We start from the raw sequence: 144,179 nt of genomic DNA, 5'->3' as shown, positions 1-144,179 counted from the left end.
CGCAAATGCAAGTTTTATTGAAATGGTATATAATAAGTGATAAAACCAATTCATGTCTACTTGCAAGTCTTTAATTGAAGATGTTTATAGCAGAAGTTATATGATAGTTTTATGGAACGCCAAATGTTCAAAGTAAAAAAACTACCACATAAAACTAATTTAGAACAACTAGCTTTTTGACATGCTCGTATAAAACTAGGATAAAACATGAATAAACCTTCAAGGCATGCTGATTGTTACTTGGGATGTGCCAATAATAAGGCCCTCTTTCCAATATGCATACATGAAAATTAGAGTGGTCTATATTTTCAAAGAAATTAGAAACCAAACTTTTTTATTTGCAAGAATATCTATACACACTCTTTGGAAAAGTTGTAGATCTATCAATTTTGAGCAAGTTTGTTCAAGTTGGTTTTTATGTAGCTTTAAAATTGACCGATCTAGATATATTTTTCTGAACTAGCTTAGGGTGGTTCAAAAAATCCCGGTTTTCTGGCATTATTTTTTTCAGTTTTGATTTTTTATAAAAGTTGCCCAAGAAAAACCTGTAGAGCATTTGAAGACACGTCGTTCAATGCGCTGAGCTGGTCGTTATCTCTTTTGGTTCAATAGTGTTTTTTTGTGTTTGTGTTATTTTTAAAACTTGGTAGGTTTTCGGCTTTCAGTCACAGAAAAAGCGTTGATTATTCTAAATCATTGCCTACGTTTCGATCCTATGGTTGGGATCTTCATCAGGGCTCGATATGAATCAACTTGTGAAGATCGTGTTGATCACACGGTGGAATGTCGTTTGCATTGGGTTCGGGCACCGCACTTGTAACATTAGACCAACCAGCACCCTGGTTGAGATGGTGGGTGGGTGGTACGTTTAACCGTTCGAGTCGCAACACTTGGCACTTTGGGAACACTTCTGCCACTTTGAAGTTGTCTCAAACAAGTTTGGATTGACATATCGGCCCCATTTTAACAGTACCTGCAAACTACACCGCGATGAGTTATTTGTGCAAAAATACCAATAGTTTCATAGCGTGCTATGGATTATTCTCAATGTCAAAGTTGTTCCGGGAGACTTTGTTACCCCTGGGGTCCATTGGACCCCACGGCACAAATGATTGTATCTTTTGATCATGAATTCCTAGAATAATGCTGTCTTCGACAAAATCTGCAGCAATCTTATGACAAATAAATTGAATCGAAATTAGTCCAGTAAATGGCGGTAGTGTATTCAAATTGCGGATTGAAAGCTTGAATATCTTGATATTCTAAATGCATAGAGTCCATGTCTTCGGTAAAAGTGTTTAATACATCAAAGGAACAGTTCTTAACCCGATTTTCTATTTACTTATAAAAATCTATTTGATAATAAAAATTATGCTAATGTTTTTCTGCAAGCTGGCGCTAATAGATACATAGTCGCTGCAATCTAGACACCCTGAGCGACAAACTTCCTCAAAAAAGTCAGCTTCTTTTGAAGTGAATGTCTTGATGCAATATAATGACAAACATACCAATACTTCTTATTTGATGGATAATTTACTTCGGAATTGACTCACCAGGTGGCGAAAGTATAGCTTCAAAGAATACATATGAATAAGACTTTTGAGTCATAGTTCAAAAATGTAATAAACATATTATGTAATATACATTTGTCGATCGAGAGAAAATATTCTAAGTAAGTTGATGACTTCGGCAGATTTATTTATATGAATGTAATGTTTCAATTTCAATAATCTTTGATTTGAAATCATCTCCCCAGATGGCGCTCCAGCATAATCAATTTATTTCGCCGATATCTTAGTCCAACAGAAAGATATAATTTTGGTATTTTCTGTAAAGATGTTCTTCTGACAAAGCGTTACCCGTTCATGTAGTTATTAGTGATTAATACTCCTACCGGGTGGCAATGGGGTATATTTTACTGATAATTTTGGCCCAGTGAAAACATACAAAGTCAGCATCTTTGACAAAATCGCACAAACTATTGAGAGCCAGCTTATCTGAGAAAAAAACCATGTTCGAAAACACTTTACTTGATCCCTTCCAAGGTTTCTTCAGGTATTTTTCTACAAATTCCTTTAGGGATCCGGGTATTTCCTAGGGATTCTCTCAGGATGGCTTCATGATGTTCAAATAATTGTATAAGGGGTTCTACAAAATTGTCACCAATAATTCCATCGATGATTGCTGCTGGGATTCTCATACGAATACCTTCAGGAATTTCTTCCGGAATTTCTGAAGGAACTCCTCCTGTTTTTTTTTACAGGGATTCTTTCAGAGATTCTTGACAAGATTCCAGGGCTTTATCTAGGCTTTATTTCAGAAATTCCTCCAGGGGTTGTTTTAGGAACTCCACCAGCGGTGAAACTAAAAATTCTTAGAAGGATCCCTCGGAATTCCTCCCGGTATTCCTCCTGGAATTCCTCCCATGATGCAAGAATTACCCCTGGTAGTCCATGAATTGCTTCCGGGATTCCTCTAAGATACACTCTAAATTTACTATAAAGATTGTCTATAAATAATAAGCACCCCGATGTACGACAGATATAAACTGTACATGCTCATTAGCGCAACCCAATGGCAGAGTTCCGAATCAAATGGCTCATCAACTGTGAATGTTTAACCTACCAAACAAATCCAAAGACACCAACTTTCTGAAGTAATCAGGATCCTGAGATATATGAGATGTGATATTTGTATGCTCACTAGCGCCGCCTTGTGGGGATGTATAAAATCAAACGGTTCATTATCTGTAAGCCATTGCCCAAGCAAACAACTTTGCCGAAGACACCAATTCTACTAGTAGTCAGGATCATGCGATATATGAGATGTTAATTTTTTTCAGTGTTACATCTGTTTGTCTGTGATGTCTCTTTGAGTTGTATTATTTGACGTAACGCAAATTTGAAAATTTCAGAACGCCACTACCGCACGTAACAACTTTTGTATGGGAAATTTTGTATAAAGCGTAACACAGCACTTGACTCCCTTCGCTCCTCTTATCGTTACGTAATATTTTATCGACCCTTTTTAGGCCGCAGGACATGTATGTCTACCCATCTACAGAAGTGTGATTTACCTTATTGTTTTGAGTGACTTCTCCGCTTACTAGGTACGTTTCATCCCATTGATTGGGGTCATTTTGGAATGCTCTCTAGCGCCACCTAGCGGTAATTTCCTGTACTTAATTGTTTGTCACTAGATAGGCCTTGACATACCCAACATCTTTGCTGAAAACATCACCCTTTTAAAAAAATAAGGATCACGAGATATACCAGAATATATGTTGGGGTCTAATGGACCCTAGGGTCCCAAAACGCACCTTCATTTAAGGTATCCATTTGTGGGTTAAGAAAAACTCTCAACTTTTTGCCAACAAATATGGAGCACTGGGCTCGGCTCTTGCTCACTGTCTCGTAGTCGGTATTCAACCGCTGGACTCCCATCGGCCTCACTATTTCTTAGTCCCTCTCAGCACTTCTTTTTGACGGGTTGTGGGTGCTGCGTTTTCCCGCATCCGCCATCTGGCTGCCGCGGTCGCTCAGCCCACCCATCAGTTGTGTTGTGCGTTGGTAGCGTTAGCTAATCAGCCGCCGCCCACTCATTTGATTTAGACGTTGCTAGTTTTACAAAATGTTTGAGCCAACCCTCTCACATCGTAACAGAACAAAACAAAATGTTACCGTTCGGTAACAATTTTCCCAAATTGATCAGCAACCTGACGTAACAGGCACCATTTTCGCCCGAAAATAGGATATCATCAGCACTCGCACACTGGAAATTTTTAAGATTAAGATGGTTTTATGGGTGTCTTGCGTTTAGAAAGTTAGTTTATTTATTTGACTTAAAGTTGCCTACTTTTAGTCTGTGTGATATCAATTTTACCGCATCAAATTAACAATTTATTAAATTGTTACGTTTTGGGTGCTGAAAAACTGTTGGGGGCAAAATGCAACACTTTGAATTCTAATAAAATACCAGGCGGCTCCATCTTACTATTTACGGCAGCAAATGGAAGGTGTAGGAGGCGGATGATAGTTAATAGGTAAAAAAAGGTAGTTTCCATATGGCAATCATCGTTTTCTATGCTTTTCATTCAAATATTCTAGTCATTCTTGGGCTTATCCAGCTCAATTTACGTCTAGTATGCTTGCAACTGAAGGAACTTCGTTTATATAATGAAATAGCAAACTGTTGGGAACGACTGTTGGTTAGCGTGGTTCAAAAAATCGTTTTTGCTCCACACCGCTTATTCGATTCGTAACCAGATTTATTCGATTCGTAACCAGATTCTATGCCTTCTCGCAAAATTTGAGCTTATTTGGTTGAAAATTGAGAGTGCACAAGCCCTTCAAAGTTTGTATGGGAATTACTATGGAAAAACGATGTTTTTCATTCGATCGACCGTAGTATTTCCCCAAATACCCTAAAGCGTTAATTGATCCTTGGTACTTCTAGGTTACTCTATCAGCTACAACTTTGCCGAAGACCGCATTCAAATCGGACGCCTCATTAATTAGTTATCGATTTGTATCCAACTGGACAAACTTTAGCAATGGTCCTCCAGCTTCCCAGCAGGCAACATTGCTGCATATGGCGCCAAAGATAGCACACTGAAATCATGGCTACTATGTTTCGCTGCAAAATGCAGTGATGCCCACCGATTAGTTTAAATAGCCATCATGAGTAAAGATTTCGATTCTGGATAAAAATCGATAACGAATTAATGAGGCATGCAATTTGAATGCGGTCTTCGGCAAAGTTGTAGCTGATAGAGTAACCTAGAAGTAGGATCAACTAACGCTCTAGGGTATTTGGGGAAATACTACGGTCGATCGAATGAAAAACATCGTTTTTCCATAGTAATTCCCATACAAACTTTGAAGGGCTTGTGCACTCTCAATTTTCAACCAAATAAGCTCAAATTTTGCGAGAAGGCATAGAATCTGGTTACGAATCGAATAAGCGGTGTGGAGCAAAAACGATTTTTTGAACCACGCTACTGTTGGTATTACGAAATTTTGTTTTTCGGCTGTGTAGTCTTGAATGAAAGCGTTGATTCTACTTAATCTTCGCCGACGTGTCGGTCCTTGGATCGAACCTTCTTCAGGGCTCGATCCCAATCAACTTTAGTCAAAAAATGACTCGTTTGTCGGATTAAGATCACTGCGTCCAGATTTAAGAACTATTGTGATACCCCCTTTTGCTGTGAAGTACGCAAGTTATCTCAGTAACATGTTTGTCACTGAGATACCTTGGTATCGACTGAACTCAAGACCATCTATTATTGATGAATAGAGATCCTGAGTTACAGTATGTGACTCCCCCATTCTGGCGAGACTAGCTTTATGAAGCCAACCACGTCCTTGGAAGATAAGATCCATATGTCAGCAGGCCCTAAAAACGGCTTGCTGAGAACTTTGAACCTACGTTGGGTGAGTGCACTGCAATAGCAGAGGATGTGTTCTGATGTTTCCCTCTCCTCGTCACAGAAGCGGAAATTTGAGGTTTGGATTGCTCCGATCTTTTGTAGATAGTATCTGCAGGGGCAGTGTCCAGTTATTAGACCGGTGTAGAGGTTGAGATCCCTTTTGTTGAGACCTAATAGTTGTTGGGTTTTCTTGGGGTTTATCGTTACGAGCCTTTTGGATTGGCTCGTAAGGGGGGAAGTGCATTCCAGTTTGATGTGATTTGACTGACCATATATTTGTTCCAGTTCCATTTTTACAGAGCAGTCTGAGGTCCCGCAGTGTGTCAGTTTTGAGAGGGTTACAGCGGGTGGTATGGTGCATTTCATGTTCATGGTTTGGTGCGAATCTTGAATACGTATGGTCTAAACATGCCAGTGGAACACTATTTTTTTTGGAAACACTGTAGCTAGGTTTGAATCGGGTGTAGATGATGACCGAATACTATTGTAAATCGCATTCATTCAAGTCTGCACAGCCGAAAAACAAAATTTCGTTATGAAATAGCGTGAGGGCGTTTTGCCTCGGGGGTGCGTATTACCCCAGGTTCCCCTATCTGATCTGGTGATACTGGAATAGCAACTACGGACAGTTAACCTTCTTCGTGCATTAGCTGATGCTCAGCAAGCTGACTTTGTGCACGCTCAGCGTGTCTGTCTGGGCTATAACGACCCCAACGCACGGCTATGGTTAATCAAGTTTAATTCTTTCAAGTTCCAAAAAGCTTTTTTTTGTCCAACACACAGCCCTCTGCCTTATTTTTTGCAGAAAAAAAACATGACTTATGGCATCCGCGTAGCTCATCTCAGCAGCATTATCATCCCCATTCAGCGGCGAAGAATTTCCCACTTAGCATTTCCAAGTAGATTGAAAACAGCAGGAAAATGTCGCACAGCTCAATCATCATCCGGACAATCACATCGCTCGCCCGTAGGTAATAGCTAGGAACGCTAGCTATTCCCACCACCTGTCGTTGCACTGCACCACCTCAAGCTCCAAGCCACTCGATCGTCGTCGTCACTGTTACTGTTCCGGCCATGTGCGAGTCTATAGCCTACACTGCATTCGCTGCTGACGTGAAGGTTGCCTACTGATATGATTTACAACTTTCGAACGAACGTGGTGACACCAGTTGATAAGTTTTTGTGAACAATAGATCTTCTCGATTGGATAGCAATCCTCCACATCACTCGGGTGCGATAGGGTACTTGAATGCTTTCAAGCGTCGCGTCGTCGTGTATACCTACGGCTTTTCAAAAAGATGGGACCGCTTACGGATGTCCCACTGGTGAACGTCGACCGTAAAGCTTTCTATGTTTTTGAGTGCAAAGCGCTGTGGACAATTCTCGGTTGGAAACGATTGAATGATATGTGGGGGAGACGCAGGAGTCACGAGTTATAGCAAGTGTTCAAAGCGAGTATTGTTAAACGCATAATGCATGGCAAACTTCCGTGGGCTGGTCACGTGGTGGGAATTCCAGAAAGAATTTCAAATTCAATATTCATCAAAAAACCAGGTAAAGACCGAAAATTTCGTTGGCGTAGTTCACGTAATTGATGGCCTGGCCATACTGTTATGAAAGGCAGTACACTACACGGTGACGCTCTGCATGTGACAGTGATGATGATTTGGTCGATTGGTTGGTACTCCCTCCTACTGCGTCAATAGGTATTCGCCAGTTTATTTTCAAAAGGTTTAAAGTCGTGTGGTGTTGCGCGATTTGATAACTAAGTTATTGTCCGTACGTATTTCAAATGATTTGAGCGAACGGGAAGGTGTGTAGAGGGCGCGCGCGTGTTGTCGATACTCTTGTAGCACATCTGATGAACACGTTTCCTGGGAAACTTAAAAGGCCTTATCAGCTTACCTATTTTAGTAACTTGTGTGAAGTAAAAAAGAAATGTTAAACCCAGGCCCTCTAGTTGATTGCTGATAGCATGGTGTCTTGGGCGAATGTGGAAATGTAACAGTGGTGGTCATAAGTATAGTTGTATCACAGAGAACAGACGTTTAAGCTCGAACAAAAATACATCGAAATCGTGTGTAAAGGATTTAAGATATTTAAGTGTACCTCAACGCCACCAACAGAGACTGCCCCACATATAAAGTCGATTTGACCCCACGATGGCATTGTTCATCGTTGAAATACACTAGCCCACAAAGCGACACGAGCGTCAAACGGCCGAAAAACGGCGAGCACTTGAAACAAAAATTACAATACAACAATGTAAGTGATGGGACGCTGGCGCCACGCAACGGAAGCATAACGACATACTCTGATATGACCAAAGTTTTACACAAGCAGAAAGCGAAGATAGACGTCTGTTCTCTGTGGTTGTACGCAGGTTGTTTGTAATTTGTAATCGTGTTTAATTGAATACCACGTCTCAATAACGTAACACAGCGTTTCTCAAACTATGGGTCGCGACCCACTGCACTGGTGGGTCGCGGGCTGATCCCTGATTGGTCGCGAAGCTTTTCGGAATATCGTTATAAATTTCTACCTTAACTTATAACACATTTTCTTTTCATCAATTTCCAAAATTTACAAATTGTCGGTAGAATGATTTCTAGAGAGGTGGTTTCTCCTTTATTATTTCAAACTTTTACATTATAACTCATAAATTATGAGTCTGTTGTCTGATGTATATTGAATATTGATGCAACTATCTGCGTTCTGAAATCGATAAGTTCCAGAATCGATGTACATGAGTTGAGAATCAGATGGTTTGAGATTATGGTAAAATTTTAGATGTGTCATTATTTCTGAAATAGACGAGTTAAAGCTATTGCTTGCAGTTGCATTTTCAGTTAGATTTACGCAAAACAATAGTGCCAAGCTCAGCAGCTACAATTTTAGAACCGAATACTAGAAATCAGAAAAAAAAACAAACATTTGGTAATTTGGTAATCATCGGTTTATTTTACTTAACTTTTTTACTAACTTCAGTAATATTTTGTTGGGCTTCGGTAATCTGTGCTTTTTCCGAATGCAATGAAATACCAGTAAGTGTGTACCAAACATTATATTTAAAAGTTCAAGAGAACTTATTGGACCATCAAGCAGTACTATAATTCTTAAAATTCGACTTGTTTTTTGCCTATTCGCCGTTATTATAGCGTAAAATTTGATGTAATGGATGCATCTCAAAATTTATGCACAACATGATGTAAAATGCATGAAGGCACACATTACGAAATGCACCTTCATTTGAAATGAAATTCTTAAAGTTCTTCGTAAAATTGGCATCATATCTTCGACTTTGCATTCCATGTTTTTTATTCCCGATATGTAAAATTCTGTAAAATTTCATGGAGCCAAAATAGTTAAATTTCTGTAAAAAAAAACTTGCCGACTTATTTCAGCTAAAACTTCATTTTTGGGCACCATAACTTTAAGTGGAGGACGATCTGCGGACCCTACGCAGAGTGCGGAACTGGAGACAAACAGCCATGGACCGAGTGGAATGGAGGCGGCTACTATGTACAGCAGAGGCCACCCCGGCCTTAGCCTGACCGGTAAGGTAAGTATAACTTTATTTTGATTTTCTGTTTAATCATAAAAGGGTACTGAAAATTTAAAAAATAAATTAAAAATATGTGTTTTGTAATGAGAACTTATCACAACCTCTAATGCAAAACTGCATTTTTTGAAACAAATAAATGTTTATCACAATTATCTGATATCTTCATTTGAAAATTTATGAAATTTTCTTTGAATTGTATCGGTGGGTCGCCAAATCCTATTACAACCAATAGTGGGTCGCAAGCTGGAAAAGTTTGAGAACCCCTGACGTAACACATCTAATACGATAACTATACGACTACTTTCTTTCTGAATGTTTTCCTGAATTCTGAAGAGGGCTTAAGCATGAAGAGGTAACTCAGGTTGGAAAAAATTAAAAACGTGTTTAATTTCTGCTGGAAATGTTTAACATTTTGCGTCCTCCACTGTATATTTATTGGATTATAATTTTTCGGAATTGGATTGCGGGCTAATGATTTGATAAGGTACTCACCTTTTCCTGAGGAGCGAGACTATCGACTGTCTGTGACATCATTACGGGGCAGGTGATAATTCGATAAAGATCTGGGCTGTTTGGGATCGGTTAGGGTTATTGGGTGTTGTGCGGCGGCGGTGCATGTGTGTATCGAAGAAATTTGCTGATTTTTTAAACTTTGCTAATGCAGACATCATAATTCCAAAGTCACGAGCCAAGTACATCTCGTCGAGTTGGCGGCGCGGCGTGATAAGAAATTTACGATCATGTCTCAACAAAATACGCTAGTACCTACTGTTGTGTCGGATGCGAATCGTTGTTTGTTTGGCACTAGAATGATCTTCGTCACGTTTATCTCTGGTATCCTTTTTCCTATTTATCGTTTTCTTGCTTTTATTTTGTATTTGCCTACTGTTTAGTAAAATATCTGGAAATCGAAAAACACTTCGTTTTTTAGCGTAACTAATGCGACAATAAACAAATCAAAATCACACCATATGATTCTGCTGATGTCATGGTGCAATAACAACACAATTTAATCTAGTTTTGATTGCCCCTGTTTTAGAATGGTTTGCACCCAAGTTTTGGTCAGCAATATTTAAATATGGGATTTTATTCCTGTTTTTTGTTTTCAAGGGACAAAAATAATAGGTTGAATTCTAAATTTTATCGCTAGTAATGTATTAAGTAATCTATTTATTTCATGTGAGGGGTCCAGATGCAAAGAGGTCTAAGCGACCATTTTGTCGATATTGAGCTAAGCATATCAAACAATTCTTCAGATATTCCGAAATGTAATGGGATCAGGGGATGGGAAAGGGATACTGTTTGCCAAATGGCTAAAAGTGATTATTTCGAGCACGTTATTGTGCTTGAGAGGCCCCCGTGGAACCTGTTCCAGGTGTTACGGAGCGTCCATATCAGTTGATACATACTTAAGTCATTTTTTCTATCCCATTCTTTCGAAATTATGAAGATTGATACGTCGCTCGGCATGTTTAGGTTGAAATCCATAAGTGTCCTATTTGTGATCAATTGATCCGATTAAAAAAACCCTGATTAATCCACCTAGTGGTGATAGCGCCTTTCTCGTCGAATATGTACTCATGATGTCGAAGTAAACCGAAATGTTCCTGAATCTTGAAAATACTTTATTGAGAAAAGCAAGAATTTTATCAAAGCCATTATCGAATAGAAAAACTTATTGATGACGCATATTCCGACGTTATGTTCAACGTATACGCTGAACTTAAAAATATCAGAGCTCTCAGTTGACTGCTTGACCACCTTCACTGTCATTGGAGGCCAATCAATATGAAGACGATGCTTACAAGCTAAGATATAACCTTTTTCACAACCACAGATCACTTTGGGGTCGTTTTTTCTGTACACTTCAGGCTATATTTTATTATCGCTGATTACAAGATCCATGTAAAATTGAATAAAGAAAAAATGCAAGCAAGTGAAATTTCCCAAACTAAATCCCAATAAAATTTCAACCACATTACAGAGCGCGAGGGCGCAACCAGTTACATCAGAATTTTGTGTAGTAACTTTAGACGCAAAAAGAGATTGAAAAAAAAAATGTTCAGGGTTGTTGCGATTAAATTTTAATTTTCCCATACAACGTTGACTGCAAGGATGAGTAGGAATCTGAAATGGTGTGATTTGATGAGTTCTGAGATCACTTTAGTTTTGTCATGATGAAGAGAACAATTACACATATCTATCGCTTGCTATGATTTTGCTCACTTTCGTAGTTCCGGCAAAGCACCCAAAGTTGGTTCTGTAATACTGCTGGTAGTCTCTAATGTGGGTTGAGCCTATTTTCTTGCTAACCGGTAATCAGGTTATCAAAAAAGCCGCGATTTGACGTGTGGCATGCATTAGTTTGGTTATCTTTTGTATATGGCCACTTCCGGTTTGTGGTTCCCGGAACCACAAACACTACCGGTAGTAACTTATGTAGTCTGTGCCTATTTTCTTACTAACCGTTCATCAGGTAATCGAAAAGGCCGTGATTTGATGCACCGAATGCATGAGTTTGGTTCAATTTTACATTTTACCACTTACGGCGAGACATCTGGAACCAGGACAGTACCACTTGTCCCTTATATGGCATGAAACTAGTTTCCTCTAACTGTTCACCCGATTTCCTAGAAAGCCACCAATTGATGTGTCACATGCATGGGTTTGGATCATTTTTACATTTTACCAATTCCAGCAGGACATCCGGAACCGGTTCTGGAACACTACCGGTAGTCTCTAATGTGATCTGAGATTATTTTCTTGCTGATCGTTCTTCAGGTTATCGAAAAAGCCGGTATTTAATGAGCCGCACGCATGTGTTTGGTTTCCTTCCACATTCGTCCACTTCCGGCGGGACACCCGGAATCAGTTCTGGAGCACTACTGGTTTTCCCTAATGTGGTCTGAGATTTTTTTTGTTAACCGTTCATCAGATTACCTAAAAAGCTGCGATTTGATGTGTCACATGCATGGGGTTGGTTCTCTTTTACATATGACCACTTCCGGCGGGACAACTGCAACCGATTCCGGAACACTACCGGTAGTTTCTAATGTAGTGTGGTTCTATTTTCTTGCTAATCGTTCATCGGGTTTTCGAAAAAGCCACAATTTGATGTGTTGAATGCATTACTTTGGTTCACTTATGTATTTGGCCACTTCCGGCGGGACACTCGGAATCGGTTCCGGAACACCACCGGTTAAGATATGGTCTAAGACTCTTTTCCTGCTTACCGTTCATCAGGTTATCGAAAAAGCCGCTATTTGATGTGTCGCATGCATGGATTTGGTTCACTTTTTTATTTGGCCACTTCCGGCGGGACACCCGGAACCGGTTCTGGAACACTACCGGTTCAGATATGGTCTGAGAGTATTTTCTTGCATACCGTTCATTAGGTTATGGAAAATGCCGTGGTTTTATGTGTCGCTTGCATAGGGTTGTAGCATTTTCATATCTGGCCCCTTCCGGTACCCCAGGAAGGGGTACCGGTCCGGAACACCTAAATGGCCATAACTCCGGAACGGCTGGACCGATCCGAACCATTTTCAATAGGAAACAATGGGACCAGATTCCACGTCGAATGAACCGTCGGTCATTAAAATCGGTTGAGGTTTACTGCCAAAAAGTGATGTGAGTTTTTTACACACATACATACACACAAACATCACCTCAATTCGTCGAGCTGAGTTGATTGGTATATGTGACTCGACCCTCCGGGCCTTCTATCAAAAAGTCATTTTTGGAGTGAACATATAGCCTTTTCAGTACACTTAGTGTACGAGAAAGGCAAAAATGGGTGAAAATTCACGAAATGTCAGCTTTTTGAAAATGAGTTGTCGGGGGTCGGGTACGTGAAGGTTAAATAAACCTCTAAACAGGTTGCCTGGGGCCCATTCCGACGGCCACCATACCCGAGCAGGAACGAATAACTGACACATAACTGCAGCATACCAAAATCAGGTATCATACCAAGACGAGGTATTGGTCGGTTATCCAGGTATTGAAAATAACTTATTCTATTATTTTCCAAGTATTTATTAAATACCTCGAAGAGTTATTGGTTCGGTTTTGAGGACTGCTTGAGGTATTATCCAGTTATAAAAAAATCACTATTTGTATGGAAATATCGCCGATTATTATTTAGGTATTGCCATACCTGATGTCATTATTCACGAGTTATTCACAGAATACACACCAGTTATTATTTTAGGTATTTTACCTCTTATGCAGGGCTTTTTAATACCTCATTCAGGTTGTAGGTATTCGGTTTTCCATACCTGAGTTAGTTATTCTTCAGATATTTTCTCCTGCTCGGGTAGGGCCAGGGCGGGTTTGAAGGCCTGTTTGTGTCCTGCCAGACAGCTACATCATCTGTCTAAAAAAATTTGACCTCCATTTGTATAACACTGTTTTCACGCGAGCGTAACGAAAAATGAAAAAAAAATGACAAAGATGGAATGTCTAGTAGACTCTATTATTCAAAACCTCATAACAGAGCTGATATACGCATTTCAGTTTGAAAATTTATAAAAGATTTCTGCGATGGTGTCCCGTTACGAAATGTAACATGCAAGGTAATATGTTATATAAAGTAAATTGGAACCAAAACTCCATTGAACAAGTATTGCATCAGGAAGTACATTTTATAAGCTTGTTATAATAGTTATTTATGTAACGAGTTGCAAAAAGTTGATTTTTTCAGCACGAGTCGTACATTTATCCAACGAGGCTTGCCGAGTTGGCTAAATACGAAGAGTGCTGAAAAAATCGAGTTTTGCAACGAGTTCCATACAAAATTTTAGGCAATTACTTTTTCATAATGCAACCCATTTGAGTTGCATAATGTTCATAATGCAACTCAAATGAGTTGCATTATGAACATTTTTCATTATGCAACTCATTTCAGTTGCATAATAAACCAGTTCGGAAAAATGGCCATTATGATACCAAAACGAGTTATATAAAATGTAAATTATGATACTGAATTGCATAAAATATGTTAAACCATATGGACATGAACATTATATTCGATTGCAGTCGTCATTTGTTCACGAAAGTTGGTTCCTTGCGGTATCCCGTTATGCTCGAATGTGTCGTATGCTAAAACGATATCCAGTATTTTTATTTAATTTTTAGAAAAAAAAACCCTATATAATCCACCTAGCGGTGATGGTGCCTTTCTCGTGCTTTAAAATATCCTTTCAACAAAACTCGAGCGACATGTTGATGACATTGACATAAATACAAAATGAAAACTGCTTGCTAAATCTACTCAATATGGATACATTTTATATTAGCATAACATCCAATATTCAGAAAATATAAAACAACGATCCAAAACTCAAACCAAACAAGTGTCATGAAGCCGCAAAATTTTGAAACGTCATTTTAGATTTTCCGGTCATCATTTTATGACTCCGGATATCTACCCCAACTAAACTAACCGCCATCTTGAACATTGAGACACCATCTTGGACCACCAGTTTTGGACGAGGACCGGCATTCTTCCCCATTAAAACTATAGTCATATTGCAGACCTTGTGAAACAGCGCACAGCTTGGGTTTTCTGATTGCAAATTTTGAATTCTGGACATATTATCATACAAAATATGCCCATAATGCAAGAATTCAAAATCCTATAAAATAGGCACTAACTTGAATACTGGGCCATTATTTTGGACTTTGGACCGCTATCTTAGATACTCTGGTGGACGCCGAACATATTTCCCATACCAAATACACTTATTTTACTCAAAATTCTCAAAATTCCTTAAAACAGACACCATCTTCTGTTGACGCGATCAAATTCTTATTTTTCCATTCAACGTTGACCCATCCTGCTATAAATTTACACCTTAGGAATCTGAAATGGTACGATTTGATAAGATCGCTTTAATTTTGTCTATATTTTATTCTCATATATGAGAACTTAGACTTATTCGTCACTGTTGTTCATACCTAATGTTTATCAGGCCATTAAACAAAGCCACAATTTAGTTTTTCACCTGAACGTTGGTTCTGCTATACAACAGCTAGTCTCTAATGTGATCTAAGGCTATTTTCTTGCTAACCGTTCATTAGATTATCAAAAAATCTGCGATCTGATGTGTCGTATGTATGGGTTTGGTTCATTTTTATATTTGGTAATTTCCGGTGGGATAGCCGGATCTGATTCCATGAGTCATGGACCATGACACTACCGGTTGTCCCAATTATGGTCTGAGAATATTTTATTGCTCTTTATTCACCTTTACCTAATCACCGCGATTTGATATATCGCATGAATGGGTTTGCTTCACTTTTACTTCTAACCACTTTCGAAGCCACAGATGAACCCCCGGGAATCTAATGTGGTCTGACCTTATTTTTCCATCAGGTTGTCGATAAGTCATGATCAGTCTTGTTAGAGATCACAGTCATTTGAAGTCATTTTCGTCGATATTCGGTCTCCTTTGTCTCCGACATTCGCAACACAAGCAATCAAACTACTGTTCGAAACAAAAATGTCAAACGAATGCACTTCACCACGATAGCGGCTTCGGGAGACGGTTCGGCTTTTGTTATTCCTGTCTTCTTCCATAATAAGAGCTATGTTGCCCATCTGTGTGTCGTATTCAATGCAACATGCAATAATAAACTAATATTAACATTCATAATCGGAATTGGCTGAAAATCTATGCGTAAAGCTAGAATTAGACACATGTCATCGTGTCAGATGACATTGATTTGACCCTTTCTTATGTTTATTGATCTTCGTTCTACTGCTCGTGTTGTGTGTAGGTAAGAAGTAACGATAGCGCACGAATGTAACAAAGCCGACTGACACCCGACTGCGGCAACGAAATGAAGGTAGTAAAAAGTATCGAATGTTTACAAGACTGGTCGGGATGCGGTACATATCCATGGGTTTGGTTAAATTTTGCATTTTACTACCCGGATCTGATTCCGGGTAACTACCGGCTGAACCAAATATGGTCTAATATTATTGTCTTGTTAACTGCTTATCGGTTAACCAAAAACGCTGCAAATTGAAGGTGTCATATGCAGGTTTTGACAATTTCGACGGGACTCTCGGAACCAATTCCGGAACACTACCAGTTGTGACGTAAGGCTATTTTCTGGCTAACTGTTCATCAGGTTATCGCAAAAGCCACGATTTGATGTGTCACATGCCTGGATTTGGTTTACTTTTACATTTGGCCTCTTCCGGCCACTCAAAACCGATTCCGAAACACTTGTTGGCCGTTCATTAGGAAATCTAAAAAGCCGCTATTTGATGTGACGCATGTACGGGTTTGTTTCTCTTTCAGATTCAGGTCATCGAAAATGCCGTGGTTTGATGTGTCGCATGTATGGGTTTGATTCAATTGTATATTTGGCCACTTCCAGCGGGACGCCTAGAACCGGTTCCGGAACACTACCGGTTCATATATGGTCTGAGATGATTTTCCTGCTCATTGTCCATCAGGTCATCTAAAAAGCCGTGGTTTGATGTGTCGCTTGCATGGGTTTGGTACAATTGTATATTTGGCCACTTCCAGCGGGATGCCCAGAACCGGTTCGGGAACACTACCGGTTCAGATATGGTCTGAGACTATTTTCCTGCTTACCGCTCATCAGGTTATCGAAAATGCCGTGGTTTGATGTATCTCATGAATGGGTTTGGTTCACTTTGATATTTGCCACTTCCGGCGGGACACCCGGAACCGGTTCCGGAACACTACCGGTTCAGATGTGGTCTTAGACTATTTTTCTGCTAACCGCTCATCAGGTTATCGAAAATGCCGTGGTTTGATGTGTTGCATGCATAGGTTTGATGCATTTTCATATCTGGTCCCTTCCTGGGGTACCGTTCCGGAACACCTAAATGGCCATATCTCCGGAACGACTGAACCGATCCGAACCATTTTCAATAGGAAACAATGGGACCAGATCCCGCTCGAATGAACCGTCGGTCATTGAAATCAGATGAGGTTTACTGCCAAAAAGTGATGTGAGTTTTTTTTGTACACACACATACAGACACACACACACACGCACACACATACACACACACACATACACACACACACAGACATCACCTCAATTCGTCGAGCTGAGTCGATTGATATATGTGATTTGACCCTCCGGGCCTTCTATCAAAAAGTCATTTTTGGAGTGAACATATAGCCTTTCCAGTACACTTAGTGTACGAGAAAGGCAAAAATGTTGTCTACCAACGCAGACTAGTACAGGGGATACTCAAAATAACTGGGACAGGTAAAATTTTCACTTTTTAAAAAATGTTCAACTCGCTGTAACTTTTCGAAAAGGGCATCAAATATTCTCAAATTTTTACTGTAAGTTCATCAACTAGTTGTGTATCAGTGGTCAAAATTTGGAATCGGGCTATTCTACACGAAGTTATAAAGGTTCTAGAAAAAAGGTATAATTATACGATAGTCAGCTTTGAGCTGTTATATCTCCGGATTCAATGAACCGAATGCAATGAAGTTTTGATCATTTATGTCCCAGTTATTTTGAGTATCCCCTGTATGTACAGGGGATAGACAAAATGATCAGAACAGGCAAAAATTTGAATTTTATAAAATGGTCAACTAACTGTAATTTTTCGAAAAGTGCATCAAATTTTTTGAAATTTTAATTTTGAGTTGGTCAACTAGTTGTCCATCAATGGTTCGAATTTGGGAAAGATTTGACTATTCTGCATTAAGTTAGAAAAATTCTAGAAAAAAGGCATAATCATCCGATAGTCCACTTTGGACTGTCAAACGCCCAAACGTTTTCTGAAGCTCGTTACATAAGTCATAAACTCTCAAAATTTCTTTGCATTCGGTTCATTGAATCCGAAGATATAACAGTCCAAAGTTAGCTATCGAATAATTATACCTTTTTGTACAAAATTTTTTAACTTCATGCAGAATAGCCCGATCTATCCCAAATTCAGAGCATTGATAAACAACTAGTTGATCAATTCACAGTAAAAATTTCAGAATTTTTGATGCACTTTTCGAAAAATTACAGTTAGTAGACCATTTTTTTTAAAGTGAAAATTATGCTGTTCCGCTCATATTGTCTATCCCCTGTACATATCCATTTTTTTTAAATTATTTCCTCATGGTATAAAATCTGTGTTTCTGCTACAAGAAGGTCCACAAGCCGTTTCAAAGTTCGAAGAACATCTTGAAAACGCGATGCAAACCAAAGGCCACAAATGAATCTGAATAAAAAACATCAGATTAATTGGCGGTGAATTGCAAATTATTAATGACGATTAAATAAAAGGCTATCTGGAGCTCATCATCCTTCTCTCTCAAAAGTTTATCAGTTGAATGTTTGTTTATTATTAATTTCTTTGTCGATTTTAAACCTGATGGGTCAGAGCTGATTCTGATTCGCAATAACCGAACGAAAACAGATCCAGATCCGAACCCAAACGAGTCACCATGTAAACATTAAGAAAATCAATCGAACTGACAACTTGCGAATTTTCATTAAATTCTTCCTTTTAGCACATAATTGTACATTTATTTACATGTTAGTTTGCGCACTAACTAGTATGCATATGCAAATAACGATAATGAAAGTCCTTAACTTCCTATTTATTCGTAGCGGTGGAAATTTTGATTTCTACCTTTTGTTTTGGTGGATTGTTTACATCCATTTTGACAGATGAAGCATTAACCCTGGGTGACCGACAGGGTACCCGGGAACCCAGCATCCATTTAAAAAGCACGGCGTAGGAAAAAGCAAAAAGTTTGTCGGACACATAACGGTTAACGATTGTTTCCAATTAATTATTTTTTAATGAACTCAACATATACATAAAAAAAATGGATAAATTATAAGTGAAATTCAAAAAAAACCCACACTTTAGGGGAGATTTGAACTCATGACCAGGGATGGGAACACTCACTTTCAAAGAGTTACACTCACTTCCTATTTTCTTAGCTCAGAAGCTTCCAATCAAGAAATGATGTATGGACGACTTTTGCATTCTGGTTTTGTCTAAAACTTTGGCGAATAAAGTAGGGGTCGCACACGCATACCAAAGTCGTGACAGAGTTGTAAAAGCGACTCTCCACGAGGTGAGTGTAATTTACATTCACCTCGTGGAGAGTTGCCTTCGCAGCTCCCTCACGACTTCGGTATGCGTGTGCAACCCCTACTCTATTCGGCTAAGTTTTAGACATAACTATAATGCAAAAGTCGTCCATACATCATTTCTTGATTGGAAGCTTCTAAGCTGGAAAAATAGCAAGTGAGTGTAACTCTTTGAAAATGATTGTTCCCATCCCTGCTCATGACCCTTATTCGCTAGACAAGTGCTTTTCCAGCTAAGCTACCCAGTCAATTAATGACACGGCATTTTAGTTGTCATAAGGTTATTCAAATATCATCGATCATGCTTCATCCATCCCTTAACTTGCACCGCAAATATATCTATCTCTTGTGATCATATGTATGAAGAGCGAGAGAAATTTATTTAATATTGAAACTTTTGCCTATCTTACAGGCTAATAATTTATCCATTTTTCATGTATATGAATGAGTTCATTAAAAGACCACACGTATTGGTACACCGAAGACTTCACCCTCAAGTCAATTGTTTCCAAGTTCGGTTCAGCGTTGGTTTGAATTTTTCCAGACGAGTGGTGAAATGTTTAGTAGGGCTACGTATTTCTCTCGGAGTTCCATCAAGAATTTTTCCACGTATTCTTTCGGAAATTTCTCAAAGGATTCTTTCGGCAATTTTTACAGGAGTCCCTTCGGAAATTCCTCGGGGAGTTCAATCGAGAATTCTTTGAAGAGTTCCATTGGGGTTTCCTAACGGAGTTCTCTCGAGAATTCCATAAAGTGTTTCTTCGAGTATTTCTCCAGGAGTTCTTTTGAAAATTTCTTAAGAAGGTTCTTCGAATTTTCCTGAAAAAGTTCTTACGGGTTTTTCTCCAAGAGATCCGTTAGGAATTCCTCAAGTAGTTCGTTTGATAATTCCTCCAAGAGTTCCATCGAGCCTTCCTCCAGGATTTCTTTCGGAAATTTCTCCAGGAGTTGTATCGAGAATTTCATCAGGAATTTCTCCAGGAAGTGTTACGGGAAATTCCCTCGGGAGCTTCTTCAAGAATTCCTCCAGGTATTCCATCAATAACTCCTTTCCCTAAGTTCCCTTGGAGATGAATTTACGACTTACATCTGGAGTTTCACCAGGGATTCTTTCGGGAGTTCCTTCAGGTGATCCTTCGGTAACATCTCCAGAAATTCCATCAGAAATTTCGCCAGATGCTCCTTCGGAAATTTCTATTTGGAGTTCCATTGAAAATACCTCCAGGAGATCTTCCGATAACTCCTTAAGAACTTCTCTCTGGCGTTCGTTCAGGAATTCCACTAGGTATTTTTAGGGATTTTTTCCAGGGAGTTGCTGTTGGAAATTTGCAAGAGTTCCTTCGAGAATTTCGAATATGTTTCCCTCTTCTCCTTCACGTACTCTTTCGAGAATTTTTCCATTAGTTACTTCGGGAGTTGCATCGGTAATTCCTGCGGTAATTCCTCCAGATATTACTTAAGAAAATCCTCTAGGAGTTCCATCGGGAATTTATTCAGGAGTTCCATTGGCGAAATCCTCCAGTAATTCCTGCGGGAGTTCCCTGAGGAGCTCCATCAAGTATAACTTAAGAATTTTCTTCAAGAATTGTTTCTGGCACTCTTTCAGAAATTCCTCCACAAAATTTATTGATTTCTCCAGGTATACTATTGGGAACACCACCAGGAACACCATTGAGAATTCCTTCAGGTGCTTGGGATTTCCACTAGGAGCTCCTTCGAAAATTCCTCCAGGATTTCTTTTGGAAGTTCCATCAGGTTTCCCTGAAGGACTTTGTTTTGTAAATTGCATCAGGTGTTCCTTCGGGACTAGCTCCAGGTATTCGGGCACATCTCACAGGTATTCTTCCAGGCACATTGGGAATTCCTTCGGAAATTTTTCCTTTAAAAGTTCCGTCAGGAGTTTACAAAGAAATTCCTTCGGGAACTCTCCCAGGAGTTCCTTCTAGAATTTCTTGAGGTGATACATTGGAGTTTACTAAAGGCGTTCCATTGAGAATTTTATCGCGGTCCTTCGGGAGCTCCGACAGGTTTTCCATTGGAAATTCCTCCAGAAATTTCTTTGGTAATTCTTCTAGGAGTTCCTTCGAAAATACCTTTAGTAGTTCCTTATGAAATTCTTCCAGGAGTTCCTTCGAGTATTCCGTGAGGAGTTACATTGTGGTTTACTTAAGGTGTTCCTTTGGGAATTCTCCCAGGAATTCCATCGGAAATTCTTTAAGGTGCTTCCTCGAGAATTCTTTTAAGAGTTCCTTCAGGAGTTTCTCTAGGAGTTTTATGGGAAATTTCTCTAGGAGTTCGATTGGGAACTTCTCTTGGACTTTCTTCGAAAATTCTTTCTGATGTTCCTTCAGGATTTTTTCCTGGAATTCCTTCAGAGATTCCTTCAGAAGTTTCTGCAGAAATTCCTCCTGGATTTCCCTTGCGAATCACTTCAGAATTTCCATCGGTTTGGGTTTGGTTAGGTTTGGGAAGTCCTTTAGGAGTTTCACCGAGATTTTCTCCAGAAGACCCAGAAGATTCCTCTAGTGCTGTCCATAAACCCTTACGTAGTAATATGGGGGGAAGGAGGGACTGTTTGAGAAATCTTACGCGCCATACAAAAAATGTTGGGTTCTCATAGAGTTCCTTTGTAAATTTCTCCAGGGGTTCCTTCGAGAATTTCCCCTGGAGTTCTTTCGATAATTCTTCCAGGAGTTCCATCGGATAACCCTCACAGAGTTTCTACGGAAGTTAAGAAATTTCTTCGGATATACCATGAGAAGTTCCTGCGAGAATTTCTCCAGGAATTCCATCGGGTATTCATTCAGGTATACCATGGGAAATTCCTCTAGGTATTCCTTCGAGAATTCTTCTAGCAGTTCCCTTGGGCGTTTCTCCAAGAGTTCCTTTGAGAAATCGTTCAGGAGTTTCTTCTGGAATTCCTCGTAGACTTCTTTCAGGTTTTTTGTCAGTAGTTCAGAATATTCTCCTGAAGTTTTTCGGGAATTTCCAAAGTAGGGCATAAAAAAAATCCAAAAGGAATTTCAGGAGATATTTCCGGAAAAGGTCCTGAAACAACTCACAAAAAACTACTGCAGGAGTACCAACAAAATCTTGTGGGAATTCTCGAAGCAACTCATTGGCAGTTTCCTGACAGAGCTCCTAAAGTATTTTCTGGGGAATTCTCGATTTTTTTTTTGAAATAACTCATGGTGGAATTTCTAATGCAACTCCTAAAGTAATACGTGATTGAACTCCTTCGAGATTTTCCGTTGACACTTCTGGAACAAGTCGCAACGAAACTCCTAGAGAAATTCCCAAAGGAACTCACGGAGAAATCTTCAATTATGTTTCTGGAAGAATTGCAATTGATATGCAACTCCCCTTGGAAATCGAGGCCAAAAATGCCAAAGGAAATTCTGGAGGAATTCTGAAAAGAATGCCTGGGAGTATTCCCGAACAAGCCCCGAAGCAATTACCAATTGAACTCCTGAAGTAATTCCTAATCCAACTCTTAGGGAAATTTCGACTGGGAATTCTTGCAGGGATTCCCAATGAATTTCCTGAAGGAATCGCTAATGCGACCCCTGGAGGAACTTCCTCCGTGAAACTTCTGGCTGTATTTCTCATAAAATACATGCAGGAATTTCAAATGGGATTGATAAAGAAATTTCAAATGGATCTCTTGGAAAGATTCCCAACAGACTCCTGAAGAAATTTGTAAAGAAAAGCCCACTGAAATTTTTTGGGGATTTGGAAATGGAGAGGAATTCCTGTAGAAATTCTGAATTTAACTCCTAAAAGTATTCAGAGTGTGAAAATCATAAACATCTGCAGGACTTCCCAATTGATCTCCTGAAGTGACTTCTAAAAGATTCCAGGAGAAATTAATGAAGGAAACCTTTGAGAAATTCTCGATAAACTGTTTGAGAAATTATCGAAGGAACTTATGAAGAAATCATAAATGAAATTCTTGGAAAAGCTCGCCAATTGAAGTTCCAGTAAAATTCCTGAAAAGAATCCCCTTGGAACTTCCGGAGAAATTCCCAGTGCAGCTCCTAGAGAGATTGTCGATTGAAATCCTTGAAGAGTTCTAAGAAAAATCGGGATAATTTCCGAAGGAACTCCAGGAGAAATTTCCGAAGGAACTTCTAGAGAAACTACCCCTGTCCCTGTAGGAAATTTCAATGAAACATCTGAACAAATTTCTAAAGGAACTTGTACAGAAAACTTCCAAAGATTACCCGTGTTTTTTTTTTAACTTCAGAAGTAATTGTTGAAGGAACCCTTGGAAAAATTTACGATAAAACTTCTGAAACAATTCCCTATGATAGCGTATTAATATTGATGTGTATGTGCTGAAAATGTCAGTTCTTGTATCGACTTTTCGAACCCTCTAAGCAGAATACCCGAATGAGTGTAATCAGTTTTGTACTATTTTAGTTTGGGGTATCCAGTAAGGCTAGTGATTAAGGGCTATGGACCGCCAATTCGAAAAAAAAAATTCACATGGTTTTTAATAAAAATGTTAAAATCTGATTTTTGCTTATTCAATTTTGTTTTTAAAATAACTCCAAAACAGTAGGCTATGGTATTTTGTCGTCTAAGAATCAATTGTTTATTTTGTCAAAATGAACAATTTTGCCAAAAACGTGATATCTCTGGGACGTATAACTAAAATGTTAGTTGGTGGCGCCACCTATGCGGATAAGTTGCGAACTACCAATTCTTGGCAATTAGTGCCTCTGATTGTTACAAAAAACATTGTCAAAAACATCATGAGCCAAAAAGGCTTCGTTTTTGAAGTAATCGAATTTGTCCTGGTAGTTTACGATCCTGATCCTTAGTACAATGGTAAATTAGAAAATGTTGAAGCATACTTCATTACTTATTAATTGTAAGAAGTTTTGAGATAAAGTTTTATAACGTACTTTATTTAACCTAACAGTGCGTTTCGGCAAAAAGGCGAAAGGATAAGTTTTATTGAATGAACTTTTTATATCTACAATTTGTGCTGAAGTTGATCGTTCCCCCAGTGATCGTATAAGATGTGGAATAAGATGTTCAAGTGGAGGCGATATGCATACATTTTACATGCGCCTAAATGGAGGCATGCTCGCATATGGCCTCCAGTTTATCATCTTATGCAACATGTTATACGATTACTGGTTGTCTGGGGTAAACCGGCTTTACAATATACAGTACTGGTAAGAATATTATACACACTGGCCATTCTTCTTAAAAAAAGGCTTGTATCTTGGCTTCTAGAGCAGCGATTACCCTGAGATTTGAACTTCAGCTAAGAAATAACTCGGAAAGGCATGCATTTCTTTATTCCTAAATGCGGATGTTCAGGGCAATACATGTTGCTTCCGCAAAGTTGTTTATTCTAACAATTCATTCAACTTCATATCCAAGTGACCATTTGGTTCTATTATTCGCCTTGCCTGCCGATACAGTGCTAGTGTAGAACTGACCTGCTTTATATTGGCCGTATAATAGCCCTATAAGGCCTAAAAGGCGACATATAGTGCTAATAGTTACTTAGGTAGAATACTATTGTTTTACAAATATTTTAAATTATATTTTCATAATTTTTGCATAATTCGGAAGGTGAAGGCATGCATGAGTTAATATCTGTTTGACACTAATGAAAACTCGATCGAATCAAACCAGATGTTTGAGCATTGATTGGTTTTTGGACAAATATCTGACTTTGACTAACAATTTCATCGCGATGAAAGCCAAGATACCAAAGGAATGAAAAATCATCTTCTATTTCTGCCCAAAAACGAGCATTTCACTTCAGCTATTGAGGTCACTGTGAATCCATCAATAGCTCCACATATCAAAAATCAGTATCATTCATTTCGTTTTGTGTTGACATTGCATTTGCTGGAAATTTTCAGGTCAAGAGTGTCCACGCGAGTGATTGACCCAATCTGAAAATGATAAGCAGATGGGATTAACACAAGACAGTAATTTATACTTCTACATAAAAAGTGTGGACAAAACACACCGGTATGGTGGCAGTGCTGCATCTTATCAAACTTCATTTGCAACATCAGCCAGTCATCAAGCGTGTAACAATAGCTGCTGCTCGAGCGTTTTCGCTTCATATTTTATTTTGGAAATAGGTTTTAATCAGAGGACGGCTCCAGTCTTATCATCCATCCTAGCCGAATAGGCTAGATATGGCTAATAGAGGGTGCTCGTTATGATTGATTGTCCAATTGTACGTCAAAACTGGCTTTTATTTGCGATTATGAAATCAACCCGTAGGGAAAAGGTGGACAAGTAGGCCACGATGGTGATCTGTTACAAAGGGCTCGAAATCCACGTCTTTTGATTGTTTTGTGAACTGTATATTAAGAATGTGACATTTGTTCGTACAAAATTCAGTCAAATATTAACATACGACACTTTGGCTCCGAAATCCCCTACCGAAGATGGGCGGCATGGCCGAAGATTGACGATATGTGTATTACACTACAAATGGTGAGTAGTTGGACCTTTGTTGTTGTCATGGCCGACTGAGATTGATATGTATGGATTGGCTGTGAAAACTGTTGTCGAATGAGTGCTAGTGCTTAAAAAAACAGCTAAAGGAATTTCGCGACCAATACCTACCTACCTGCTATCAACACCATCAGGGCCATTCGCACAATCAGACATACAATCGGGTTGAAGGACCGTAAATGCGACATTTATCGCCCGTAACTGCTTCAGGAGCGATTTATAACCGTTGGCTGTCTGTTGCATCGATCATCATGCGCTGGCTTGTAGGGGTGTATGGGGAAAAACGAATGACTTGAGCTATAAAAAGAAATAAAAGCATAGTAAAAGGACAAATTGACGGAACTGCATGAAATGTATGATCACAAGAAAAGATCACAAAAAATACTTTACTATTCTAAAATTTTTACAAACTATTGAACTCAGAATATCATGGAGTTGTTTGCAATGTAAAGATGTAAAAGTTTGGCACCTATTTTATAGTTTATGATTTTATTTGCTTTACCCATTCTCACCATTTTTCCTCTGCTTATGTAGAACGTCCATCGGGTGAAATCCACCGAAAACCAGCTCTCTCTTCATGGCCAGTAAACAATGCAAAACTAATGTGACGGCTGGCTAAATGGCCAGGATTACAACATCGCCGAGCAGTGGTACGATTTTGGCAAGCCTAAAAAGCAAGCCATGCTCGCGGAGTGCGACTGGAATCATCGCATCGCAGTAGGCGCTATTCCGATCACGTTCGACGGCCTAGGCCTGACATACTGAGATTGGAGAACAATAAACACTTTTGAAAACAATTACGGATCGTCGTTTTCAATGGTCCGGCACGATCGCTAAAGGTTACAACTAATAAAATAACAATTTGCTTACATGCATACGAACTACCGCAATCTACCAAGGCTTTGCAGGTATTGCGGCAGAATCTGGCCGTGCCCGAAACGAAAATCCCCAATTCCGTCGGACGTCAAGCCAAGGTCTGTTCCGCGTTGTCTCCTTGAGGTGGCGCAGAACGTGGATGATGAGCCTTACGCGGTCCGAATGCATGCGGCGGCTGAACGGCTTAATATTGGATTATCAATTTTTCCAACACAGATACTATCTATTCTCGGGCGTGTTTAATCGTGCCGCTAAGCCGGCAGGGATCGATAACAGTCAAGCCGGACGAACTTTGGAAACCTGGCAATAGGTAAAAAGACACCAACCGTACCGGAGACAGAGGAGCAGCTGTTTGATGTTACGTCCGAAATGTGATAATTAGATATTAGGTCAGGTAATCCCAACACGCTTGCGTTAGGCACTTGCAGAGCCGGAGACAACGTTATCCACCATGCTGACGGCAACAGTAGCCCAGAAGTGTCGTCTCATGTGTAGATCTCACTCGACGATAGAAATGCAGGGGAGACTCCTATATCGCCTTGCCACCCACTTCGCGCTTTGAGGTGAGGCCAGAGCGTAACCAAAGCTATAGCTTCCTGTCAACAACAATCTAATTTGGCTAAAAAAAAAAAGCAAGCGAGGGTGTGTTATAGGAGTCTCGACTGTTACTCGAATCCAAATGTTGCAAGTGTAAATCTACTTGCAGTGAGCGGTTCAACACTCTGATATCATTCTCCGAAAAGATTAAACAAACTATTTCTGTCATCGATAGCAAATATCTGGAAGATTCCATGGAAAACTACTGAACTGGAAATCACCTTGAACGGCTGAAGTCGGGGTCGCATTTGTTGTTCTTATCTTTTTGGATTTTACATTCCCACTGGAACCCTTGCTGGAACCTGACTTCTTCAGTTGAACATTTTCGAAGTGAGCTAGAGAATTTCCCATACTAATAACGCGTCTTTCACAAACCTGTTAAAAAAGGTGTTCACATGATCGAAAGATATTATGATAAGCTTTAGCATTAAATTCATGCCAAAAGACGTAGAGGCAATTCATAACAATCCACGAAATCTTCAGGGTATCTCACGTTCAAGCAGTGGTTGTGGGTTTTTCTTTGCTGTTAATTTTCTTTCGGATATTTATTTTGGAATTCTTCTTGAATTTCCATCAAAGATTCCTCAACCAGTTCCAACTCGGTTTTTTTCCTTAAGTGGTGCAATTTCTTTTAGGGGTTTTGGATGTTTTCATAATTTCTCTTTTTTCTTTTTATTCGTGAATTTTACGTTCCTTTTGGAGCATTGAGATTTCTGCAAAATTTTCTTCTACGATTACTCATGAAGGGCCACATCTGGAAAGGCGTAGGTATTCAACATGACCACGCTAAGGGGGAATTCCCGATCGGTCCAGAAACTTTTCATAATGGAAATTTCCTTCACTTTATCGGGCACAGCGTATCTATCGGCCTACAACACGATATACACATAAAAAATGGTCATAGGCAGGGTAAACTCTCAGTCAATATTTAACTGTGGAAGTGCTCGTAGAACACTAAGCTGACGTCCCAGTGATAAGTTTATGCCAAGAAGAAGAAGAAGAAGAAGAAGGAGGAGGAGAAGGAGAAGGAGAAGAAGAAGAAGAAGAAGAAGAAGAAGAAAAGAAGAAGAAGAAGAAGAAGAAGAAAAAGGTCCTCCTCAGACTCTTCGAGGAATTCCTTCTGCAAACCTTCAATAAGTTTATTCTGAAATTTTACCTGCAGATCATTCTGAAATTCTTTCAGTGGTGCCTTCTATTAGTGCTCAAGAAACTACTTTTGGAATCATACAAATATCCAATTGGATCAATTGGGGAAATGTAATATAGTTAAAGGGAAATCCAAAAAAGTATTCCTTGAAAAATGCCAGGGGGACCATCTGGAGAACCTACAAAAGAATAATCTAGAGGAATCTGACATGTAATTTTCGAAAAGAAGAAACATAATGAAGAAAAATCATGACAAATTGCTGAATTGATATCTAGAGAATTCTCAGAAGTTGGAGGATTCCCAAAACAATACGTGGAAGAATTCCAGACAAAATGCCTAAAAAAATTCAGAAGGAATTCTAGATAAAACTCAGGAAGGAAGGATACTACTGGAAGAACTTTGAGAAATTCTGGGGAAAACTCACTGAGTAATCTCCGAAGAAAACATCTGGAGTTATCCCAGGAATCCCTGAAAAAAAAAAATCCCCGAAACAAGATCATTGAAAATTCCAAACAAAAACTACCGGAGGAATTCTAGACGGACTTCCAAGTGAAATCCCTGAAGAAAATCCTTGTTGGATGCCAGAAAAAAACTCTTCGTAAAAATGTAGAGCAGAGGTTGCCAAACTTTTAGCACTAACAACTTTTTTACAATGAATTTAAATGATTTCAACACGTTCAGTTCAAAATTTCAAAAACAAATGTCACGTTTTTCCACAATCCAAAAAAAAACAGGTTCCTAAAGTGATTTTTAAAGGAAAATTGCTTCAAAATTCACAGAACTTTACAAACATTTTAAATTTCTGAAGGATAGCAATGTAATTTTATTAAATTTGTTAAATAAAGCATGTAGTGGACTCAATTTGAGGAAAAATGCATTGTTTAGAACCCTCATGACGACTGACAGTTACGCTGAGCGGTCATTATTTCGTATTCGTGCAGGAGGCACACTACTCTAAAAATGGGGTTTTCAGAACCCCAAAAGATCGACACATAAATTGTCGCACTTGTTCAAGATATTAGGGAGATAAGCGAATCTAGGGCTGAAAATGTCAATAATAAAGACAAAATATGCGATAGTGATGTAAGTAAAAATGTAGTCCCAAAACGTTTGAGACAGCACGAAGACTGGTAGATTGGCAGTAGTTTTTCTGAAATGAACTTCCAAAAAGTTCCTTGAAATATTTACTATGAACTACTAAGCTATTGATAAAATCGAAAACTAAGAATATTATTTTTATTTTTTATCTTCATTATCGAGACTTTCAGCCCGAGGCTGGTTTGTCTCCGAATATTATTATTATTAGCTTTATTAGGGAGATTTTCAGCCCGAGGCTGGTTCATCTGACCAGGGCTGGTAGCAACATCTGATGGTCAGAATAGTTAATTTAGTGACCAATTTCTCGAAAATAGTGACTTACAGATAGCAAAAAAGTGAATAAATAGTGACTTTTGGCACAAAAATAAATGATTAGTTGATTAGTGTATTGCATAATGAATATTTTGAACAAAAAACTTTCACTGATTTAAAAATTGTACAAAATTGCATACATATTCAATTTTCTAGCACAAAGTGTGCACAACTAGATGGGCACAGATGAGCATGAGGCTGATGAACGTCAATAAATGTGTTGATCAACAATAATCCTATACGCTATACTTCCCATGGTTGCTCCAGAAGTCTAGATCACAATCGGTTTTGAACGAACTCTGGACAAACGGAATTAAATGTATACAGTGATAGACATTCGTTTAGCCGAGACCAAAAAAGTGTCGGGGAACTCATACAAAAGATTTTATAATAAAATTTTTTATCGTAGTGATAGTATATCTAGTACTGTTTTATAAAAATGTGATACATTACATATACACTGAAACAAAAACGAGGGTAAAAACCCTTCAAATGTCATTTTTTGCCTAGACATTCGTTCAACCGGGGTAAAAGAAAAATTGGTTTTCAATAGATTTTTTGCAATTTCGTGAGTATATTTCGAGGATATACTCCAAGGCATTTAGTTTATGACGTGTTAGCAAAATAATGGACCTTAAAAGTTTATTTATTTGGGAAATTCAGCAATATTATAAAAAAATGTCCCGAAAAGGAGAAACGACGATAAACAAATTTATTAAGGAAAAATGATTTCTGTAAACACTCAAACGTAACCCGCATAGTAAACTACAGTTTGTATTAAACTCCAAACAGTACGTCGCCTCTATCTGTTAATGTTACTGTATCACGATCAGGTGCTTTTCTGTTGAACACTATGATCGAATGCCTAAGGATCATAAAGAATGGTCTACTTATCCCATACCAAGTTGTAACAGTATATCATAATGTGCAGAAATTGTCAAATATTATAGCGATGAAAACTCGTAAGACATGGTGGCAATATGTAATAGCCATTTCTCAAATGGTTTATGATTATATTTGAACAATTCACTAACACACGTGTATTGAACTGTATGGCACTTTAATTCAACAGTTTGCTGAATGGTCGCAAATATTGGTATTTGTGACGATCCAATTTTTCAGTCTGCACAGTTTTGTAGAAAAATAAAATAAATCTTTCAGTTGGCCATCGCAAGCGGAGTGAAAAACAAAATGCCAATTTGTTGCATAAACTGTTTGAAGCAGCTGGAGCCGTCTAGATTGAACAGGGGTAAGTTTTGCAGATTAATTGGGTGCTGTTTTTTGGTGGTATAACTCATCACATGAAAATTATTTTGCAGAAATCGCGTACTTTGAATTCAACAACATGAGCCTCATTCCGCCTGACTGCGTCTGCGAGCAATACCGTCCTATTCTAGGCAAATATGTATATTCGGGAAAATCCGTCCCCATTGGAGGGAGACCCACCATCGTAGGCGCTACCCGGATATTCGAAAAAAGTAATGCGTTTTGTGGATAAAATCGAAGATTATTGTTTATTAAATAAAATGAAAAACAAATCTCTGGTGAACACATAACCGACTTTTTTTTAATTGTTTAAATACAGCAGAATCACATATCATACGCTTAAGATACTGTAGACAACTATAAATCAATAATAATACATACATAGTTCGTATTTCTTCCAGATTTATTGTTCAACTGATCTCAAATCATTTGTTATACAGTGAATTGTTTAGAAAACTGAAAACTAAACCAACCATATCCTTTACTATTTTACGAAAAATTTGTTCGAGAAAACGAGCGATTTTTAATGGTAACCTATCTTAACCGCCTATTCCACATACTGTAATTTGGCGGATTACCATTTGTCAAACTGGCAAATATGTACATGGTATGGTTATCTTACTGTTATCTCTGATAGTTTAAGAAACGGTTAGATGACAATTGTTAATAGTCACCTAGAGTATGGAAAACGATGCATTTACAGTTAATGATTATGCGGGAAGCTAGATTAGCAGTTTTAAAAATATTGCACATAATTATTATTAGAAAAGTTTAAATTATTGCATAAAATGTCATGGAAAAATTTAGTGTATTGGTTTTTGGTTGGTTATACTTTAAAATGGGATTGATAAAAGCTAAAATAAATAGTTCTGCATTGAAATAAAGACGTGCCCTAATGCCTGTGGAGTATACCTGTATGATACTAGCATTACTAAATGAGTTAGAAGACTGCTACAGGGTGCGGCAGGAAAAAAAAATGCGAAAAGTTCAAGGCACTATTACACGCTAAATATGTGATATATATGACTATTTTTTCATGACAGTGTATCAGTCAATGTCTATATTCTAGCACTGCAAAATAAAAATGAACATATTTGGTGTTTAACATGTGATAATGTAAGCCTAATAAGCGGGTATCAATAAACTGCGCGCCCAATGGTCATTAAACAAAATGACTATAACAGTAAGAAAATTAGCTGAAATTCGATGAACAACCAGACCACACTGATCCAGAGCCATGTAGTTTCACATACTAAAAGAAAAAAGTACATATATGATGATATTGTAGAGAAAATTAAAAATTTTGTTTTATCCTATACGAAATTTAGCGACCTGTGTGATTTTCTGCGGTTTGAAAATTCTGATTGTCTTCAGTTTTAGGCGCCGCCCTGTAAAGGTTAGTGACCAAAATGGGAAAATTTTTAATAAACTTTTCAGAAAATTTGCCTATTAGAGATCATGGAACTTTGAAACATAGATTGGTTGACATCAAATGGACGGAAACGAGGTTTGAAGTTGAAAAACACTTTCGCATTTTTTCCTGCCGCATACTGTAAGTGAAAGAATTGCAAAAAGTGTCAGAATATTTGTACCCTGTTTATTCAAAAGCAGATGCTCATAGAAAAATGCAAGATATGGTCAAACAATTGACTTATTTCATTCAATCTGAAGAAATATATTATAAATGAGTCTTAGTTGTGAACCACAATCGTTATTAACATGATTTATTTGAAAAGAATATCTAAATTATGAAACAAGTAGTTCACGTCAAAAAACGCAGTAGGCAAGACAAAGTTTGCCGGGGTCAGCTAGTTTCTTATAAGATGCAGCTTTTAGTAAAATACATGTTATGACACAAATGTCCCTAATGGAAGATAACGTGCCTCTTGGGCCGGCCTTCTGATACCCTCACTGAAATTCCTCAGCTGTCTTGTATACAATCCTGCTGTCTTTTTGAATTGTGGTTAGAATCTACCACCTCATTACATACTGAACGAACATACAGGGGATAGACAAAATGATCGGGACAGGCAAAATTTGGACTTTTCAAAAAATGTTCAACTTGCTGTAACTTTTCGAAAAGTGCATCAAATATTTACTGCAAGTTCATCAACTAGTTGTGTATCAGTGGTTCAAATTTGGAAAAGATCGGGCCATTCTCCACGAAGTTATAAAGATTCTTGGAAAAGGTGAAACTATCCGATAGCCAACTATAAGCTGTTATATCTCCGGATTCAATGAACCAAATGCAATGAAATTTTGACCATTTATGACTTATATAATGAGCTATGAAAAACTGTTGACGCAACTTAAAATTCTTAACACAAAAGAAAATTATAACAATTGGATTATTTTTCTAATAAAACACCAAATTATCGAAAACTTCAATATCGTTCCAAAATTCAAGATGCAAATAATTGTTCATTTAATTTCCCTCTAATTGACTTATATATAAATGTGTTTTGAAGGAAAGTAACAACATAGCCGCCAATAAATTGAAAAAGTAATAGAATACATATTAAAAATAGACCAATTTGCTAAAAAATCGTGAAAAAATAAAATCGGGATAACTTTTTCTCTTGTTAAAAATTTCAAGCTAAGTCAAATGTTTTCCAGAGTTTGTTATATAAGTCATGAATGGTCAAAATTTCATTGCAATCGGTTCATTGAATCCGGAGATATAGCAGCACAAAGTTGGCTATCGGATAATTTTACCTTTTTCAAGAATCTTTATAACTTCGTGGAAAATGGGCCGATCTTTCTAAAATTTGGACCACTGATACACAACTAGTTGATGAACTTACAGTAAAAATTTGAGAATAGTCTATGCACTTTGCGAAAAGTTACAGCTAGTTAAACATTTTTTGAAGAGTGAAAATTTTGTCTATCCCCTGTAAATAACACTGTTTCGAAGAAATCCTGGAAATTACGGTGGGTGTGTCTTTTGTGGGTGGATGGCGTCTATTAAGAGATCGGACTATGTTCACTGACCCATATTTAGTAGGCTGATGATTGACAAGAAACTGCCCAGCAAATACACGATCTATACGATGTTCTACAGAATGATAATGTGGAAGCGATATAGGGTATGTGTACCGTTCCTTGGCCTAACATGCCAGCCGCCTTGGCAATTTTTACCATAACTCGTGAATTAATAGTAGTATAAATGATGTGTTCACTCTATCACGCACTCTAGGCAGTGCATGTTTCTGCAATTGGAAGTAAACTAGCGTAAATATTCAAGAACTTACTTAATTACGTTGAAAAGATTCGATGCGATGGTATGCAACGTTGGTATACGGTACAAAAATTGGCCTATTAGTGGATACAACGTTGGCCTATTGCTTTCCAAACGCTAGAACCACTTATTCTATATATTTTTAATATTTCTGCTGAGGTATTATCACTGTTCATTCACCAATCTTGCTATCAAATTACATTTTCGGAGCCAAATTTTCACATAACTATAAATAAATCACTTAAACTAAAGTTCTTTCTTAATTTAGTAACGATAACAATGCAATCCCATTATTGTGTTATATTTTAAAAGTCACCGCACACAAAATCTTTCTTCCCGTTCGTTCTTTCTGGTTCATTCGCAAGCAATGTGGTTGACGTCACTTTTTCGGTATTGTTGACGTCACTTTATTGATGGGCCAAGATTTGGGTACATAGTAAAAAAAATGTCCTCAATATTCGGCCTACAATTAATTTGTAAAATAGTTATTTTTCGTTGAAAACAAATATACAAAATCAAAATAGCGTCTTTGACCGTCGCATAAAATGTTCAGTTATCGAAAAGTCAATTCGAAATGTTCCAGAATCATGCCATTTATGATCATGTGTATAGACTACCCACTAAGCCGAAGAATCATGGCGTCTACAAAAGCTAAACAAAGTGACATTTTCATTCGATTTTAATGCTCCAAAATGCTAAAATTGAAACGAAACGTTACAGTTGTTTGGCGCGTAGCTTTTCCGATCTTCAGATATGCGTGTTTGTTTGAGTTTTTGGTTAACGTTAAGATAGGCCGAATGAGGGGACTATGCCAACGAAGCATCCCGATACCCTACATACATTTTTCACACGGATAAATGGGATCATGTACGCATATGGCTACTACTTTAGCATCCTACGCAACCTCATATAATACTTTGTATTGGCTAGGTGATTACGAATAAGCAAGAGGATGAATAATGACATAACGTGTTCAGTGAACTTCAACATATCTGATTGTTTTTTTTTGCCCTGCTTGGGATAAAGAAATTGGATTTTTTTTTCATCTTTATTAACGTGTTTTTTAACAAATGCTAGTTCAACACGGGAAATTGGTAGAAAATCTGTGATTACATCAAGCAGATTCTTTTGCTTTATGCAATTCTGTATGAAAAGGCTGTTGTTTAAATGTTGTCTTGATTGAATAATGATATCGACTACATCTTTACCACTACATACTTGACTTGCTAGTAGAATTTGAAATACATCTGAATCTTCGCGGTTATCATGATTAGATAATTCTATTCATGGGACGAGCCGAAAAGTTACGTAGTCTGAATAAGTAAGTGATGCCATCCAAATCACCTTGGTTTATAACGGTATAAATTGTGTGGCCATTTGATTTGCACTTGGAATTCAAATCACACTTGGTAGTTTTAAAAAGTATCTCAAATTTATCAATTCTATATCTGAACATTCGAGTCAATGGGTTTACTTGAACGAACATGACATTGCTTTGTAGAACACCTCTACCGATTGAGTCAGAACCACACCAAGAACTGCTTACCCCTTCAATTATCTCCTGCGCCCTAATGGAACACTTTACTGGCGCGTCGTCGTCGTCGTCAAACACTAGGTACTTACCTACCTGATGAGGTGCAAACAAAAATGAACATCCTTGGTGGCCCATCTGTACCATTTCGAGTACCTGGCTGATTTGCTATTTGCCAAAACACTTGTCATCCTTTTTGGGGGAGAATAATATTTTCATCGCCATTCAATCGAAAATCACGTGCAAAATATTGGGCGGAAAACATTCAGTACCTAACAGATCGACGGCGGGTGGAATACATTAATCGAGATCGGGCTCGATCGCAGTTGATCGGTGTTGCTATCCCGCGATCTGGAACTGGTAATTGACGTCAGCCGGGGTAGCAACACAAAGTACGTTTCGGATCGCAAAATAAGGGTACCATACTCGCTTTTTCATCGTTTCAACTTGTTTTTTCTTTATTCTGCATTTTTTCTCTCACAATATGTTCCTATATATGTTTCATGGGTTTTGTTCACATTTGTTCTGCCCGGGGTGCCGGCGGCAGTCTCTCAGCCAACTAAATGGTCTATTTGCTCAATCAAGTTATGTGGGTGTGTGTGTTTTTGTGTAAGTGCTTCGTTTTTAACTGATGCATTTGAAGTTTGTGTGTATGTGGTTTTGTAAATGTTTTAACGCGACTATTTTCCGTCTTTCGTTTTCACTTTTCTTTTGAGTTTTTCTCGTTAACCGTTAGTTTTGCGTTTAGGTTTTAAATTTATCCTGTTTGTTGGGTTTTATCTTTTTTTTTCCGCAGAAACGTGCATAGCTTTTCTCGATTACGGTATGTGAATATGTAAATGGGTTTTGTGAACGTGAGACTTATTCAAACTTATACAGTATGGGTATTTTCCTCTTCGTTTGTATTTCGCTACTAGCTGATGAAACACACCTATAATAATACGACGTTCTGCGTTGGGTAAGTAACGGAATCAAAGATCATGTACTAACCATTCAGCTTTATTGGCAATTTCAAGGAAATGTGGATTCATTAAACAACATCGATTCGTAACATGAGTTTTGATTTTTGTGTATATTTGCTTTTGTCTTTTTTGTTGTCTTTTGTAAAGTGACTGCTTCAATATGTTTATGTTTCTGATCGTATGTTAAATATTAATACATTTGTTCTTGCATTCTTTTAAGTATATTTCATGTAATAGCAATAATTTAATAACCTTTTGAAAAGTTCAATTGATAACTATAAGTTAATTATTGTATCTGATTCCTTTACTTTAGATTTTATTAGTAATATGCATTTTTTTCATTAGATGTTGCTTTTTGTTTATTTGCTTTCATTGTTTTGTTAAGTAAGTGTATTTCTTTTTAAACTTCACTCTTGTTTTGATTTGTATGGTTGTAGCAACGATCCTTAATTTGTTTTATTGCAAATAGTAACTCGCACTCCTTCTGTAATGCTTCACAACTTTTGTACATAGACCAATACTTTATATATATACTCATATATATCAGTAAAATACTTACGATTAATAGTTAATAGTTTAATAAAATAATAACACTATTATTGCATTTATCCGCATATATATAGTTAGGTATTTTTCTCTTTAGTCTTTTCTAAAATCTTTTCTGGTTTTCATCAATTACCTTCATATATTCTAAGTCTATTTGTATTATAACTATATTCAACAACAAGATGCGTAGCACAAACAAAACGAGACTTTACTAAAACTGTACAACCAAAATACGCGTAGTCGTATGAGCTGAACGTAAAACAAACCAGAAAATAATAATAGTTTGAGCACGAATGACTGCAGGGGACATTCTACCTCACAATTCAACGACACAGAAATCAAATAAAATTCGATGTTCAAATTTAACAAAACAATAATGGATTTTATACAACCTTAAGAACATGACGTTTCCTTATCTTTGGGATTTCTTCTTTCCTCAAAATCGTTGCAACTGGATAATATACATATTTCGTTTGTAATCTTTTTCTCTCTGTGATTATTGGTAAGATGAACTTTTATTCACATCACGGTGTGCGAAACAGGCCATATCGTTCAGTATAATATCTTCGTTATTCGTAAATGAGTAACACCCGTAGAATTCTCTTCAAAATGAGTCGGCAGATATGTCACTTCCAATTTTATCGGTTCAAATCCAGTTAATTTACGCTAATATAAGTGTTTGAGTGTTAAGTTATGGAGTAGTTTTCACTGGCTATAAAATGACAACCCTGACTAAACACTGCCTTCGGAAAAAAATGAGCATAGATGGCTATTTTGAATTCAAAAATCAAGAAATTGACACTTCCAAACCATGGTACCGCGACAAATGATCAATACGATCAATAATGAGTGATATCAATCTATACTATCGATCGATCCAAGTGAGCTGTCAGATCATTCTTTCCCGCAGGATTGCTAAGCAGCTAAGTGCTAGATAAACAGCTCTGTGATCACCTGAATAGCATTTTTCAAAACGCCCTATCACAGAAGGCCCTGCAATAATTCGTTTCACATTAATCCACTCAACATGAGCTCCCCGAACTGTCTTTTCCTCCGTCAATTAAAGTCCGATCAAATGTCAACAAAGCGCTTCTCCAAGCGCAGCAACCTTCAAGCTAACAACTTCCCAGAAATTTACCCCGTCCTCAACGTCTGTCAAACCGCGCTGCCGTCACCGCCTACTACTACGCCTAACTGCTGCTACGTGGCAAGGTAAATAATGCAAGTTGCAGAATCCGCATGACTCGCATGTCGCTCATTCCTCATCGATAATGAAACATAACTATCGTGCTGTTGTTGTTGTTGTGATCGCTGCCTCTGCTGCGCGATCTATTGTGCAATTTCTATGTGCGCCCCAGCCTCGTCGCCACTAATGAATATCCATGTCCGGTGTAGCGTTGCTCTCTGCTGCCATTTTCCCTCAATAAATCAATCATCTCCTGTCCCACCATGGCGCAGCGCAGCGCAGTGTGGTGACGCGAAACACATGCACCGCAGCACCCTAATGGCAAAAACGCGATTTTCATGTGCGCACGTGAATCTCGTGCCCTGCACGAGAACTGAGAACGACAACAACAGTAAATTAGCCGATCAACCGTTTGGGAAGACATTCTGGATATCGGTCCGGGCCTCGTGACAAGGAAAAATTGGAGAACTTGGCAGCGGTTCACGTATTTTCCTCCCGAATGCACAATACACGAAGCTGTGTCATGCCGATTGCCAGGCCGGGCTCATCGACGCAGTAGGCTTTTGTCAGTCATAGGTTACCACATCGTACACCACCGTACCGATGTCATTATCATGGCAACGAAAACGGAAAATTGCTATCAGTGAGTAATCTACATTTAATGTGTGTAATTGAATGGCAATCTGAATTTTTGCGCCGGGGTGCAATAACGATCGGAGTTTGTAGGTTTGTGCGTGGCTTCGAAATTACACAGTTCGGTTCGGTCGCCATCCATTGATGACTGTTTCTGTGGATTATGATGTGGCCTTTGGAACGGGGCTTCAACTATAGGTTTTGATGAGGCTTCCCATATTTGAAAACCTGATGAGTCACATAAGAACCGCCCGAAATTGCTTCATTACAACACTGATAACCGTACATCTAATTGGGGTTAAACGGTGTCAAGTCATTGAATCATTTCACCAAACGTGCATTTGCTAAAAGATATAAGAATGACGAACGCTTGTTTGTTCTGTAACAATTTATTATACCCTAAAATTTTGTTAATAGCTACTTATGATCAGCACCTTTTAATGAATATAAGCACACTGTTCATCATAAAGATCAAAAGGAATTTCTTAGCCTATCTTGATGCATGGGAAATTTCTTGCATGAATCACTCAAGAAACCGTTTTTTCTTCGATCGCAGTACGCAGTTGCGAAGAAATGATAGTTCAAATGGCAGTCAACGTAGAAAGCTCCTGCCAGGAATCGCTCAAGAAGTTTCTTGAGCGATTCCTGTTGAACTCGAAACCGGGCTTACGTATAAAATCTCAAAAAAGTTTTGCAGCAAATATGCAGCATCCAAAAAAAGTTGAGAAGCGCAGTAGGCGTAGCCGCGTGCAGACGTGTTTTGTTTTGCTCGTCACGTTTCTTTCGCTTTCGCCAATTTTTTGTGATTCTGCTGAGGGTTTGGCCGGTGCTACGCCATCCGGATAGCTTCAGCGCGTGAAAGAGTGCTTGTTCGGTGATTTTTTATTAGATAGAAATGGATTGATTGATTTCGCAAAATTTAATAATTTCAATACGAATCGGGCAATAGCGAGATGTTTCAAAAATTGTATGTGTGTTTGAATGCTGCTGCTAAAGTAGTTCGGGTTCGCAAACGGTGCTGACATTCACTTCGGAAGTGTAGGAATGTGCCGCATACTTCGCGTTTTCACGTAGAACACCATGCCATCAGTGATTCGCGAGTGATTACAGAATCATCCCGTGTGATTTAACATTCATAATTGCGTGGGATCTAAAGTGACGTGTGTTCAAATGATGACTGACTGCATGTCACGGTGCATGCGCAACGGTGGCGAGATGAGGAGAAAACCTGACTGCGCATTGAAGACGTTCCCATGGTGATGGCAGCGCTACCTTGGATGGATTCCGGTGAGAATGTTCTGATTACTATTCCTACATCAAAATTAACTAAATACGCGCCAGTTTCGAAGATTTTTTTAAATCAGGAAGTGTGTTTGCATTATCATTATCCAAATGATAACGGTAATGTACACATGCGGGGCTTATTGCAAGTGAAAGTGTCTTCTGAATGGACGTGTCTCTCCAGCCATTCTGAAATGGGTCTCTGAATCTGCAATAGAGCTATCACCTTCTAACTCCCGGACTATAGCTTTTTGCAAAGCTTTCACAGAAATTGCTGAAGGAATTTCCAAAGCAATTCAAAGCCCAAATTTCGTGAGAAAATCGTCCAGAAAACAGCTTGATCGCTGCGAAAACTGCTTTCAAGCGTAATTCTAGTCATTTCTGGAAGAGTTTCATGATTTTTGGGAATTAACGCATGAAAAACTATTGAATATAATTATGCAAAAATCCTTGATGATCCTTGATGATCTCTAACGAATGTGAAGCTAAGTTTTGTCAGGAATCCAGCCATAAATTTCATTCTCTACTGAGGCAGAAAATCTCTAGAAAACTCAACCATATTTCGTTGCGGGCTTCGTGGCCGTGCGGTTAGCGGCGGCAGTCGTCTAGGTGTATCGAGTGTGGGGACGATTCCCGCTCCAGTCGATGGAAAATGTTCGTCAAGCGAAAAATTTATCACTGAGCCACTGGGTGTTCTGTGTGTTATCCGTTGTCTTGTGTAAGTAATTGTGTTCAGTCTGTGCAGCCTCTGGCTGAAGACCGTGTGAATTGTCTTCTTTTTTTTTTAAAGAAATGAGGCTAAGTCTAACCTTCGGAATGCTAGAAATTCTTCCAATATTTTCTAGTATTTCTGAAAGCAATAACAATCCGCTAGCAATTTTGAACTCTTCATTCTACAGCTTGTTCTACAGAGTTTTGTATACGTTGTGAATTCATTCAGGAAATCCTCTAGATTTTAAATGTAGATTTTCATGTAGACCTCTCACTCACATAACTCACTCTCACAACATACTCACTCATCTTTGCTGAGGTGAGTCGAGAAAAATGCAGCAAACGGGTTGTCCTGAATTAATCACTCAACCTCATCGCAAGTGTGATGCGATGCCCCATCCGTTTGGCATTGTTGTTCGTTGCTGTTCGTTCGCAATTAGTATCGGAAGCGAATGAAAAAAATGGTGATGAATACCGCATGGCTTCCAATGCGAATAAAGATGCAAAGTGAAAATCAGGAACCCAGGTCGGAAGAACGTGTCCTGGTCTCGATTGTTAGAGGATTGAGTCAATCTGGTATGAGAGCCAGTGATTTGCCCAAAATCTCTGTGCTTTGGTAACGGGCAAAAAAGGCAACACAAAATCCTGCACTCGCTAGTGCTTAGTGCTACTGTTACGCCTCTCAGACAATGAACAAATACTAAAATCACCTCTTTTGAATAAACCGTCTAGTTTTCCCACTCACGTGCAGTAAGCCTACTTTGCACGACGAGTATTCAAAACCAATTCCCCCTTGTCATCTGGGAACTCACAGCAATCGAACTGCGGGTATCCCCGCTGCTGCTGCCCAACGTTAGAAAAACTACTTCAAATACATACTTCAATCCAAAGCCAACTACGATGATCATGTTTACTACACACCAACAACCAGCAGTAAGCCTACTTGGATGCCGCCGCCCTCCCTTTCGGTTGTTGTAGTCAATTACCAATCGACTTCAATCGACTGGATTAGGTCTCTTCTATACAATCAATTGTTACAATTTACAAGCAATTAACGGTTATGCCGGCGGCTGCCGATTCTTATTTCTTGAAGAAGCGGCTCGCAGTAGTTTCTAGGAATCCTCGTCGTCGGTTTTATCACTTCTTTTCGAAGTGTCCGAATTATACCCGGAGAGAGAGAGGCGGGAAAAACGTGACTCCTTGGCCACCATCTCCACCGATGATAGTCAATGAAGCGATTAAGATGCGCGTTGCGAAAAATTTACAATTCAACTTTTAATTGTTGGTAGAAGGGTATCATCGTGCCGTGCCGGTCAGTCAGCCGGCGGTACTTCACTTCGTTGATATCGAGAGTGAATGAGTATGGTGTGCGGTGGGTGTTTGTTAGTAAACACACTTCAGCTGCCAACGACTCGTCTCCCATGAGCAGCGCAAGCAAACCCACAGCCTTTCATGCTTTCTGGCTGTTGTTGATTGCAATATCCAAACCAGCCAACTGCTATGGGATAAAAATATTTACACAGTGTGACATTTAAGTCGGCGCCGGCCGCAGCGAAGTAGGCGATGCGGTGCTGTAATATACGTGCGAATCAAGAAGCACTACCTGGAGTCAGAGGTGATAACGGTTTTACGATTGGCTGCACACTAATATTCCTCCCTTTAGCCGATAACTGTTAGGATGCTCATACTTCGAGAAAATTTCTTGAATCCGATCAGGCTTAATGAGGACGCAGACAATAACTTCTAAAACCCCAGAGTTTGAACAGCAGAACTATTTCGGTAGTTTCGGTAATCGACTCTTAAGAATTTCAGTAATTGTCAAAAATGTATGGAAAAGATAAACAACCATTTTTGCTGAACGATTGCTCTGCTGCAAATGACAGAATGTCCACTTGTAGTGACAAATTGTCACATTGTACATCCGATTGTGGACTAGCAATGTCGCAAGCAGTGCTGAAAATGTCATTTTTACATATCTCAATTCAACCACATTCAGCTTATTTTAGAAGCTCAACCTTAAAATATGGTATATGAAAAACTTGTGGGGCTAGACGGGTTCTACAAGAAAGTCGCGGAAAAATGGATCTTTTTCGAATATTTAAGATAAATGTCACGGACAACCTTCGAAAAATGCCAATGATATTCATGGTGAATATCAATTGGCATTTTTCGAAGGTAGTCCGTGACTTTTACCCTAAATATTCAATAAAGAGCGGTTTTCCGTGACTTCCTTGCAGAACTGGTTTTTCATATACCATATTCAGTTTTTCATATACCATATTCTCAGGTTGAGCCTCTAAAATAAGCTGGATGCGGTCGTATTTAGATATGTCGAAATGCCTTTTTCAGCACCGGTCGCAAGTAACTTCTTGTTGCTGACCCGCCGCGCCCGCGACTAATTCCTCTGCCACAGATAGGACGACGTCAAAATCTCGTGGTTCGCTCGGTCGGGGTATGTTTGTTTTCATTCGGCAATCCGACCACCCCTCTTCCCTCCAGCACACCCAATCAATGTCCGCTTGCTTTGATAAGATAAAGCGGGCGCATTCTTCCAGCATAAAAATACACTTCCCGGTGCCTGCTATGATTACGCGCAGGGCTTTCTTGGGATGTTCTCTAAGCGTGTTTCAGCGCGGAAGATTTACACCGTTGTAAAGTGGCGTCACACCGAAACAATAGCTTAGAGAGCTTCCACCCCGAAAAAAAAGAAATACACCTGACAAGTGTCGTATCTCACGCGCTCATTGTCACGTGCCCTCGGTTCGGTTAGTCATCGTGGAAACAACCGCGCAGGTATTGCCTAGGACGTAGGTAGGTAGGTAGGTGTTCTTTGATAGCCAAGTGACGAACGTCACGCCGGTCATATGAATTAGACGTAATTCGAGCGGATGCCTGATAACCGGTGCTGCCGTCTTCCACTAGGCAGTACCCATAGCCTTGCACGGCAGGCGGCGTGTCTTGGTCGTGAACGGATTCCAATCCAATCAAACTGCGCGACACTGTAAATATAAATCATGCTCCGCGCCGGCACGACATCTCTATCAAGGCCGTTATCTGGCCTGCTTTGATGAACGTATCCGGGAAAGAGTGGAGGAAGTGCCAGCGCCGCAGGCTGCGAGGCGTGAGTGATCAAATTTTTCTTCCATAAATTATTGGATTACGTACTCTGTTCTGAGTGGAATCTCCTTTGCGACTCTGTGCAATGAGTTATAGTCGGTAGGTAGAGAGTGAAGTGTTTTGATACTTTGCGTAGGATACTATGGTAAATATAAATCCAAACTCAAAATATGTACACAATTTTTTTTTCTGTTTTGGTAACACGCAAACCCAGAATCTGCTTGGTTTGGCCTAGGTCCTTCATCATTCATCTCACAACTTCTGCTTCACATCGTCGATCAAACCATGATCGTTGGAGTACAAAAGAAAGTCGTCAACGTAGAAAGGTTGATGATCTTGCCACTTTTCATCTTGTAATACACGAACGTACGACACGTGCGCTTCAGCCCCATCCGCTTGAGCTTCTGGTCCAGTTTGATGTTCCATACTCCTTGTATATCTAGTCAGATCACCTTGGAAGAATGCCGTGATAGCGTCCACCTGGTACACGAAGAGGTTCAGTAGAATGACCAGCGGTAGAGATGTGGCGCAGCGGACAACGGGAGAATACGTCTCGCTGTAGTCCACTCCTTTCACTTGCGAGAATCCTTTTATCACAAGTCTTGCCTAGTAACGTTCGATGGTGCCGTCCGAATTGACTTTGACCTTGAAGATCCACTTGTTATCCGGAGCTTTCCGTACCTTCGGCGGTTCCACCAGACACCACGTCTTGTTCGCGCTAAACGCATCGAATTCTGCCCCTATTGCCTCAATCCATCGGTCCCAGTCGTCCTGGCTTAATGCTGTTCCCAGTTGTGTGTTGCACTCCAACAGCTACTTCCTTCGAGTGTGACGGGTGCGCAGTACTGTTCAAGTTCCCTCCCGCTGCGCCTCATCGTAGGATACTGAGAATAATGCGAGAGGAGCCTTGGAGCACTCCGAATAGCCGATCAGGACACACGGCTCTGTCTGGACTCGAAGACTCGTAGACTGGAAAGATCCGCTTTCCATACCGCAATCTTCTCGAAAGGGGTGACGGAGTTACCTTTCGTCGGTGACCGATTGATTAAGTGAACGGCTATCGCTTCCGCCCCAAATCGTTTGTCCAACTTGCCGTCAAACAGCAGACTTCTAGCTCGCTACTGAATTGTCCGGTTCATGCGCTGAGCCAACCAATTTTGCTTCGGATTGTGAGGCACGGTCGTTTCGTGATGAAAACCATTCGACTTGAGAAAATCCTCGAATTGCTTACCGGTATATTCGCCACCGTTGTCGGTTCGCAGACACTTCAGCTTCTTCCCAGTCTGGGTTTCAGAGTAGGCCTAGAACTACTCCTTCTTGGCCTTCTGAAAATAGATGAAGGTCATCCTGCTCGCATCATCAATAAAGGTGAGGAAACACTTGTTCACCCCCAAGGGAAGGCTTGGAGGTTGGCTTCACACACGTCCGAATGCACGATCTCGAGAAGATCGCTGTTTCCGTACCACCGGATTTGAACGGTAACCTCTGATGCATCGCCTCCATGCAAGGGACACAGGGTGCCCATGCCAGGTAATCGATTCACGCTGTCCACGTTAAGGTGCCACAGCACTCACTTCCACATCAGCATCTAGGTCGTCCTGGAAAGCGGTCCGAAGGCTGTGCCAAACTTGTTTGGATGTTCGGACATTTTGAACGAGGCTATAGTTATACCTCTCAATACTGAGATAAATTATCGCCAAAGCACGGTCCGACACATCCTCGCTGATCTGCACGTCGTCCGGGGAATTCACAGCTCGTCTCCATGATCTTCGCCATCCGCATTCCGAACGCCCACGCTGAGTAGTCGTCACAGCCCTTCAGCTTCTCCAGGGGTTGATGAGACGCACTGCTGAACAGAACACGCTGGTCAAACATTAATTTTCACTTTTCGGCTTGTTGTTTGGACGGTTACTAGGCTACACCAGTCGGTAAGAGCTATCCTGGGCCCATAACCTGATAGAATGAAAAGCGCCGGATCATAGGGCACTGCATGGAATTATCTCCTTCTGTTTCACTCTTATAGAAATTTTGTTAACAACAAGGCCAAGAAACGTCAAAATCTCATACAAAATCAAAACAGTGCAGTGCCCTATACTAACAAAGAATGATTTGTTGAAGGGTTACAGATTCAATGCTTACTATGTTAACAGCAGTCAGTCATCATTGGAACATACTAAACTTTCCTCACTCACGAAATGATGAGTGTGTTAGATTCTGGTGGAACCACTCTCAAATCACTGATAGTGTGAACGTAATAAACGAATACGCGAAAAAATCCCGTAAAACACGAGCCAAACTTATTAATAAACACTTTTTTTATGGAAAAACTACCGAATGGCCTAGGGACACCAACCGTTTTGCGGTTCGGCATGTCACAATTCATGCGGCAAAACGCGGAACCGGGTTAGACTCTCTCGTATGCGTTTCCAGGTAGGGAATCGCGCTACTTGGGCGGTGGCTTCTATATTCGTCTGTTTTCCACTATAACTCAGTCAATCTTGAACCAATTCACACAATTCTTGGAATGCGGTGAGATAGGTATAGTATCTACCCGTGTACAAAATTTCAAGTCAATCGGTTCAAAATTGACCGAGTTACAGTGGAAAACAGACGAAAATAACAGACGAAGAAAATCACCGCCCAAGTAGCGCGATACCCTACCTACTGCTAGCAGAAAAATACAGAAATGCGATTTCTCATTATTAAGAAAAAAACCTCGGAGAACGAACTCTTTTTCATTCGCTGAAGATGGCGTAGCACCGTCCAAAACGTCATCGTCCTAATATGATCAAAGAGTGCTATGCCACAATCCAAATTTTGCAAAGACCAAAGACGTTTGCAAAAGAACTGCATGGAAATTTTTCGAATGAATTACCAAAAATATTCCAAATGGATCGTATCAATTTTAGAGAAAGTACCGAAAAAGTTTTCAAAGGGTAAACAAAAATACCTCAAGAGATTAAAGAATTTTGAGAAATGGGGAATATGTGCTTCTTACACATTCTGAGATAATCTTGTGATGATCAAAGGATGCCATGCTACAACCCAAGCTTCATGGAAGTTTCCCAATCCTAGCAAGCTTTTAAAATCTCGATGTCGTTCTAGCTCGGTTACCACTCTCTGCTGGTCGATTTCGACCATGTCACGCCACGTCGTTTTCGTCGTCACCACCCGTAATGGCAATGTCATTGCTGTCGTCTCCTCTCGTCAGCATCAGCATCTCCAAATAAACGTTTTGTTGAAAAATTAATCCAGTTCTCCTTCGGGTGTCCGCCGCGCCCGCGTTGTCATCCGTGAGCAGCACTAGGCAAGCATCAAATCGGAGTAGGCCCAGAGGGGTCTCCTTCCATCCGCCTACTGCGTCTAGTTTTGGCGGTGGGGCTAAGCGAGCGAGCAAGCAGTGAAGGCGGGTATATTCAGCTTCAATTATCATGATGATAACACAATGCGCGCCCGGTTTAGGAGGACGGTTAATCTTGACGAGCTGCCGCGAGTCAGAGGCCCATGGGGCAATACAAAAAAAATGACATGTGTACAGTATCACTTAGGATTGGGACAGACAACAGTGAAGCCCGCGTTTGACGTGGCCCCGGCCGGTGATGATATTTGGCTATACGGCTTCCGCCCAGGCCAGGAGGAGGAGGTGCTAGTGCGATCGCTATTATTTTGCCTACTGCTCTAAACTTCTGCGCATACTATGCTGAGAGCTAGGTCGTGATCGATTTCACTTCCAGACGCGCACACATAGCTTCGGTGATTGTGTTTGCTGTGTTTGTGGGCAAATATGTAGTTGGAAACTACAGTATGTTGAGAAGTTGCTCAAACGGGACATAACATCTGGGATGCGTAATATAATTCATGTTATCATGACTCGAATTCATGTTATCATGACACGAATTTATGTGATCATGATCATGATCATTGAAAAAAACATCACGATTGTCAAACTTGCTGTCGAAAGCGTTGCAACAAAACTATTCACGTTTTCATAAATATAATTACTTGACTGAGATACCGCAAATCATGAATCAAAACAAATACAGTGGGGCACTCCAAGTGTTGCTCAAACTTGCTTACTTCCATCTTAGTCAAAACATACCGGGCAATCCGCAAACCCAACATGGCACTCTTAGACAATAGAAATTTTAATCATTAATGACAGATACTGGATTCATGACGTATGGCTATGTATTCATGAACATAATTCATGATTCCAGGCCCAACAAGCCGCTTTTCCACAACAAAAAATCGAAAACGATGACATCGCGTTATAATTTCATGGCCCTTCTCATGGTGTATGTATATGTTTTTCTCGAAATCATGACGTATGGTGCCTGTTTCGAGCCCACTAGGGTTTGTTATTGTTGGTGTGGAACATATGATGCGATATGGAAGCATATAGGATAGTTGATGTAACCGTACGGACAATTTTCCAATACTCTGTAGCTATCGCACTCCCGTCTCCAACGATAATACAGAGAAGCAACTTCGCACGATGTTTGTGGTCGTTTGCGATTATTTTGAAACGGTGATAATTGATTTATCCTCAAGCTATGTCGAGCGGGTGATAGTAACACGTCGTCGTCGTCGTCACAGCCTCCTAAGTTGAATTGGATTGTATGTAGATTGCCCATGGAAACACGCAAATAGTTGTTGCGCTGAAAGTTCATAAGTGCCATTATTGGTACTGGAAATCGAAGAATGCCCGAGATTTGGATCAATATTTGAATTGGATCTTTGGAGCATTCCATCTCTAAAGCGACGATGCTTGCTTTAGGCGCTGTGTCGAGTGACCTCAGTTGTCAAGGCGCGATACGTGCGATATGTGCGCGTGAGGTGGTTTGTTTGCGCGAGATCTAATTTACAATCATAACCGTGTCATGCTGGCTATAATTTATCTTGCAGCGTGAGTAACTGCGTTTACTTACGGCTACATTGGTTTTAATTTGTTTAGCAGAAGCTATATTTTTCAACGACATTTTTTCGCCTGAAGTGACGATGTGATAAGCAGGGCTTTGCGGGTTCTAGGGTGGATCATTGTTGAGCCGAGGCCACCGTTCACACCCTTTTTCGTTTCGTCAACATCCTGGTATTACACTATCACTCGGACAAAGCCTAATCTTAAGCTTGATATTGTCATAGTATTTAAATTAAGTCTTATCCTGTTCCTGTGAAAATGTGTAACGCTTACTTCGTACATACAATGGGAAAAAATAAATTCAAAATCATGAGTGATTGATCAACTGATGAAATCACAACGCAATGCTTGGTATTTCCCATTTGTGATCTTGAAAATTCGAGAGGATGCTTCAATGTTTACTCCTCAGAAAAACTGCTACAGTCGACAAAATTCGTGTTTTTAAGAGGAGTCTTCACTGTTCACTTTCAGAACTACACAGTTTGAAATTAAGCGAGCAACCCGTGCTTCATTGTTTCCGTCCCGCGTTATTTTCAATTTGGCAGGCTGAATTGAAATGTGAAAATTATCCAGTGGAATTGTCTTGGCTTGCACATTTTTACATGTTACTCGCTGAGCTCTACCAACATTGCTATAATAGTAGTAATAGTATGAGTGCCTTCTCATTAACAAATTCCGGTCAATGAGAAAGCGGACTCTAACTAAGGATAGAATAACACGGAAAGTGTTACAGAAATATATGACACGCAAAAAAATCCGTTCCGATATACGTGAACTTGACAGCTGGAACTAGTTCCAGTTCACGGTGTATATTTGCTTGTTCTCATATTTGCATTTGTTTGTTCACGTTTATCATAACGGATTTTTTCGCGTGTACATTGTACAATGGTTCAGAATTCAGATTCACGAGGAAAAATGCATTCAGTTCCTCCGAAAGAATTTTAGATAAATATGGTCTTCTACTATTTAAGTTGTTGCTATAAATAAAGCCCGTTTTCGAATGCACATGTAAATTATAATAGATAATATTTTTGAAGAAATTTAAAACTGAACTATGTATATGCAAATTAGCTAAAAATTACGTAGCTTTGAAATGTACCTTTTTATCAATGTGTATTTTAACATAAAGTTAATTCTACACCGATTTAAACACAATTTCTCTGAATAAACTTAAGGTGGATCAAGAAAATACAGATGTTTAAAATTTCTACGACACACTAGCAGCGCCACCTAGCGGATATACCTAGAATCAACTGATTCATCATTGGTTAGCTCTTGATGTCCTGATCATCTTTGCCGAAGACGAAATGCTTCCATATAGTCAGATTCTTGACTCCGTACTTAATCCAAAAACGGTTTCAACTTATGCTAGCCACACTACGCATTGCTTTCCCAGGATTTCCTAAGGAATTCCTCATGGGATTTCGTCCGGGAATCCTCATGGGATTTATTCAGGAATTCCAAGGAATTCCACCATAAATTATGTCAGCAATTCCTCCAGGAATTTCTCCAAGAAATCCTTCAGGGATTCCTTCAGAAATTCTTCCAGAATTTTCTCTAGGAAAACCTTCTACATAGATTTTTTCCAGGAATTCTTCCAGATTTTCCTCCAGGAGTGGCTGCAGGGATTCCTCCCCTAAAAATGGCTCCATGAACTTCTTCAGGGATTTTTCCTGGGATTTCTCCACGAATCACTCCACGGATTCCTCCAAGGATTCCCCCGGGATTCCTTCAGGAATTCCTTCGAGGATTTCTCCATGAATTCCTCCAGAAATTTCTCTAGAAATTCCTCCAGGAATTTCTCACGGGATTTTTTTTTTCAGAAATTTCTCCCAGAGTTTCTCTAGAGATTCTCCCAGAATTTCGTCCAGTAATTGTTGCAAGAAATCCTCCAGAAGTTCCTTCAAGGATTCCTCCAGCAATTCCCAAAGAAAAACCTCCAGTTATTCCTCCAGGATTTTATCCAGGAATTTCTCCAGGAATTCCTCCAGGAAATTCTCCAGGAATTCCTTAAGCAATTTCTCTAGGAATTGATCCAAGAATTGCTCCTAGACATCCTTCAGCAATTTCTCCAGAAATTTTTTAAGAAAAACTTCTGGGGATTTTTCAGAAATTCTTCCAGGAAATTCTCCAGGAATACTCTGAAGAATTTCGCAGGGATTCCCTCCAGGCATTTCTCCAGGAATTTCTCCTGAGATTCCTTCATGAATTGCTTCAGGGATTCCTCCAGGGATTTCTCCACGAATTCCTCCAGCGATTTTCCCTGGGATTCCTCCAGGAAATCCTCCATGGATTTTTCAGGCAAATTGTCTAGGGATTTCTTCAGAAATTCTTCCAGGTAATTCTCTAGGAATACCTTCGGAAATTTTTCAGGGATTCCTTCATGAATTCCTCCAGAGATTCCTCCAGGGATTTCTTCACAAATTTCACAGGGATTCCCCCAGGGATTCCTCCAGGCATTCATTCGAGGATATCTCTAGGAATTCCTCCAGGATCATTTCAAAGGATTTTTTCAGAAATAGTAAAATAATAGAAATATAAATCTCCAGAATTTATCTGGACATTCTCTAGTAATTCATCCAGTAATTCTTTCATGAATTCCTCTAGAGATTCCTGCAGCCGTTTTTACAGCCGTTCCTCAAGATTTTTTCCAGGAATTTCTCCAGGAACTCCTCCAGAAATTCCTCCAGGAATTACCCCAGGAATTCCCCAAGAAATTTTTCCAGGAATTGCTGCTGGACATTTTTCAGAAATAATGTCAGCAATTTCTCTAGGATTTTTTCCAGAAAATCCTCAGGGGATTTTTTCAGAGGTTCTTCCAGGAAGTTCTCCAGGAATACTTTCAGGGATTTTTCAGTGATTCCTGCAGACATTACTCCAGGAATTACTCCAGAGATTCATCCAGAAATTGCTTCAGGAATTCCCCCAGCGATATCTCCACAAATTTCTCCAGGGATTTTCCCAGGGATTCCTCCAGGAAATCCTTCGAAGATTCCTTCAGAAATCCAGAAGTTGCTCCAAGGATTTTTCCAGGAAATTCTCCAGGAATACCTTCAGGAATTTTGCAGGGATTCCACCAGGGATTTCTCCACAAATTTCTTCAAGGACTCCCCCAGGGATTCCTTCAGGAATTCCTTGGAGGATTTCTCCAGGAATTCCTCCAGAAATTCCGCTAGAAATTCCTACAGGAATTTCTCAAGGGGTTTTATTTTCAGAAATAGAAAAATAATATCACCCAGAATTCCTCAGAATTCCTCAGGAGATTCCTCTAGAAATTCATCCAGTAATTCTTTCAAGAATTTCTCTAGAGATTCCTCCAGCAATTCCCTTTCTTTCAGGATTTTATTAGAGAATTTCTCCACGAACTCCTTCAGGAATTCCTCCATGAATTACCCCAGGAATTTCTTCAGAAATTGCTCCTGAACATCCTTCAGAAATTATGTTAGTAGTTCTTTTAGGAAATCCTCTAGGGTTTTCTTCAAAGATTCTTCCGGAAAATTCTTCAGGAATACTTTCAAGAATTTTTCAGGGATTCCTCCAGGCATTTCTCCAGGAATTCCTCCAGAGATTCATTCAGAAATTGCTTCAGGGGTTCATCGAGGGATTTCTCCGCGGCTTCTCCAGAGATATTCCCAGAGATTCCTCCAAGGATTCTTCCAGGAAATCCTCCTAGAATTTCTCAAAGGTTTTTTTTTCATATTTTTTCCAGGAATTCCTCCCAGAGAAATTTCTCTGGAAATTTCTCCAGGAGATTTTCCAGGGATTACACCAGGAATTTTTTCAGAAGTTTCTCCATGGATTCCTCCAGGGCACACACAATACACGACGCGACACAAGACAACACTTATCGTTCTTACATTCGTCAAGAAAAGATTAAAAAAATCACCTTTTGTCGACCGGTTTCGGGCGAGATCTAGCCCATCTTCTGGACAATATCCGGACGGATTCCTCCAGGAATTCCTCCAGAATTTCCTTCAAGGAATCCTTCAGAAATTTATCTAGGATTTCTTCTAGGATTTCCTCATGACATTACTTCAGAAATTTCTCTATGAATTCCTCCTGACATACATTCAGAAATTCTTCCAGGGCTTCCACCAGGCATTTCTGTAGGAATTGCTCCAGGGGTTCATCCAGGGATTCCTCAAGTGGTTTCTTCAGAAATTCCTCTCAAGTTCTCTTCAAAAATTCATTCTGGAGTTCTTTCGGAGTTATCAGAAATCCATCAATCATCTTTTCAGGGGTGTGCCCAAAAAGTTCACCAGGATAACCAGATGATTTTTTTTAATTAGTTCAAGAATTTTTGGAGGAATTCCTCCAACGAATAGTGTTGGAAGATAATTTTAATAGAACGCATACAGGAACCAGGAAATTCTAGGTTAGTCCTCAAAAGAGTTCGTTATTTCAGAAAGAGTTCAGCTACAATGTCTTATGAATGTATTGTAGACAATAACAAAAAACAATCAGACTAAAATAATGCACGAGTAAATAAAAATCCTTAGTCATCCAGTTGTAGTTGTTGTAAAAAATACAAAAGCGTGACTGCTGAAGGGTTAAATAATGCTTTTGGAATATAATGTTATTATATTCAATTTCCTCGTATTGCGTTTAGTTATAAAAGCTAGTAGGTACAAATTTACTAAGGGTGCTTGCACCTCCCCCCCCCCCCTCACCTAAAAGCTGGCTACGCCCTTGGCAATATCACCAAAAATCATTTGGAAATCACGCGAAAATGAAGATGTATCCCGGCACTCCGATGCGAATAAGACAACCTCTCACAACAATCACAAATTATCATACTCAACACTACGTGATCTGATGAATCGTCAGGTACGCGAAACGAAGATCAATTTGCCAGCATTTTCCGAGGTAAATTTGTGGAAAGCACAGTACCACCAGACGATTCTCAACTCGGCCGGACATATTCAAAACAACACGGAGAGCGAAGTAAACGCGTGACAGTTTTAAAAAGCTGCCGCTCGCGCGCACAGCCTGCTACGATCTCTATTCGTGTGGTAACGAGAAAATCAGCTGATTTCTGTGATTGTCCCAAACAGCCCTAAGCTCAATTGCAACAAGCTTGAAAGCTATTCCACAACTTAAGGACAAACGTCTTGAAATCCCGCTTCAACAGTGCATTAAAACTTCAGACGCACAAATCTCAAGAAGCACTATCTAACAAAGACTAGTCGAGTTTGCTGAAATTGTTCCGCTTTCCATCTGAAAATCGGTTTTTATTCAATATAATTTTATGTGTTTATTTTTTTGCAATACTTTGTTCTGGGCACTTTTAGAGCAGCCAAAAACTCACAATTTTGTCGAAGACGCCAAGTTTGTATCTCATCGATTTTTCAAGTTACAACTGCATTTCCATGAAAAAAATCATATGTTCAAAATTTAATAAAAAGTTTTAAACAAAAAAGGTACCTGCAGTTTTTTCACCATGAATAGAACAGAGTACGATCTTTACAATGCAACCGAGAGATTGAAAATCCATTTGCTCCTTTTTGAGATATGACTTAAAAAAAAAAAAAGTGATTTTTCGAAGAAAAATGCCAATATCTTTTTAACTTTGAGAGTTAGAACTTTGAGCTCTTTGGAAAAAATATGCGTCGTTGATAGTTCTAAAAGTGCTCGGAACAAAGTATTTACGAGAAACGAACCAATTAAAAGTTATTTAAGGGAAACTGAAATTCATGGATCACCCTAACATGAATCTTTTAAAAAATTATAAGTTAGGAACCATAAAAGATAGAATAATGGTTTCTTCGGCAAACTTGGTCCAAATAAGTTCTTTTACAACTTTGTAGAACATTTTGTGAACGTACATAAAACTATTAAAAAGCAGATGTTTGGATCAGCGAAACTAGAGGGACCACCCTAATTTCACAATAATGAGAAAAAAGGTCAAAAAATAAGGAGAAAGTTTCCCAAAGACATCATGTATCTAAAACTTATGGTTTAGGCACAAACATTTTTGTCTTCGTAAACACGGCTCTGGACCCATTGTGCACTGATTACACTAATTCGAAAAAAAATCGAATTCATTAATATTTGTCATCAAACTACATCTGAGAAGCAGAACATAGAGGGATAAAAAGTTTGAAAAACTGTTTAAGTTTTTAAAGAGAGCAAAAAATGTGTTATTAAAAGGGGCTGACAAAATCGGGTCACTTATGTAAATTCAAGAGTGATCATGGAGTGATTGATCAACTGATAAAATCAAAACCAGGGATGGAAAATATCGCGGAATTTCATGAAAAAAATGTCATGACATTTATCTATTTACACCACTTTCAGTGTAAATTTCTGGTCGTACGCATCACCAGTCCGTAACGCTGATAAGATATGGATAATCGATGATGTCGCATTTTAACATTTCCGATTGAGAAATTAGCAAATAACAAAATGACATTTTTATGACATTTCCCATCCCTGATCACAATGCAATTCTTGGTGTTATCCATGTGTGATCTTGAGAGGAAGCTTCAATGTTTACTCCTCAGGAAAACAGCCGACAAAAATCGTGTTTGTTAAGAGGAGCCTTAACTGTTCAGTTTCAAAACTACACAGTTTGAAATTTAACGAGCAACTTGTGCTTCATTGTTTCCGATTTGTCATGACAAGATTGACGCAATCCTCCAACGATCGATTGCTGTTCGGCCACGTCCTTGCGACAATTCAGTGATGGAAAAGATTAATTGGATACCTAAGAAAAGTATGCAGAGACCTCTACATCCTCTAAGGCCTTGATATCACGGGAATATGGGTGTTGTTAGTGGAAGGGTTGAGATCAAAGGATACGTTTGTTCAGCGTTTAGGCACCAACATTATACACAAGAACAAACTCACCAAATTATACGGATTCCAGTACTGTGGAGACGAGGTTGTTGACTCCATTTGCATCTCCCGGACATCCAATAAGAACACAAGTCCACCAAAAAGACACACTGTCACAGTAATCGCTAATTATCATACTCAACACTACGTGATCCGCTAAATCGTCAGCAAAGAGAAATATGTTGAACACCGAAGATCAACTTGCAAGCACTTTCCGAGATAAATTTGAGGAAGGCATAGCCAAGGGCATAGCACCACCAGCCGTTTGCCAATTCGGCCGGTAATATTTAAAACAACGTGGTGCGAAGAAAATGCGTGACAGTTATAAAAACGCAGCCGCTCGCGCGCACAGTCTGCTCCGATGTCTTTTAATGTAGTAACAAGAAAATCAGCTAATTGCAACAACCTTGAAAACTACTCCACAACTTAAGCAAACTCTCCGATCCCCCTCCAAAAATCAGACCACTTTCCCCTCTACTCCCCAAAAATACGATCCTGACGTTGACCGATACCCCCAACGAAGTGTCCACAAAACTTGACCGTCACCCGGAGTATGAATGAATCAACCCCCAAGGCAGAATCGATATGCGGTAGTACGGTGCGCTCGAACGAAACAAATATTGACACATCTCGATCTATTGTTAGTTGGGTGCACTAATGCATATGCAAAAATAAGACGCGCCGATGTGCAGAAGAAAGAACCTATATTAAACTTAGGCAGGAATTTTTCGCGACGAAACAAAGTCAACAACGCGCGCGGCTCAGTTGGGAAACCATCGAACACAAGAGCCGCAGTTTGCGGGTGGCGGAACCAAACGAGGGAAGGCGTGCCTCTAATATGCAAAGCTGAATCATTAATAATCGTGGCTGGTTGGTTTGGTTGATTGGTGGTTGGTTGGTTGGTGGTATATTGACGATGACGAACAACGACGATTAGATTATTGATGTTCTGTGGGTAGGTTTACGTTTGCTAGTTTCTCTGAATTATACGGGTTCAATAATGTGTGAGTGGCTTTTTTGTTTCGTTTCTTGAATAGTTTCGCTCTATTTCGATTAGTTCCGTTCTTGTGTTTGTGTTTCTCACTTTGTCTCGTTTCTCTCAGTTTTTTGTCTATTTTCGTTATTTTTGATTTGTTTTCTTCAATGCAATAATAGTAATATAACAAATAACACTATATAATATGGTAAATCGATTGATTAATTAATTATGACGAATACTTACAATTACTGATTCTCTCCGATTCAACTCGCTCTCTCTCACATGTGTGTGTATGTGTGCGTTTTCTTGAGAGTGTGTGCGGATTTCGGGAGTCTGATCGCACAGCGTTAGGACCTCCTGTAACACACCACGACACTCGCACACCCACATATGTACATATGTATATGGGTAATATGTTCTCTCTTTCTCGCTCTTGCACTCTCGTGTCTCTCGTTCGCGCTCGTTCAACGGGCTTTAAATACCTAGAGGTTTTTCGCTTAGACTATGATAACATGATAATGACTTTTCGACGATGGCTACGACTCTATTTTCACGTTGGTGGCCAGGGCAAACTGCAGCTCGGACTGTAGTCGCTTGTTCTCCGCCAGCAGCTGGTTGATGCTTTCCTTGAGCTGCAGGTTCTCCAGCAGGATCTGATCTTTTTCGGCAAGGCACTCGGTTAGTTTGTCGCTGGTGTCCTTCAGCCGGGTGATGTATTCGCAGGCTTTCGCCAGGATGCCACCCTTCGAGAGGTTGTCGCCCTGGCCACCGTTCTGTTTGTTCTGCTGCGGGTCCGACGAGGGGCTGTTCATGTGCTCCGCGGGGATGATCTTGTTCAGCTCGTGGATCCAGTTATTGATCTTGTCCCGCCGCCTTCGCTCGATTTCGTTGTGGTTCGCCCGCCGCCTGTCATCTCGTTGTTGCTAGAATAGGAAAATAGAAAACGCAAGGAAAAATTACTAAAAAAAATCTATTGGAGGTTTCACAGGCTGTAATATGGTACATATAAGTTTTATCCTTTCATTGGTAAAATCAAGATTTAGTATTTCATCTGATTTCCAGTATACAATCGAGACTCTCATAAGATCACTGGCCCTGAAATTTTCCTCAAAATTTTCTGATGGAATCAGCTCAGAGTTTTTCATCGTTTTTGTTTCAAAAAATTACTACATAGTTTCATCAGATATTTCTCCTACAGTTTTTCTCGGATATTCCATGCATCATAATTTGTCAGCGAAAATTTCAGCGGAATGCTCTAATTCCTTCCCAGAAACTCCGTAGATTATTCTAAGAAATATATTGAACAAAACTCCCAGCAAAATACAGAAAAGAGCTTGAGAAATTCCTGAGAAGAATTCCAGAAAGAACTCTGTCAGAGATTTCAGAAGGAATCATAAAAAACCGCTAAATGATATCCCAGTACGATAATAGGAGGTCCCAGAAAGATCTTCTGGCAATAATCTCTAGAACAAATTGAAGCGATTTCCGCGAAGAGCCCTTGGATTTGAACAGAGAATTCTTGTATGTATTCTCTTGATGAAATTACAGAAGAAACTCCGGGAGAAATTTTTAAAAAGAAAGAGAAGTATGAGGACTGAACTCCTGCAAAAATCCCTAGAAAAATTCCTCAAAGAAAACCCTTTGGTATCCCGGGTGAAACTTCTGTAGAAATTCTGAGAAAAACTGTGGTAGAAATCTCGCGTAAAGCTCATGAACAAATACAGTAGGAGCAGCGGGAAACGTCTAAGGAGGGACTCCTGAAAGATTTTCAAGAAGCAATTTTTTATAAAATTTTCGGCAGATTTTCTTGCACAACCCAGTAGGTACGAAAACAATCTTGGTTAAATCCTAGTATAAGAATACGGCAGAAATTCCAGGAGGAATTCAAGTAAGAATCTGCAGATAAATTTCCAAATAAATCCTTGAAAGAATCCCTGACAGAATCCTTTCGAAGTGTTTGTGAAAATTTCGTATATTTAAAGATGTTTAAGGTGTTACCGTGATGTTACAACGTTTTGATGCCTTTTTGGTCAGATTTTTCACTACAACTCGTAAATTCGACCGTAAACCCTCAACTATTTTTGTATATTCGGATTCCTTGTAAAATTTCCAATAAGTTTAATCTGAACAGTTTGTTTTAATAAAGTATGATAAAAATGGGAATTAGTAGCGTGACGTTACTGTTCAGCAGATTAAACCTATTGGAAATTTTACAAGGAATCCGAATATGCAAAAATATTTGAGGGTTTACGGTCAAATTTACAAGTTGGTAGAACATGTCATAGACATTTGTCAAGTTTTTTTTCTAGCAATTCCACTAGCACGTAGTAGATCGAAGTAGGCATCGCCACGATCGAGTGTAATTTTGTTTTGCTTGTCGCGGTTTTGTTTTTGTTTTCTTCATGGGGTGGGACACTCATTAATATTGGCAGTAATATTCCATTAATATCGATTAATATTATATTACTTTAGAAATATCAATGATGAACATCAAGGTGGCTGTGGTGCTTGCAATAATGTCAACATCATGTAGGTCGCAGAATGCAAATTTTCATATTTTCAAGCTATCTTGCCAATCTGACGCAAATACACTACCCGCCATAAATATGGAATCGCATCGCCTAGTATTGCAACACCCCAGTTGAATATTGCAGCACCCCCAGAAAGTTTGGCATCGCCTGAAGACTTCATCACTTTCTGAACTGTATCACAAAAACCGTATCCCCTGCATAGTTTTGACCTTCAGAAAAGTTGATCAGAAGACCTATGGCTATCAAATGGTGGTAAGTTTAGTGCGTAATTCCGCCGCTAGGTGGCACCAGTGTGCGTTTAAAACGAAGTACTTTGACATGGGTTATCTCATGATTCTGACCACCTAGAAAGTTCGTGTCTTTAGCAAAGTTGGTCAGCCGGTCTATGGCTATCAAATGGTAGTAAGTTTAGTGCGTATTTCCACCGCTATAAGGCGCCAGTGTGCATTTACATCGAAGTACTTTGACAAGGTTTATCTCATGATTCTGACCACCTAGAAAGTTCGTGTCTTCGGCAAAGTTGATCAGAAGGTCTATGGCTATCAAATGGTGGTAAATATAGTGCGTAATTCCGCCGCTATGAGACGCCAGTATGTATTTAAAACGAAGTACTTTGACTTGGTTTATCTCATGATTCTGATCACTAGTTTGTCACACCGCCGGATTTTATTTTTCGCGCCGGTGATCAGTGCACAAACAAAATTAATGTTGCATTCCTTCAAGGATTCCTCTTGAAATTCTTTCGGAGATTTCTCCTGATACGCTGTCGTGGATTTCTCATAAAATTCCTTCGGGGTTTCCTCCTGGAATTTCTTCGATGATTTATTTTAGAATTCCTACGGAGATTCCTCCTTGATTTCCTCCAGGGATTCCTCATAGAATTCCTCCACGAGTCCTCCTGGAATTTCTTCGAGGATTTCTCCTAGAGTTTCTTCGGAGATTTCTTCTGAACTTCCTATGGGGTTTCCTCTTCCCCCTGGGATTCCTGCAGGGATTTCTCCTGTAATTTCTTCGGAGATTTCCCTTGAAATTTCTCTAGGATAATCTCCTGGAATTCCGTCGAAGTATTCATTCTGGACTTCCTTCAGGGATTCCTTCGGAGATTTCTCTTTGAATTCTTTCGGAGATTTCTTTTGGAATTCCTTCGGGGTCTCCTCCTAGAGTTCTTTTGGGGATTTCTCCTGGAATTATTTTGGAGATTGATCCTCGAGTTCTTTCGGAAATTCCTGCTGAACTTCTTTCAAGGAAACCCCTTTGAAATTTCTTCGGGGATTCCTCCTGACATTCCGTCGGGGATTCCTCCCTGGAATTTCTACGGGAACTCCTCCAGCAATTACTTCGGAGGTTCTTCCTGGATTTCCTTTGGAGTTCCTCTTGGAATTTCTGTTGTGATTCCTCTTCGAATTTCTTCGGAGATTGCTCCAGAAATTTCTCATTGAATTCCTCCGGGGATTCCACCTAGAATTCCTTCGGAGTTTCCTACTGGAATTCCTTGGGGGATGTCCATTAATTACGTAAGGGTTTATGGAGGTAGGGGGGGGGTGTTTGAGAAATCTCACGCGCCATACAAAAAAATTTGGGATTTCATACAAAAAATCTTACAAGGGGGGAGGGGGTGTCAGAAAATCGCTAAAATTCCCTTACGTAATTAATGGACAGCCCCTTGGGGAATTTCTACTGGAATTAATTCGGGGATTCCTCTTGGAATTCCCTCACGAATTTCTCCTGGAACTCTTTCAGAGGATATTTTTCGTTGATCCGTTATTGAAATCCTTTGGAGATTCTTACCCGAATTCCCTTGGAAGTTTCCACTGGAGTCCTGCTGGAATTCCTTTGGGATTCACGCAGGATTATTTTCGGAATTTGCTTTTGAAATTCCATGCCTTTGGGGATTCCCCCTAAAATTCTGTCGAAGATCCTTTTTCAATTTTTTTCCACGAATGAAATTTCTCCGAGGATTCCTCTATTTTTTTTTAGATGGTTCCTCCTAGAAGTCTTTTGAGGATTCCTTCACGAATTACTTTGAAAAATTCTTTTTGAAATTTCATGGATTCCTCCTGAAATTCTTCCGGGGATTCCTCTTGATATTTCGTCGTGGATTCCACCGGGAATTCCTTCGGGGTATCCTCTTCTGATATTCCGTCGGGGATTCCTCCTAAAATTAACACGGGAACTCCTCCTGGAATAACTTTGAAGTTTCCTCTTGGAATTCCTGTGGTGATTCCTCTTTTATTTTTTTCGGAGATTCCTCCTGGAATTCTTTAAATTCTCCATGGAATTCCTCCTGGAATTCCTTCGGGGTTTCCTTCTTGAATTTATTCGGTGATTCCTCCAAGAATTCCTTCGGAAATTCTTTCTAGAATTCGTGGATTCTTGCTAGAGTTCCTTCGAGGATTCCTTCTTGAATTTCTTCGAGGACTTCCTATGGAAATTCCTCTTGGGGGTTTCCTCTAAAAAAACTTTTGAGGATTCCGCTCGAAATTCCTTCGAAGATTTCTTCCGAAGTTCTTTCGGTGGCTCCTCCTGGGATTTCTGCATAAATTTCTCCTGTAATTTCTTGGGAGATTCCTTCGAAGATTCTTTCTGGAATTCCTGCGGAGATGCCTCTTAGAATTCCTTCGGGAATTCCTCCAGAAATACCTCTGTTCTCGATCCCGGAGCCGGATGTCACTAACACCGACCTCTAAGGTAATTTTCGTTGATTCCTCTTAGAATTCTTTTGGAGACTCTTTTTCTAACTTTCTTTTAAACTCCCACTTGAATTCTTTTGAGGTTTCCTGCTGGAAAATCTTTCGGAATTTATCCTGGATATTTTTCGTTGATTTCTCCTAGAATTCCTTGCTAAAAGGATTCCTTCTCGGATTCCCAAAGAAATTTCCGCTGGAATTCCTTCGAGGATTTCTGCTGTAAATCCCTTAAGATTTCTCCTTGAATTCATTTATGGGATTCCTGAATTTCCTTCTGAAATTCCTCGAAAATTTCAATCATGGATTGCTTTAGAAGTTTATGCAGAGATCTCTCTAATACAGACTATTGAACCACAAGAGATTTCTGTAGTAGCTCCTTCAGGATCTCATACAGCAGTTCCTGTAGAGATAAGCCCAGAATTTTCTTCATGTATTCCTCCAGTTTTTTCAAGGTTCATCCTGGAATTCCTTCTGAGATTCCTCCCTGAAGAAACGCGATTCCTTCCCTCTAAATAAATGAAACAAAAACTGTAGCAAAATCTCTATTGTATTGCCTTCAATTGCAATGCAGTATTGCAACATGAACTACACTAAGGATGGGGGCAATGTCACAATAGGTCTAATCACTGGTCGCAGCGACGGATATGAACTGGACTAACAAAAGGTATTCATTCAATCAATAGTTTATGTCATCAATAGTCATGAAATAGCTCAGACTACAAATTCTAGAGCGTAATGATAACTTGTTTGCTCTGTCAATGTAACATTATGGTCAAATTTTGGTCACGCCGAATCACGCCGCCGAAAACTGCCACCGGCGTGACGCCGCCGCCGCCGGCCAAAAATGGCCCTCACGCTGCCGCCGAGCAAAATATAGTCGGCGCACAGGTAGGTCTAGGTGGTCAGAATCATGAGATAAACCATTTGGAAGTACTTTGTTGTAAATGCACACTGGCGACACATAGTGGCAGAATTACGCACTAAACTTACTACCATTTGATAGCCATAGACCGCCTGACAAACTTGGCTGAAGGCACGAAGTTTCTACGTGGTCAGAATCATGAGATAAACCATGTTAAAGTACTTCCTTGTAAATGCACACTGGCGCAACCTAGCGGCGAAATTACGCACCAAACTTACCACCATTTTATGGCTATAGACCTTCTGATCAACTTAGCTGAAGACACGAACTTTCTAGGTGGTCAGAATCTTGAAATAAACCATGTCAAAGTATTTCGTTTTAAATGCACACTGACACCACATAGCGGCGGAAATACGCACTAAACTAACCACCATTTAATAGCCACAGACCTTTTGATCAACACTGCCGAAGACACGAACTTTTTAGGTGATCAGAATCTTGAGATAAACCATGTCAAAGTATTTCATTTTAAATGCACACTGGCGACACATAGCGGCGGGATTACGCACTAAACTTACTACCATTTGATAGCCATAGACCTTATGATCAACATTTCTGAAGACACGAACATTCTAGGTGGTCAGAATCTTGAGATAAACCATGTCAAAGTACTTCATTGTAAATGCACACTGGCGCCACATAGCGGCGGAATCACGCACTAAAATTACCACCATTTGATAGCCATAAACCTTATGATCAACATTTCTGAAGACACGAACATTCTAGGTGGTCAGAATCATAAGATAAACCGTGTTAAAGTACTTCATTGTAAATGCACACTGGCCGCACCTAGCGGCGAAATAACGCACCAAACTTACCATTATTTGATAGCTATAGACCTTCTGATCAACTTTGCTGAAGACACGAACTTTCTAGGTGGTCAGAATCTTGAGATAAACCATGTCAAAGTACTTCATTATAAATGCACACTGGTGCCACATAGCGGCGGAATAACGCACTAAAATTACCACCATTTGATAGCCATAACCCTTCTGATCAACATTGCTGAAGACACGAATATTCTAGGTGGTCAGAATCTTGAGATAAACCGTGTCAAAGGACTTCATTGTAAATGCACACTAGCGCCACATAGCGGCGAAATTACGTACCAAACATTCCACCATTTGAAGGTCATAAACCTGCTGAACAATTTTGCCGAAGGTCTAAACTTTGCAGAGGATACGGTTTTTGAGATATAGTTTAGTAAACCATAAGGTTTTCAGGTGATGCCAAACTTTTTGGGGTGTTGCAATACTAGACGATGCGATTCCATATTTATGGCGGGTAGTGTATATGCCTTGGAGAAAGATGGAATAAGAGTTGTTACAGCGATGTGAATAAGGATGCACATTATATTGGTTGCCATAATTGTCGTACACAACGCAGATCTGTCAAACTTTCCAGAAATATCGAAAAAATCCCACATGGCATGCTACTGTAATTCTATTCAAAGCTAACGTCTATTGAGGACCCGTGTGTTGGTCTCCTAAAAGTTGTTTTACGTATATGGATGTAATAATTAAATATATTAACGAAGATTAAGATATAAGAGACAAGATATAAATTATCTTGCCAGAAACATTTTTTAAATCCGTCAAATTTATAACGAATATTTAATTTCACTTTGACACCCCTTACGCTTCTTTCTAGAAACGTCACAACCCAGTCAATCAGTGATCGTATAAAATGTTGAATAAGATGTTAAAGTGGAGGCGATATGCGTACATTTGGCATGCGCCTAAATGGAGGCATGCTCGCATATGGCCTCCACTTTATCATCTTATTCAACATCTTATGATCTTATACGATTACTGGTTGTCTGGGAATACACGCTAAATTGAAAATTTACAAAGTACTTGACCTCTTTCGAGATGGTGCTGTTGTCGAAGCTATCGATGTCGCCGTGCTGATGTTTGGGAAAATATTGTTAGTATAGTATATGATTGCAGTTTCCTGGCAAATTGGGGAGATCGTTCCAGGCTACACAGTAAGAAAAAATCACCGACTTCAGGAATGTTTCACCGAAATCTCCGTTAAGTTTGACAGATAAACGATAACATTTTACCGAAATTTGATATTTTTTACAGAATTTCGTTAAAAACCGTTACCGAACGCTCAGCAGTTGAAATTTCGGTAATATTTACCCTTCTATAGCTCTACAGGGTGTGTGGGATATTTTTGCACTAAATGATGTCGGCTATATAAAACGAATTTTGAATACAATATGACAAATGGCATGTAATTAATGTTTTTACCAGAACAACTGTGAATATTTAAATGATTTAGGAGAAAAAAAAAATGTCCCAATGTCACGACCTTTTTTGAAAAATCCTGAGAACCGCTGCAAGTCCGTTTTTGTGTCACTTATAATGGTTTGGTCAACATCTGTGTAATTTTAGATAAAAGATATTTTTTATATAAGGAGCTCCAGTGGCATCATTGTCATAAACGCCAATCGAAAAATGTGTCATATTTTTGCAAAATGCTTTTCTATGCCGACAACATTAGTAAACCATTATTGGTGCAAATGGGGCAGCTGTCCCCTATTTGCATTTTCCCGACTGTTCAGCACGCTATGAAGCTGATTTTTTTTTTCAGCATACTTGGGGGACTACATTAAGCTTGTTACCTACAGAAAAAAACTAACGAGGTGGATTGGAAGATAACCGAGAAACAGCTTAAAGTAGACAGAAATTTCAACTTAAACAATAGGGTGACCAAAATATTTTTAAGAAAATATAAACCTAAGATATCCGGAATATTACCACCTTAAATTGCTCATAAGCTACAGCGAAAATTTGAGTGGAAACGATAAGGTCTAAGGAGATGCTACACGAATTTGCAATTTATGTGGTGAAATCATCAAGATCAACATCAACATCATTACGAATTTTCTTAATACAAACATTTGTGTTTAAAATTTCTCAACAACACCAGTAGCAACAAACGTTAAGCAAATGAATATCTCAATTTATGTTTTTCATAGTTAAAAAAAGGTTTAAAATAATGTGTTCAGAAACGATTAGAAACTGGGTGGTAGTTCTTATGTTACTAAGAAAATCTTAAAAAATGAGAAACATGATCTCGGTAAAATTCTTGTTGAAATGACTTAAATGAATTATCCTGGTTTTGATGGAAGCATTACTTAGGCAACTTGCTGAGAAAGCGAATCTGGTTAACAGTTTCATAATTTTTGGTATTTGATGCCAAATAATGTTGATGTTACTTAGAAAACGTCTTTGTACAAATGCATATTTGGAGCATGAACTAAATTGTTAGATAATTACTGATCTTTGAAATATCCTTAAAATTGAAAGGAAATGTAAAACTGTGGAGCACTATATGCTGTATTCTGAAACAGTCTGTATCAAGGAGAATATTTGTGCTTTCATATCGGTGTTTTCAACCCGAATCTTCGTATGATTTTAATGTAAACGAAAGGTATGCAGGATATGTACTCAAAATATATTTCTTTTTCTTCTTCTTCTACTTCTCCTTCTTCTTCTTCTTCTTCTTCTTAACACCTTATGTCCAAAAAAATAGATGTAAGAAGATCACAGCCTAGGCATAGTACGGTGCCAGTCCATTCGTTCAAAAGTGAAACCCTATAGATATTTATACTAAAAGTTCTAGAACGCTGGAGACGAACCAGCCTCAGGCTGAAACCCCCCTAATAAAGGAAAAAAAAATCTAGAACGTGCTCGATGATCTGGACATGTTTGACACAGTTAAAGTACAAAACGCATTGATGTTCAAAATCAATATACTAAGAAAATTGGGGACAAATACAAGAGGTCTATAGTATGTTTCTAGTTATATTTCTAAACTGTTCTATTGTTCCCCGTATACTCATATGAAAGCAAGACTAATCACCTTGATGTACCGTAAAACGGGGTATCTTTGATAATGCGGGTACATATGAAAGTTCATCTTAGACGTATTTTCATTAAAACCTAGTGTATATAAAACTTTTTGGGCAAAAAGTAAAAATTGTTGATATATTTGTCATTTGTCAACCCCTTCAAATAATCTGATATACGACTTCGCTTCAACAATTTTTTCAATGAATAGCCTCCTATTCTTGATCGAAGTGCGTTTTTACGAAATGGAAGCAATTTTGTAAATTGGGGCATAAATCTCCATACACCGATAAACGCTCAAAAGTATGCAATTCCGTTATAGTTTCATGTAGTTAAATCTGTGTTGTTCAAAATTTGGTAATAAAACATTCAAAAACTGACCAAAAAAGGAGAATTTACCATAAATAGCATGCAATCATATATTGATATACCGTTAAACATACACTTAATAAAGATAATAGGGGTACTCACTAAACAGATTAAATTGCTGCGTAAGCCATGGTTTTCTGCTTATTTGAAATGTTTCATGATTTTGCGAATGAAATTATCAAAGATTGCCTTGATGATCGCGACGTTTAATCAGTTTAATCAGTTTACGCTGTTAAGTGAATCCCCCTAATAATTTTTGATAGCTAAATTCTCTGTGTTTTTCGCTCAGTATTCCACAAACTTATTTTTATATGTAGAATTAAGTAAAATAATCAATGTTTTGATATAAAAATTCTATCAGATATATTCCGCAAGGCTTTTCTCATCATGTTCATACTCCTAAGATTTCAATATGTGATTATGTTTTAAGATTTGATGTGTTTTACAGGGCACTATCAAATTTACCCCAAAATGAAAATCTGATTCTCGCTCATATGAAAAACTAAATATCACCTAAAGTATTTAAGATTATCGGATCTTTCAATTGCAATTGTTAACTGATACCCCAGTACTTGTTTTAAAAATAATAAACTAGGGGAATTACTGTTACATAGAAAAAGATTAAGAAAATTCGCTGAAAAACTATCAAAGTTACCCCGTTTTACGGTAATAGTTTTGATACTGGAAATCGACTGGTTAAGACATTACCGAATGTTGTAATGCACCTTACAATTGCTTGTGATGTACCTCCGATGTACTGCAAGCATTAATAAGGCAAGAAATTGGAAAAAGGTATCGAATATACAACTATATCGGGAGTTTTTCAATAAATGACTGTAGTTTATATGTGTAGACTAGCCAGACTAGAGTTGCTGGTATAATGAAAAAGTAAGTTATAGAAGGTATTTGACTCAATTGAACGCAGTGAACCTGTCAAAATGCCTCACCCAAAACTGGAGCATTATATACTACTACAAAGCCGCCCCACAAATGACTCAGCCATTCGCAGTAAATGATGCGTATCGAAATGAATTAAATTGACACTTTTTGAAAGTCGCACTTGGTCGTTGTCGATCGGAGTGTCGGATCTCGCTTGTCACCATGGCAGAGGCAGCCTTTTTAACTGCAGCAAACCATCCAGGTGCCATTATTCGACGCTGCTCGATAATGGATGCTAATTTTGTGTTGCGCCCAGCACACGTACCTATCTGTTCGGTGCGACGAAAAAGGTGCAGTTGGGAAAAGGGGATGGGGGTGGCATTCGGTACGTGTCCCTCCAGGGTTGATCGATTTCCTCTGCGCGTCGTCGTCGTCGCCGTCGCGATCTTCGCCGAGGGGAAGGTGACTGCGCGCAAATTTCACACTCAATAGACATAGAACGCGCAATCGAGAGGTGGTTTTTACCTCATCTGGCAGGTTATCAGAAGAAACGTTCAGTTCATCTTTTCCAACCTCATGGAAATAGGCGCCAAATGGCAATTATAGTGTTACCTACCACGCCGCCTCTTGATTAGTAGCTGGCTAAGGGTGCACGATCGCTGTGGCTGGGTCTAGTCAGTCTGAATCCCTACAGAAGGTGATAGATTTCGTGCATCATTAAGCAGGCCTCAATTAACCCTTAGATACTTACGCTGTAGACCAAGGGTTCAAAATTTTTTATCAAAGTATTACTTCACGTGTGTGTGCTTGCTGATGCCCGTGTATCATGTGTAAAACATGTGTCGATACCTTTTGAAATATGATCACCTCAGTTACAAGCAATTATTCTAATGCATATGTAAAGTGAGCCATATTTCGTCAGTGATCGCGTTGCAATTTCTGCAGCAGTGACTAAACGGCCACACGGGCGACAGCAGAACCCGACACCCTAAGCGGGCGAATGACGAAGCGCGCGTGAACAATAAATTATGTAATTGGTTTAATAAAATTATGATAACCTTGCAGTAATTTGTGTTGCTAATTAGTGTGAAATAAAACGTCGCCGTCGGTGTCCTTTACTCAACTCATCGGCCGGCAGAGGCAGACTGTCAGTTTCGTCTTGCGACACACATTCATCATATTACTCGTGGTCCTCGTGGCTGTCCAAAGTGACTGACTCAATCAAATCGCAGTCAATTGGTGGGGTATGACCGATGGGAACCACTTTACAACATTAGACACAGACGCCTGCGCAGGCAGCGCCAGCGATGGAAGAATTCATTAATTGCTAATCGATTCTGTTCTGCATTGATTAGAAAATTGATCAGTGTGCAGTTTTGAAATAGTTTGCACCTGGCAACTTTGCGGACCAATATCTCGATGTGGGGTACAGTCATCGGCGCTGCTGTGGCGCAATCTACAACAATAAAGCATGCCCACCGTAATGCGATTAACGCTTCTGACTCTGACTGATATCTTAGGCAAATAAATCTACACTTGACACCGCCCGCCATCCAGCCAGCCAGCAATGGACGGCGAAGTTCCGAGCCAAGGTTGCCCAGCGTTTGACTGTCAAGTGGTGTCTTCCTTCGCAACGCGCCAGCTGTCGATACCGCAATCAAGTGACCTGGATTACATACACACTTTGCGTAATCAGGAGCTTTGACCCACAACACAGAGCTAACAGTTGAAATATTGGGGTTCTTGGCGGAGTTAAAACTGTAGCTAACTTCATAAATCAGTAGTTCCCAAACTGGGCCCCACGGAGCTCTGGTGCGCTGTGAAACTTTTAAAGTTGCCCCTTGAACCTATCTCGAGAAAAGGAAAGAAACTCAAGAATAGAAATTAAAAAAGTACTAAAATAATAACTCGAATTTACTCCCGCATCATCACATTTAGCTTTTGGTAAGATCTAACCAAAAGCAGCGAGCTTTTTGGTTGTTCTTCAATCATCAATTTTTGCTATTGGACAAATGTTTCAAGAGCATTTTTTTGATATTATTTTCAATACATACAGGGGGTGGCCAAAATGTTTGGGATAAGCAACTTTTTTTCTCCCATAAAAAAAATCAACATGCTGTAACTTTTCGTAGAGTGCATGAAAAAATCTCAAATTTTGCTCGTTTATCAACCTATTATATGTGCATCATTGGTACAAATTTGGGCTCGATTGAATAGTTTCTCGCGAAGTTATAACCGTTCGGGTAAAACACTATTTTTTTTGACAACCCATTTTTGAGCTGTCATATTTCGGAAACCAGTGAACCGAATTGAATGATTTTTTTAACGCTTATCAACAATATATTGATACTTAATACAACGTAATAAAATGTAATATTTTCTCACGGCGAATTAAGTTATACCGGGTTGAAATTTTAACCCATATAGAGGAAAATAAGTTAAATTAACAATATCACATAAAAATTACTAAATGTGTTGTTCATTTAGTCTAAATTGGCTCTAATACATCTGATTGAAGATAACTTGAGAACAGAAGTGGTAAATCTTTGGACATTAACACTCAAATTTATTGACATTGACGTAAAAAAATTACACTGTTTCGAGAAAAATCCAAAAAGTGTCAATCCATGATAAATTTTTTCAACGTTCAAAAAGTATGTATGTTTTAATAGTTTGTGAAGCATTTACATATTGTTGGTGTACGGTCAAAATTTCATTCAATTCGGTTCTCTGGTTTCCGAGATATGAAAGCTCAAAATTGAGTTGTCTAAAACATAGTGTTTTACCCGAACGGTTCTAGTTTTCCGAAAGATGAATCAATCGAGCCCAAATTTGTATCAATGATGCACATATAATAGGTTGACGAACAGTCAAAATTTGAGATTTTTTGATGCACTCTATGAAAAGTTATAGCATGTTGAACTTTTTTGTGAAAGAAAAAGTTGCCTATCCCAAACATTTTGGCCATCCCCTGTATAAGAGGTAACTAACCTCAATATCACGTCTTGATCGTCAGTACTTGACCTCTACTCGGTATTGCAAACATAGTCTGAAACAAGTCTTCCCTTTTTATTCTAAATTATATTGTTATATTCTACATACGTTTGATTATTCTTTTCTGTTTCACGATATACATTATTTATCTTAACCCTTTGGAGCCGGATAGTTTCGCCACTGCTGCCGCAACCTCGCTGGTCTCGAATATGTTTGTAATGCTCAGTTTCATCGCCGGGGTCAACGGGTTAAACCAGAAAGTCATCTATCCTACGGAAGCCCCTCAAAAACGCCACATTTTCTCTGATCAGGATCAGGATGTTTTCGATCACCTGGCAATCATTTGACGCATTTGTCTATAACAAATCAGAAGCATAATATTGAAATGAGATGTTCGGCAAACTTGTAGATAAGTGTTTTTCCTACAATTATCACCAAGGACGCCATATCCGCTAGTACCACCTACTCATACCAAACGATCGAGAAATCCTAATATAATAATCTACAAGTTTGTCGAACATCACATTTTATTATTAGGCTTCTGAACTGAGTTATAGACAAATGAGTCAAACGATTGCCAGATGATCGAAAACATCCTTGTTTAAATTCAAACATTTTTAAGTAAAAGAAGTGCATGCTTTTTTTAACCTCAGTCAAAAACAGATTTGTTCATTTTTTCAATCTACATTAAAATGTTCTTCCAACCGTTCAAACTTTTAATGTTCCAGCTTTTTAGAAACATATTTTTTATCATAATAGTACAGTCCTATTTTATATAAAGACCGCCCCAGAAAGTATGGACGCAAAAAGAAAATACTGGCATTAAACAATTATTGATAACTAGTTCTTTTTGAAGGCTGCATCCTGTTGATCAACCTATTCTCTCAACATGTGTGCAGCGGTTTGTACGATTGCAACAGTTTGCTTCAAAATACATTAACTTTTAGGGGAACACCGTCAAAAAATTGTGCACAAATGGTGTACAGAGCTTAAAATGCCACTTAGGAAATGAGCAAATTATGGAAAAAGTAAGTGAGAAAACCATGTAAGCAGCAAACAGAAATCATGGTAGGAAGAACACGTTTGAGCATACGCAAAAATTGGATTTAAAATAAAGGTTCTGCTAACCCACGTTTGCATAGAATTATAAGAAAGGTATTTAAGCGCAAGAAAAAAAAGTCTAATTTACACAGAGTGGGTTATGACCAAAAAAGTTACCATTTCGAATTCCAATGTTCATCGTGACAAAGAACGTTTGAATTATCGATCTTATAGTACGCAGAAACAGCCAAAACAAAGTCCGAAACAAGAACCATCGATCAGTCCCAGACATCTGAAGATTAGGTGCGTCCATACTTTCTGGGGCAGTCTTTAGTCAAACTACAGTAAAATTTGCAACGTTATGGCAACGTAAGCTTTGGAAATTCTATTAAAATTTAAAAATAGTTACACAATGAAAAAAATTCAGAAAACAAAGATGAATGAACTCTACACGAATTTAAAAATAAATCTGTTTAAAGTATCCGGCGAAAAGCATTACTCAATGCTTATATGCTCGCAGCGAATTTTTAAAGACATTTTCAGCTCAATGGGTTTGATAGACCATCAGATTTGTGACCGAGAATATGCCAGACAAAAGGCATAAACTGGAACACGAACTTTATATATCCAAACTTCAGAAACATTCAAATAGTTTTTGATTTAATTTTGATTTTATGTTAGGGATACTCACTAAACAGATTGCTGCGTAAGCCATGATTTTATGCTTATTTGAAATGTTTCATGATTTTGCGAATCAAATAATCAAAGATTGCCTTGATGATCGCGATGTTTAATCAGTTTAATCAGTTTACGCTGTTAAGTGAATCCCCCTTAGAATTATTTAGAGACTAGAGTAATAATTCGCCAATTGTTGATCGGTTAGTTCGGAAATTTTTGTTTTTTCCGTGCAGTTGTAAAATATCAAGAGAACGTCTAGATCACGGGTTCCCAACCGGTGGTCCGCGGCCCCCCAGGGAGCCGTAAAGCCAGTCCAAGGGGGCCGCGATGTTACCAAAAACTTGTTAAATTACACAAGTTTACAAAATAAAACGAAAGTCGTGAACTTCTGTCAACGACCAAAATTTTTGAAGCACAATTTAGTGCTGATTTCGAAACCGACCTTCAAAAAATTTAAAGTAGAACAGTTTTTGAGTTTAAGCTCAATATCGAGTTTTGTAACTTTTCAAAATATGCAATTTACTAAAATTCATATATATTGCGTTTTGTTCAACCAATTGTAAATCTTTTTCCATAAATTAAAAGCTGAATACAATACCATTCGATCATCTGAATACAGGATTTACGTCAGATTGATGAAATTCAAGATATTGGCGAGTTTTAGGGACGATCTTCTTAAATTTTAGCAAAAAACCCAAAATTTTTGAAGAAATGTATTTTTTTCAATAAGAAAAAACCATTTGAAAAATTCTTTCTCGACGTTTATTTGACATATCATATGTAGGCGAGTTACAGTAAAAATTTCAGCTCAATCGGAGCATTGATTACGGAGAATGAGATGTTTGAAGTGAGCGACTTTGCTTAAAAATAGAACAAAAATCGATTTCAAATCATCAGCCTTGTATGAAAAGTCGAAAAAAATTCCGCTCTACTGTAATTTTTTTCTTTTGCGTTTTCGAACTCAGGGCATGATTCTACACCAAAAATGATCATCAGCTTACCGAGTTCAAAAATGCTGTAAACTAGTGTTATTATTCTATTTTGTGCAAATTATACCAATTTTTAATTTTGTAAGCCACAATTTTAGGAACAAATATTCAGTATAAAACGTCTTCAGAAGAAAAAATTTCCGGCTGCGCCGCTATTTTTCAGCTATAACTCACATTGACATGACATCATTGTTTACGAGATGTGGGTGTCGAATAAAAAAAACGTATTATTGACCGTCGAAAACCCCTCCCATAGTCAGTTTCTAGCTACGTCACTGTACCCAAAAAAAACTCGGTTTCGTTCATTTAATTCATTTTTTTCCAAAAAAAATCCTTGGGCCCCAGATGTTTCGACAATTCTTTAAGGGGGTCGCCACCTGAAAAAGATTGGGAACCCCTGGTCTATATCGACTCAATTCTGATACTTTCCATGGAATTTGAATTCATTTAAATTCCATTTTCTCAGAGAAAATAGAATATTTGTACCCAAAGTCTGGGTTAAACCAAGGTTAAACACTTCTGTTGCTGCTGGCTGCACTGCTGCTAATTAGCTATTGATGGACCCCTCTTAGGAGCGATGGAGTCTGTCAAACAAGACAGGTGACAGCACCGACACAAAGAACAATGACAATTCATCTTTTGGACATCGTGCATGGTGAAATCAGTGTCGGGTCAAATAATTCTATTTCTTTCTAAAAACTATTTCTAATCTGAATTTGTTATCACGAAATTTCAACTGTATTCGTTGATCAATTGTAAGCTAAAATGAATTGCAACTAAATTAGAACCTAGAATTGAAAAATACCTAACTAAAGTCTATTGAAATTGCTGCTTTCTAAAGTTAGATAGAGCCTATAAACTACAGTGAATTTGTGAAGAATCATTAGTTTTCTAAAAGTAAGATTTTGTATCATGTATATTAAACAAACTATTAATAATGCCTATGATTTGCAGCTAGAATCAGACTAGCTGAAAGGTGGGCCGAGCAGAATTTGTCGGTAACGTGCATACACTGAAAGTGTGAGTAATCATTCATGTAACCTCAAACATTTACTGACTAAATATATTTCTAGTTTAAAGTTGTACTGCACCATACATCGCGTGTTTTGTGCTTCTACGAACCCAGTGTCTAGACCCTATTTCTGCTCCCCGTCAACAACTTCCTTAAGGCGAAACAGGATGCATTTTCTCTTTTTTTTTTATTTTCGATTCTTTTTATTTAATAACGGAGCAATGTTTTCAAAATCGGTTATCGTACACATGTGGAGGATGGTTCTAAATTTTCTCCTGGTGGAAAATGTTTTCCAGTTTTGAAAAAGAAAAAAACATTTTGTAACAATATTTTGAGAAAATTTGTTTTTTTTTGTTTGTAAAAAATAAAGACATTTTCATCGAAGAAAAAATCACAAGATACCTTGATCCAATATTGCTTCATAACAGCATAAAAAAAATTAAAAACCAAAAAATGAAGAAATGCATCCAGTTTTAGCCTCATCCTGATGTTGAACGGATCAAGCTTTGTTCGTGATGGATAACGTATAACTCGACATTAACCTATCATTGATTTGTTTTTATTTTGACCATCAAACCCAACATATACGCAACAGTTACCCGATATGGGTCCAAAACTCGATGACTGAAAAGATTTGTTTGATAATGTCCACATGAATGTGATGATTTTTTGCAACACTGTTCAAAGAGTTTCAGGGGTATTTACAGAAAGTTTATGGGAATGTTCAGAAGAGGTTCAAACTGTTTTAGACTCTCAGGATATATCAGCGAACGCCCCTGAAACCACCTTTTTCTGTTCGGATAAGCCACTGCGACCTGTATTCACAAAATTGGATAGAATAAAGTACGCAATGGTGTATTTTCATACAGCTCAGAATGACTTAGAATTTCGACTGGACATTCTTAATAGCTTGAAATTTAACTTGTTAAGATATTAGACTATTATATGCAAGATTTTAAAAGTCATAGCAAATCTCTCATTTCGAGAAAAATTGTGACTGGAATAATTCCAAAATTTCAATATTTAGACAAATATGTTTTTCTGCAAAGCTGATCAGTCTAACGAAACACACAGCTTTTCTGAACAAATCGTTGATTGATTGATTTGTCTTTATTAAAGAGACTTTCAGCCCTTGGCTGGTTCGTCTCTAGATGAACAAATCGTTTACTTAAAACATTTCATTTACAAAATATTCAAAAAATCTAAATTTAGCAATTTTTCTTGAAATGGAAATTTTGCAATATTTTGAAAAGTTTCGCTCAGATATATATTATTTTCTCCCTGATCAAATTTCAAGGTACTATGTCCAGACAAAGTTTTAGATCAATCGGTGCATTAGAAGCAGAAATTCAACCACTCAAGCATTTGTATGAGCATTTTGTAAGAAAAACAGACAAAGCGCACTTTTTTCTGTCCAGTACTGTAGATCTTTTGCGACAATATCCGTATCCTTAATATTAAGAAGTCGTACTACTTGACCATTGTCATTAAAGGACAATAAACCATCGATTTCTGTACAGTTCTTGTTTCGTTACCTCAGAGATTCGAGAAATCGAATGTGATGAAAAGGTACCAGGAATATAAATCCCAGCGAAAGTGCACCCCTAATCTCACGCAATCGCAAATTAGTATTTAATTGAAATTATAGCATATATGCATTGCATATATAATGTTTAAAATGTACTACATATTCAAAATAACGGCGACACGTGACGACACGAACCGTCACTAAGGTATAGTATATGAGAATTTGAAAAGTTTTATGACATATCAATTTTGTACTATACGTGCATTCGAACTGTCCAACAACAACTTTCATATGCTGGATAGCAAAATACACATATTCTATTCTCAAAATATCAAAAATTTACTTTTTTAGAATGATTCAATTTTAAATTTTATAACATAGGTCATGTTGGCAGTGAAAATGTCATTGGAATTCAAAAACTGTTATATTTTCAAACAAGGATCATAAATGAACAATGCGTTAACTTTAATTAATAAATAAAGTATAAAAATATCAAATCCGTTTTTGAGAGTTTTGGCCGCTGTTTTGCATGGAGCCCGACCAATATTGAGCAAGAATTACTTAAATTTGATTTGAAGTATTTTTTTAGAAACTGTTCAATATTTGGATACCCAACAAACAATTGCAAGTCACAAACAAGCAAGCTTGCTAAATTGTTGTTGAATAATGGTAATGGTAGCTGAACTAAAATTATGCTCTACACATAACTGTTTAAATGACTTTTCAATTGAGAAAATAGTCAATGTTCGACTTTCCTCATCGGTATCAACAATGATTAACAAGAAATTTATTCGACAAACAAAAGAGGTTAACAAAACATTCATCTGCATCTTATTAAGCTGATGTATCGATAAGCATATGCTCTTGAACAATGTGCTTTTCACTTGTCAAATAAACGCCTTCAGCCCGTCATAGTTTGACTCGGAACTTTGTTCTGATTATGGGATAAATCATGGCTAAAACTGTTTAGACAACCAAGTTATTAAAGAACCAATATTTAAACGAATCACATAAAATAAAACAGAATAGAATTATGTAGTTTAACATTGAGTGCCAAGAGACGTATTCAACGTAGAAATGAATCATTTATTTATTATTATTAGTCTGTAACAAGATATCTTGTACTTTGATTATTATATTTTTTTATCTTCCGCAGCAGTTCGATTGTACGAGATGCTTGGATTGATGCATTTGACATTTCAGTGATGTCGTGTTTACCGAATATTGTTCCCACAGTCACCTAGATAACCAAACGTCATTCAGAAATCGACACATTTCGAATATCCCTATGCACTATTTATTGAACATAATCTCAAGATTTCATAGCAAAAACATAAATAAATAATTTGCTTAACGGTTCTTCGACTGAGTATGAGTAGATTACCTGAACAGATGTTGTGAATGCACCATGTCCAAGACCATACCGCACCACATGCGGCCATACATGTATAAAGATCGACATTTAACAATAAAAGTAAAAACATATTCATTTTTCAATTAATACGTCTGGAGATAATATCTTCAATAAGGACCAACATTTTTTGGCCGCATTCGATACAAGTTTTCTCACCGTGCGATAAAAATACTGACAGCGGAATCAGAATGGGAAACACGTGTTTTTTGGGCTGAACAGCTGTTGAAGTATAAGGCGTTGTTCAGTTGATTACCGCGTGCTGTGCTAATTCACCACAAGTTCAGGAGTGATCATTATTGAGCCATGGGAAGATTATGTTTTGCTTTGGGTGCTGCATTTCACCATGCGGCATGCGACTGGCAATCGACAGGTCTCGAGTTCTAATCCGGATTTAGGTAATTTTATATGTAATTCTTATTTCATAATAGGTGTTCTCAACATGAGAGCAAATAATTACTCTCGTGAGAGTTCAATCTTTTTTCATTTTATTTATTTTCAGTCATTTTTGCCAAAGCTTAATAACAACTTTCTTGTACATATGTAAAACGTTTTGAACAACAAAAAATTAAGTTGGTGCACAGCATAATGCTTTATAACTTCTCCAAATGTGTGTGAACAAAACCCGAACATAGGTTGTACGTGAAAATAATTCAAATGTTTTTCAACATTATGCTGAATTAATTCGTCATAATGGTGCCTGTTAAATGAGTGATTGTTAGTTGAGTAGTGTTCAACAATTGGCAAACCACCCACAGATAGTTTTTAAATCTTGAAAAACGGCTAGTTTTTGCTCAAAAAACTAACCCTATTGGCATTATAGAACCCCATTCGCTTCTACAATGTTGTTTATTTTGACATTTTACATAACTTTGAAGAACATTGCAACTATCTTAAACTGCGCGTTTCCGAAATATATGTATGAACAAAACGATTTGTGTGTGCCCTTCTTGAAATACGTCTGTATCTTGATACAATGGATAGATAGAGGGTTAGTGTCTTTTGCCATCCACGCGCGCTGCCTACTGCGATCCGTCAATAAAATGGAATTAATTTTTCAAATTTATAATTGGTGAATGGCGCAACGAAAAAGTTTAAAACATGGAACGAGCTCACCGGTTTGTTATGTATACTTAAAATTAATTCGAGCTACATTGAAGGATTTAATTGCACGACTTGCGAATCAGCTTTTCCTATTGCAGTGTAATGTTGACATGAATCACAGCCAGGATTCCTACTACTCGATTGTTTCGGGGTGCAAGAGGAATCTGCATTGTAGGAATCCCGGAGCTTATGGGATTCAGCCAAATAGCATATGTTGGCTACTATCTAAGGCATGAGCTAAGACGTATTCTATTAGTTCTATAATGTTATAGAACTTGAATAGGTCTACCAGAGCATGACAACTAAATAACATCCAATAAGTTGGCAATTTGACCGGTAGATGTGTTATTCAGAAGCAGTTACTATGTACACTAGCCAGTATCCCATATCTCAAGATCTAGTTCATGTATTTGGAATAATGGTGTTGTTACGAACGCGACGCGTGAAGTACATTAATTTCTAACAACTAGAGCACACTAATTCCAATCAATTCCTACATCTAGCATTAAGCAAATCGCTTGTAATAATCTAACGCAAAAGCTTGTATACTAATCGTAGAGGTAACGTTTTGTGAATCGTGTTGGTCACATATTCATGATAGCCAGTGTAAATTGCAATATGCAAAATCAATCAGATCGAATTGAAAACGAGCGACCTTTCACACAACGTTGTATACGATATGCTACGATAGCGCAGCATCGAGGATGACTGATCAAGAACGAAACAAACTGCGCGTGCGTAGTAAACGATTAGCCCGAAACGCATACTCATAGCATACATGGGGATGAATCATTCTAATTCAGATTAGAAACGATACCATATTCAAGTATGTTCACGGTTTCACAGCATAAATGCACAAGCGCAGTATGGAATTTCACCATCGGATTTAATGTTGCGCAATCGGATAGAACTAACCACTTACACATAAGCATGATATATAATTACGCAATATTGTGAAATTCATGGAACTAGAATACAAGCTACGCCATTTGTAATTGTTAGCTCTAGACATGCACCGATAGGTTATAAAATTGTAATCAATTGTCTATGCTCACCACTAACGTAAAGCCAAGAACACAACCCTAATGTATTGTAATGGTTGATGTACCAGAAAAGGTTTTGATCAGGAATTAATTATTTGTTAGCAAAACTTGTTTGAAAGATTTATTGCAGGATTGTTTGTATACAAGTTAGAATTTTGATGAATCATGAGTTAAATTAATGATGTAAAGAGGGTGAGCATAGTTTCTGGACGATACACATATAATTAATATGCTTTACGTAGGAATCAGGAAAAACATGTAAAAAAGAGGAATAATGTCTGGACGATAGTATAAAAAGCGATCGAACAATAAAGACGGTAGCAGTTATGCCTTGTACGTCACAAGTTACAGAACGATCATTAACTTGCTACTCGAAATCCTTCGTTACCAAGCACTTTGAGAAGCATAATCTTTTCTAATCCCTCTTATTACCCAAGCCTTCGAATGCGAAAGAAGTTGGCTGGAGCTTGATTGGAAAACTTAAGTCTTTGAAAAGAGTTACTTAGTACTTAGAATCGAAGAGTTTCAAATCATACTGAGTCGATCAAACTTTTTCCACTCTGGCAAGCTACGGTTCCGAATGCGAGTAACTTTGCCAAGAGTCTGAAAAGGCCAGTTTGACACCGATTCAAGTGCGGGCAAGCATTTATTTTCTCACTCTGGTACCCCAAGTAACAAAATTAATTTTATAATGCTTTTGAAGAATTCTTAAACACCTATTCTTTAAAACCGAACATAAACCAAATTGCTCTGCATTACAATGTCAAACCAATCATAAACCCGCTATAAGACTAAAGAGGCCCATCCTAAGATAGTCTTGGAGAACTAATTTTAAGATTCTCTTAAAACCTGTTTTACTTCACAAGATGTCCTCTAGGCGAATTGGTTTCTACTTGCAGAGCTCTTCAAGTAAACGATAAAACGATTATAAAATTGTCAGAAAGTGACAATCATTTCTGTTGCTGCTGCAGCTTTCATGTTGGAAGATAATTAAAATTGAGTTGGGAAAATAACATCAATGAATGATACAATATTATATTCGGGATCAGTTTCTAATACGATTGGGGATATTTCCGTACTGTAACAAGGTTGTCAACTGCCAAGCGGAATTTATCGTATATATGTTGCAAGATGCTTCCAAAAATTGCAACGCGCCTCAATGAAAATGCGATAATCAAATATTTAAAATTATTATTTCAGGTCACGAGAGCATTTTTCATGAGTTTTCTCAACATGGCTTCCGTTGTAGTCCACGGAGACGTCATTAGTTTTCGGTGATTTTAACCATCATCACCATAAGATCGCCTTAAATTCCTTTCTACTGAAGCAAGAGTTGCAAGCGTAACTCAAAAGTACTTAGATTTATAACGTTCTCCACCAAAAACACCAAAAAACCGTCTTTAATTTATTTCAACTTAACAAAGGGTAAGAAGTGTTACTCAAGAGTACTCTGATTTATGACGTTCTTGATGAGGATTTATGCAAACTTTGCCGAGAACGTCATAAATCTTGCATATCAAATTGTAAACAAATAAATAATTTCGTGCGCCGCGGTGAATTTTGGAATAAAATGAGCCGGCAATTGAAACTGGGCTCCCTCATCCATCAAAGTTCATCAGCTGCCTGGTACCGCCGCCAACCGGGAACTAGCTTTGATGCAGTGCAGTGCCAGGTTCCTCCGGTAAGCGTTCCCAAAAGGTAAGTTAGTGAGTTCAACAATGTTCATCATTGTCTGCAGATTGAAGAATTGGTCACCAATTTCACGGAAATTGACATCCTGGATAACCGAACCAACCTCTTCTCGGATGCTGAAACCAGAGGAGTTTGGCACTGCGCGGCGTCAGGGTCAGTTGTCGGGACGGGTAATCCTGGTTGGCAGCGGTAACGGATTGACACCCGGAATTTGATGCTTGTGGATTTTATTTTTATTTTTCAGCTATCAAACTGTTCTTATTCAAGAACAAATACTCTTGGTCAAGAATGGTTAATTGAAGATAACTACAAGAGGCTCTTAAAACTAACGTTGAGGTCAACAGTTCTTGTTGTATTTGTGGTGTTATGCACTGAATCTCAAGTATTCTTGGAGATGTTTATAAAACCACATATTGATGAAGAATAGTTGTGCTCAGTAGAAGTTATTATAAGATCAATTAGACTATGCAATGCTTTGATAAAACTATCATAAAAACAAATAAAACCAAATAGAATCAAGAATGTTACTTGGGACGCCACGGTTCCGAATGCGAGTAACTTTGGCATGAGTCTAGAAAAAAAATATAAATGCATTGCGATCAACTTTTCCTCATCCGACTAAGTCACGTCTTCGAATGCGAAAGAATTTGACCGGATCTAGGAAGGCCAGTTGATCGCTCCCACATTCGATTTGGACCAATCGATTTTAATTATCTACCACTCAGTCACTCAATCCTCCGAGTATCAGTAAGTAGTTTCGGTCGTCGACAGTTTATTCAGTGCGTTTCTCTTGCCTGTTGATCGGCACACGCGGAATCGAATACCGTCTACCTTCGCAACGGTACCGTGCATCTGCTGTGGTGTGATTACCATCATCGTCGTCGTCGTCAAGTGATCGTCGCGGCAGCTGACAGAAACACCACACGGAGTGTAAGTGCCCCGTCGTCAACATATGGTGGCTCCAGAGAGGAAAAGCTGCTGCCACCTTCCAGCGACAGTGCTTATCTCCAATATCAATTCAATTCAATTCAACAGGAGTCTTCAGTAAAGTTGTTCAGATGGTCAGTATATAGTTGGCGATTTCGCCGCTAGTTTAACCTTTCTGGACGCGCGTCTGTTTGATCCTAAAACTGCACCACGTTCGCGCTGTATACGAAGAGCGATGTTTTTTGGTAGTGTTGTACTTTTTTACAACGGCGTGCGTAATAGGGTTCAAATCGTCTATCTCGAGATTCAAAGCTAATAGGAAAGTGTTGTCTTCGACAAAGTTCTCCAGCCGGTCAAGAGTAATCTGGTGGTTCAGCATAAGGGTGGGGATTTTGTCACAGGGTGGTCCTAATTGTCAAGCAAAGTGTTTAATAGCTCTATCTTTACTTTGAATAAACGACAAAAGTTAGAGAGACAAAACGTCGAAAGAAAAACAAAAGTAACATCGAATTATAATTGCATTTTCTTCTACTAGTCGGCGAGTCTGCCTAATCCACGGAAAGACGTCTAGGTACTTTCACTAATTGAAAACGACGACTCGTAAAACCACTTGAACAACAGGTAAATATGACTCAACATCGAAAATTTGCTGTAACCAACCAGAATTCGAGTAGGTAATACAACCCAAAACCGGTTGAACTTCGTCGTCGTCGTAATTCACTTGCCTGCAAATAATTTAGCATCATTGTGCTGGAAATTGGTAGCGTGTGTCGGTCTGGAACTTGCAAATTAATCGACCTAGCACATCGATAACAATCCAAAGTTTTCCTCGGATTCGCACCGCCCAATGCCGGATCGCGGGGTACGTAGTTCAGCCAACGACGAGCGCGTGTGCGAACTGATTTACAAAGCGTGCCGTGGCCGGGCGCTCGCCACGCCAAATTGGTGATAATTCACCATTCCCGCTTTTATCGACAGTAACCAGGTACCTACCTAGATGGTACGACGAACCGAAGCGCGCGCGACCCAATGACGAAAGCGCTCGGACGGAAGGGATTTACCTTGTTATCGCGCAGGGAATATCTATGCTTGGAAATTGAAAATCCGGCGGACCGACCGGCCGAGGGCATAGGAAGAGTTCCTAATCTGCTGATGTTTGCTCTAGCAGGTTGAGTGTTATGCCGCGCCGCCGCAGGTATCGAAGTCGCAAAACTCTGGTCGATGGACTTCTGGACGAAGCTTACAGGCTGATGTAAATGCCCAGCATTAGGAGACCCAGAAATGTGCGTTATCTTATCGCTATTGCATCAACGTAGGCCGCGGGCTCGACAACAGAGGCCGGCTTTTTTTTTCTTTTTGGGTCAAAGAATCAGAACGATTTCAATCGGTTGCAACTACAGGTATTCTTCGATATAACGTACCCTCGATATAGCGAATTCGATATAACGTACATTTTGCTTCGATATAACGTACAACATTGAAAAATTTTATTTTTCCCATGAATAACCCTTAGATAAACTACGAAATCACTCAAATCAATGTTTTGTTGCAGCATTAGCCTTGTTACCCAGAATTAGTGCAATTTGGGGAAAAATTTAGTGTACGTTATATCGAAGCAAAATGTACGTTATTTCGAAGCACAAAAAACTAAATAACTTTTTCGTCAAAACTTAAGTTTTTCATTATTGGTTTGGTGAATTTCACCGAATTAATTATTTGGGATTAATTTCACGTCGAATACATCAATACTAGCATAAAAAATATTATTTTTTTCTCTGCTTCGATATAACGTACACTTCGATATAACGTACAAAGAGAAAACTTTTTTGTACGTTATATCGAAGAGTACCTGTACTGCAGTCGATAATGGAATGATATCCGAAGATGTCTTCAGTTCCGATCTTCACTATATTTATTAAACTTATGTATCCAGAAGAAAGTCATAGTAGCCGGGAACCATCTAGGAAGGGAGAATGAGCCATTTTACGAAACGACAACAATGTTGATGATGATACATATTGAATTTCACATGTTAGGACGCAATCTTCTTTTAAATTTTCATTCATAAAATCATCTCGTAAAATGGGCTATTGGCTGCGACGTGGGGACATGAAGACGTTGTTTTCAAGGTTCTTTCAGAGAGCAAGTAATTAAATAATTCGCAATTTTCCTAATCTTAATGTTAAACATCTGATCGTGTTTCCTGAATTTTCTTTGGATTTGACCTCGATCCTGCAATAATGATGGTTTGTTACAAGAAGGGCGCATTAAACCTATTGCAACTGTTGGGATAGAAGAACTTATCTACAAGGATATTACAGTATTTTCTAACATCACCTCAGATTCAATAATTTTGGAAACGTGGACAAATGTATATGAGTTAGAATATATGAAATGTGATACTTAGTGTGGTAGTTTGGAAAATAACTGAATAGGCCTTGCCTATCTGGATGGGTTTATTATCAGAACTGTAAACCGAACAAATACCACGGCGATGAGAAGAACCCATTGCGAAGAATTCCAGAAGCGTAATGTATGCCTGGTGGCAGCAACGAATGAAGAATAATTTTTATTTGAAAGATGGTCGGTGAGAGTCAAATTTCAAACGATAGGAGTACATCACACTTCAGAATTGAAGATCTGAAGCCAGTAGTTTGGTGCAAGGTTTGTTGGTGGTTGAAACAATCTACATAATTTATGAGAAATCAAATCACCAGTTGAAGGTAAATATGGACAGTCTGACTTTCCGATGGATAGCATCTGATCGTATCAGACTTCGAAAAATCTCGCCTCAAAAGAGGGAGATGCCTTGGCGGTGGATGAAAATCCTACCGAAGCTGGTAAAGGTGTCTCACCTCAGAGTAGGGAGACGCCAAAGCGGCGTGGCGGATGAAATTCCGACCGGTGCTGGCAATAAGATCTTGTCTCAGAGGAGGGAAATATCAAAGGGGCAGATCGAAATATGACCGGCTAGAAAATAAGAATTTGCGTATCTTTCGGATAAGTATTGATAATTTAATACGAATTAAGCCTGATTAGTGTTCAGAAGGAATCGTTCGATGGATTTCTTGACCGATTTCTGGTATAAACTTTGTATGTTGAAAGAACGCCATTGAAATGATTATATCTTCAAGAAGGAGGTGTTTAAAGTTAAAATTCCTTGAAAATTAGTAAAAGGAAGATTACGGGTAAGGAATAATGAAAGAACTTTATGGTGGTCGCACATTAAAAAAAAGTACAAATTTCTGGAAATGTATCTGAATCAGTGAAGAGAATTGTCAGACAAAAGAGGCACAAAACAAGCAACAAAGAAGATGCGACGATTACTCTTTATCCCTACTGGTGGCAGATAATGACATGATCTCGATTTTTTTTGTTGCAGACAAAACGGAAGCTGAATTTGTTGCTTACTTTTCAACTCGTGAATAATCAATTATTACTAATCCAAAGTCGAAACTGTTTGATGATAGAGCTTCACCAGAGTTGCAGTGTTTACCGACTCGAAGTTACCGTTCGAAAATCGCAATGCAAGGCTTAAAAATCTCTAAACTCGTGGTGTGCGATGTTAATCCCATTATTTTCAAGTTGGGACAAACTTATGTCGCATGGGTTGTTTTGTCGCAACAAATAGGTTGCGACATTGTCATTATTGTTGCGCGATGGTTGAATTTTGATTCACTGATCTGAATAAATTTTCCAGTGAATGTGGGGAAAGAGCTGTAAATGTATTTAATGTCAACTAAAAGTTCATTATTTGTCAAAAAAAAAGTAGATGTGGTAGTTTGGTAAATAACTGAGTGCCAAGGGCTGAAAGTCTCTTTAATAAAGACAAATCAATCAATCAAATAACTGAGTAGGCCTTGCTCATCTGGAGGGGTTTATTAGCAGAACTGTTAACTGAACAGTACCACACTTGTTTTTGAAGTTTCTGCACTAATACAGGTATACCTCGATTTAGTGGACATTTCTATTTTTGAAATGTCTATAAAATAGAATTTTACATAAAATCGAAGCAATTTTTTTTATTTTATTTGTATTTAAATTTTATAGCAAAATGTACCAAAACATATAAAAACTGCATGAAAATTGAGTTTTCGATCAAAGGCTCGGAGTTTTTGGTATATATTAGTAATTCTCGCTAAATAACGAATAAACCACCACTATCGAAATCTTTTGTCGCCAAAACTATGTATGGTTCATTTAAAAGCCAATATTTTGAGCAATGGACACAATAACGTTATATGCATGAATGTCAAAAAAATAAACAGAGTAATTCATTCAGGGATTCCTTTATGAATGCCATTGATTGCTCCAAGTATCTCTGGCAAACTTTCTTTTTTGATGATGCTAAAAACATCAAAAATACATAAACCGGGCAACGAAATGAGAGAGATTATTTCAGCGGAAGGGTCCCCTACCCATAAACTTGCAAAATGGCTGGTGAAAGAATTCCAATCAATGCCAAAAGCTTTTGAGAGTCGTTCGGTGAATAATACTCAGGAGTTTGCAAGTCAACTGCAAGCCTCTGGTGATATTCAAGACGATGAAATCATGGTTTCGTTTGACGTCACTGCTTTATTCCCAAGTGTGCCGGTAAAAGAAGCTATAAATCTTTTGGAGGATTGGCTTCTTAGCCAGTATGAGGAGTCGAATTGGAAAAACAAAGTTCGTAGCTATATTAAATTGACACGACTTTGCATGGAAGAAAACTATTTCAGTTTCCGAGGGAATTTTTACAAACAAACAAAAGGAACTCCAATGGGTAATCCATTGTCTCCTTTTCTGAGCGAATTATTCATGGCAAATCTTGAGAATATTTTGAAAAAGAAAGATTTGTTACCTAAGCGTTGGTGGAGGTACGTTGATGATGTTTTTAGCATCATCAAGAAAGAAAATTTGCCAGAGATACTTGGAGCAATCACTGGCATTCATAAAGATATTAAATTAACCCATGAAAAAGAGAAGGATAGTAAATTGTCGTTCTTGGATCTACTAATTGTCAGGGAATCGTCTAACTTTGTATTCGAAATTTATAGGAAACCAACGAATACTATGAGGGTTATTCCCAGAAATTCTAATCATTCATATCAACACAAAATGGCAGCTTTCCATCATATGATTCACAGGATGCATACTCTTCCTTTAAGTGATATAGGCAAACAAAAGGAGATGGACTATGTTTTTGAAACGGCTAGGCTCAATGGGTATAACGATAGTACAGTTAAGGCTATTATCGATAAGAAAAAGAGGGATTTATTTAGAAAAAGCATGACAAATCTTGCTACTGAACAAGATGAGTTAAAAAGGGTTGCGGTGAACTTTGATGATAATATTACGAAACCATTAAAATCAAAATTCAGAAAATTGGGTATAGATTTAGTTTTCAGTAGCAGGAACTGTCAACTTAAATCATTATTAGGATCAACAAAAGATAAAATAAGCGATTTAAACAAAGCGGGAGTTTATAAGATAACATGTCCACATTGCAATAAAATCTACATAGGACAAACAAAAAGAACGCTTGAAATTCGATTCAAAGAACATATTGCAGAGGTTAAAAAAGCGGGTAAAGAGTTAGAAAAGGGTTTAGCGTATGAATTTAAATCGAAAGTGGCAGAACATGTTTTCCAAGATGAACACCTGTTGACAAAGGATAACATTAGTATCCTGCGAAATGTATCTTCATCTTGGAAGCTTGACGTAGCGGAAAGTTTAGAAATTCACAAAGAAAGGGCGGCATTACTTCTTAACAAGGATCAGGGAAACGGTCAGTCACGTTTATTTAAATTCATACCTAAGCGCAGTGCACGTGATAGGAATACGTAGGTACCTAATAAGCTACATACTAGGTACTTTTATAGAGGTAGAAAAAAAGTGTAGGTAGATTTATAGGTATATGTAGTTTTTAGGTAACAATAGTAGCGGTAGGATTTTGGTATATAAGCGGGGCGAATGCGATGACTTCTTCAGTGGATAACTGACACTGAGGAAGATTACAAGTGGTAGTCGAAATACGAGTATCTGTCAAAGGATAAGCAACATAGGGCGGAATTAAAAGGTACGAAACTGATTACACTCATTCGAAGAGGGTATTCTGCTTAGAGGGTTCGAAAAGTCGGTACAAGATCAAAAATTTCTTATTTATTTTAATACGTCTTCCTTTTTTTTTGTTTTCGGAAACTTGTCCGAGGATATGGCCAAAAAATCCTTCACGGATTCTTTTAAAAAACCTTACATGGATTCATTCAGAAATTTTCTACAGAGATTTGTTTAGAAATTCCTTTTATTCTATAAATTTCACAAAGAATTCATTCAAAGCATTTTTCATCATTTACTTCTGAAATTTCTCCACTTTTTCCATTAGGGATTTCTCCAGAAAATCCTTCAGAGATTTACCTTTTTTCAAGACTTTTTTAGATTTTTTTTTTCCGAAAAATCATTCGGAAATCATTAATAATTTTCCTAAACGTATTTATTCAAAAACTTTGCTTTATAAATTGCTCCAGGGATATTTTTTGAATCTGAATTTCCGCCAGAAAAACATTCTGTGATTTCTCTAGAAATTCCTCCAGGAACTTCCATGGGTACCTCTGAAAATTTCTCTATGGATTTCTCCATGAGTTCATTAAAAAATGTTTAGGATTTTTATTTGGGGATTCCTCCAGGCTTTTTTTTCAAAATTATTTCAAGAGTTTTTGGTATGTATTCCACTAGGAGTTTCCAGATATTCCTTCCAGAATTTCTTCAGAAAATTCATCTATGGATTCTTAACATATGCCTTTCTTTAGAATTTTTTTCAAGTTTGCTTTTTTTTAAATTCCTTATGAAATTTATTTAGCGATGCTTTCGGAAATATCTTTAGAGACTTCTTTAATATTACTAGAATTACTTCAGAAATTTCGGAAGGGATTTCTTCAAAAGTTGTTCCATGGATTCTTTCAGAAGTTGTTCCAGCATTTCCTTCAGGAATTGCTCAAGCGGTTCCTTCAAAGGACTGATTCTACATATTCTAGCACTAATTCTACCATGACTGCAGTAGAAATAATTTATCACACATCTTTTAATCGTCATCGAGATAGGGAGAGATATCGAGATATATAACATCGACATGTGTATAGTCGACTGTAATAAGCTGAATTTTTGTATGGTAATAAGGTAAATTCTCCGTTTTTTTGCGAGAAAGCTATGCAAAAGACGTGTGTATTATGATTCCTTGCCTGATTTCACGCTGTTTAAGCAAAACATTCGAAAACTGTGTTGTTGCTTTTGTCCATTTCTTGTCAGTACAGTTTTCCAAAGTTTTGTTCAAACAGTACTCCGCTCATCGTGATCATCGACAAAGCCCGATATATTTCTAAAAAAAATAAGGGGGCATAAAGGGAAGTATGAGATCATTTTAAATATATGAAACTAAGTATGTCCTGAGGTATACTTTGCGCTAATATGGGTTGGGTACTCCACAAAACAACTTATTGATATGAAGTGCTCCGCGTGTCAAAAGGCTCAAAACCCCTGCATTATAAGTCACTACCCCGTGGAGCGGACCTGGTGTGATGGTTAGAAAACTTGACCATCACGCCGAGGACCTGGGATCGAATCCCACTCCCGACAAACTCGCAAACATGTGCGTTCTTCCTTCGGAAGGGAAGTAAAGCGTGGGTCCCGAGATGAACTAGCCCAGGGCTAAAAATCTCGTTAATACAGATAAAAAAAAAAGTCACTACCCAAGTGACATTTTGATGACCAGTTAGTCTTGTTGAGGTTTTGAGAGCCGTTATAAAACCTTATACCTTATATTTTGGTTTTGTGATGGTTTTGTCTAGTCTATTTGACTAAAAAATGTTACTTGAGTATGATACAAACTGCAAGTTTTAAACTGATTGAATATTAAAACTTTTACCATTTAAAAAACTGTACATAAAATCGAGGTAAAATGCACATAAAATCGAAGAACATAAAATCGAGGGTCTATATAATCGAGGGTCGGTCCACTAAATCGAGGTATACCTATATGTGGAATACGGCGATATCAGCATAGTAATAATGCCGATAATAGTAATAATAGGACGCAATCAGTGAAGTTCTAGATTAAAAGTAGTGAGCTGATTTTTTGTACGGTGAAATGATCAACTCTCCATTGCTGCATTGAAATGGTACAAACAGCGTAGGTATTATGATTTATGGACTAATTTGAGGCTAATTGAGCAAAAATTTAAGTAACCGTGTTGTTGAAGTTGCAAGAAATAATACATAATACAACAACACAGTTACCCAAAACTTTTGCTCAAACAGCATCAAATTAGTCAAGAAATCGTAATACCCACGCTGTTTGTACCATTTCAATGCAGAAATGGAGAGATGATCACCTCACCATATAAAAATCCAGCTCACTACTTTCAATCTAATACTTCACTGATTGCATCCTATTGTGTATTAAGATACAAGTTATAGAAATGTAAAGATGAATCAACTAGGGAGGACTTCGTAGAATAGAAAGCTGAGTAAAAGGCACTGTCTTTGTTGGGATTTTAGGACACAGAAGATTAAGGCCATTATGAATATTTTAAAGAAAATGTACATTTCTGAGAAGACGCCCAAAGATCCAAATTCAAGACATTGAAATTAGTCTCAAGAATGATAGTATCATTCAAAAACAAGCTGATTAACTTCCCATGGTTCAAGTCAATCGACCTGTTAAAACCAGATGCTAACCTCATCCTCAACGGTCCTACCTTCCCTAGTTTGAGAGTAACCCTCACCTTCCGATCACAATGCACCGCTTCTAAATAATTCCCGCTGCCAAACAACTTTCCAACTCTGCGTGCAACATCAAACCCACGAACGCTCATCAAAAGCAACACTCGGCACGTTCAGCATGTAGTTCACCATCACACCAACCTCCTCTCGTCTGAAACCCTTCTCGGCAGCAGCAGCACCAGCATCACACATCTCACAAATTCGCCGCTTGTTCTAGACCCCACAGATTCTTGAGCTTGAGCTAGATGTACGGCCCCAATCTACTACCTAGTATACGTACGGGGTGCGCTCAGCATTATACTTAGGATTGGCAATAGGCAGTCGTACAAGAGTTCAAAGTTTTCCGATAGATGTGCGGGCCGGCCCGGGAACACATGGTTGCGTGTTCATTAATGCCGCCGCCGCGCATTTGTGGTTCCAGCTCGCTCAGTCAGTGCAGTGTGTTCATTTCATCCAACAACGGCGGCGCGGCGGCGTCGACCCGCTCTCAATTGTACTGCATGGGAACAAATAATCACCTAACGAGTTGTTGAGGGGAACGTCTTCTAGATGATGATGTTGAAGGAATTCTCTCCGTGGGGAAGACAATCATCATCACCATCGTCACTCTGATGTATACTGCCTCCAAGTGTCTGGTTCGCTGGTTGGGGGGTGTGGGTTAAAATGGACCGGTTGAGTGAGTTGGCATGGTGCCAAATAGCATTCCATGAAGAAAAATGTATAATAATGTCATTTGGAATTTTCAAAATCTTCCAGTTACCCAATAAAAAACGATAATCACAAAACTTCCGGTTAGCAAAATGAATCAATTTTTAACCATCGTGCAACAATAACGACAATATCGCAATCTGCATTTGTTGAGACAATGCTATACTGCGAGATAAGTTTGTCCCAACATGAACATAATATGACAAAGCTCTTAAATCGTGCGTTTAGAGATTATGAAGCTTTGCATTACCAACCAATGATTTTGATTTTGTGTTCATAATAATTGGTTAATCACGGGTTTTTAATCAATTAAACTCACTATTTGTACTGACATTGACAAAAATTACTAGATCATGTTATTATCTGTACAAATTTGGACAAAATATTGACGTCGCACCTTTTTTGTCATTTGTTTAGGTCTCTTTACTGAGACAATTTTCTCCATTTATCAAATTCAAGTGGAATTAGAAATTCCCACGGATTCCTGGTCGTCGATAATAGATGCGTAAATTACATAAATGCAGCATTTTGAGCCACTCACCCCTCTGATCGTGTCGTGCTGTGATGTCAGAACAGAGGAACGCAGTCAAGGCTTACAGCGCTGCGGCACTGCGCTGAGCTGCGGAAAGGTCGTGCTTTCCCGCGCTTCTGCTGTTAATTTCCAGCCTTCGTTTGCTACAAGCGAACAAACGACGATCACAACAGTTTACCATACTGTTTCGCTGTCTTATCGGTACGAGGAAGCCACTATACATAGGAAATTAGTGGTAATTTTCTTTCGATGACTAATTGTGTCTCGCGTTGACGTTCGTCGTTGAGACTGATAATCACAACCAAATGCGATGCGTTCTAGGTAACTGCTGTAGAAGAGTGCGATTGAATAACTCGAATGATTTTATAAGACGTAGGTTCCGTTTCTAATGTATGTACTCGATCGAGCACTGAACTTTTGTCTAACATTGAATCATCGTCAAACCCATGTCAATAAAGTAGGCTGAGAAAGATGGATCTTGCACATACACTGTGGTGCATTATTGATCGGACAAACGCCGATTTATATAAAAAATTGCCAACTTTAAGATGTTGTAACTATGGTTATCTTTGATGGATTCAGCGCAAAACACAGAATCACAAGTATGCTGAATTTTACGTTTACGAAGTGCGCAAAATTTCCGTTCACAGGTTTGAACGTGACAAGGCGTTCAAAATGTGCAAAAGTGTTCGGATAGCGCGCGGTACCCCTTCGATTTACACATGTGCCGCTGTCCGACGCAATCAAAACTCTGCTTGTTGTTTTTAGTTTATAATCACGGAGATCCAAAAGCTATGTTCATCAATGTGTTATTGTTTTATATGGAAACTTCAAAATGTCTCTGAACTGAAAGCTTCAATAAGTTTAAACAACTTTAAATATCTTTAAAGCTACTTTTCTGTAATTTTAAAACTTAGATAGTGTATTGGAATCATAGATTTTGTTACATTGGTGTATTGTTGCTACATCAATGCTTCTTGAAACGCCCAGTCCAAAACACATTTTCATCTTCTTATTGTATTATCGGTTCTTGAGATTTTCACGTGTCCCGTGACCCTAAATTGGGAATCACTGACCCCACAAACACCACAATATTACAGGTTGTGCTGCTTCTAGAAATGCCCAATCTAAAGTTCTGGAACGTCCTTCAAACACTATTGGTTCTAGGGGAATTTGCGTAACCCGTTAGCATAGATTGAGAACCACTGCATTTTGCAACACCACCATATTCTTGGAAGTGCAAAAAATCATTATCTCTTTACACTTTACATTCTTAAAAACGCGGTTTTTATAATGGACAATGGCCACCTTGAAATTCTTTCCAATTTTCAAGAGCACAAATCAGCTTGTCTTGCAGGTTAAAAAAAAATTAAAATGCTACTTGTTGGGGGTCGTCCATAAATGACGTAGCTTTTTTTTGTTTGTGATTTTGTGACGAAGTGTGACGATAGGGTGGTAGGGATTTATGATATGCTACGTAGCTTTCTACTAAGCCTATTGAAAAAAGTATTTCGTAATTAATAAAATTTTTACTTGCATTAATTATTAGTAAATCGAAGAAAAAATATATTGCATGATTTCTCTTTCCATTCACATTAATGTAAATAACAAATAGTGGATATAAATGCCGGCTTCCTTACATAATGCATGCAGCTATCGGACGCAATAACTGTATTTGAGAAAATGGTTTGAAATCCTGTTTAAAGAATAATGTATTGTGTGCGCAAAAAAATCAATATCGCTCAAATGCTTCTCACGACTAATAGTTTTCTGCTTGCTATAAGGCACTGCACACCGCTAAGGCTGCAAAGGCAAAAAAATAGGTTTTTGGCATTATATCATTATTCGAGGAGTTCCTTCCCGGGTAGAGCTTAATGGCAAAAGAATGGCAAATTTTACTATTAAAACAGAATGTTCGAATGGCAAAATGAGTTATTTGTTTGTTTGAAATAAGAGTTAAAATAACAAAAATAATAACAAAATTTTGGTAGCAGAAAAACTTAAAAATAACTTATTTTGCCATTGTAATAACAAAGTAATGGTAAAGCATGCGGATTAAATTGAAGAACAAAGTAAGTTATTATCGAGATATTGATAACAAAATAAGACCGAAATTAACTGTTATCGGTGAATAACAAAACATGACATTCTTGAGTTATTGATAACAGAATAAGAACAAATTTATCTGTTTATGTGGCGATCAAAATAATGGGAGGTTTAGTTGTTCAAATTCAATTTTAAAATAATGGTAGATTCAGTTATAATTTCAAAGTAGCAGAAGAAAGGTAAAATGAGCTATTTCTTTTTTTTTTCAATAAAATTTAAGTTCATCAATCAATGTAAAAACAGTTTTATTTTGTGGAAATTAAAAACTCAAAACGAAACGAACTTAAAAATCAAATTCACTTTGATGAACCGTTGCGTCGAAAAAGATAGATACGTCGTTTTACAAATTATACTCTTTAATTGTTTGAGTTCTAAATTAACATAAATTGATATGCATCAAATAGAATCCATTGCGAATCAAACACACAGCTGAGAATCCGGATTTGTTTACTTTTGCGAGATACGTCGAATTGAAAAGTTATGCTTGAAATATACAATATAACAGTTAATGGTATATTAAGAGTAAAATATGTTATGGTGCCTAATGTTTATAAATAGTTTCTCACAATATCAAAATAATGGCAAATTTAGCTAGGAATGTAAATTATGTTATTGTTTTGATATTTTATACAATTCATTATAAAAGGTGCTAAATTGCAAGTTTTACCATGATAGTAATTTTTGTTATGGATGTGTTATTTAGCATTATTCGTGAATAACATATCAATGACAAGATTTGCTATGATTGTATATTTTGCTATTGGTTTGCCATTTTAAGTTTTTCATAATATCAGAAGAATGGCAAAACGAGATATGATGGCAAAACCAGTTATTATTTTGTCCTTTGTTTGCCATTAGCCTCTACCCGGGACTTATAATTTCCACAGGACTTCCTCGAAGAAATCCTACAACAATTTCTTAAGCAGCTCCTCTAGCAGCTTTGTAAGGTGCTTTACAAAGTATGTATGGTGTTCTTTATTGGTTTCCCCAACAGGAGAAGGATAACATTTCCACAGGAATTCTCACTGGGAATCCCAGAAAAAAAAACTTCTAAAAACATTCCAAATGGATTTGGAGGAACCCCTGAAGGAACTTCCAGAACAATTTCAGAAGGTACTCTTGGAGGAATCTAGAAAACACGAAAGAAATTGTTGATGGAATCCCGGAAGGAACCCCGAAAATAACTTTTGGGGAATCCCGGAAGATATCCAGATAGAACTCTTGGTGAAATCTAAGAAAGAATATCCAGGAGAAGTTCTAGAAGGAACTATGGGATAAATCTGTATTCTAAGAGATCCTGGAGGAATACTGGAAGTAGTGAATGGAGGGATACCAGAAAAAAATCATGGAGGAGTCCCGGGAAAAAAATCCTGGATGAATCCTAGAAGGAAGTTTTCGGGGAATCCAAGAAGAAACATCCAGAAGAAGCCAGGAAGGAATTCCTGAAGGAATCCGAAAAAGAATCCGAAAAGTCCCAGAAGCAACTCCTGGAGGGATTTTGAAAGAATGCCGGACAAATAACTGATGAAATTCCGTAAGAAATCCCAGAAGGAACTCCTGGAGGAATCCAGGAAAGTCTTTTTTAGAAAACCTAGAAAGAAGTTCTGATGGAATCTCAAATGAAATTCCGGTTAAAATCCCTGAAAAAAGGTTCGAAGAAACTGCTGGTGCAAGAGTGGAGAAAAAAACCTTAAAAGAACTTCTGGTGGAAACCATGGATAAACTTAACAAAAAAAAACTTTAGAAAATAATACTCCCGGAGAAATCTCAGAAGGATCTTTTAGTGGAAACTAAGAAGAAACTCCGGAAGGAATTCTTGGAAGAATGTTTGAAGGAAGTGTTGGAGGAATTAAAAAGGAAGGAATCTTAAAATTGGGAATCCCAAAAGAAGCTCCTTGAGGAATTCTAGAATGAAATGCTGAAAAAATTATAGAAGAAACTCCTGCAGGGTCCCTCAAGTGTCATGGTGCATTTTATTCAAATGAAACCAATTTGATATTCGTAACAGATTACAGTTTACAGATTGCAATACAGATTTACTATATTGGGAGCTACAACTTCCTGTTCTTCGGCATCAAGCAGGACGATGGGCGGTTTATTGAGTCATTAGCTTTGGTGATAATCTCCACTGGTTGCACCTATGGTCTTGATGGTGGCGATCTGAACCTGGCAGTCGACAATGTTTTCATTCTATTGTTTTTTTTTTATTTTAAGTATTCGTTAAAATAAAAGTTAAAGTTAAAATTGATATCAGAGCAAAGTTTCGATTATCATTGCGTTTTTTAAATAAAAAAAATATTAAAGGGGAGGGGGGGGGGTGTTTAACAAGCTACGTCATTTATAGGGGGGTATCCAAATTTGTGATGAAATGCTACGTGGGGGGGGGGGGGGTATTTAAAATCGCTTTAAAAAAGCTACGTCATTTATGGACGCCCCCTTAGATGCTCACTCGTAAACAACAGTGGCTTACATTTTCAGATCGTTTCGATTGACGGATCTCTAGGTTTGTGCTCGCAAAATTGCATTGTGGGGCAAATTGCATTATAAATGTATTTAGAAAGTGAATGCAAGGGACCTCCACCTTGAATAATTCGATTGTCCCGTTGCTCCTGATTGAGAATCACTGACCTTTGTAACACCACTACAGTATGTGACATAACTATGAGCTGTTGCTAGGATTTATTTGTCTAATCCGTTGCACTTCGCATGGTTCGTCAGTAAAGATCAAAACATCTTAAGATTAATTTTAAGAAATTACTGTTATGAAATATGCTTTGCTGGCAAATCGACCGCAAATATTAAAGTCACACCATAGTTACAAGAACTGGATGGATGTCCTCAACAGTTACGCATTGTTTAAAATCACATTTTAATCCTAATTACATTTGAAATAGTTATTTATGCAACAAGTTGCAAAATGATGATTTTTTCAGTACGAGTTGTACATTTATCCAACGAGGCTTGCCGAGTTGGATAAATACGACGAGTGCTGAAAAAATCGAGTTTTGCAACGCGTTGCATACAACATTTTTTGCAATTACGAAAAATACTCGCTCCGGATAATCTATATAGCTACACATACATGAAATCAAGAGGTACTACGTGGGAGCATCCATGCGCACCGGCGCAGTTTTTTGTTCGATCAGGTAGGCTATGGTGTTGAAGGTGCCACACATTTTCAAGCTCCGTCGTCGTCGTCGTCAATCAGCAACATAAGAAGGAGCAAAAGTAGCTTCAGCTGCTGCTTCTGCACCTGATCGACGGTCCGAATCGAATCGTTAATAGTCCTGATTTGGATTCGAGCTGCTAATTGGATGTAGGAGCCACAGGTTTATCTACGGATATCGCGGTAGTGGGCAAAATGTATGTGATGGCAAAAGTGCCGAAAAGTGCTACTTTTCAGCACTCTTAAGAGTGCCGAAAAGTAGTACTTTTCGGCACCTTTGCTTTAGTGGAGAAAAGTAGGCCGTTTTATCGTTGCAACCGCGAGTGAAAAGTAGGGTAATAAGCAACGTAATTGCAAAAAAAATATTTTTCTTATCACATTATCATTATGCATCTAGGATCCAATTGTTGAACACTGGCATAACCTAGCATGACTGTCCGATTTTTTTCACTTTACCTAACCGTGCATTTCATGGGGTTTTAAAGGCGTTCCAGGGGGATTCATAGTGTTACGGGGGTCTCAAGAATTCTTAAGGGCGTTCCAGGAGTGTTCAGGAGCGACATCGAATTTCCAAGGGATTGCAGGGTCGTTCTAGGGGGTTGAGTGTGTCCCATGGGTTTCCAGGAGTGTTTCAGGGGCTTTCAAAGGCGTTCTTTTCTGAAGTCATTTTCTCTTCTAGTCAAATCTTTTCAGTTATTTTTGCTAGTCTTGTTTCAAATGATTTCAGTCCACTAGAGCACGCTCACTCTTCAAATGAGAAGCGATTCCTTGTCATTTGAATGAATTGTCACTCACATAACTACTAGCATAACTAACTAGGCACAAAACACGGAAAACCCAGAAAAAAATCCGCCAGAGTGAAAAACAATTTCGAATGTCGGGTTAAAGTCGAGTCATTTTTTTTTAATGTTGGACCACTGTTGGACCCACATCGGATAACTGTTGAGTCTATGTTGGGTTTGGTGACCAAAATGAAAACAGGTGAATGATAGGTTGATGTCGGGTTATACGTCATCAATTACGAACAAAGCTTCAACCGTTCTACAATTAGTGAGAACCGTCCAACATTAGGATGACCTAGCTTAAGGAAGCGTTCAACATTTGGGTCACAGACTTCCCATACAAATGTTCTATTTTCTCTTAGAAAATGAAATTAAAGGGAATACAAATTCAATGGGAAGTATTAGGAATGAGTAGATCTAGACGTTCACTGGATATTCAAATTAAAACAAAAATGGCAGTACTAATCGTTCAACAATTGGCGAATTACCCTATCTCATTTTAATTCTCCACGAGAACCTAGATTCCGCAATACTTGCCCCAAGAGCACCAATTGAGGAAGTGTTATTTGGGTACCAATTTTGAGGCAATCCTCGTCGAAACACATCATCCGGCAAAGCTACCATCACGAGACCGTTTTACAGTGCTACCTGAGTAGAAGAAACAAGTTGTAGAATATCGAACACAGTTAGGCAAAATCATGTACCTACAACCCGAAAAAGGTATGTATGTTATGAATACCGTATAAATAACAAAATTGCGAATACCGAAACATTAACAATTATAAAATAATAACTCAAACAACAAAATAACAATTTCTAGAACAAATTGTTTCAGGGATATCAACAGAAGAACTTCTTGAGATTTGTTATGCCATTCCTTCGATATATTTTTAAAAATTTCACCTAAGAACCATAGAAATCATAAGCGGTACATTTAAGAAAAATTGTCCGAATCTTCATTATGGCAGACCCAAAGGCAGAGTATGACGCTTCCGAATCGACAATCAAATTGATAGGCAATCTCAACTTTGATCGTGTCAATTTTGGTCTCGACTAAACGCACACCCCCCTTCCAGAACCCGAGATTGCCTTCAAATTAATCTAAGTCTCTTAATTAATAGAAGTCCGTTTAACTTCCACTCGGTCTCGCTTCCACCAATTTTCTGCAGCCACTACTATACTGAATGTCGTCTCTGTTCGTGCTGTTCTCGTCCGGCGCATTTAGTCAAACCGTCAACAATCTCGATCAATAAGTTCCGATCTCTCCTCGTACACAGTCAAGTAGTAGCCGCGCAGCAAATGAAGAAGGCAAAAACTGAACTCAACCTCAGCAGCAGTATTCGAATGTCTCTGTACCTACTTTGAACGGATTGTACCGAAAGGCACGAGATAGAGACGCAGAGATAGAGAGAGTCATGCTGAAATGAAATAAATTCGTCAAGTTCACACAACCTGTTTGCAGCAACCTGCTGCACACGCGACCGGCGGCGGCAATAACCGTGTGTGTATGTGGTGAAGAAGGAACAACGGGAGGTGGGACGGTACATTCTACTCTGTGGCACTCTTGACCGACTCTCTGACTCAGTTCCATTCAAGCTGGACGGACAGACATGGCCACAAACCACAATCCTCCACTCCGCTACGGCTGATGATTGTCGTCGGACGTCCTCTGAGCTGAGGAGCCGGCATACTGCTGCTGCAGCAGCAGTAGAGAGGAGAGTCAGACTGTCTGATCAGTGTCTATACGCGAGTGATCCCTTGCACCTCCTCACACCCTGGGTTGAGGTACCAGCAACTATAGGGCCGCCACCATTATGCACTTTCAAAGTTCAGTGCGCGCCTATAGTATGTGCAACAACGCTGCAACTGTGGCAGCCGCCATCGATGACGATGACGACGACGCCGGCCAACCCCAAATTGTTTGAACGATGAACAGTGGGTGTATTTGATGCGAAAACTGATCAAAAAATGTTAGATACTAACTGTACAATACTCATCTCAGACAACAAATGTACAGAGTTGCACTATGTTACAGATAAGACATTCCCAGTCATCTGCCGGGCACGTTTTTCAACAACTTTTTATGGGTAGAGCAAACCCAAAAGTTTGACGTAATGTAGCCCTCAAAATTCGTTTTTTTATTATTTGGCAACTTTGACGATGCACATTGCACATCTTACCCGAGCATGAATTTTCGCTTTATATTCATAAAATGCATAATCTATGAGTTGCTGTAATACATTGTTCTTGTGTTGTTCTTGTTTATGGCTCGACGTCCCCACAGAGACTTGGCCTGCCTCGCTTCAACTTGGTGTTCTTTAAGTACTTCCACAGTTACTAATTGAAGGGCTTTCTTTGCCTGTCATGGCATGAATTCGTATATTGTGAGGCAAGGACATTGATACACTATGCCCAGAGAGTCGAGAAAATTTTCAAGACCGGAACAGGAATCGAACCCGCCGTCTCCGGATTGGCGATCCATAGCCTTAACCACTAGGCTAACTGGAGACCCACCGGTTGACAATAGATAGGTGTTTCGTATGTTATACTGACCGCGTTTTCTGTTCGCGTTCCTGTTAAGAAAATATCCCGTATTACGTGTTCAAACTGCTCCGTATTCTTGGAAAGGATCCATCAGACTCAATGCACTAGCCTAACAGACGCTTGAATGTGCGATAACATCTGTTTTCAAAATTCCGCTTGGGATTTCTCCTACAGTTCTTCCCGGAGGTCCTCGCGAGATACTTTTAGAATTCTACTCAACATTTCTCCAGGAATTGTTTACAAAGAATTTCGTTGGTTATCCCAGGAAGTTTTTCAAGAAAAACTCCTGGATAAATCCCGTCAAGAATACCGGGAGTAACCAATAGATAAATTCTAAAAGTTAGGCCCAGTGGAGTCAATATCCAGTAGAACAGGATAATTTTCGGTAGAAATTCCACAGGAAAATTATCGGTAGAAATTCCAAGGAAAAATATAGGAGTAATCTCTAGAAATTCTCCAAATGGCCTCTGATAGAATTTGCGGGAACAATTCCATGAAAAATATTATCAATATCTCCTGCAGAAACGACAATAGAGAAAGTCCGGTAGAAACTCCGAAAAAAGACTATAAAAGACATCTCGGAACCAACGCCGGAAGGAATCAACTAAGAGGAGCCCCCTGAAAAACTTCGAAAGAAATTTTCAAGTGAAAGCTCATGGGAAATACCGCGGGAGCCTTTTATATTCTGGGAAAAATCCTACGAAAAATCTCAGGAAAAATGCCGGAACAATGCTGGGGAAGTCCCGGAAGGAATTGTGAAAAATCATTCAACAAGAATTCCGGAAGAGACTCTAGGAATAATTTCGCGACAACCCATTAGAAATATCCTGGGTGAAACTCCTGCAGAAATCACAAGGAAAGCTCGGTAAAAAATCACCGAGTTTTTTTTTTGTTGCAGAAAATGCAGTATAAACTCTGGGAAGAATTTGGACGGACTTTGATAACACTAACAATAATTTTGTGAAAATATTCGGAAAAATTTTGTGCGAAGTCTTTGAAGGTATTCAGAGAAGTAGTTCTAGAAAGAATCCAAGCCGGAATTTCTGGAGAGATCCTTGTTGGTAGATTTCTGAATAAATTTCAACACCCTGATTTATCCACGTCCACTTGGAATTTGCGGCATCTTATCGAAACCGCCATCTTGATCCAGAAGACCTCATCTTGTTCCAATGGCAGGAATCAGCAACATCGCGTAATTACAAGCTTCCTGTATTAGGAAACTTCAGCATTACGCGAAAGTGGGTACTACCCACTAGGCTTGTGCACCATCACCATTTTAACACAAAGAGCCATGGCATCTACATTTTTGTTTTCCTCCAACAACGCTACTGCCAACCGTCTCTTCGTCGCCAACGAACACATTCGTGACGAGCGCGTACACGGAGAGACGAAACTACCCAAAAGTGAGTTCTTTCCACCCAACTTCGGGGTTGCGTGCGTCAAGCCAATTTTGAGTTGATGGAATCGATGTTTTTGTTGGGTTGTTCCCGCTTGCTTCCAAGTGAAAAAAATACCTAATTTTAAGTTTTTTCCACCCAAACGAAATTTTGACTAGGTTGTATTCACTCAAATTTGAGTACTGTGCTAGAAACTCAGTGTTGGCTTGACGCACGGAACTGCAAAAGTTGGGCTGTTTCTCTCTTCACTCTCTGACAACAACAGAAAGAGCGCATGAAAAGGGAGATGAAATAGAACTCAAAATTGTGTTTAAAAGTACCTAATTTTGAGTTTTTCAGTTTCTCCGTGTATGGATACGGTGGGGACTCTCACCACGCTCTTCCTTTGCAAATCCCCTGAGCAGCCCAACACACGTTACCAGTCACTCCGACGCAGAATTTATGTCACTCACTGCTGGCGGTCATCTAATTGGGCCCGGATAACAAATACGAACATAGTAGGCCGTATGAGTATGAGGCATAGAAGAAAAGTTATTGTGTGTTTCAAGAAATATAATAGATTGTCTTCAGTTGGATGTTGTTGATATTCCAAGCATAATGACAGTTCACAACAGTTCATGTATACTGATTAAGGTGAAATGGGAGTGCGTCCAGGTGCATTTTTGCCTCGCATTTTCGAGAGCACCGATCTCGTCATCCACAAATTGCCCGAAAACGAAATTGCTACTCAATGTTTACCACTAGTGAGCAAGGCTACTCATTGCTTTTTCGACTCTTTTTGTTGTTTAGATGACAAGATCCGTGCTCTCAGTATTTGTAAGGCAGCCATTGTGACGGCCATCTTTGGATTTGCTCATATATGTCCTTAATACTGCCTGAAACTAGGGATCGTTCGATTCTGATTTGATGGACGGCGTTTGTCATTTTCAGTGAGGGTCGAGAGTGAGAGTCGTTAGGTTTTAGCCATCCTGACATTTCGCAGCTCTGACTACAAGTAGTAAAGTTCGCTACATTTCATTCGCATGACCTGATGTCTTGTTTCAATACAGCACCTTTAGCACTAGCGGCACAGAGTAAGGTTCTTCAAATGGTTCCACATACTTACTACATGTCACTTGAACGTCAAACGATAGCTTCGCTCAATCCAAATTTTCACCGATATTTTGAAACCTTCTGCGAATGAAAATATAGTGTGAATACTGATGTTATGTGAAAAGGAAACCGATTAATTTTTTATAATCTGGTGGTTCAGACATAGTGTGGCTCGTAGTTAATAAAACTGTGGAAGTTTTCATAGAACGTAAGCTAGCTTCGCCCCACTTTGGACGTTACGCCAAGAAAAAGCAAAAGAAGAGGATGAAGAAAAAGAAGCTCTTGCAAGTGGATTTGTATCTTCTTCCTTTTCACTAAGAACATACAAGTTTTGGACATTTATCCATCCGCCAACTCCCACTATGCGACCGCTGAACCTCCAAGTGAACATACTACGCGCGCGCTCCGATCGATCATTGGCAGCAATTGCAGTCTCATTCTCAACCAGCACCTCGGAATAAGTGCATTTCAGCGTAATTAATTACCTACTTGACGATCGCTGAGCGGACGCGGGCACAAGAGTCGGCCACAGAGATAACTACCTAAGTCTGTGCTGAATGCTGCCGATCGAGGGGCGCGCACGCACTCACAATCATCGGTAAGAGGGAACAAGGTTTGCACACATCCAAATATCGCAGCATGCGTGTTTGCTCTGGCGGTGGCGGGTGAGTGGTGCGCAGCGTGCAGCGGCGATCCAACAAAGTGATCTTGTAACTCACAGCAACCACCATCCGCCCCCATTGCTGCTGGCTGGGTTGGATCGATCGGTTGATAGACCGCGGCGCGGTGGCGCAGAAGCCAGTTGTCGAAGCATGTCATTTTGCTCGCGGTGCGGCCGATAAAACCGCTTCATACCGGCCCAAAGTAAACAGAATATTGCAAGTGTGAAAGGTCATGCCTGCCGGCTTGGAGACTGGGGTGAATTGGGGACATGTCATGGCGGAACGCAACACAGCTCCACACGGCACACAGGTGATCAAGGCATTGGTTGTTTCCAATGATACGATCAAAAGCCTTTATGTGTATGTAATTATTGTCGCACAAGGTTTACGTGCGTAACTCGTGCGTGGCTCGCGGTGATTTATAGTAGTCTTGGATCAGAAAATCTTTGACCTAATAAGATTGATGATCTTCCATCGAATACTGACTTCGGTAAGCAATTTGTCAACGCAGCAACAACAACAAAAAACCCGTCATCGGTTCAATGTCAGCAAGTGTTGAACTAATTTCTTCAGCTCACGCCGCCGTTGTGCTTCACTCCGAAATTCAATGCAAAATATGCTCTGATTTCACTTTTCGCTGGATTTGCAACTTGCATCGCATCGAAGCAACCCGTCCGCATCGAAGCAAGCCAGGCAGACGCTTTAACGCCCACCACTAAAATTGTGGAACGTGTTTACTACTGCGATCGTTGTAGAAAGCAAAATCCGACAGTCGTGAAACGGTTCGACAAATTTTGCTCTCCGGCTAATTCAATGCATGAAAACAGTCTTAATCGATGTCAAGGATGGTTCGGGAAGAACAGAAAAAAGCGCTCCCAGCGATCGATGTTGGGCGATAAGACGTGTGGAAGGATTGTATCGAGTATCGAGTCTCTGAGGGAGGCTGCTAAGAAAACTGCAGATCTAAGTAGATAACCCTTGTATATGCCTCGAAAAATAAAAAGCTTGTGACGTTCCAAGCCTGATGGAATTTACCATTGGAGAAGGACTCCGGATTACGTTCCTGAACACATCCCTGTTATGTCACTATAGAATTTCTGCAGGAATCCCAGGAGGATTCAATAGAAGAGTCGTTATAAAATTCTTGTGGAAATATGAAAATTTAACAAAAGTCTCTAGAAGCTTCTTTTATACTGCTTTCAGATATTATTCCTCATCAAAATTTCTGGAGAAAAAGATGGCGGTATTGGAATTTCTATCACAACAAACATATTTGAAAGATGGAAGGAATATGCTACAAAAAATCTCAAAAGCATTTATAGAATAGTCACTAGAAAAAAAAATCTGAACGAATTTCTGGAAAGACTCTAAGGAGGCAAATCAGCTCTGTCTTTATAGTTCTTTATGACACTGTACCAAAGCTAGTAATAATATTTCTTGGTCCAACCTTTTATTTTATATTAAGCCCAGTAATTCAACAACATAGACACTTGCTTTGGCTTCTTTTAAAAGTTGCAGCACCATTTCTCAGAAGTTCGCCATGCGAACCCCATGCAGAGCACATAATAACAATTATAAATTATGATTTTGAAATTGGCAAGGACACACCCTAACAATACCTACACTGGAAGAAATAAAATTAAAAAAAAAAAAAAACTTACCTTTCGGTTCAGGTTCGAGTCAGTGGGGCAGTCGATCGGTCTCGGACCCGTCCGGCTGATATTCACGGCAGGCCTGCTCTGTTTCACGTTGTCGTTATTTTTCTTGATCACAAAGAATGAGCCTGGGTTCGTCGGTTGGAAATTAGGTAAAATTGTGTGTTAGAAATGTAGGAGAATGTGTTTGGAACGGTCCTGGGGAAAGTGACACAAGTGAAAGAGATAAACCATTCAAATGGCAAAAAGTCAAAAATGTTCTAATTCATGCATTATTTATTGGAAATAATTGTAATTTCTTTTTTACCATTTTCATCATGAATTTGATTTTAAGAGCATTTTAAATGTTCCAATTGACTTGGTTTTTACTAAGTGAATTTTTTACACTTGAACAACACTTGATCAATAACAGTTCTCTTGGAAACCCCCCTATTTCAGTTGTGTCACTTTTCCCCGGCCCACACTGCAATAAACTTGAGTGTGTGTGCCTGAGTCATAATCCAAAAGGTAAAATCAAAGGCATATTACATTGATTAGGATCGCTGCTGGAGTTGGTTAGCGTTGGGTAGGAATTTGCTGGTGATCCGGTGATAAAGTTGGGTGAGTCTAAACTATCTGCCACTTGAATTAATCTTAGTGCTAGCATTCCTTTGTGTGGTGAGTAGTTGTTGTTGGTAGATTGTAGTAGGTATTCATTCGGATTCGAATCAAATCAGTAGGCAGTTGCATAGGAAAGAGAGAAGAAGAAAAGAAAAAAAAACAAAATCAAATTCTGCTCTGTGCCGATACGGGTGCGATATGATAGTATACAGTACGTTCAAAACACCTGTGTTGCTGTTGCTGTGATGATGCATGCTACAAAATTGCGAATACGAAATTGTTATAATCCATCCTGTTTGCAAGCTGCTGTTAAGTCAAGTGTTTAAAACGTGTAAGTGATTTTGACGTTGAGGCAACGATATGATACGATACTTAAAGCTAACTGTTGTGTAGCTTTTCTCTGCCTCTTCGAAATACCAGTCAGTGTGGGACAATTGACTCAATGTTTATAATTACAGATGGACAAATTATACGTAAAATTGTTCATAGTTCTGTAGAGATTCAAACTCACAACCTTTGAATGCTAGACGAATGCTTTACCGATAAGCTACCAAGTCAATTATTGACACCTATTGACACGGCCTTTGATTGGCATTTGAGCCCTTGCAAAATCTGATCTCTACATAGATCCCAAAATTCTAAATTCATAGAAAAACTATGAAATGATTTTAGAGCATCAGAATATTTAAACTTACAAAAGTGTCCAGTATAGTATAATATAACTTTTATATTCAAAAAATCATAATTAAAAAATCTGAAAAATCTGTATTTCTTTCGACATTTTTCGAGGATGACATTGACCTTAACACGAAACCGGATGCATTTCCTCATTCTCTCGTTTTCTGGTTTTTGTTTAACTAAAAAACGGAGCAATATTTTAAAAATCGGTTCTGTACACATGTAGAGAATGCTTTTCCTCCCCTGTTGCAGAAACCATTTTTTCCGGAATCCATTTCCGGAATCCATAATCAGAGAGTGTCTTGATCTCTCTTTTACATGTGTACGAAAATCAGTTTTAAATATATTACCCCGTTCCTTTTCTTTTTATTAAAAAAAAACAAAAACCAAAAAAGAGAAAATACCAGTAGCCTTATATATTAAAGTGAGAGCAGATTCTCCGTGACTTTCTAGCCGTCTAGCCGTAGAAATTTTTCATACGCCATATTTTTAGATCCAGCTTCTGAAATAGACTGTAGGTGATCGAATCTAGATATGTCGAACTGACATTTTCAGCACTGGGTGAGCCATTTGCGAGAGCAATGGATTATGTAGTAGGCTGTTCTAAAAAATCGATGTTCGGAAAGTCAAAGTGCTCCACCCTAAAACGAAAGATAATTTATACATATTTGAAGCATTTTTGTAGACCATTTCTATTTAAAAAAAATCATTCAGAATTTCCACTAGAGCATTTTTTGAAAAAAATGTTCATTTTTTCATGAAAATACTTTTAAAAAAACATTTTTATGTAATATTTTTTCAACTCGTAATTATTTTTAATATTTATGTTTTATTTTTCGACATTCTTGGTTATTGATTTTTTTAAGTACTGTATTCATATTGACCGCAGAAAATTTTTGTGTTGATAAAATGAATTCTTTTTCGAACATTTGACAAAAAATACAAGTAAGGTATTGGTTCCCATATTAAGCATGTGGCTCCTATTTTAATCCTACTAAAAACAAAGGATTGGAGCACTGTTTCTTTTGTTTTTTTTTTATGTTTGTATATTTTGTAAGAAGTGAGCACGCATGAAAACAAAAAGAACGGAGGCAATCGGTGCCATAATCGCTTGTTTTCGAATAGGATAAATTTACGAGCGTGAGATTACGAATAGCACTTGGACCTAGACTTGGACCCAACCATTTTTTTTTTTTAATTTTAAACCGTCAGAATTTTATGTGATAGTACTTTTTTTTTGCGCCATTTGTCTATAACAAGTATTTAAATAATTAGTTTGGATGTTGATACAGGAGAACTTACATATTTTCGGCAGTTTTATTCTCTTCGTCACGGTTTTCTCAAACCTGTTGAACTCAAAGTTGGCATAAATTTTCTCCCAACCAAATTGAATTATACGACCAAGTTTCAGACGATTTGGCCGATAAAACCCCTCATGACGAAGAGAACAAACCTGCCTATAATACCCCAATTCACTTATTCCGCTTTTAGATAATGGACAATGCTTCAAATGTTTGCAAAGTTTTGTATATTACTCTTTGTGACATTCAAATGGATGCCTGTATGATACTGTATCCTTTTCTCAGAACAAAAAAGGTTCTGTGGTAAATATACAGTGACCCCACAATTGATAAATCGGCAAAAATGACCACAGTTTATGGATCACTCATTTGATCCACATGGTGATTCATAAATAGTGTACAAAATTAAGGTGATTCATCGGTGTGGGGTCACTGTACAATATTTCTTAAGCCATAGCTAAATAAAAAAATTACAAATTGAAAAAAAAAACTTTTTGCAGAATTTTTGAGAAAAATTGTTATTTTTATAAAAATTTCTTCTGGTGGAATCTCTTATTGATTTTTTTTTTCAGAAACTCGAAATGTTTTACAAAAACGCATGAAAGATATACAAAAGTATACCTTTCTCTTTAGGGTTGAGCATTTTTTTTTTTGGACAGTCTACATGTAGTCAACAATACATACTTCTCGAATTGAATTCATCGGGAGCCACGGTTACGATTAGCTTTACGTATCGTGTTTAATTGTATATGTTTGGATGCCTCACCAAGAGATACTTATTGCCTGATTTGGTGAGTTCATTTTTGTATATTCTTCTTTTTCATTTTTACAGAATACATTCATGAGCTTCTAACATCGATCAAAACTATGCATGCATAAACGAGGGCTGATTCCGAAATCCTACTCCAAGTAGAACAATTTTTGAGTTATGGCAGAAGATTAAGTTCATCACTGTTTAAAAATAGGAAATTTACCGAAGTAAAAATTATTTTGCGTTGGTAAGCATAAAAAAGCTAATTAAAATATCTTTCAATAACTAATCAGCATTTAAAGTATGTATTTCACCGACTTACAATACAAATTTCAGCTCAATGGAATCATTGATTACAGAGAATGAGAAGTACAATGTGCAAAAGTTTGCTCAAAAATGTATAGAAACACGCTAGATAAAAACTACCGATAGCGTTGTGTAGAAAGTCGAAAAAATGTTTGCTACATTGAAGTTTTTGAAATCTCTTCTTTGTACTCATTCATAAACCAAGTTCAAAAATGCTGTAAACTAGTGTATCCAAATAATGATTCCGTTACAAAGATAGTTCCAGATTTTTGGAGGATAAGTCTATTTTGTATACTATTCCTAGATTAGTTTCAAATTGTGCTTTGGTTTATAACAGTATCATCTACGAATTAATGCAATATGTCAAATTCTTAAAAAGTAACAAAAAATCGTAGAAAAAATAGCATTTAAAGGTAAGTAGGAACTTATCATGTTGCTTAAAGAAGATTGTTAGAATTTGTAAAGAAATAATTACTAATTTAAAAGAAAGAAAGGAAATATGATCATTTAAAATTTATAATAACAAAATCTGACAGGAATTTATCTCGAATTTTACTATTATTATAACATTAATAAGTTGAACATTAATAAATTACATCATAGGATGCTCTAGCATTATCTTATTCCAAAAGTGCATAAGATTCATTAAATTATGCATTATAAACTTATTTGTGGAAATGGCAGAAATACGCACTACCGACTGCTCAGTAAACCTGTTAGCAAAAAGTCAAGTTTGTTAGCTGACTCTTAACAGAAAATTTGCAGAATCTCATAAATAAAATGACAAATTCAACTGAGATCTCGAAAATATGAATAATTTCTGATACCCTAGCATGGTGAATACAGTATGTAACCAAATTTTATAGACTTTGTTAGGTCCCAACAATTGAACATGAATGGCAGAACCTTAAAACATCTGAAAATTTCAATAAAATTTTGTGAAGTATAAGATTCGGCAGAAATTCCAGAATTATTTATGTAAAAAAATACTAGGCAAAACAATACCAACATTCTTGAAACATTAAATTGGAAACATAATCCTGGAAACTGATTAAATTCTTGAAAAAAATACATCTATATAAATAAAAATGGAATGGTGTTTGTCTAGGATAGGACGCGTCACGTAATCAGCCGATTTGAGACCATTTTGCTGTCAAAAGGAGACCAGTTGCTGATTGGTCGAAATTGATATCCGTTTGCTGCGATCAGATCACTTTGTTATTGGTTTGGCCGTGTTGCTAGTTTGTAGGTTTAGCACGTGGTATCAATACTTAAAATCATTGTATTTTTCTATTCAAGTTTTATCGACTTAAAAATTTCAGCATTCAAATGTAAAACAACTTAAAGTGGCTCTTATGTCTGAACATTGATAAATACCATTGATCTGGTGCAAAATCAATAAATTGTTTGACATATTCCATAATAAATGAAATAACATTACGTTTGAAACCAATTTGACTTGCACGTAATGCTATTCCAATTGCAGCTAATGATTTACAGTGCGAAATATGCATCCAAATTTCAATCGTTAAATTTAATCGTTTGAAAGAATTGGAATAAAGAAAAGTGGCAGCACTGGATTTTCATCGCCGATGAAAACGAACGAAAAAATAACAAGGCAGGCGAATTTCTGTTGTCACATCCTATCCTAGGTGTTTGTATGTCACGAATAGGCTCGAGAACGGGTCAACAGATCGACATGATTCTTTCACTGTTGCATTCCGCTAGGATTCCGACGTGTTCGTACGAAAAAATAATTAGAAAAAGTGACCGGGAATTCAAGAGAACGGGAAAATCTGAAATTCCATTTTGAGGGGCATTTCTTCATGGAACCGGATGTCAAAAAACATAGTAGGCAGGCAGGACGACGTTTGCCGGGACTGCTAGTACCAAATAAAACTGTTCACGGGGACATTTTAAATGAGGAATTCCACGGAGTCATGTCAGTCGATCCTGAGCGACCATTTCAAAAATATCTGAAACTTTGCACAGTTTTTCAATTTCATATAAATCGCCATTTTTCGATATTAAACCTTCATATTCACTCACGATTAACTTTTCAAAAGGGTGTATGCGAAAATAGTTCAAAAATATTCTAAAAGCTGTACAGCAAAAACGGATTGTTCGATTGTTATGAATTTTTCAGCAAAGTTAGATAACTAAATGATGATTTCTTAGAAAATATACACTGTAAAAAATTTATTTTTTTTACTTTAAAAAATATGATCTTTGTCACAAAAACTCAAATATCTCAAAACCCTATCTCTTTACCAACGTTAATTTTTTAGGGGAAATGGCCCATTATATCAGCTATCTACCATAAAATTTTGGTGATGGTAAACTGATAAACAAAAAAGTTATGACATTTCAAACATTTCACAATTTTTACATTTAGTAACAAAAAAAATTTTTTTTTCTGTGTAAATTATTTTGAGAATTATATTTTGATGCTGATTTTATTGTAAAGGCTACCGCCTGAATTAAACAAGTTGTTTTCATGATATTTTAGTTTGATTATTCATAACTTCTATAGTATCTATTTGAAACTTAGACGCGATCCAGTGTTGTGATCAAAAATATTGAGAGTGTCATACTTTTTATTGTACGTGACTGGTGAAAAAATCCCTTGATAGTGTTGAAAAGCTGTTGACTATAAGAAAAATGGAATTAAACTTATTTGAGGAATTCCACGGAGTCATGTCAGTCGATCCTGAGCGACCATTTCAAAAATATCTGAAACTTTGCACAGTTTTTCAATTTCATATAAATCGCCATTTTTCGATATTAAACCTTCATATTCACTCACGATTAACTTTTCAAAAGGGTGTATGCGAAAATAGTTCAAAAATATTCTAAAAGCTGTACAGCAAAAACGGATTGTTCGATTGTTATGAATTTTTCAGCAAAGTTAGATAACTAAATGATGATTTCTTAGAAAATATACACTGTAAAAAATTTATTTTTTTTACTTTAAAAAATATGATCTTTGTCACAAAAACTCAAATATCTCAAAACCCTATCTCTTTACCAACGTTAATTTTTTAGGGGAAATGGCCCATTATATCAGCTATCTACCATAAAATTTTGGTGATAAACAAAAAAGTTATGACATTTCAAACATTTCACAATTTTTACATTTAGTAACAAAAAAAAATTTTTTTTCTGTGTAAATTATTTTGAGAATTATATTTTGATGCTGATTTTATTGTAAAGGCTACCGCCTGAATTAAACAAGTTGTTTTCATGATATTTTAGTTTGATTATTCATAACTTCTATAGTATCTATTTGAAACTTAGACGCGATCCAGTGTTGTGATCAAAAATATTGAGAGTGTCATACTTTTTATTGTACGTGACTGGTGAAAAAATCCCTTGATAGTGTTGAAAAGCTGTTGACTATAAGAAAAATGGAATTAAACTTATTTTTAAGACAAAAGCTGTATAATAAAAGTTTTATAAACGCGTATACGTCTAGTTTATCTGCAAAAAAAAACTTCTTAGAGAACAGACTTTATGATCGGAAGAATGCGAGTAACTTCAACAACAACAAATGCATGAGAGGTACATACCACAGACAAACAGACGAAACGCCTAGAACAATTTTAGTGAAAATCCATCGCCCAGTTCACACTACCACCACCTGGTGGAAATGTTTCACGAAACACTGCGTTGCGCAATATCGTCGTCAGAAGGCGCTAGTGTGAAACGTCAAACGCAAAGAAAACGATGGGCGCTCTTCTGGTTATGAAAGCCACAACCAAGATTCAAAATGATCGTTAAAGGCGTGGTCAATGAAAATTTCGTCAGTGTTACGTTTGTTTGTCTGTATACATACCATGACAATGCTCACGAAAAAGCAAAAAAAATACTACCGCTATGGATATTAAAATTTGTATAGTAATTTTTTTCTTCAGCCACCAACACCAAACTAGTCAGTTAAAACTAATTAGTGATTTTGTTTATTATAATCTAACGAACAACATGAACAGTCGCTTTCTCAAAGGTCTTCAACTCAACGCTCTCTTGTAGACCGTTTGATGAAAAAAAAATGTTCAAAAGAGTTACGAAATCTCACCGAAAGCACCAATGATAAACTGAAAGAGACTGGTTATGCCCAAATGTCCACATTGTATACAAATTTACGCATTTGCACGTCCTGCCGTCTAGAATTTGACAAACGAGCCATCTGTATATCATCGGTAAAGCAGGGCGCAGGAAGTTCGAAAACGACAACTGAGAAATTGCCAGAATTGCTAAGTGCAGAGAGTCATGCCACCGTACCATCAGCGACATCTGTTCAAACAATTTAATTACGCCCCTTTTCAAAAATGCTTTGAAATATTCTTCAACATCTATACCCATTTCAATATTTTTGACGTTGCAAAACACGCTTTCAACATTCATCTTGAAGAAGAGGGAAAACACTTGTCCTCAAATGTAACAACAAATTAATGAATAAACGACTAATGCGCGGAGGGCGTGATAAAATCGGAACATTACTGTACATAGTATATTATATGTATATATAATATATAATAAAACAACTTGTTTTATTCACGCAAGGCCATTAACAATAAAATCAGCATTAAACTGCGATTTCCGGTCGAAATGATTTACACCAAAAAAATTTATTACTAAATGTGAAAATTGTGAAATGTTTGAATTGTCATAACTTTTTATTAATTTATCATCACCAAATTTTTATGGTAGATTGCTAATACAATGGACCGTTTTCTCTAAAAAAAATACGTTGGTAAAAAGATAGGGTTTGAGATATTTGAGTTTTTGTGACAAAAATGATATTTTTTAATGTTAAAAAAAGATTTTTTTTCACAGTGTATATTCACGGCGTGCATATGGTGAAGGTTTATCACAAAAAATTAGGCATCGCCAAATCCGCCGTTTTTCGAAAATATGGACTTCTAGCTTTCATTTAACGTGTTCCCCAAAAAAATCCACCGAGGGATCCCGAACAACTTTTTCAGAATACTGTTTTTCCCCATACAAAATGCACGGTTCCAAATTAATCCCTATTTCTACTTAACAAACATACCCAATTTTAGTATGAAAAAGTTCCCCCGATGGAATATTTCGATGTTGGGCTTGAATGAAAGCTGGTAGCGTCAACTTTCACGTAGCGTAAAAATTAGCGATGCCCATTTTTTTGTAATAAATTTGTTCTACCAGACACACCGTGTATTTTCTTAGGAATCACCATTTAGTTATCTAACTTTGCTGAACAATAAAATCAGCATCAAATCGCGATTCCCGGCTGAAATAATTTACGCAGAAAAATTTTTTTTTACTAAATGTAAAAATTGTGAAATTTTTGAAATTTTATAACTTTTTTGTTTATTAGTTTACCATCACCAAATTTTTATGGTAGATTGCTAATACAATGGACCGTTTTCCCTAAAAAAATTAAGTTGGTAAAAAGATAGGGTTTTGAGATATTTGAGTTTTTGTGACAAAAATGATATTTTTCAATGATAAAAAAGATTTTTTTTCACAGTGTATATTTTCTTAGAAATCACCATTTAGTTATCTAACTTTGCTGAAAAATTCATAACAATCGAACAATCCGTTTTTGCTGTGCATATTTTTGAATATCTTGAACCATTTTCACATACACCCTTTTGAAAAGTTAGTCGTGGCTCTAAATAAAAATTTGATATCGAAAAATGGCGATTTAGATGGAACTGAAAAACTGTGCAAAGTTTCAGTTCAATTGAAAATCATGAATTAAAAAATTTCCTTAATTTTGATGCTGTTGCTTGGAATCGCTCAAATGTCCCCCATTTACGTGGATAAACGAGGACATTTTCTGAAACCCCTACCCTCTAAATTGTCTCTTAGTTGATTTCTTTTAACGATTAAGTGTTAAACATCGTAAAAATGGAAACATATTCCAACAATCCAAATCACAATGATTCAGCGCCTCGAAAAACGAAGGTGTTGTGGAAATTTTCTGAAGATTAGCATAAAACAAGTCGCACAAATTCACCGGTGATACAGTCCCATACCGCTGTTATGAGAATTGCCTCTTTCCCACTCACCATCAAAGCACAGGGAATTGACGCAATCCTCCAACAGTCGAAAGCTGTTCTGGCCATGTCATTGCCACAGCTCAGGGATGGGACAAAGTTGAACAAAGAAAAGTATGCAGGGACCTCTACGTCTACGGGAAATTGGGGGCATAGTAAAAGGGCAAAGTTCAAAGGACACGTTTGGTCAACGTTAAGAACCAAACCGATATACCGGAACAAACTCGAATTCCAGTACTCTGGAGACGAAATTGTTGACTTCCATTTGCGTCTCCCGGACATCCAGCAATATCATCAAAAGTTACACGGACATCACGCAAAAATGAAGATTAATTCTGGCACCCCGATGGGAATAAGTCGAACTCTCATATCAACCGCGAATTATCCTACTCAACACTGCGTGAATATGTTGAACACCGAAGGTAATTTGCAAGCATTTTTCAAGGTAAAGACACAGCATCACCAGCCGTTTCTCAATTGGGTTTCTAAATTTAAAAAAATGTGTTGCTTTTTTGATTTTATTCGAAAGAGCATCTTTTTCTGAGCCACTATGATTTTTTTCAGATTTTTAGAACTTTATTTTGATACCTAAAATTGTTTTCAAAGAGATTTTTTGAAATCACCTTTTGACAGCTGGGCAACAACTGCTTGACAGCTCCGCCCAGTACAAAATGCGCGGAGGGGTGATTCGACAAATCGCTCCCATACAATTTTCAAATTGATTTTTAAATTGGTTCCCGGGCACCAAAATTCATGAAAATTTGGATTGCGGCTCAGTTTGGCATGCAGATTCCAAATATGGAATTATCTCAACACCGCTAAAGAAGCCAATTCGGCCGACCATATTCAAAACAACGCGAAGCAAAGGAAACGCGTGAGAGTTTTGAAAACGCAGCCGCTCGCGCGCACAGCCTGCTACAATCTTACGGTGGAAACCAAATTCTGAAGGTGACTGAAAAATAACAGTAGGTTGAAACGTTAACGAGTTTGATTGTCTTTCCACCAAGAAACACCAATCGAAAACGAGCAATAAAAATAGGAAGTAAGTGAATTACTCATGTCAGTATTATTTGAATGTGTAAAACATTTGAGATTGATCAATTTAATCAAAATATGTAAAAACAGTAGAAAGATAAATTTGATTTCAAATAAATGCAGCCAAATAACGCACAATAAGTCAAAGTGTTTGCAAAACGCTCTGACTATACTAGAAATTTTCAATTGCAGACCGTTTCAGCTACAGTTTCTTACCGATTTTGGCAACACGAATAAAATTTTATGTTGCCAAATTGGGGTGTTGCCAAAATCGGTAATTTTTTTGTGTGGATTATTTTCAACTGTTATACGACAATTTGGCTTATATTTTAAATATGGACTATTCACAAGTTATAAAACGATCCCTGTAGGTGACGTTCATAAATTACGTCATGATTTGTAAAATTGTTGATTTTGGAAAATTTAATGAATTTTGATTTTTTGAAGAAGAGTAAGGCTAAAATATAAATACATTTATGAATACAAGCGATTTTTCGGTAAAAATTTTTGGTCAAAACTTTTTGTTGCCAAAATCGGTAAAAAATTGTTGCCAAAATCGGGTGTTGCCAAAATCGGTAAGAAATTGTTGCCAAAAACGGGTGTTGCCAAAATCGGGAAGGAAATGTTGCCAAAAACGGGTGTTGCCAAAATCGGTAAGAAACTGTATCACACATATACTCTTTGTTTATTAAACAAACGAACTATTTCGAAGATTTGTACCAATTTCATTCAAAACGCAGTTTATTCTGTTTTACACATTTTTATTTCATTTCAACTGTCATAACATTTTGAAGTACTGGCAAGATCTGTATTTTTTGGTCCATGCACTAAAAACTCAACATTACTTATCACTGAATGCAAAAAACTATCTCTAAGAAATGGCCTCCTGGGAAAAATCTATGAAGCCTTTTCAGCAACAATAGATGACCTTTCATACTTTTTTAGGCTTTTTAAGTAACGTTCATCATTCTTAACTACTTAGTTTGGTGGCATTTCAAACACATCAAATTACAATTTATTCGATTCTTCAGATGACATGACTTGTCATACCATCAAGACGTTGTTCAAAGTTTTGTAATGTAAATTTGTGCATCCAAAGGCTCGTAATGACGGTTCTCGATCATTTTTCCCAGTGCAACTTTTCAGTGATTTCCATAATGTATGGAGGAAATCATTATTATTATTACTTTATTATAGATATTTTCAGCCCTAGGCTGGTTCATCTGTATACCCGAGCAGAAGGGAATACCTTACAAATATCATGCAAAGAACAACCTGTGCTCTAATAGCAAAAATTGTTATAATTATATTATTCTACTTAATGTTATAAGACCATCACAATATATATTAGAGGTATTTGAGCAGAGTTTGGTATTGATGTGGTATTTGTTGATTTAGCAGTGAACTGAATAACAGGTTTTACAATAACATCATGGAACTATTGAACAAACACACAATTAAATAACAAAAAAAATATTGCTTTGTTGTTTAATACCCTTTGGATAACAAATATAGCACTCCAAATTTTAGGTATGCATTCATTATTGAAATAACATTACTTGTTGTTTTCTAGGTGTTATGCATACAAAATTATGGTATTCGTTTTTGTTATTTTGCCTCTTATGTCCACCTAACGAAGGGCATATCGAGGTATAATAGTATTCAAGATGAATACCTTGATATGTTATTCAGTTGCTATTCTTTTCTGCTCGGGGTGAAGGAAAATTAATTTTAATTAATTTTAGGCTGTAAAATACAAAATAGGGAATCGCGCTACTTGGGCGGTGGCTTCTATATTCGTCTGTTTTCCACTATAACTCAGTCAATCTCGAACCAATTGACACAATTCTTGGAATGCGGTGAGATAGGTATAGTATCTACCCGTGTACAAAATTTCAAGTCAATCGGTTCGAAATAGACCGAGTTACAGTGGAAAACAGACGAAAATAACAGACGAAGAAAACCACCGCCCAAGTAGCGCGATACCCTATATTGTTTACCTTTTTCATGAATGATAACTACAATACTTAGTAGGAACTTTTCGGAATATTCCACTAAAATTGAAATGACTGTCAGCCGTTAGTTCTATAATTTATGAAACAATTTATAATTAATTGTAAACAAGACATGAACATGACATTTACGTTGCCCTACCGTCTACCCCCGTTGGTTTGACCTCATCTAATCTGAACACTTTTTCATTTGACCCCTCTAATCTGCACATCGTTCAAACTAAAAATGGTTCGAACGTCGTTCTGCTCATGGAACGGGGTGAACCGGAACGCAAAATCAAAACAAAACAACAAAAAGGGTTACCACCAGTGTGTTTTTAGATGCGCACAGAGTTACTAGAAGTTGAAATTTAAAAATGAACCCCGTTGGTTTGCATGAGGTGTCGTTCAAACCAACGGTGGTAGAATGTATTCAAATTTGCAGTGACATATTCAATTCAGTTTAATTACCGAATCATCGGTTAGTCGATGCTTATATTTTTTTTCCTGATGGCGTTCATACTGTTGCAAAATATGCATATATTTGATATATTTAATAGAGACTTATTATTTTAAACCTAGATATAAAAAAAATATTCAAATTATTGTTTTAAACTATTTGGTGGCAAAAAATGCATCATATTTAGTATTCATCAAACCATAGTATGGAAATATGGCATCAGAACATTACACTTATGGTTCTCGGTTAGTTTTGTTCTGGATGAGATTTTTATCATAAATACGTAATGGCAACATCCAAGATCTACTTAGAACTTTTCCTACTTCTATGCCATTGATTCTAAAATTGCACCAAAAACCCCCTATAGGTCAAGTTTTATGGATATTGAAAATTCATCAGATCTGTGGGAGAATTCTGGCACACAATTTCTTCTTAAAAAAGGCTTATTTCATTGTTCACCAGCAAAAAAAAATCTTCTTTTCGAAGAAACAATGCACTGGAATTCGCTCACTTATTTTTTTTTATTTTCTATATTTCATAAGAATCAATGAATTGGAAATTACACAAACACTCTTTGAATATTATTGATATTAATATCTTTTGAATAATTAACATTACTCGGAAGATACCTTTTGAAGATTTGTTTGTTGTGAACGAGTAAACAACAAATATTTTTTATTGAAAATTTTAATTCGAATTTTTTTTTTTTTGGTAAATAGGGCAAGTGTTCCAATTATGGCTGAAGTACTAATTATTCGTCACAGTTGATTTTCACCCTTTCACGATGTAAATTAATGAGAAAAAATTTGTGGACTTTAGATTACGTTCGCAAAAGATAGTTGAACTCATTTAAACTCCACATTTAGCTCAAATTATTGTAGAAATAAATCATTTTCCCTAAAATGTCGGCTTCTTTGCACCCTTTTTCGATATATTGTACCAGTTTTGGCTAATCCCATAAGGAATGCATGCAAATTCTTCTCGTTATTTTTGTACAAATGGTTTTCCTTACGAAGCGCCATAATTAATACAGGCGCCCTAAATCTAAATAAAAAAAATTGGCAAGCGCACCGATTTTTTTTACTAAAATAACAAAAACTTTGTGGACAATTATCTGAATATGTTATACTTGGTGTTACAAAAACATAATTATCTAAATAACACCAAAATAAAGTATTAAAAATAGCTCCGATATATTCCTGAAGAAGTTCACCAATTTACGCTTAGTGAGTTTTACTACACATTTTGAAGTCGATTCAAATGTGTATTTTTCACTATTGTTAGCTTTATTAGGAAGATTTTCAGCCCAAGGCTGGGTTATTACCAACATGTGTATTATATTATTGTTCAGTGAAAACAAATATTAGCTTGATGAATAATGTCTTCAATAATAATATATAAAACCATTCGGAAGAAATAACAATACTTCCCTATAACTGAACCATCAAACCAACGGACTACAACTGACGGGCTGCATTTGATGTTTACTTTTCTGTTGTTTTCGCGAATCTCTGCTCAGGTTTATTTCATCAAAATAAACAAATTAAACAAACTTAGATGATAGTAGTACCACCTAAACGAACAATTTACAAATTATCTTTTCTTTAGACAAAAGATACTTTTTATCATGACAAAAACTTTCGAAAAACGACAATTCTGCTGTTCTCTGAAAAACTTATTGGGACAGGAATGGTTCAGTTGAAACAAAAATACAGAGAACACAAAACAACATGGTCAAAGTAACCATTGACTGCCATAGTCAGGTTATACCTGTTACAACTATGTAACAGTGATTGAACTTCGTAGAATGTTTATCATTGACCTGTACACATTGTTTCACTAATCGAAAACCTTGAAGGTTTAAGCTTGAGCATATCTAGAGAACTCTAGTACAAACAGTAAACACTTGAATTCAAAGAGTAATCAAAGCATAATACTCGTAGTCTTCACGAATTCGTGATCAACAACCTCAATTATCCAACGCATTTTTTTTTTTCTAAAAACGCCTCTTGATCAGTCGCTATTAGGATTTCTTACTCACGGTTTCAGTTGAATCACATTTGATAACTATTCGGCAATCTAAAACGAACGCTTCTCCATTCGCATATTGTGTCAAAAACGGTTGTTTACACCGATCGCAGTGTCATGATATAAAGTAGCATAAACAGCAACAACAACAACAGCACAGCAGGGCACGTCAGATAACATCACAAGCGGAGAATTGCAACAGTAATCACAGCGAACGAGAATGCAATCTATTTTCGTAAGAAAAAAAAAGCGCAGCCACTATAGACGGAGGAATAAGTGTAACCGTTTTATGAACATGCACTTTTACTTCACTTTGTGCAAACAACACACAACTAGAGAGACAGACACACGAGTCGGGAAGTACACACGCGCGCGCGTCAAACCACCCCCTCGACGAGCACGAGGCCCTTCTGGTCACTATATCTTCACAAAAGTCACACATAGCAGGCGTTCGCATTCTGGGAACCACACTTCATCAGCAACTTTATTTTTCCGTGGCCTACTGCATTCAGTCAGTTCCGTCCGGCTGACACATTCCGCTTTCTTCACTTGCACTTTTCGAGAAGAACCTGTGTCCCGAGCTCTGATAATGCGCTTTATCGCCTTCATTCTTCTGCTTCTATACGGTTCCTCACTATTTTCGTCCGGCTCTCTATCTCTCTACTGGCTGTCACACTTTACTCTCACTTTCATGCTGGTTGTTTGTGGTTTCTTATTTTCGTCGCTTTTTTCGTCGTCCTCACTGCACACATTCTACCGACTACTGTTGCACAAACTCACGAAACCGTGAAACAAAGAAATTTCACGAAAACCAAAAGACAAAAAATGTGTATTACCGTCATTTTTCACAAACTGCAGCTCGTCGTCGATATGTGAGAAGTCACCTGCGAACGAAGGGGAGAAAGAAGGGAGAGAATGTCGTCAAAGCAGGCGCCGATGGGTGGTTATTGGGTGGAAAATTTCTTCATCGTGAAGTGATTTTTCCTTTGACTATTATTTTTGCTTGGTTTTTTTTTTCAACTCACCTAGTGTATTGTCCTCGGCCATGCTTATCAGGTCGTCACTGTGGAATATGGGTAGGAAAAGAAAATTCGATCAGGATGGATGATTTTTAAGATTTTCTTTTTGCGTCGAGAAAAGGTTGAGAATTTTCCGCAGATTCTCCCATAAAGTCTTGACTGTTTGACAGAGTGTCTCGCGAGAAGGTTTTCGCAAACGTCAATTGTCGTTTTTTAGCTTTCTTTTGTGGGAAGAAAGGATTTTATGGCACTCAGATCAAAGAAAAAGTACAAGACAGCTACACTCATTCGAGTGTACTACCAGCGAAACGTAGTAGCACGGGGATGGGAAATTGCACTTGGGAAAAATGCTTCAATCATCAGAGTAAAATAGATTCGTCGGTTGATGATGGGTTTCACGAAACACACAGCAAGCGCTGCTATTTACGCGTGGTATGAGAATGCAAAAATACGGGGTGGGTATCAATCGTAGGAGGCGAGAAAAAATAAATACTACTCAGAGGAAAATTATGGGGCTAGCCTACTGTAATCAATAATCTTATGCTGCGAGATTTAATTACCTTATTTCTAAGCAATCAACATCGTAGTCTAGCTTATTCATCTTGAATATCGTTGGAACTACTCCCGGATCCAACGAAAACTATTGTCTCACTAGGATTAATCGAATTAAACCTATATAAACACTAAATAACACTTGAGCTCCGTTTCTGCACAGCGAAACTCTTCTATGCTCTTTTTCTGCTTTCCTTTGGGGTACAAAATATCCTTGCGTTATTCCTTTCGGTGCGTATGGCGTTCTCCTCTGCCAGTGTCAAAATCCGCTCCGATTTACTCCAATAATGCCTATGCTCGCTACTTTCTCACACACGCGCGCACTCGCTCTCTCCCTTAATGGTCGATCCGTCTCGATGCCTTTAGCCAAGCATTACACATTCATGCAGTGTGCAGGCTAACTTGATGAGGATGTCTGGGAGGACAGCGATGGTTCAAAACAAACAAGGCCAGAATGACGGTACAACAACCGAATCGCGAACGTAGTATGCCATAAATCCGGTGTTGCCAGAAGTTATTGCCGCTGATCTGACGACGTCTGAGCTGAACGTTTCACTTAAAACAGCTGGCCGTTACTAACGAGAACACCGAAAAACCACTCGCGAAAACTTCGAACTCAACTACGAGCACCCTTCATGAATCTCCGGGAACCCTTTGGGTCAAACGAACTGCGATCCTAAACAGCTAACGACGATTAGGAACTAACGAAATATAATAGAAGAGAATTGATATCTAATCAGTTGCTGAGGAGACCAGGTGCCGTTCGATGTGCGCAGCGCGACGGTTCTCTTACGACTGACTAAACATCGACTGGCTTGACTCCGGTCGGTCGGAGCGGAGCGATAACTGTTGGTGACCCGCCGGCAGGCAACGTCGTCGATCGTCACACACAGTCGTCTCCTCCATGCGTCGTAATGATGATTAGGGCGCCCCGACTAGTGAAGAATAACAAAATGATATTAGCTTATGTTATGACGTTATACAGATTGTGCCTAGGAAGCCTTAAAAAAATATTTAACACAAATCATAACTTAAAATTATATGGGTTCTAATGAACATATGTATAAGTACAGAGTAAGCCTCTGCGTTAAATACTGTTCTGTGAAATGAACACTGTTTAACATTCTGGTAAATTTAATAATTTTTCAACAGATAATTTTGTTCAGTTTTGATAATAACACATTTTAACAGAGTCTGTAGTTCGTAATAAATGGTTGATGCCGTGACCAAATTTGTCCGCTATACCCGTTAACGATGAAATTGTGATACATTCCTGTTATCTTCCTCTGGTCGGGGCTCCTCCATATTCCGTCTGGATAGTGACGGCACGGCCAGCATGGCGCATTCGTTCCTATCACTATGACGGCGTCGCGGCGCCAATCGAAATTCACCACTGCCCGCACAGAGTGAACGCCAACAACAGCTTGAATATAGTCGAACGGTGATTTGTTGGGGGATGTGCGCGTCGAGCCGATCCGGTCGGTATTCATTCACACGTTTAACGACATTTGTTTGCGCGGGTAATTAAACCGATTTCCTTCGCTGTAGATACAGCAGGGAGCACTTTTCGGTTACTTATTGGTGATCTGATCGAGCCGTCGAATTTAGCACACTGCTGTTGATTTGTAATGGGGATTTAAAAGGTATAGCGCGCACTCTAATTTCCCAATCTGTGGCCCAAGGCCCTCCAATCTGGTAGTCAAAGCCGAAACCGGGACGGTTGGATTATCATATAGTAGGCTGTGGACAGTACACGTGCAACGGCTGGTTGGAGGCAGGTAGAAGAAGGTGTGACAACGATTAGCAAGCTTAGAAAACGTCAGTAGGCTCTGGTTATCCGATTATGGATGCAAATAGTGAAGGGCACATTATAATTCCACTTGGAGTCACTGTGTCTAAGATGCTCAGGCTTAGTCAGCGTTCAATAAATGTTAAATTCGTAAAAATATACATTTCAGTAGGTACCATAAGCCCTATTCAATAATGTAAACTGCGGTAACACAAACCCTCGAGACAAAACGCTTTCGCGTTATTTCATAACAAGAAGTTTTCTTCCGTTGCAAGCGAATCAAATGAAAAATTGAGCCTGTTAAGCCCACAATTGGTACAATTTTCTTCATTTACAAACCCATTAACTACCACGCGCCTCCTTCACTTTGTATAGCTGCTGTAAATATGTAGTTAGATAGAGTTCCCTGGTATTTCATTACAAGTCAAAGGGCGTTGTTACGACGAAACCCTCCCTGCGATGGAGATAGCCTAACGCCGTTCTATTTTGATCGGGTTTGCTGCTGACAGCTAATGCGTGGGGATGAATGATAAGGAATGGGTGGAACAATTGAACAATTGGAATGAAAACAACAATTTCTTAGTCACCCAGAAACGTGATTGAATTTGATCTACCTAAAATAATTGATTAATTAGTGGATTTACCTAAACTAGTGGTTAAAAATTACTTTAAAGCTTTCCTATTGTTGCTTGAATTGAATTAAATGTAAGTACTATTGTAATTTGTAACCTATACATGCGTTTCATGCAAATTTATCATTCTAGTAATTTTTTAACCTAAATTGGAAGACAATAAGGGAAGAATTTTGTTTTGAAGACATACTGAAAATTTGTAAGTACTCCTTAATTCATGCACATGCAAATGTAATGCCACTAAATAAACTTACAGCTAAAGCACATCCCATAAACATCCGTGTTTAATTTATCTGGGATCGCTACAAGAGTTTCGGTGTCAACAGGCGTTTTACCCCATACTATGGGTATGGAGCCCATTTTAAACAGAGTGCTTGAGCTTTCATCTTAGGCGCTGTTCATAAACCACGTAGACTCTGGGGGAGAGGAAGCCCCCTGGAGCCACCCTGGAAGCCCCTGAAAGGTCCCTTTAACGCTGCTGCGATCTCCTTACTTACCTTATCTTCTTACCTTATGCGATCTCCTAGTAACTCCTGAATCGCCCTGAAACCCCCTTGAGACCTGCCGGTATATTTCTGAGACTCCCGGAAATCTACTACGTCCTAAAACACCCCCGAGACCCCTAGATCCCTTGGCTCCTCTGAAACGCCGCTCAGCCCCTTTGGAACCCTTTGAAACTCCCTGGGACCTCCTGAGTAATTCCCAGGGAGCCCTTGAATCCTCAGGAAACGCCCCTGAGGTACCCCTCTGAATCCTCCTGGGACCCCCTGAACCGCCCTTGAGCCCTCCTGGAACCCTCATGAGACTCCCTAAAATGTCCCTGAGATATCCTAAAGCGCCCCTGAGATCCTCTTGAACCCTCCTGAAGATCCCTGAAACGCGCATGAGAATCGACCCCATTGAATCGACCCGGAGATCTGAGGGGCCAAACCCCCAAAGATCCCATGAAACTCCCCTGCAACCTCCCTTTCTCGTCCTGGGATGTCTTCAGAAAGTTCCCACAATTTCCCCTTGAAATTTTAAAAACAGGATTCAAACAATCTATCGAAGATTCATTTGGAAACTTTTTCCAGGGGTTTCTTAAGTTTCTTACAGATGTTTCACTTACTATGTCTGAGAAAATTTCTCAAAAGATTTTTTTCAGAAATGTCTCCATGGATTTCTTTCAAAATCATTAATTGACTCCATCAGACATTTATTGAAAAATCCATACAAAAAGCCTTCCTGGATGCATTGTTTTCTTTACAGATTTTTTCTTAAGTTCCTTATTATAGAAATTAATTTAAGAACTCCTTCAAAAATCCTTCTTTGGATTTCTTTCGAAACTGCCCCATGAATTCCTTTGAAATATCTTCCAGGAAGAGATTTCTGTAGGAGATTATACAGACTAAGATTTCATCGGGGATTTTCCTCAAAATTCATCAATAAACATTTGTAGGAATTCCACCAATGGTTCCCCGAGGAGTTCCTCCAGTTATTTCTACTGAAAACTCCTTCTGGGATTCCTCCAAGAATATTACTGGAATTTTTTCAGATATTTCAATAGACATCCATTTAGGAGTATTTTCTAAAATTTCTACAGGGATTCTACTGAAGCTTTTTTTTTCTAAAAAGCCTTTAAGGGATTATTTTAGAAATTCTTGATTAGAAAAATTCCGAAATGCCTTCAAAGATTCCTTTGCAAGCATCTCAGAGACGTCCTAAGAATTCTAGGGATATCATCAGAAATTTAAAAAAATCTTTAACAATTCTATAATGATTCCTTCGGAAATTCTTCCCAAGTTTACTCCAACAATTCCTTGGGAAATGCCTTTAAGAATTCCTGCACCAATGTCTACATGGATTATATTGAAAAATTGGTCTTGTAATTCGGTCAGAAAAAACTCCTGGAATTCCTCAAAATATTTATGCAGAAATTGTTTAAGATATTTCTTAATGGATTTTTTTTTATTTAATATTCTTCCACAAATTGCATAAAAATTTACTACAAGAATTCTTGCAAGAAACCCCGACGGAATTTCTTCAAAAAATCTCTGGATAATTGTCTGCAGGTACCCGTAAAAACTTCTGGTGATTCCTTTAGGGATTTCTGGAAGAAATTCTTGAAAATTTTGTGGACAAAAACTCCTGAATTCTAAAGCTTTCTCTGGAAGAATTCCGGGATGATTGTCTGGGAGAATCCATAAAAAAAACTGAAGGAACTGTGGAAGTAATTCTTCAGAAAACTGCTTGAGAAATTGCTGGAGGTATTTCTGAATAATTCCGCGGAGAAAATGTAGAAATTCCAGACGAAGGTATTGGTAAAATCATTGAAAAATTCTTCAGTAAATTTCTGAAGCTTCTTTGGAAGATTTTCTGGAGAAATCCTTAAGAGAACTCCTACAGATACCCCTAGAGAAATTCTGAAAAGGATTTCCTACACAATTTCAGAATGGAGTAGAACAAACAAATCCCTGAAGTACTACGTGGTGAAATGTCGAAAAGAAATCTTGTAAAAACAAAAAAAAAACTGAACGAGCACTTTAGAAAACCACTGAAGAGATTTCTGAAAAAAAAATAATTAAGGAATCTTCGAAGGATAAGCTGAGGACCCTCTGCAGGTAATCATAGCAATTACTGTTTTTTTTTTGGAGAAATTTCTGAAAGAATCCCTCGAGAAATATCTGAATCAATCCTAAGCAATCACTGGAGAAACACATGGAAAAGCTTCCAGAAGATTTCCTAAAGATTTTTCTAGAAGAATTTCCAAATGCACCCCTTAGAGAATCCCCTAATACGAGGAGTATTTACTACATGAAGAAACCGCTGGAGAAATTCAACAATAATTACTGAAAGAGCTCATGGAAAAAAATCTGAACTACAAAAGTAAAACTCCAGAGAACTTCTCAAAGAATATATTTAAAAAAAACTTTGGAGTAATTACTAAAGAGACCCCTGGAAAAACTGGTAGACAAATTTATAAAAAAAAATTCCAGAAGAATTAAAGAAGAAAACTTCTTGAAGCAATTTCTGGAAGAATTTCTTCAAAAAAACTCTAAACAAGTGTATGGGAACAAAATTTGGAAATCTTGTGTAACCAGCTCTGGTTTTACAATGACAGCACTACTGGTTTGAACTATCATGGCATTCTATAATTATGTAATATTTTTGTTAGAATCTTCTAGTCGGGTGCTCATATCGTGTGGCCGGCACGAAAATGCTATATGCATAAGAAAGTCAAGCAAATTTCCAGTATTTTTTTTTTTCAGTGCAGATCGAATTTGATTATCCAGGGACTAAAAACATAATTTAACCTGGATAATCAAACCACCCTGATAATAGAGCCATTTGTTTTTATATCCTTTGTAGCTTTTCTGTGATGGACAAACTTCAGTTGTGTTCCTTTTTGAGAATCTTATAACAATTTCATCTGGAGATTCCTTCAAATATTCCTTTTAGTATTTTCCCCAGAAACTCTAACTGTAAATTATTCTAACCATTTCGTCAGGGGGTTTTCTCTAGGAAATTCTCCAAGAAATCAGTCCGGTAGTCATTCTGGAGTTCCACAAGAAAGTTTCCCTGCAAACATATAAAAAAAAACTCCTGCGAGCAAAAAAATATCTCAGAAGAATCTTCTGCAGAAAACCCAGAGGGAATTTCTGCATGATTTCCAAAAGAAACTTTTGGAGAATTGAAAGAAGGGTCTCAGGAAGGAAACATGGTAGCAAAACATTAAGACATTCCATAGACGATCCAGGAGGGAATCCATTAGCAGCTTTACAAAGAATTCAAGAACGATGTCATGGATGAATTTCAGAAGGAACCCCTGCAGACTTCTGAAAATCTACTGCCGCAGAAATCCTAGACAAAAATCTTTGTGAAATTCCTGGACGAATGCTTGAAGGATATTCTGAAAAAAAGGCCAGATGGAACTCCTTGAGGGAATTCAAGACGAGATTTTGAAGGATTCGCAGGATGAACATCTGGGGAAACCTTTAATAAAAATCTTTGAAAAATAAGTAGGAACTTTGGATAATAGCTCCAGAAGAACTCCTGTATAAATTTCAGAAAAAAAACATCTGAATCTCAAAATGAACTCCTGCAGGAAATTAAAAGCGATCGCTCACGAAGTCGACGACCTCTACCTGGTTCCTTGCTGAATATTGTTTTTGCTATTCTTTTTTCCAATTTTAAAAATTCCTCCAGGGATCCCCACAGGAACCCTTTTCATAATTCCTATAGGAATTCCTCTTGAAATTTCTTCTGCGATTCCTTCTGGAGTTTCTTCAGGATTTCCTATAGGGATTTCTTCAGGAACTGCTACAGAGTTTCCTCCACGAACATTTCTAAGGATTCCTTCAGGATTTTTCCGAAAATTCCTTCTGCGATTTTTTCAGGAATTATTTCTGGAATTCCTCTACGAATTCCTTAAGAGATTCCTCCAGTAATTTCTTCAGTAATACCTCCAGCATTTCTTTCAGGGATTCCTCTGGGAATTCCTGCAGGGATTCCTCAAAAAATTCCTCCAGTAATTCATCCAGAGATTCCTCTAGAAAATCCGCCAGAAATTCCTCTAGGAATTCCTCTAGAGATTTCTCCAGGAGTTCCTCTGGAGATTCCTCCAGGAATTCCTACAGGCATGTCTCTAGGATATCCTCCAAGAATTTCTACTGGAATTCTTTCAGGCATTCCTCCAGCGATTCCTCCTGGAATTGCTTCAGAGATTCCTCTGAGAATTTGAACAGGAATTTCCCTTGGAATTCTTACATGAATATATCCAGGAATTCTTCAACGAATTCCTCCAAGGATCTATCCAGATACCTTTACAAGAAATTTTTCCACGATTCGCTACAGGAATTCCTCCAAAAATTCTCTTTGGATTCTTGCAGAGATTTCTCCAGGAATTTTTACAGCGATTCTTCTAGGTATTCCTCCAGATTTTCTTCCAGGAATTGCTTCAGGGACTCCTCCATGATTTCCTCTAGGAATTCCCAAGGAAATCTTTCAGAAGCTTCTCCTGGGATTGCTTAAGGATGCCTTCAGGATCCTTACAAGATTTAATTCAGAAATTTATCCAGGATCTCCTCGTGGAATTTCTCCAGTTATTACCCCAGAAATTTGTTGAGATATCCCTCCAGGAATTTCTTCAGGAATTAACCTCCGAATACCTACAAAAATTCTGTCAGCAATTCATCCAGGAATTTCTCCAGGAAATTCTTCAGGGATTCCTTCATAAATTCTTTCAGGATTTTTCCAGGGATTCCTCCAGGAATTCCACCAAGAATTCTTCCAGGAATTTTTCCATAATTTTCTTCAATGATTCCCCCAAAGATTCTTTCAGGAATTCCTTTGAGGATTTCTCCAGGAATTCCTCCATAAACTCCATTAGAAATTCCACCACAAATTTATCAAAGGATTTTTTCAGAAATTTCTCCCAAAGCTCCCCTAAAAATTCGTCCAGTAATTCTTTTAAGAATTCTTCTAGAGATTTCTCCAGGGATTCCTTCAGCAATTCTCACAGGAATTCATCCAGGAATTCCTCCAAGCATTCATGCAGGATTTTATCGAAGACGGCTAATAACAAGACAGACATCTACCCTCTTGCTCCTAATACTCAAGCAACGACAAGCACACTAGCGCCGTGAACAATTTCAGGGCTTCGTGGCCGTGCGGTTAGCGGCGTCAGTCGTCTAGGCGTTTCGTAAGCCTCGGAGTGCGGGTCCAGTCGGGGAAAACTTTTCGTCGAACGGAAAATTCTCCATTGGGCCACTGGGTGTTATGTGTGTTGTCCGTTGTCTCGTGTATGTGTAATGTTCAGTCTGTGCAGCCTCTGGCTGAAGACGGTGTAGTGTCTTTTTTTTTTTAAATAAGTGTGCGTGCGATGCCACACCAGCCGTGTACGAATTTACATGTACACGCACACATTCATGTTTTAATGTTCCCGTGAATCGTTGAGGGCGATTCGACCATGTCGCCTACTACAGAGTAAGAGCTGTCTGTCTTGTTATTAGCCGTCTTCGATTTTATCCAGGAATTTCTCCAGTTTGTTTCCAAATTTACTCTAGAAATTCCTCCAGATGTTTCTCTAGGATTTTATCCATGAGTTTCTCAAATAACTCCTCCAGAAATTACCCCAACAATTTCGTCAGGAACTCCCCTAGGAATTTCTCCAGGAATTTCTCATGGGCATCCTTCAGACATTATGTCATCAATTCCTCTAGAAATTTCTACAGGAAATCCTCTAGGCATTTCTTCAGAAATTCTTCCAGGAAATTCTCACGGAATACCTCCAGGATGTTTTCAAGAATTCATCCAGGAATTCCTCCAGAGATTTCTCCAGGAATTGCTTCAGGGATTCCTCCGGGAATTTCTCCACGAATTTCTCCAGAGATTTTTCTAGGGGTTGCTCTAGCAAATCTTCCAGAAATTCTTCCAAGGATTCTTCCAAGAAATACTCCTGGAATTATTTTTCAGAAATTTCTGTAGGAAATCCTCCCAGAATTCCTCTGGAGATTTCTCCAAGAGTTCCTACTAGATTTTATCCAAGAATTCCTTCAGGGACTATGCCAGGAATTTGTCCAGAAGTTCCTCCAGGATTCCCTCTAGAGATTTTTCCAGGAATTGCTTCAGGGATTCTTCCGGGAATTCCTCCAAGGATTCCTTCAGAAATTACTTCAATATTTCCTCTAGAAGTTTCTCAAGAGATTTCTTCAAAAAAAATTTCTAGGGATTCCTCCCAGAATTCCTCCAGGAATTTCACTAGAAATTCCTCCAAAGAATCCTCCTGAAATTTATCTAGGATTTATTCTAAGAATTCCTCAAGAGATTTCTTGAGAAATTTCTCAAGGGATTCCATCCAGGGGTCCAGGAGTACATATTCCAAAGAAGCATTCAATGTATTTCAATTTTTCTTATCTGTTTTAGCTACAATAGGTACAAAACAAGTATTGGAAAGCAGCAGAGTCTTATGAAAATTGCAAACAATGAAGAACATTCACATTTCGCCATAACATACCTACACAATAAACATTCATGCACCAAAAAACCGATCGTTGCTATTTGCTGTCTGCCGAGCAGTTTGTGGATGCATCTTGAATACCAATTCAGCAAGGGGACCAAGCATAGACACTGAGTGTCCGCGGATTAAGCTAGGCGCAGCCAGCATGTGGGAACATATAAACCACAGAGGACAAACAATAATGAAATCAATTTAATCCACGTCCCAACCGGGGGCCATCAATAGCAACAATCGACGGAATGCGGGAGGGACGAAAGGACAATGGCAAAGAGAGCAGTCAGCGCGCCAAGCAAAATTTCAGCAGCGAAGGGAAGGTCAGTGATTCGATTTGCGATGCTGGTAGCGGTGCGCCACCACTAGGTTAGGTTTGTCACGCGAGAAATATCAGCTGGCAAAAAATACACCAAACGAATGACACAAATGATCTTGCCTACCTACGCACCTACGGATGGACGAACGGACAACACTGTTGGACTGCTAGGCTAGAGGTGAATGGAGGTACATACCGACCTGCCTTTCAGAATCACACGTCAAGCATTTATGGTCAATCAGAGTGCGGATTGTGCCATTAGCTCTGGCACACCATTAAACGGTTCGTTTGTATGTGCATTTCATTTGGGTGCCTTGAATTGCAAGCTTTTTTTACGAACTTGTTTGATTAATATCCTTACAATGTTGTAGGGGGTAAGATTGAATCCGCGCTCACACCCTTAATTAATTGACGATACTTCTGTGTGCCCATTTAGATAAAATTGATGGTTATAGCCCTTCTCTCTTTAACGATTTCAAGAATCGGCAAACTAATTGTGAAATTATTTTCTTGCATTGTAAGTTTTACAAATATATGCAAATCAAACGAAGAAATAAATTTAGAAACACATCAAGAATTTCCTTCAAAAGCAAGGTTCAATTAATTTACAACCATATTTGATTATCTTTTACTGTCATTTTTTTAATTTTTCATTGCTTCTTCGATATGTTTTTTATTGTGAATTTTGTTATTTATTATGGGAAAATCCATTACCCCCTGGGACTTTTGGAACCATTAATGGAGAATGGAGAAACTCCTTAGGACGCCTACTAAAATCCACCTTCAAACCCCTAGAAACTCGTCTCAAATGCCAATGTGCCCCCCTGAAACGCTCTGGAACTCTCTGAAACCAACTGAAACCCCTTGAAACGTCCTGAAACGCCTTCAAACTGCTGTCATACCAACCTAAAACTTTGCTGATCCCCACCGAGACGCCTGAAATTTCTCGAAACGATCTGAAATACCTTTAAACTTCCTTGAGGCCCCCGCAGACTTCTTTGAAACTCTACCAACCCATTGAATTCTTTAAAACTCCTCGAATTGCCCTAAAATCCACTGAAACGCATTGAAATGCCTGAAAATGTCTAAGACCCCCTCAGACTTCTCATGAACTCTACTGAATCCCCATGAATCCCCCTGAAACACTTTGAAACGTGGGTAGACGGAACATTGAAGAATACTCTCTAAAACCCTCTGGAACCCGGAATATCCCCACCGAAACCTCTGAAATCCCTCGAAACGATTGAATGAAACGCCTTGGAAGGTCTTGAAACCCCTCAAATACATCCTTGCGACCCCCGCAAAACTCCTTCAATCCAACTGAAATCCATTGAAACGCATTGAATCGCCTAAGACCCGACTGATATCCCTTTAGACTTCTCTTGAATTCTACTGGCTCTATGTCGTTCAATCACGAAGGAGCCACCATAAACATGTAGAAGTCACATTTGTTCGTTGATCGTTGGAGGTTTGGGTTTACGGTTCAATGGATCAATAAAATAACTAAAACGGCAGCTACGGAATGAACAGAGAGTACCATCGTGGCCGTGTGTGTTTGACATAACTCCACTGCTGTCACAATGTTAATGTCCATTGTCCATATACGGTGGCGCCTCTGTTTACATGCGATGAACGCTAGAAAAATTAGCTTCATTCTTCACTTGAAAGTTTTGAAGTGATGACAGATTTTTTTTTTCTTTAACGTATGGCCACCGTTTTATGGATACCATCATGACCTTATTACTATCGATAATAGGTGACGTTACGGCATGAAGGTGAAGAAGAAGAAGAAGAAGAAGAAGAAAACTCCAGGGTAATTCCAGAGGATTTCAGTGCCGCTTTAGAGGATCTTAGGGGCGTTTCATGGAGTCTCAGGGGGTTCCAGGGACCCCAAGGGTCATTCGAAGCACCCTAACGGGGTTTCAGGAGGGTTCCAGAGGTCTCATGGGCATTTCTGGAGGTTTCAGAATTTTCAGTAGGTAGTCTCAAAACAGTTTTAGGGGGTCCCACCTGCAGGTGGGTCTCAGGGGAGATAAAGAGAACTCAGGGGCGTGTCAGGGACGTGAGAGACGTGAGTTTTGGCGTTTTGACTAAGCTAAAAAAAAAAGCCAAATTGTTTAAAGTGCATCTGAAATCTCCCTGAAGCTCACTTGAGGGCAGACATAGAAAATGTATTTTCAAAAAACTGTTAGTCTCCTTAAACCCTCCTGTGACGCCTCTGGATAGGCTAAAACCCTCTGAAACTTCCAGAAATTCCACTGAAAACCTCCTTATGCTCCTTTGGAACCACTGTAACGCACCTGAGAACCTCCAAAAGCCCCCGTAAACTCGCTGAAAATCCTATGAATGAGCCTGAAGTGCCACTGCAAACTCCCTGAAACTCCCTCGAACTCCATATAACGCACCTGAGACCCTCCAAAACCACCGAAAACGCTTGAGTAACGCCTCCAACCTCCCAAAAATGCTACAGAGGATTGCTGAAGGATCTTGAAATGCCTTCGAAATCTCTCTAATACTCCGTCGGGCACCATGTAACGCACTTGGGATCCTCCGGAACCCCTGAAAACGATATATTGTATCCGCGATTCCCTGAAAATACTTTCTGAAATGCCACCGAAAGCCCCCTGTAACCCCATCCGAACTGAAAGCCTGTAACGCACCTGAGACACTCTGAAACCCTCCGAAAACGCCCCTGAAACTTTCTTGTAACGCCTATGACCCCCCCCCCCTCTCCTGAAACTCCCTTGAAAGCCATCTGCAAACCCGCATGAGCCCCCTTTAAATATCCCAGTCACTCGCCCTTCTTTATCTTTATCAACCTTGAAATCCATTGTTATTATTTCGTCTATTTAAGTAGTGAGTCCATTTGAGCATGAGCATAGATGACCGTACAATTCGTAGTTGCTACTCCGTGATTGACCAGAACAATCGAAATTGCACAATAGGCCTGTTCACTTTTTTACCTACCCGTGTCACATCAAATTATCAATCCACATGCAAAAACAAGTTTTCAGTACAAAAATGAGCCAAATTGATAAAGGTTTAGAGGTGTATCAAATCGATTTTGTGTTTTTTCGAGCATTTTCTCGAAAATGTACTCCAATATCCAGAAAATTGCACCGAAAAAGTGCCAAAAACACCATCAAAATATAGTTGGAACAATACTCTACAACTTTGCCGAAGATACTACGGTGTTTAAATTGCTTATTTCAATGTTATTCAAAAATTTTCGTTAAAAAATCACGAAAAAATACAATATTTTTACGGTTTTTCTTGTAAAAGTCATGTAATTTTACATTGTTTTACGTGACTAAATTAATGAGCTATTGCTCCTATGTGTTACGAACATTTCGTCCATACATAATTTTACTGTAGGAATTCGTTTCCATTGACTAATTATCAAAAGTATGTCACGTTGATACTAAAAATCGCATAGAGTTGCCAGCACAAAATAAAACAAACTTACCCATGATTAAAACGTCATTACATTTCTTTGTCTCATCTGCATCAGTTTCAATTTGGTGCAGATGGTTGAGCATGAGACTGTCGATTCGAAGATTCAAGGTTCGAGCCCTGGAATAGGATTTTTTTGAGTCTCGATCCAGCTACTACGCTCTGCATCTCATTACAATTTTGCATCATAGCTTTGTTTCGAAACCGTAGAGTGCATAGTAAGAATGAAGTTTCCCTTCATCGTGTAGTTGTGTTGCTTGTGGCTAGATAGATGCAACTATCTCCACAGTTGTATGAAAAAATTTGCATCCAGAAGCAGTTCCATCATCGTATTGAATTGTTTTAGCTAAATTAATCGGTATCAAACAGATGTCCAATATTTCGTCCAGCTGATCTCGTCGACACGATTTCTTGTCAACAAGTAAACTAAATATCTAGCTAGTCCTGGAATAGGTTTAGTTGGCAGGTCCCGATCATCATTATTTGGGAGATTGCGTGTAAGTCATGGCAGGTTTATCATCCTAACTGTTACAAAAAAAAAACCAAAAAAAAAGTTTATCATGTATTTGAGCTTGAACCTGGGACCTTCTGATCTGCAGGCTCGAGCCTTATCATCTGCTCCGTTTCTGATACTTAAATCAAAGGACATTATAATACGATGGCATGGCGTCTTAAACATGGGTAACTTTGCTTTGATTCGTGCTGGCAACTCTATGCGATTTTTAGTATCAACGTGACATACTTTTAATAATTAGTCAATAAAAACGAACTCCCACACAAAAACGATGTATGGACGAAACGTTCGTTACACAAAGAAGAAATAGCTAATCAATAAAGTCACGTAAAATAATGTAAAATTACATGACTTTTATATGTAAAATCGTAAAAATGTCGTGTTTTTTCGTGATTTTTCAACTAAAATTATTTAATAACTTCGAAATAAGCAATTTAAACACCGAAGATACTACGGCAAAGTTGTAGAGAATTGTACTAACTATATCTTAACGGTATTTTCGGCACCCTTTCGGAGCAATTTTCTGGATTTATGAGTAAATTTCTGTGAAAACGGTTAAAAAACACAAAATCGATTTGATACGCCTTTAAATCTTTATCAATTTAGCTCATTTTTGGATTGAAGACTTGTTTTTGCATGTGGATTGATAATTTGATGTGTCACGGAGAATCGGAGAAAAATAGTTTAAAAGTGAACAGGTCTATTGCACAAGGAACCAACAAACGGAGCTTGGGAGTAGCTACCGCTCTCAATGTGCACAGTTCGAAAATTCCAAACTTTATTAGTCAATAACGGCGCCGGCCACGTCCTTACGGTCATCGAGGAAGGAAAGGAATGTTAGTGTGACATACGTTGCTACTAGAGACCGAGATCACCTCATCTTCTCCACGACTTTCACGGAAGGAGTTTTTGTTAGTGGGGAGGGGGAGAGTCACATGATTTGGATTCACTTTGGTAAGTGATGTGATTCATGCAACCTTTACTTGAGTCAAAACATTTAATCATTTTGACTAAAATATTACAAATGTCGACACCTAAGATGACGAATTATTCAAATTTTTGTGTAAATGCAAAAAATGAAAGAAACATATTTATTATCAACTGAATGTGCATTGGGAACTAGCGCCGACACATGACGTGACGAACTGTTCAATATTTGTTAGATAAATACACAAAAACCAGAGCAGAATTTTATACATCCTTTAGCATTAATTATTATGATAAAATGGAACGAGCTCACCAATAAACATCCTTCGATGCGTCCAGTGCGTATGCGCTACAGTATCTTCCACTAACTGGCCTCGAAATCACACTGAACCGCTACAACTACACACGAGTACGACGATGTGCACAATCAAATTGACGACGACGACGACGCGGCCGGCCTGAATGGAAAAAAGCGGCCTTTTCACTTTGCCTCCAAAATCACAATCTCTATTTAAGTAGTGAGTCCATTTAGGTAAAAATTCTGTATAGGCAGTCCCGACTCATAACCTAACTAGAGGTTTGGCTGTACACTAAAACTTATTTTTATGCAGGTTTTGTTATGCACTTTGAATTTTTGTACTTTTTTATGTATAACAAAGAGTGTCCCAGGAAGTTACCAGGAGATAACGTTTCAAGGGAGTCCCATGGTGCTTCAGGGGTTCCAGGGGAGTTCCAGAAGGTCTCGATGGCGATTTTTAGGAGTCTCAGGGAATTCGAGGGCGCATATAGCTCACAGTTGTAAAGGCGAGGATATTCAATATGACCATGCTGGGGCTATCGGGATCGATTGCCGGTCGGTCCAGGAACTTCTCGTAAAGGAAATTCCCTTGACTTCCTTGGGCATAGAGCATCTTTGAGCCTGCACATGCACAATAGTCATTGGCAGAGGAAGCTCTCAGTTAAAAATATGGAAGTGAGCATAGAATATTTAGCGGAGAAGCAGGCTTCGTCCCAGTGGTAACGTTATGCCAAAAAGATGAAAATGAAGAAGAAGATGAAGAAAGAGGACTCCAGGTCATTTCCAGAGGGCTTCAGGGGATTTGAAGGGGTACCATGAGGCATCAGGGTATCGTTTAACGGGATCTCAAAAGCGTCTCAGGAGGTTTCAGGGCTGCTTTAGAGGGTGTCAGGGGCGTCTGAGACGCCAGGGGGTTCCAGGAACCTTAAGAGACTTCAAAGGGTCTAAAGGGGTTTCAGGAGGGTTCCCGGGTCCCCCATGGGCATTTCTGGAGGTTTCATAACTTCCAGTAGGTGTTCTCAGGGCAGTTTTAAGGGGTCTCAGCTGGAGGTCTTAGGAGAGTTTCAGGGGTCTCAGGAGCACTTCAGTGGATCTCAGGGGTGTTCGAAGGGAGTTTCAAGGACTCGGAAAATTTATGGACGCTATGTAAGAGGTGGCCCAAGAAGGGGGTCATACCGGCTCGCTGCTGTCGAACTTGATCCTTCAGGGGGGTTCCTGGAGGTCTCAATGGCGTTTCAGAAGCTTTCAAGGGATTCGATGGGGTTCCAGGGGTGCTTCACGTGGTCTCAGGGGTGGTCCAGAGGGGCGGTCACAGGGACGTTTAAGGGGATCTCAGTGGCGGTTCAGGGAATTTCAGTGGCACTTCTGTGGTTTCAGGGGCTTAAAATGGTTCTGTAATGCCCCTGAAACTTCCATAATCCCATTGAAGTGCCTTTGAAATCCTCGTCATGAATTTAAAATGCCCTTAAGTCCCTTGGAACGCCTTTAAAAGGCCTCAGAAATACCCTGAAAACATCTTGAATCACCCCTGATATGCTATCATATGCTATGCCCTGGAACCTTTCGGAACAACCTTAAAACGTTCCGGACCCCCTGAAACTTTATGAAACATCCCTGAAACCCCTTGTAACGCCCGTTTAAAGTTCCTGAGACCCTCACTGAATTGCCTTAAAATGTCACTGAAATTTCCGTAATCCCATTGGAACGCCAACGAAACCTATCGGAATGCCCTTAACCGTTATGTGGCCGACAGGATACCCGGGTACCCAGCTCCCATTTAAAAAGTTAAAATTTATCAAACACATAACGGTTAAAAGGCTTCTGAAATTCCCTGAAACAATCCCCTGAAACGTCCCTGAAGCCTCATGGAACTCTTTTTTTTGGGCTCTCTGGGAACCTCCTGAAAACCCCTTTGGTCCCAACTCAAACGCCCAGGAATAATTCCTATTCTCGCAAACTAAGTTTCCTCATTGAAGGCCTGACTTAATTTATGCACAAAATTCCCTCTTTTTGTGCCCTTTAATTTTGCACTAATTGAATTTATACACCGACCCCTAGCCAATGGCATAAAAAGAAGTTCCAGTGTACTGGATAAGCTATTTACTTGATGAATTATTTTAAACATTTAAAAATCCAATAAGCAAAACTCCATGCATCTGTCAAAAACAGTGCCAATGGTACCTCCCTAATACAAGCTACTGCATGAGAAACCAGTATAGCTCTGTTACAATTCGAGCGATTAGGCGTCGGACACTTTGGAGCAATGACTTGAAAGGTTCTCAATAAACCCTTGGGATTCCATGGTACATTTTTGTTTTTCGAACACTGAAACACCCAACGTATTTCGGTGTTTAGAACTTTTAACCCACTCCAAAAACGGGAAGGGCCCTTATTTGAGTCTTTTATTTTGTTTTTTTTTTGTTGAGAGCAATAGGTTCCTAAAGCCCTACCTAGATTCTAGGTTTTAACCACAACCGATGGTCTAAGAATACATGTTTACTCATTTTTTGATATTTTTATTGCTTTTAATTGAAACTGTATATTTTTTTTTATTTTTTTTGACTCACCCCTAGCCTTAAACTCATTATTTAAGTGAATTTATATTACCGTGTACGTCAGATAGGAACATTTTTGAATCCCCAGTGCGAAAATGTCGAATTCCATCACGCCAAGGACGACCTAAAATGTCAAACTTGAATTGTTTACCATTTTACTTATTTTGATTTTTTTTTGCATTATTCTTTCGTTTTTTTTAGTTGGGGAAAAGAACCGTTGCGATCACTATACCAAACTTTATCGTCCTCTCTCCTCTTCTTGGCGTAACGTCCTCTCACTGGAACAAAGCCTGCTTCTCAGCTTAGTGTTCAATGAGCACTTCCACAGTTTTTAACTGAGAGCTTCCTCTGCCAATGACCATTTTGCATGTGTATATCGTGTGGCAGGCACGAAGATACTCTATGCCCAAGGAAGTCAAGGAAATTTCCTTTACGAAAAGATCCTGGACCGACCGGGAATCGAACCCGTCACCCTCAGCATGGTCATGCTGAATACCCGTGCGTTTACCGCCTCGGCTATATGGGCCCTAAACTTTATCGTATTATTCATAAAAAACGGGATTTCTTCATTAATTTTAGGACCCTATTATTTAGAAAAAATTAAATTTAGAGCTGACTTAACCCTCTAATACCCAATCCCGCCTTTAGACATGGTATAGTTTGAGCATTTCTGTAATTTTTGTTTCATGGAAAATCATTTTTTTTATATTTTTGGTTGATATTTAAGATTGTTCTGTATATCTCAAAATTATTTTTGGTGTATTTTAAAGCGTATTTACATTTTTTAAAAATCATTGAAAAATTGATGTTTTAGTCACCTTTAAGAAGTCATTGTTTATTTTGTATTAAATAGCTACAATTAACATATTTTAAATTTTTCCCAAATCATTCTATCCTTGTTTAATAGCTTAAGGGAATCGAATACACTCTAAAATTATTTTCCTTAAAATTACACGGAAAATAAAATTTTCTCTGAAAAAAATTTAAAATAATAATATTTCAACAATAATCATAAAATCTCAAAATGTTTTCATCTCAAAAAATCCGTTACCCAAATTGGCTTCCAGGAAAAATATAAAAGTGTGGCGATGTTCAAAAATAAAAATTAGAAAAATCAAAAACTGAAATTCACGAAATCGAGAATTGAAAAGAATCATCTTCCAAAACATGTTTAAATCGATTTTAGATGACGAAAAATGATATTTAGATCAAAATCAAAAATTTGGGTATTAGAGGGTTAAGTTGTTTGTACTCAACTATGTATGAAGGTTGCAATTTTTTTTTCTTTATTAAAGAGGCTTTCAGCCAGACGCTGGTTCACCTCTCCGAAATAATTTTAAAAAAATCAAAAGAGGTGCACCCTGCGCTCGGGAAGATAGCAAATTAATATGATAATCCAAATTTTTTATTCACGTTTCCCGCACATGCCAGAAAGTGTGAAATTTTCAAATGCCATGTTCTGCTGCAGTCTGTTATCGAATAAATAAAAAAAGGAAATAATCGAAAACAATTTCATTGTCACCAACGCACCTGTGTGGCAAACAGCTGGCCAGCAACAGCAAAGAAGTCACCAAAAGAGGACACAAAAACAGTTTGATTTGACCAGTGGGAGGAGGCGGTAAAATGAACATTCGGCTGTTCACATTAATTTAAAACGTATTTGTATCCACACATTGGGTCACATACTCAAAAACATGTCATTTTTTTAAACCCATATCTCCACCACGTCCGATTTCAAGAACCTTGGAGATAAGAAATATTTTTGAGGGGCTGACCCCAAACTTGTAATCGGGAGTGTATTCAGAATTTGATCGGGTTTTCAAGCAAATTGATCAACTTGTTCAACATCGTAGCACTTTTATCCAAACGTTTCATTTGTATTCAATCTGGCGCTAATTTCCAAATCGGTGCATAGCCTGCTAAGTCTAAAACTTATGTTGGTTTAGTGTAAGGTACTTCTGTTCAAAGTTGTTATTTTAATTTTAAAATAATGTCTGAATATACAAAAGTATTGTTCGCCAATGGTGTAAGATATCGTGTTTCATGTATTTAAATAAAGACTATTGAAATAAAAAATAATAAAATAAAAAATGGTTTTTTTTTTCCTCAAGTACATAACGATGAATTTTTTTCCGAATTGATTTCGTGACAAAACCAGATTCTCAATATTTACACTAAATTATCCCCTATCTATTTATTTCATAATCTCTCAAACTGTTCCTCAATCAAAACCGACCTTCCCCATTCATTCACTTATTTTACGAGCTTTCCGACTGAATCCCCGGCAATACTATGTTCCGTTCCCAGGTATATTAGATTAGCTTATGCTCATTATCTAGAATGGTGAATTACTACGGTTCGAAGTCGGATAAAAATGAACGTTCATGGCGAGGGAACATCTCCCTCACCTACCTACCACTTCACTGACCTTGCTCCGGTAGTGATTACGCCGCCCGCCGGGTGACAGTAGTGGAGACGAGGCGGTAAGCTGGAGCTTCGTTCGTCATTCATATATCATTGACTGAAAACTTTTTTTTCCATCCACCCATATTCATAATGCAGCAGCAGCCGCAGCAATAGTGTGCTGTGGAGACTTGGCCAGGCAAAATACCGGACGCGACCGGACATTGTCAATTTATAGCGATAATTACTCTTCAAACTTGCCGCGGAGAACGCCAAACACGTGCTGCTGCGGTGCGGATCGGTTGTTTGTGGTTCTGCTCCAGCTACTTTTGGCCCCGCGGTATCTAGGTAGCACTAACGGGCGTAAGAACGCATTACCTAGATGTTTGTTGCAGTTCCCAGTTCAGCGAAAACCAATAGCTGCTGGTGAAGCCCCAGGGAGAATTCGACGACGACAGTGTCAGTGCTGGAAGTTATCAGCAGAGTAATTTGGAGGACTGTTGATGGGAGTGACTTTGATTTGAGAAGATAGAAGACAGAAGATAGAAGATAGAAGATAGAAGATAGAAGATAGAAGATAGAAGATAGAAGATAGAAGATAGAAGATAGAAGATAGAAGATAGAAGATAGAAGATAGAAGATAGAAGATAGAATATAGAAGATAGAAGATAGAAGATAGAAGATAGAAGATAGAAGATAGAAGACAGAAGATAGAAGATAGAAGATAGAAGATAGAAGATAGAAGACAGAAGATAGAAGATAGAAGATAGAAGATAGAATATAGAAGATAGAAGATAGAAGATAGAAGATAGAAGAAAGAAGATAGAAGATAGAAGATAGAAGATAGAAGATAGAAGATAGAAGATAGAAGAAAGAAGATAGAAGATAGAAGATAGAAGATAGAAGATAGAAGATAGAAGATAGAAGATAGAAGATAGAAGATAGAAGATAGAAGATAGAAGATAGAAGATAGAAGATAGAAGATAGAAGATAGAAGATAGAAGATAGAAGATAGAAGATAGAAGATAGAAGATAGAAGATAGAAGATAGAAGATAGAAGATAGAAGATAGAAGATAGAAGATAGAAGATAGAAGATAGAAGATAGAAGATAGAAGATAGAAGATAGAAGATAGAAGATAGAAGATAGAAGATAGAAGATAGAAGATAGAAGATAGAAGATAGAAGATAGAAGATAGAAGATAGAAGATAGAAGATAGAAGATAGAAGATAGAAGATAGAAGATAGAAGATAGAAGATAGAAGATAGAAGATAGAAGATAGAAGATAGAAGATAGAAGATAGAAGATAGAAGATAGAAGATAGAAGATAGAAGATAGAAGATAGAAGATAGAAGATAGAAGATAGAAGATAGAAGATAGAAGATAGAAGACAGAAGATAGAAGATAGAAGATAGAAGATAGAAGATAGAAGACAGAAGATAGAAGATAGAAGATAGAAGATAGAAGATAGAAGATAGAAGATAGAAGATAGAAGATAGAAGATAGAAGATAGAAGATAGAAGATAGAAGATAGAAGATAGAAGATAGAAGAAAGAAGATAGAAGATAGAAGATAGAAGATAGAAGATAGAAGATAGAAGATAGAAGATAGAAGATAGAAGATAGAAGATAGAAGATAG

The 144,179-nt window shown here is 38.3% G+C and overlaps 1 protein-coding gene across 4 annotated transcripts; it reads right to left on the bottom strand.

Moving 5' to 3' along the window:
• Positions 1-36,090: 36,090 nt before the first annotated feature.
• LOC109414189 (upstream stimulatory factor 1) lies at positions 36,091-123,482 on the bottom strand. Of its 4 annotated transcripts, XM_019687973.3 has the most exons (6): positions 122,672-123,482; positions 122,118-122,155; positions 121,929-121,976; positions 106,427-106,546; positions 105,905-106,026; positions 36,091-57,753 (listed from the first exon to the last, which is right to left on the bottom strand). In XM_019687973.3, exons 1-6 carry the CDS (start codon positions 122,710-122,712, stop codon positions 57,367-57,369), a joined length of 756 nt encoding a protein of 251 aa, XP_019543518.1. In that variant the 5' UTR covers positions 122,713-123,482; the 3' UTR covers positions 36,091-57,366. The 4 variants fall into 4 exon arrangements, with proteins under 4 accessions (XP_019543518.1, XP_029712490.1, XP_019543519.1 ...); XM_029856630.2 differs by lacking the exons at positions 121,929-121,976; positions 122,118-122,155; positions 122,672-123,482 and adding an exon at positions 121,271-121,922; XM_019687974.3 differs by lacking the exons at positions 121,929-121,976; positions 122,118-122,155; positions 122,672-123,482 and adding an exon at positions 121,596-121,922.
• Positions 123,483-144,179: the final 20,697 nt, after the last annotated feature.

This window comes from Aedes albopictus, unplaced genomic scaffold, assembly GCF_035046485.1.
Source record: "Aedes albopictus strain Foshan unplaced genomic scaffold, AalbF5 HiC_scaffold_9, whole genome shotgun sequence".
In the NCBI taxonomy this organism is placed as follows: domain Eukaryota; kingdom Metazoa; phylum Arthropoda; class Insecta; order Diptera; family Culicidae; genus Aedes; species Aedes albopictus.
The sequence above is the reverse complement of the archived record's forward strand: the minus strand, read 5'-3'. Positions and strand labels throughout refer to the sequence as shown.

Coding starts and splice junctions, on each gene's coding strand:
- LOC109414189 (XM_019687973.3), bottom strand. CDS start 122,712: ATGAATAAGCTAGACTACGATGTTGATTGCTTAGAAATAAG. Junction 122,156..122,671: donor GTTGATTGCTTAGAAATAAG/GTAATTAAATCT, acceptor CATATTCCACAG/TGACGACCTGATAAGCATGG. Junction 57,754..105,904: donor ACTCGAACCTGAACCGAAAG/GTAAGTTTTTTT, acceptor TTCCTATTCTAG/CAACAACGAGATGACAGGCG.